The sequence below is a fragment of the Coregonus clupeaformis genome, chromosome 39 (assembly GCF_020615455.1).
Source record: "Coregonus clupeaformis isolate EN_2021a chromosome 39, ASM2061545v1, whole genome shotgun sequence".
Taxonomy (NCBI): Eukaryota; Metazoa; Chordata; class Actinopteri; order Salmoniformes; family Salmonidae; genus Coregonus; species Coregonus clupeaformis.
In genome coordinates this window covers 11,642,095-11,786,273 of record NC_059230.1, presented here as the reverse complement: position 1 = coordinate 11,786,273, position 144,179 = coordinate 11,642,095, and the positions used below count along the sequence as shown (strand labels likewise).

At 43.7% G+C, this 144,179-nt stretch overlaps 4 protein-coding genes and 1 long non-coding RNA gene across 14 annotated transcripts in view; 2 read left to right on the top strand and 3 right to left on the bottom strand.

The window, feature by feature from the left end:
* LOC121554640 overlaps positions 1 to 16,988 on the top strand; it is a 20,155-nt gene extending 3,167 nt beyond the window's left edge. Inside the window, exons 8-16 of the mRNA XM_041868299.1 lie at positions 88 to 305; positions 1,969 to 2,122; positions 2,401 to 2,585; positions 13,418 to 13,538; positions 13,727 to 13,938; positions 16,061 to 16,178; positions 16,275 to 16,444; positions 16,571 to 16,668; positions 16,738 to 16,988. Coding sequence (XP_041724233.1) covers positions 88 to 305; positions 1,969 to 2,122; positions 2,401 to 2,585; positions 13,418 to 13,538; positions 13,727 to 13,938; positions 16,061 to 16,178; positions 16,275 to 16,444; positions 16,571 to 16,668; positions 16,738 to 16,960 — 1,499 coding nt within the window. The 3' untranslated portion in view covers positions 16,961 to 16,988. The remainder of the gene's footprint in view (positions 1 to 87; positions 306 to 1,968; positions 2,123 to 2,400; positions 2,586 to 13,417; positions 13,539 to 13,726; positions 13,939 to 16,060; positions 16,179 to 16,274; positions 16,445 to 16,570; positions 16,669 to 16,737) is intronic.
* A 6,049-nt stretch (positions 16,989 to 23,037) lies between these two features.
* On the bottom strand, positions 23,038 to 26,905 carry LOC121554713. The gene is made up of 8 exons (XR_005997760.2): positions 26,558 to 26,905; positions 26,374 to 26,429; positions 26,221 to 26,298; positions 25,990 to 26,126; positions 25,418 to 25,628; positions 24,562 to 24,743; positions 23,948 to 24,034; positions 23,038 to 23,544 (listed from the first exon to the last, which is right to left on the bottom strand). It is a non-coding gene; the product is annotated as an uncharacterized LOC121554713 (long non-coding RNA).
* An 8,512-nt stretch (positions 26,906 to 35,417) lies between these two features.
* Positions 35,418 to 43,423, bottom strand: LOC121554262 (rho guanine nucleotide exchange factor 15-like). Its single transcript, XM_045211812.1, has 14 exons — positions 42,776 to 43,423; positions 42,614 to 42,668; positions 42,253 to 42,305; positions 41,583 to 41,878; positions 39,197 to 39,357; positions 38,806 to 38,958; positions 38,420 to 38,549; positions 38,165 to 38,239; positions 37,585 to 37,677; positions 37,190 to 37,344; positions 36,815 to 36,982; positions 36,592 to 36,677; positions 36,279 to 36,383; positions 35,418 to 35,947 (listed from the first exon to the last, which is right to left on the bottom strand). The coding sequence occupies exons 1-14, from the start codon at positions 43,371 to 43,373 to the stop codon at positions 35,778 to 35,780; spliced, it is 2,298 nt and encodes a 765-aa protein (XP_045067747.1). The 5' UTR covers positions 43,374 to 43,423; the 3' UTR covers positions 35,418 to 35,777.
* A 29,305-nt stretch (positions 43,424 to 72,728) lies between these two features.
* LOC121554141 (neuralized-like protein 4) lies at positions 72,729 to 105,884 on the bottom strand. 7 transcript variants are annotated; one of them, XM_041867599.2, is made up of 30 exons: positions 105,702 to 105,884; positions 94,675 to 94,878; positions 94,065 to 94,365; positions 93,855 to 93,920; positions 93,258 to 93,685; positions 92,595 to 92,706; positions 91,874 to 91,962; positions 91,718 to 91,790; positions 88,559 to 88,832; positions 86,933 to 87,132; positions 86,583 to 86,668; positions 86,179 to 86,341; positions 85,770 to 85,980; positions 85,563 to 85,654; positions 85,384 to 85,462; positions 84,950 to 85,125; positions 84,531 to 84,659; positions 84,268 to 84,413; positions 83,916 to 84,134; positions 83,559 to 83,657; positions 80,884 to 81,027; positions 79,217 to 79,387; positions 78,884 to 79,042; positions 78,037 to 78,216; positions 77,327 to 77,417; positions 77,117 to 77,224; positions 76,463 to 76,607; positions 76,027 to 76,139; positions 75,482 to 75,656; positions 72,729 to 75,274 (listed from the first exon to the last, which is right to left on the bottom strand). In XM_041867599.2, exons 1-30 carry the CDS (start codon positions 105,864 to 105,866, stop codon positions 75,070 to 75,072), a joined length of 4,803 nt encoding a protein of 1,600 aa, XP_041723533.2. In that variant the 5' UTR covers positions 105,867 to 105,884; the 3' UTR covers positions 72,729 to 75,069. The 7 variants fall into 7 exon arrangements, with proteins under 7 accessions (XP_041723533.2, XP_045067840.1, XP_041723534.2 ...); XM_045211905.1 differs by having other exon boundaries at positions 84,956 to 85,125; XM_041867600.2 differs by having other exon boundaries at positions 85,578 to 85,654.
* Positions 105,885 to 107,101: 1,217 nt separating this feature from the next.
* LOC121554315 (oocyte zinc finger protein XlCOF6-like) lies at positions 107,102 to 119,191 on the top strand. Of its 4 annotated transcripts, none has more exons than XM_041867823.2 (5): positions 107,102 to 107,371; positions 107,500 to 107,748; positions 107,933 to 111,274; positions 116,756 to 117,016; positions 117,205 to 119,191. In XM_041867823.2, the coding sequence occupies exons 3-5, from the start codon at positions 111,095 to 111,097 to the stop codon at positions 118,774 to 118,776; spliced, it is 2,013 nt and encodes a 670-aa protein (XP_041723757.1). In that variant the 5' UTR covers positions 107,102 to 107,371; positions 107,500 to 107,748; positions 107,933 to 111,094; the 3' UTR covers positions 118,777 to 119,191. The 4 variants fall into 3 exon arrangements, 3 of the variants coding, with proteins under 3 accessions (XP_045067837.1, XP_041723757.1, XP_045067838.1); XM_045211902.1 differs by having other exon boundaries at positions 107,570 to 107,748; XM_045211903.1 differs by lacking the exon at positions 116,756 to 117,016 and having other exon boundaries at positions 107,933 to 108,082; positions 117,382 to 119,191.
* Positions 119,192 to 144,179: the final 24,988 nt, after the last annotated feature.

The window sequence follows — 144,179 nt, the reverse complement described above, 5'->3', positions numbered from 1 at the left end:
CTTTAATCTGCAATCCTCTTTTGACGCTACAATCTCCTTATTCTTACTGCTCCCCCCATCCCTCCCTGCCTCCCTTAACTCCCAAAGATGAGGCGACAGTGGATGGTGCCCACCTGCTCTGGCCTGTCCCCCATGTCCTCTCCCCCCTGGTCCATGGGAGGTTCAGGGACAGAGGCATGAGAATAGGAGTGGAGACGCTTGCCCTGAGTGAGTCTGTGATCAAGGAGAGGGGGTATGAGATCAGCCTGAGGGATGGAGTGGTGGAGGTCAGCGTTCCATTCGGAGCCGAGGGAACACATGTTAAGGTACACACACATGCATACATACATACATACATACATACACACATACAGTGGGGGAAAAAAGTATTTAGTCAGCCACCAATTGTGCATGTTCTCCCACTTAAAAAGATGAGAGGCCTGTAATTTTCATCATAGGTACACGTCAACTATGACAGACAAATTGAGATTTTTTTTCTCCAGAAAATCACATTGTAGGATTTTTAATGTATTTATTTGCAAATTATGGTGGAAAATAAGTATTTGGTCACCTACAAACAAGCAAGATTTCTGGCTCTCACAGACCTGTAACTTCTTCTTTAAGAGGCTCCTCTGTCCTCCACTCGTTACCTGTATTAATGGCACCTGTTTGAACTTGTTATCAGTATAAAAGACACCTGTCCACAACCTCAAACAGTCACACTCCAAACTCCACTATGGCCAAGACCAAAGAGCTGTCAAAGGACACCAGAAACAAAATTGTAGACCTGCACCAGGCTGGGAAGACTGAATCTGCAATAGGTAAGCAGCTTGGTTTGAAGAAATCAACTGTGGGAGCAATTATTAGGAAATGGAAGACATACAAGACCACTGATAATCTCCCTCGATCTGGGGCTCCACGCAAGATCTCACCCCGTGGGGTCAAAATGATCACAAGAACGGTGAGCAAAAATCCCAGAACCACACGGGGGGACCTAGTGAATGACCTGCAGAGAGCTGGGTCCAAAGTAACAAAGCCTACCATCAGTAACACACTACGCCGCCAGGGACTCAGATCCTGCAGTGCCAGACGTGTCCCCCTGCTTAAGCCAGTACATGTCCAGGCCCGTCTGAAGTTTGCTAGAGTGCATTTGGATGATCCAGAAGAGGATTGGGAGAATGTCATATGGTCAGATGAAACCAAAATATAACTTTTTGGTAAAAACTCAACTCGTTGTGTTTGGAGGACAAAGAATGCGGAGTTGCATCCAAAGAACACCATACCTACTGTGAAGCATGGGGGTGGAAACATCATGCTTTGGGGCTGTTTTTCTGCAAAGGGACCAGGACGACTGATCCGTGTAAAGGAAAGAATGAATGGGGCCATGTATCGTGAGATTTTGAGTGAAAACCTCCTTCCATCAGCAAGGGCATTGAAGATTAAACGTGGCTGGGTCTTTCAGCATGACAATGATCCCAAACACACTGCCCGGGCAACGAAGGAGTGGCTTCGTAAGAAGCATTTCAAGGTCCTGGAGTGGCCTAGCCAGTCTCCAAATCTCAACCCCATAGAAAATCTTTGGAGGGAGTTGAAAGTCCGTGTTGCCCAGCGACAGCCTCAAAACATCACTGCTCTAGAGGAGATCTGAATGGAGGAATGGGCCAAAATACCAGCAACGGTGTGTGAAAACCTTGTGAAGACTTACAGAAAACGTTTGACCTGTGTCATTGCCAACAAAGGGTATATAACAAAGTATTGAGAAACTTTTGTTATTGACCAAATACTTATTTTCCACCATAATTTGCAAATAAATTCATTAAAAATCCTACAATGTGATTTTCTGGATTTTTTTTTCTCATTTTGTCTGTCATAGTTGATGTGTACCTATGATGAAAATTACAGGCCTCTCTCATCTTTTTAAGTGGGAGAACTTGCACAATTGGTGGCTGACTAAATACTTTTTTTCCCCACTGCTCTTTCTTGTCCCAGAGTGGTGTGTTGGAGGGCCAGTACAGCCAGTCTGTGTCTGTAGACCTATTCTACCTGCACCAGTGGGAGGATGACCGGTGGCACCTCACCCAGCATCGCTCTTTCAGGTTCCTCAAGACCTCCTATGTCCCCTGGACCCCCACACTCACAGACCGTCAGTATCCATCTACTATGAGTACTCAAATATGAATCTCTGCTTTGAATGAATTCGGCCAAATTTGCTATATTACCACAATGGTTGGCCACTGCTCGAAAACTGGCATAAGTTACAAAACATGCTGGAGGCTGCATATTTATGGGATAGATTGAAAGAAAAAGAAAGGTGAATTAGATTGTCACTAAAACCCACATCAGTTAACAGTAATTTCAATACCAATCTGTTTGCATGCTTTGATCATGACTCCACACCCACTAACTCTGTTCCCTCCCCAGACACCATATCGTCCCAGAAGGTGTTCTCTGTCTCCCTGGGTGTGTTCCCTCCTGACGTGTCCCTCCACAACGTCACCGGGGGGAGTGAGGGGGACACTTTGTCCTGGGTCCAGGTCCCCTACCCCAACGGGTCACACTCCTACCAGCTTCGTGCCCCCTTCTCACACCCCTCTGTTCTTCAGAAGGTAAGACAAATGAAGAGAGGCGGAGAGAAGAACCAATTGTAGAGATGTACAGTGAGTATACAAAACATTAAGAACATTTCCATGACACAGGCTGACCAGGTGAATCTAGATGAAAGCTATGATCCCTTATTGATGTCACTTGTTAAGCCCTCTACAGTCTAAGCCCTTTCCAAGCCGGGGGAGGTTCTACTAAGCTATATGGAATTGTTTTAAGAAGGTCATACCAAGGATCATTTAGCTATTTGATTTAGGATTTTAAGACCCCTTGAAGTATCCCCATTTCATTTTTTTATGAACATTTTAATTTGGCCTTACTATTAGCCCATACAAATGCATTGAAAAACAGATTCACTACATGGAACAACAGATGGTCCCAAAAATACATCTAAAGGAAGTTTGTTCTGAAGTGTCTGTCCTATATCTGAGAGATATAAGAAAGATCAGGATTTTTATTTTTTTGTACATATATTTAACCCCTTATTTTTGGCACTGAACAGTCTCCATATAAACTTCCATACATTTTTTTCAACTGGTACTGGGGGACGTTTAGACGAGTCTTGTGAGGCCTGTGGGCGTCCTAGAGCAAACCGACATGTCCATGTTCGTGAGAGTCTTGCCTTTCCACAGAGGGGTCATATTAGTGTGCCCAAACTGTTCGGACGCTACAGATAGCAGTTGGCAGATCGGCTGTACCGACTTCTGAACGTCTTGGGACTCGTCTGCCGATTTTGTGAGAAGACCGATTATCGGGATGTCTCATGGTCTGACAACCACCGCTATAGCTCTGTTACCTTTCACCGCAGATGCAGAAGTGTGACCTCAGTGGATTGAGACGCATCCAATGCAAAAAAATATATACGATTTTGCAGGTTTTCCTACTTACAAAGCATGTAGAGGACTGTAATTTTTATCATAGGTACACTTCAACTGTGAGACGGAATCTAAAACAAAAATCCAGAAAAATCACATTGTATGATTTTTAAGTAATTAATTTGCATTTTATTGCATGACATACGTATTTGATCACCTACCAACCAGTAAGAATTCCGGCTCTCACAGACCTGTTCGTTTTTCTTTAAGAAGCCCTCCTGTTCTCCACTCATTACCTGTATAAAAGACACCTGTCCACACACTCAATCAAACAGACTCCAACCACAATGGCCAAGACCAGAGTGCTGTGTAAGGACATCAGGGATAAAATTGTAGACCTGCACAAGGCTGGGATGGGCTACAGGACAATAGGCAAGCAGCTTGGTGAGAAGGCAACAACTGTTGGCGCAATTATTAGAAAATGGAAGAAGTTCAAGATGACGGTCAATCACCCTCGGTCTGGGGCTCCATGCAAGATCTCACCTCGTGGGGCATCAATGATCATGAGGAAGGTGAGGGATCAGCCCAGAACTACACGGCAGGACCTGGTCAATGACCTGAAGAGAGCTGGGACCACAGTCTCAAAGAAAACCATTAGTAACACACTACGCCGTCATGGATTAAAATCCTGCAGCGCACGCAAGGTCCCCCTGCTCATGCCAGCGCATGTCCAGGTCCGTCTGAAGTTTGCCAATGACCATCTGGATGATCCAGAGGAGGAATGGGAGAAGGTTATGTGGTGTGATGAGACAAAAATATAGCTTTTTGGTCTAAACTCCACTCGCTGTGTTTGGAGGAAGAAGAAGGATGAGTACAACCCCAAGAACACCATCCCAACTGTGAAGCATGGAGGTGGAAACATCATTCTTTGGGGATGCTTTTCTGCAAAGGGGACAGGACGACTGCACCGTATTGAGGGGAGGATGGATGGGGCCATGTATCGCGAGATCTTCTACCAACAACCTCCTTCCCTCAGTAAGAGCATTGAAGATGGGTCGTGGCTGGGTCTTCCAGCATGACAACGACCCAAAACACACAGCCAGGGCAACTAAGGAGTGGCTCTGTAAGAAGCATCTCTGTAAGAAGCATCTCAAGGTCCTTGAGTGGCCTAGCCAGTCTCCAGACCTGAACCCAATAGAAAATCTTTGGATGGAGCTGAAAGTCCGTATTGCCCAGCGACAGCCCCGAAACCTGAAGGATCTGGAGAAGGTCTGTATGGAGGAGTGGGCCAAAATCCCTGCTGCAGTGTGTGCAAACCTGGTCAAGACCTACAGGAAACGTATGATCTCTGTAATTGCAAACAAAGGTTTCTGTACCAAATATTAAGTTCTTATTTTTCTGATGTATCAAATACTTATGTCATGCAATAAAATGCAAATTAATTACTTAAAAATCATACAATGTGATTTTCTGGATTTTTGTTTTAGATTCCGTTTCTCACAGTTGAAGTATACCTATGATAAAAATTACAGACCTCTACATGCTTTGTAAGTAGGTAAACCTGCAAAATCGGCAGTGTATCAAATACTTGTTCTCCCCACTGTATATCTCTAGCTTAAACTGACTGATTTGTAAAATTATGCTAATTAGATTTACGCGGGGTCGTGAAAAGCGACTCTAGTGGGGTAAAATCCACTTCAATCAGTGTAACTGAAGGGGAGGAGACAGGTTAAAGAAGGATTTTTAAGCCTTGAGACAATTGAGACATGGATGTATGTGTGCAATTTAGAGGGTGAATGGGCAAGACAAAATATTTAAGTGCCTTTTGAACGGGCTATGGTAGTAGGTGCCCGGTTTGTGTCAAGAACTGCAATGCTGCTGGGTTTTTCACGCTCAACAGTTTCCTGTGTGTTTCAACAATGGTCCACCAACCGAAGAGGCACATGTGCATACCGATAGGACGCATGGGGTGTGAATAGCTCTGTTTTGTACCGTCAAAATTGTGGTTATATGTCGAAACTACACAACATGGTTTAAATTAAGCCTCTAAAATTGATAGATCAATATATACCCAAGCAACCAAGAGAGAGTGAGTGGTCAGTTATATACAACAGCAAACTAATCTTTGGGTAAAGGGACTGGAACCCAACAAGCCATTGCTTCCCTTACAGGAAAAGACAGAGCAACTTGGAAATTCAAATGAGGGCAATGAACAGCTGAAGGATATCCAGGAAAACATATCTAAAATGATCTCAATGCTCACCAAAACAAACAAACTGTTACAATCTGTTTGTTAAAAGTAGATTTGCTCGAATGGGAAGTCTATCATGTTAGATATGCCATATACACAGGGTGGACGAACTGGACAACAAAACGGGCCTTCTGAAAACAAAGATGCAAACTTTAGTAGACGAAGATGGCATGGATGAATCACCGGAGGATCTGGAGCGAAGCCATCGGATCGGCGTGAAACAGAAGAACGCTAAATGCCCTCGCATGGTCATCTTTACGCTGTGGAACTATCAGACCAAAGTTGACTTTCTGAAGGCACAGGGGGGAAAGGAGATTAAAATCCATGGCCAGTCCATTAGATTCATCCAGGATCTGTCTGCTTAGCTGAGGAAAAATGGTAAGCAATTCATTCCTATCAGATAGTCCCTGGAGAAAAAAGGAGTCAAGTTTCAACTCTGATTCCCGGCAGTGCTGGAGATGGAGGAGATGTTACCCCACTCTTCCACCAAGGCACCTGCAAGTTCCCGGACATTTATGGGACACCCTCCAATCCAACAGGTCCCAGACGTGCTCAATGGGATTGAGATCTGGGCTCTTCGCTGGCCGTGGCAGAACACTGACATTCCTGTCTTGCAGGAAATCACACACAGAACGAGCAGTATGGCTGGTGGCATTGTCATGCTGGAGGGTCATGTCAGGATGAACCTGCAGGAAGGGTAACACATGAGCGAGGAGGATGTCTTCCCTGTAATGCACAACGATGCGATTGCCTGCAATGACAACAAGCTCAGTCCGATGATGCTGTGACACACCGCCCCAGACCATGACGGACCCTCCACCTCCAAATCGATCCCGCTCCAGAGTACAGGCCTCGGTGTAACGCTCATTCCTTCGACGATAAACACGAATCCAACCATCACCCCTGGGTGAGACAAAACCGCAACTTGTCAGTGAAGAGCACTTTTTGCCAGTCCTGTCTGGTCCATCGATGGTGGGTTTGTGCCCATTGGCGACGTTGTTGCCGGTGATGTCTGATTAGGACCTGCCTTACAACATGCCTACAAGCCCTCAGTCCAGCCTCTCTCAGCCTATTGCGGACAGTCTGAGCACTGATGGAGGGATTGTACGTTGCTGGTGTAACTCGGGCAGTTGTTGTTGCCATCCAGGCTGTACCGATCCTGTGCAGGTGTTGTTACACGTGGTCTGCCACTTTGAGGACAATCAGCTGTCCGTCCTCTCCCTGTAGCGCTGTCTTAGGCGTCTCACAGTACGGACATTGCAATTTATTGCCCTGGCCACATCTGCAGTCCTCATGCGTCCTTGCAGCATGCCTAAGGCACGTTCACGCAGATGAGCAGGGACCCTGGGCATCTTTCTTTTTGTGTTTTTCAGAGTCAGTAGAAAGGCCTCTTAGTGTCCTAAGTTTTCATAACTGTGACCTTAATTGCCTACCGTCTGTAAGCTGTTAGTGTCTTAACGACCATTCCACAGGTGCATGTTCATTAATTGTTTATGGTTCATTGAACAAGCATGGGAAACAGTGTTTAAACCCTTTTACAATGAAGATCTGTGAAGTTATTTGGATTTTTACGTATGATCTTTTATAGATAGGGTCCTGAAAAAGGGACGTTTCTATTTTTGCTGAGTTTACAAACCGACCACATTACTTAAGTGGCAGTCTTTCTCCAATGTATGTATAATGACGTCAAAAATGTTATAAATTGATTTGCATTTTATTGAGGGAAATAAGTATTTGACCCCCTCTCAATCAGAAAGATTTCTGGCTCCCAGGTGTCTTTTATACAGGTATCGAGCTGAGATTAGGAGCACATTCTTAAAGGGAGTGCTCCTAATCTCAGTTTACCTGTATAAAAGACACCTGTCCACAGAAGCAATCAATCAGATTCCAAACTCACCACCATGGCCAAGACCAAAGAGCTCTCCAAGGATGTCAGGGACAAGACTGTAGACCTACACAAGGCTGGAATGGGCTACAAGACCATCGCCAAGCAGCTTGGTGAGAAGGTGACAACAGTTGGTGCGATTATTTGCAAATGGAAGAAACACTAAATAACTGTCAATCTCCCTCGGCCTGGGGCTCCATGCAAGATCTCACCTCGTGGAGTTGCAATGATCATGAGAACGGTGAGGAATCAGCCCAGAACTACACGGGAGGATCTTGTCAATGATCTCAAGGCATCTGGGACCATAGTCACCAAGAAAACAATTGGTAACACACTATGCTGTGAAGGACTGAAATCCTGCAGCGCCCGCAAGGTCCCCGTGCTCAAGAAAGCACATATACAGGGCCGTCTGAAGTTTGCCAATGAATATCTGAATGATTCAGAGGAGAACTGGGTGAAAGTGTTGTGGTCAGATGAGACCAAAATCGAGCTCTTTGGCATCAACTCAACTCGCCGTGTTTGGAGGAGGAGGAATGCTGCCTATGACCCCAAGAACACCATCCCCACCGTCAAACATAGAGGTGGAAACATTATGCTTTGGGGGTGTTTTTCTGCTAAGGGGACAGGACAACTTCACCGCATCAAAGGGACGATGGACGGGGCCATGTACCGTCAAATCTTGGGTGAGAACCTCCTTCCCTCAGCCAGGGCATTGAAAATGGGTCGTGGATGGGTATTCCAGCATGACAATGACCCAAAACACCCGGCCAAGGCAACAGGAGTGGCTCAAGAAGAAGCACATTAAGGTCCTGGAGTGGCCTAGGCAGTCTTCAGACCTTAATCCCATAGAAAATCTGTGGAGGGAGCTGAAGGTTCAAGTTCCCAAACGTCAGCCTCGAAACCTTAATGACTTGGAGAAGATCTGCAAAGAGGAGTGGGACAAAATCCCTCCTGAGATGTGTGCAAACCTGGTGGCCAACTACAAGAAACGTCTGACCTCTACGATTGCCAACAAGGGTTTTGCCACAGAGTACTAAGTAATGTTTTGCAGAGGGGTCAAATTCTTATTTCCCTCATTAAAATGCAAATCAATTTATAACATTTTTGACATGCATTTTTCTGGATTTTTTGTTTTGTTATTCTGTCTCTCACTGTTCAAATAAACCTACCATTAAAATTATAGACTGATCATTTCTTTGTCAGTGGGCAAACGTACAAAATCAGCAGGGGATGAAATACTTTTTTCCCCTCACTGTAAGCAGGAATACAAACTTTTACTTTTGAAGAGAGCCAGCAATTACAGGTTAAACTCAAAGCATATTACTTAATCACAAATTAACCTGGTAAATATCTCGCAGGTCTCACAAAACGAATACATGCTAGACCAGTTATACAATACAAATGCGATAATTTAGAAATAACGTGATTAATGACCATTCTAAAAGCTTCTATGAAAAATGTATATAAATCAGAATGATCAACAGTTGGATGGATCCTATAGCCTTCTTAGACTAAACAGCCCTGAAGCAAATACCATCAGACAAACAATAATCACTGTAAACAGATCTCACACAAAAATAAATAGTTAAAACATGAATGCGGAGAAAATCACCAGGAATGGATGGCTTTCCCATAGAATTCTATTTAACATTTTACACAAACGACAACACACGTCACTAAATTCAGTACTTCCTTGTTCCATGTATCAAACAGTTTATTTCAGTTACAGTATATTAAAACCAGAAATCTGGAGTCCCATACATTTACAGACTCATAAGTTTAATAAATTGTGACAATAAAATATAGTGGGGAAAAAAAGTATTTAGTCAGCCACCAATTGTGCAAGTTCTCCCACTTAAAAAGATAAGAGAGGCCTGTAATTTTCATCATAGGTACACGTCAACTATGACAGACAATGAGGGAAAAAAATCCAGAAAATCACATTGTAGGATTTTTAATGAATTTATTTGCAAATTATGGTGGAAAATAAGTATTTGGTCAATAACAAAAGTTTCTCAATACTTTGTTATATACCCTTTGTTGGCAATGACACAGGTCAAACGTTTTCTGTAAGTCTTCACAAGGTTTTCACACACTGTTGCTGGTATTTTGGCCCATTCCTCCATGCAGATCTCCTCTAGAGCAGTGATGTTTTGGGGCTGTCGCTGGGCAACACAGACTTTCAAATCCCTCCAAAGATTTTCTATGGGGTTGAGATCTGGAGACTGGCTAGGCCACTCCAGGACCTTGAAATGCTTCTTACGAAGCCACTCCTTCGTTGCCCGGGCGGTGTGTTTGGGATCATTGTCATGCTGAAAGACCCAGCCACGTTTAATCTTCAATGCCCTTGCTGATGGAAGGAGGTTTTCACTCAAAATCTCACGATACATGGCCCCATTCATTCTTTCCTTTACACGGATCAGTCGTCCTGGTCCCTTTGCAGAAAAACAGCCCCAAAGCATGATGTTTCCACCCCCATGCTTCACAGTAGGTATGGTGTTCATACCTACATATTCACTAGGTCCCCCCGTGTGGTTCTGGGATTTTTGCTCACCGTTCTTGTGATCATTTTGACCCCACGGGGTGAGATCTTGCGTGGAGCCCCAGAACGAGGGAGATTATCAGTGGTCTTGTATGTCTTCCATTTCCTAATAATTGCTCCCACACTTGATTTCTTCAAACCAAGCTGCTTACCTATTGCAGATTCAGTCTTCCCAGCCTGGTGCAGGTCTACACTTTTGTTTCTGGTGTCCTTTGACAGCTCTTTGGTCTTGGCCATAGTGGAGTTTGGAGTGTGACTGTTTGAGGTTGTGGACAGGTGTCTTTTATACTGATAACAAGTTCAAACAGGTGCCATTAATACAGGTAACGAGTGGAGGACAGAGGAGCCTCTTAAAGAAGAAGTTACAGGTCTGTGAGAGCCAGAAATCTTGCTTGTTTGTAGGTGACCAAATACTTATTTTCCACCATAATTTGCAAATAAATTCATTAAAGATCCTACAATGTGATTTTCTGGAAAGATTTTTTTCTCAATTTGTCTGTCATAGTTGACGTGTACCCATGATGAACATTACAGGCCACTCATCTTTTTAAGTGGGAGAACTTGCACAATTGGTGGCTGACTAAATACTTTTTCCCCCCACTGTAATAACTAAGCTTCTAAGCAATAGAATGGCAAATGTCTTATCAGACTTGATACATATCAATCAATAAGGGTTTATAAAAAATAGACACTTACAAACAAGGACATGTTTCAGTTTAATACAATACTCAAAACGATATGTAGATTCATCAATAATGGCTGTTGATGCTGAAAAGGCTTTCGACCGTCTTGAATGGCCTCTCCTATTCAAACTTTGGAAGCTTTCAAATTTCCAGCTGAAATAATAAATGTTATAAAAATATTATATAAATGTCCTGAAGCAAAAATATAGGCGTAGTACATTATCTGATGAAATTGCTTTAGAACGGGGCACAAGACAGGAATGTCCCCTCTCCCCCCTCCTGTTTGCACTGGCAATTCAACAGCTTGCAGAAATAATTAGAAAGGACCCACACGTAACAGGTATCGATATTGGTAAACATGAATACAAACTCAACTTTTTTGCAGATGAAATCCTGATATACCTGACCAATATTGAAAACTCAATGCCCACTTTGCTAAAAATAATTTCAGAATACTCAAATCTCAGGATATAAAATTAACGCGGGGAAAAAGAATAACGCACGATCTACAGCAATTCTTTAAGTGGACCACAAAATATTAAATAACCCACTTCTGATGCTTAATAAGTGACAACAAACATATAAAGATAACTTTATCCCATTACTGAACAATATGAAAGCAGATAATTAAATGGAACAATCTACCCATAAATCTTACAGATGGAATAAACCTCTTTTAGAATGGCTTGGCTCCCAAGGTTTTTGTATTTATTTTCGGTAATACCAATTACCCCACCAAAGACATAAAAAAAAAAAGTATACTCGGTCATAACAGACTTTATATGGCCAAATAAAATTCATAGCATAAAAAGGAACGTTTTACATCTTCCTAAGTTTGAGGGGGGTTTTAACCTTCCAGACTTGGAATTGTATCAACTCGCTGCCCAAGACTTTTACTTGCTACATATACAGTGGGGAGAACAAGTATTTGATACACTGCCGATTTTGCAGGTTTTCCTACTTACAAAGCATGTAGAGGTCTGTAATTTTTATCATAGGTGTACTTCAACTGTGAGAGACGGAATCTAAAACAAAAATCCAGAAAATCACATTGTATGATTTTTAAGTAATTAATTTGCATTTTATTGCATGACATAAGTATTTGATCACCTACCAACCAGTAAGAATTCTGGCTCTCACAGACCTGTTCGTTTTTCTTTAAGAAGCCCTCCTGTTCTCCACTCATTACCTGTATAAAAGACACCTGTCCACACACTCAATCAAACAGACTCCAACCTCTCCACAATGGCCAAGACCAGAGAGCTGTGTAAGGACATCAGGGATAAAATTGTAGACCTGCACAAGGCTGGGATGGGCTACAGGACAATAGGCAAGCAGCTTGGTGAGAAGGCAACAACTGTTGGCTCAATTATTAGAAAATGGAAGAAGTTCAAAATGACAGTCAATCACCCTCGGTCTGGGGCTCCATGCAAGATCTCACCTCGTGGGACATCAATGATCATGAGGAAGGTGAGGGATCAGCCCAGAACTACACGGCAGGACCTGGTCAATGACCTGAAGAGAGCTGGGACCACAGTCTCAAAGAAAACCATTAGTAACACACTACGCCGTCATGGATTGAAATCCTGCAGCGCACGCAAGGTCCCCCTGCTCAAGCCAGCGCATGTCCAGGCCCGTCTGAAGTTTGCCAATGACCATCTGGATGATCCAGAGGAGGAATGGGAGAAGGTCATGTGGTCTGATGAGACAAAATTAGAGCTTTTTGGTCTAAACTCCACTCGCCGTGTTTGGAGGAGGGAGAAGGATGAGTACAACCCCAAGAACACCATCCCAACCGTGAAGCATGGAGGTGGAAACATCATTCTTTGGGGATGCTTTTCTGCAAAGGGGACAGGACGACTGCACCGTATTGAGGGGAGGATGGATGGCCAACAACCTCCTTCCCTCAGTAAGAGCATTGAAGATGGGTCGTGGCTGGGTCTTCCAGCATGACAACGACCCAAAACACACAGCCAGGGCAACTAAGGAGTGGCTCCGTAAGAAGCATCTCAAGGTCCTGGAGTGGCCTAGCCAGTCTCCAGACCTGAACCCAATAGAAAATCTTTGGAGAGAGCTGAAAGTCCGTATTGCCCAGTGACAGCCCCGAAACCTGAAGGATCTGGAGAAGGTCTGTATTGAGGAGTGGGCCAAAATCCCTGCTGCAGTGTGTGCAAACCTGGTCAAGACCTACAGGAAACGTATGATCTCTGTAATTGCAAACAAAGGTTTCTGTACCAAATATTAAGTTCTGCTTTTCTGATGTATCAATTTGAAATCTTTTGGACATCAGAGCAATCTTGTGGGAATCCTATTTGAGGATATTCAATATGATAAGTAAACTATACAAAACCTAGCCAACTGACAATCTCTTCTGAAAAAATATAAACTATTGGAACCAAGACTTAATAACTGATATTGGCCCAAGATGGAGGGAACGTTGGAACATAACTAACGAGATTACAGTTAACGAAAATGTATGATTAATCTAGTATAAGTTAATGTATTGGGGGGAACTGAATATTAGGAAGGTGTACCAATTGTTTGGTATAGTCAGTGTACTTCAGTTATGTACTGTGTGTGTGTATCTCACTAGCAGTTTTTTTTTTTTTACCTTCATAATGTAATGATGCAATGTAACCTGCTCTCCCCCTTGTATGTCAGTATATTGATGGGGGCTATAGGAGGTACACCCTCCCTCTCACCTTTTCCCTGACCATCTCACCCCATGGAGAGGTCTTCTACCATAATGCCACCATTGTGAGTGATGTTCAAGAGCAGACAGGTGATTATTTATATATATAATAAGATCTCCTGACAAAATCAGTTGAACTAAAACTAAACTCATGGTTGCCTGCCTCCCTGTCCTGTTTAAATCCCTCATTCCTACACTCTCTCAACTCTTTTGCCAATCTTCTCCTTCTCTCCCCTCTACATTTTCCCCCACCCTCTCCTCCCCATGCATCCTCCAAGCCCCAGAACCTCTCAGGCTGGAGGGTAAGTGCACAGAGAGGGGCCTCCTGGTGCTGCTGCACTATGGGGCCCAGGAGCGGAGCTGGGAGCTCTTCCTCGGGGCCCGCCGGCTGGACTGGGAGCTAGTGGAAATGGGGGGCTTCACCGTGGAAACAGAGGAGGACTACTTTAGCGTGGAGATCCCACTCTATAGTCCGGGCATGGCCTATGAGGTGAGGAGGGAAATCTAACTACATTAACTGGAGATTTGGTTGTCCACTCAACTGGCTCTTTTCTCATGGCTGTGTTTCTTCCACCTTAGTCAAATTAAAATGGTTCTTCAATTGTTGTGCTCTATCCTTCTCTTTATCTAGCTCTGAAATCTTTAACCAATAACCGGTCTATACAGTGCATTTGGAAAGTATTCAGAACCCTTTGTCCACATTTTGTTACGTTACAGCCTTAGTCAAAAATTGATCCTCAATCTACACACAACCCCATAATGACAGTGAAAATTGGTTTTTAGAAATTCTAGCAAATGTATTAAAAATTAAAAAGACACTTTATTTACATAAGTATTCAGACCATTTGGTATGAGACTCGAAATTGAACTCTGGTGCATCTTGTTTCCATTGATCATCCTTGATGTTTCTACAAATTGATTGGAGTCCACCTGTGGTAAATTCAATTGATTTGACATGATTTGGAAAGTCACACACCTGTCTATATAAGGTCTCACAGTTGACAGTGCATGTCAGAGCAAAAATCAAGCCATGAGGTCGAAGGAATTGTCCGTAGAGCTCAGAGACAGGATTGTGTCGAGGCACAGATCTGGGGAAGGGTACCAAAACATTTATGCAGCATTGAAGGTCACCAAGAACACAGTGGCCTCCATCATTCTTAAATGGAAGAAGTTTGGAACCGCCAAGACTCTTCCTAGAGCTGGCCGCCCGGCCAAACTGAGCAATCAGGGGAGAAGGGCCTTGGTCAGGGAGGTGACCAAGAACCCAATGGTCACTCTGACAGAGCTCCAGAGTTCCTCTGTGGAGATGGGAGAATCTTCCAGAAGCACAACCATCTCTGCAGCACTCCACCAATCAGGCCTTTGTGTTAGTGGCCAGACGGAAGCCATTCCTCAGTAAAAGGCACATGACAGCCCGCTTGGAGTTTGCCAAAAGGCACCTAAAGGACTCTCAGACCATGAGAAACAAGATTCTCTGGTTTGATGAAACCAAGATTGAAGTCTTTGGCCTGAATGCCAAGCGTCACTTCTGGAAGAAACCTGGCACCATCCCTACGGTGAAGCGTGGTGGCAGCATCATGCTGTGGGGATGTTTTTCAGTGGCAGGGACTGGGAAACTAGTCAGGATCGAGGGAAAGATGAATGGAGCAAAGTACATAGAGATCCTTGATGAAAACCTGCACCAGAGCGCTCAGAACCTCCGACTGGGGTGAAGGTTCACCTTCCAACAGGACAATGACCCTAAGCACACAGCCAAGACAACGCAGGAGTGGCTTCGGGACTAGTGTCTGAATGCCCTTGAGTGGCCCAGCCAGAGCCCAGACTTGAACTCGCTCGAACATCTCTGGAAAGGCCTGACAATAGCTGTGCAGCGATGCTCCCCATCCAACCTGAAGGAGCTTGAGAGGATCTGCAGAGAGAAATGGGAGAAACTCCCCAAATACAGGTGTGCCAAACTTGTAACAACATACCCAAGAAGACTTGAACAAAGTACTGAGTAAAGGGTCTGAATACTTATGTAAATATATTTCAGTTTTTTTTATACATTTTCTCATGTCTAAAAACCTGTTTTTGCTTCGTCATTGTGTAGATTGATGAAGAGAAAATAAATAATTTAATCAATTTTAGAATAACGCTGTAACGTAACAATGTGGAAAAAGTCGGTCTGAATACTTTCCGAATGCTCTGTATATCTAGGGCGGCAGGTAGCCTAGCGGTTAGTGTTGGGCCAGTAACCGAAAGGTTGCTGGTTTGAATACCCGAGCTGAACAAGGTGAAACATCTGTCTGTGCCCTTGAACAAGGCACTTATCCCTAATTTGCTCCAGGGATGCCGTACCACTATCTTTTGACACAAGTCCTAATCTCAATATCATTAAAGCCCCAGTACAACAGATGACCCGCTTTTCATCAATTTAGGATTCATTTGTGAATTAAGGATTAGTTCACTGGGAATATAGGCCTTTAGAGTAATTTGAGAGCCAGGTATAGTGATTTAAAAAAAAAAAATATATATATATATATATATATATATCTATGTACAGATGTGAGTCGACGTATTGGATGCTTTCATTATCAAAACCTCCCCTTCCTCTCTGGCTCCTCCCGCTTTAGGAACTGAGTTTGCAGGGTATTGTTGGCCGGCTGGAGGTCAGTGTGGTGGATACAGACACACTCGGGGTGGAGGACAGCCTCATCCAGCGCTGCAGCTTCCCTGTCAGAGAGCTACTGGGTAACACACACTTGTGGTGTACTATTGAAAGGCTTGACCGACGTGTCCTCATTCAAACAATGTTCAAACTGATCCTAGATATCTCTTGACTTCCAGTGTGCTTACCAGAGGGGAGGATGGTAATAGTGACTGATATGTCAGGTACAATCCCACCCACCCAACCAAAACGCACCACCCTATTGGACCCCAACTGTGTCCCCCAAGAGACGGACAGCGTCAGGGCCCTATTCAATTTCTCCCTGGATTCCTGTGGTACCATTGCAACCGTGAGTGTTAGCACGTTGATTCATCATATAATAATATATAATATGCCATTTAGCAGACGCTTTTATCCAAAGCGACTTACATCATGTTACGTGTTAACTCAATCATACATGTTCTACCTCACCTAGGTTGAGGGGAATTTCCTAGTATATGAGAACCAGGTGCTGTACCCCCAAGAACTTCTCCCCACAGATGACCCCCTCACCCACAGAGACTCCCCTTATAGGTAAACACACACACCGCTTTTCACACTATTCAAATGTTAATTTCTATTACAAAAATTGTTTTATTTCAGGCTGACCGTCCAGTGCCGCTACCCTGCCATCGACACCGGCATTGTCTCTATTGAACACCCTGTCAATCCAACCTTTGCCCTCTCACCTCTGCTACCTGTCAAACGCACTCGAAGGGAGGCCCCCCACAGAGGTCAAGGCAGTGGGCAGTATGTGGCAGTGGTGAGTGTGGCGATTGTTGTGATGGGAGCTTTGATTGCTGCTACAGTGAAGATGCTCTGTTGAATGCCCAATAAAAATTGAAAACATGTTTGCAAATCTGTGAAGTTGGTTCATATCCCTACTAAATGTATTTCATGAAAGAAGACCTTTGCCTAGTGAAAATATAACACTTGAATTGGTCAATAAATCGATTCACCAAATAGTGAAGGATTTCTGTAACATTACATTAATAAATATCAATCGCAGACTATGTAGATAGGGAAATATCCTAAGGGGGGAAGGAGAGGAATCTGCTTCAGATTATGGAGATGCACCCCCAAGGTTCCGGTAAACTGCCCAACCCTTTGACCCAATTAGCTATTTTTTTAATTTAACCTTTATTTAACCCCTCCCCCCAAATAACTGTTCTCTATGACTTATCAATAGGAGTAGCCGATTACAATGGGCTACATGGACACTATTTGCCTCATGCAGCACATCAGGCTGTTGATTGTGGCCGGTGGAATGTTGTCCCACTCTACAATGGCTGTGCGAAGTTGCTGGGTATTGGTGAGAACTGGAACACGCTGTCGATCCGGAGCATCCCAAACATGTTCAATGGGTGACATGTCTGGTGAGTATGCAGGCCATGTAAGAACTGGGACATCTTCAGCTTCCAGGAATTGTGTAGAGAACCTTGCGACGTGGACGTGCATTATCATGCTGAAACATGAGGTGATGGCAGCGGATGAATGGCACGACAATGGTCCTTAGGATCTCGTCACGGTATCTCTGTGCATTCAAATTGCCATCGATTTTCAAATGCAATTGTGTTCGTTGTCCATAGCTTATACCTGCTCATACCATAACCCCACCGCCACCATGGGGCACTCTGTTGACATAAGCAAAACGCTCGCCCACACGACACCATACACATGGTCTGCGGTTGTGAGGCAGGTTGGCCGTACTGCCAAATTCTCTAAAATGACGTTGGAGGCGGCTTGTGGTAGAGAAATTAACATTCAATTATCTGGCAACTGCTCTGATGGACCGTCCTGCAGTCAGCATACCAATTGCATGCTCCCTCAACTTGAGACATCTGTGGCATTGTGTTGTCTGACAAAACTGCACATTTTAGTGGCCTTTTGTCCCCAGCACAAGGTGCACCTGTGTAATGATCATGCTGTTTAATCAGCTTCAAAATACGCCACACCTGTCAGGTGGATGGATCATCTTGGCAAAGGAGAAATGTTCACTTACAGGGATGTAAACAAATTTGTGCACAAAAGTTTAGAAATAAGCTTTTTGTGCATATGGGACATTTCTGGGATCTTTTATTTCAGCTCATGAAACATGGGACCAACACTTTACATGTTGTGTTTATATTTTTGTTCTGTGTGTGTTATAGTGCATTTGGAAAGTATTCAGACCCGTTGACTTTGTCCACATTTTGTTACGTCACAGCCTTACTTTTATCCTCATCAATACCCCATAATGACAAAGCAAAAACAGATTTTTAGAAATGTTTGCACATTTATAAACTGAAATATCTCATTTACGTAAGTATTCAGACCCTTTACTCAGTACTTTGATGAAGCACCTTTTGTCAGCGATTACAGCCTCGAGTCTTCTTGGGTATGACGCTACAAGCTTGGCACACCTGTATTTGGGGAGTTTCTCCCATTCTTCTCTGCAGATCCTCTCAAGCTCTGTCAGGTTGGATGTTGAGCATTGCTGCACATCTATTTTCAGATCTCTCCAGAGATGTTAGATCGGGTTCAAGTCGGGGCTCTGGCTGGGCCACTCAAGGACATTCAGAGACTTGTCTCAAAGCCACTCCTGCGTTGTCCTGGCTGTGTGCTTAGGGTCGTTGTCCTGTTGGAAGGTGAACCTTCGCCCCAGTCTGAAGTCCTGAGCGCTCTGGAGCAGGTTTTCATCAAGGATCTCTGTACTTCGCTCCGTTCATCTTTCCCTCGATCCTGACTAGTCTCAGTCCCTGCAGCTGATAAACATCCCCACAGCATGATGCTGTCACCACCAGGCTTCACCGTAGGGATGGTATTGACCAGGTGATGAGCGATGCCTGGTTTCCTCCAGATGTGACGCTTGGCATTTAGGCCAAAGACTTCAATCTTGGTTTCATCAGACCAGAGAATCTTGTTTCTAATGGTCTGAGAGTCCTTTAGGTGCCTTTTGGCAAACTCCAAGTGGTCTCTCGTGCCTTTTACTGAGGAGTGGCTTCTGTCTGGCCACTATACCATAAAGGCCTGATTGGTGGAGTGCTGCAGAGATGGTTGTCCTTCTGGAAGGTTCTCCCATCTCCACAGAGGAACTCTGGAGCTCTGTCAGAGTGACCATCAGGTTCTTGATCACCTCCCTAACCAAGGTCCTTCTCCCCCGATTGCTCAGTTTGGCCGGGCGGCCAGCTCGAGGAAGAGTTTTGGTGGTTCCAAACTTCTTCCATTTAAGAATGGAGGCCACTGTTCTTGGGGACCTTCAATGCTGCAGTCATTTTTTTTGTACCCTTTCCCAGATCTGTGTCTCAACACAATCCTGTCCCAGAGCTCTATGGACCATTCCTTCGACCTCATGGCTTGGTTTTTGCTCTGACATGCACTGTCAACTGTGGGACATTTTATGTAGACAGGTGTGTGTGCCTTCCCAATCAACTGAATTTACCACAGGTGGACTCCAATCAAGTTGTAGCAACATCTCAAGGATGATCAATGGAAACAGGAGCTCAATTTCGAGTCTCATAGTAAAGGGTCTGAAAACTTATGTAAATAAGGCATTTCTATATATTTTTTTAATACATTTGCAAAGAATTCTAAAAACCTGTTTTCGCTTTGTCATTATGGGGTATTGTGTGTAGATTGAGAGAACATTTATTTAATACATTTTAGAATAAGGCTGTAACAAAACGTGGAATAAGTGAAGGGGTCTGAATACTTTCCGAATCAAAGTGTGTGTGTGTATGTATATACACAGTTGAAGTCTGAAGTTTACATACACCTTAGCCAAATACATTTAAACTCAGTTTTGCACAATTCCTGACATTTAATCCTAGTAAAAAGTCCCTGTCTTAGGTCAGTTAGGATCACCACTTTATTTTAAGAATGTGAAATGTCAGAATAATAGTAGAGAGCATGATTTATTTCAGCTTTTAGTTCTTTCATCACATTCCCAGTGGGTCAGAAGTTTACATACACTCAATTAGTATTTGGTAGCATTGCCTTTAAATTGTTTAACTTGGGTCAAACGTTTCAGGTAGCCTTCCACAAGCTTCCCACAATAAGTTGGGTGAATATTGGCCCATTCCTCCTGACAGAGCTGGTGTAACTGAGTCAGGTTTGTAGGCCTCCTTGCTCGCACACGCTTTTTCAGTTCTGCCCACAAATGTTCTATAGGATTGAGGTCAGGGTTTTGTGATGGCCACTCCAATACCTTGACTTGGTTGTCCGTAAGCCATTTTGCCACAACTTTGGAAGTATGCTTGGGGTCATTGTCCATTTGGAAGACCCATTTGCGACCAAGCTTTAACTTCCTGACTGATGTCTTGAGATGTTGCTTCAATATATCCACATAATTTTCCTTCCTCATGATGCCATCTATTTTGTTACGTGCAACAGTCCCTCCTGTAGCAAAGCACCCCCACAGCATGATGCTGCCACCTCCGTGCTTCACGGCTTGCAAGTACCCCCTTTTTCCTCCAAACATAACGATACAAACATAACGATGGTCATTATGGCCAAACAGTTCTATTTTTGTTTCATCAGACCAGAGGACATTTCTCCAAAAAGAACAATCTTTGTCCCCATGTGCAGTTGCAAACCGTAGTCTGGCTTTTTTATGGCGGTTTTGGAGCAGTGGCTTCTTCCTTGCTGAGCAGCCTTTCAGGTTATGTCGATATAGTACTTGTTTTACTGTGGATATAGATACTTTTGTACCTGTTTCCTCCAGCGTCTTCACAAAGTCCTTTGCTGTTGTTCTGGGATTGATTTGCACTTTCCGCACCAAAGTACGTTCATCTCTAGGAGACAGAACGCGTCTCCTTCCTGAGCGGTATGAAGGCTGCGTGGTCCCATGGTGTTTATACTTGCGTACTATTGTTTGTACAGATGAACGTGGTACCTTCAGGCATTTGGAAATTGCTCCCAATTATGATTTATTTTTCTGAGGTCTTAGCTGATTTCTTTTGATTTTCCCCTGATGTCAAGCAAAGAGGCACTGAGTTTGAAGGTAGGCCTTGAAATACATCCACCGGTACACCTCCAATTGACTCAAATGATGTCAATTAGCCTTTTAAAAGCTTCTAAAGCCATAATCATTTTCTGGAATTTTCCAAGCTGTTTAAAGGCACAGTCAACTTAGTGTATGTAAACTTCTGACCCACTGGAACTGTGATACAGTGAAATAGTCTATCAAAACAATTGTTGGAACAATTACTTGTCATGCACAAATTAATGTCCTAACCAACTTGCCAAAACTAGTTTGTGAAAAAAAAAGTGGAGTTGTTGAAAAATGAGTTTTAATGACTCCAACCTAAGTGTATATACAGTGAGGGGGAAAAGTATTTAATCCCCTGCTGATTTTGTACGTTTGCCCACTGTCAAAGAAATGATCAGTCTATAATTTTAATGGTAGGTTTATTTGAACAGTGAGACAGAATAACAAAAAAATCCAGAAAAACACATGTCAAAAATGTTATAAATTGATTTTCATTTTAATGAGGGAAATAAGTATTTGACCTCCTCAATCAGAAAGATTTCTGGCTCCCAGGTGTCTTTTATACAGGTAACGAGATGAGATTAGGAGCACACTCTTAAAGGGAGTGCTCCTAATCTCAGTTTGTTACCTGTATAAAAGACACCTGTCCACAGAAGCAATCAATCAATCAGATTCCAAACTCACCACCATGGCCAAGACCAAAGACAAGATTGTAGACCTACACAAGGCTGGAATGGGCTACAAGACCATCGCCAAGCAGCTTGGTGAGAAGGTGACAACAGTTGGTGCGATTATTCGCAAATGGAAGAAACACAATAACTGTTAATCTCCCTCGGCCTGGGGCTCCATGCAAGATCTCACCTCGTGGAGTTGCAATGAACATGAGAACGGTGAGGAATCAGCCCAGAACTACACGGGAGGATCTTGTCAATGATCTCAAGGCAGCTGGGACCATAGTCACCAAGAAAACAATTGGTAACACACTACGCCGTGAAGGACTGAAATCCAGCAGCGCCCGCAAGGTCCCCCTGCTCAAGAAAGCACATACATGCCCGTCTGAAGTTTGCCAATGAACATCTGAATGATTCAGAGGAGAACTGGGTGAAAGTGTTGTGTTCAGATGAGACCAAAATTGAGCTCTTTGGCATCAACTCAACTCGCCGTGTTTGGAGGAGGAGGAATGCTGCCTATGACCCCAAGAACACCATCCCCACCGTCAAACATGGAGGTGGAAACATTATGCTTTGGGGATGTTTTTCTGCTAAGGGGACAGGACAACTTCACCGCATCAAAGGGACGATGGACGGGGCCATGTACCGTCAAATCTTGGGTGAGAACCTCCTTTCCTCAGCCAGGGCATTGAAAATGGGTCGTGGATGGGTATTCCAGCATGACAATGACCCAAAACACACGGCCAAGGCAACAAAGGAGTGGCTCAAGAAGAAGCACATTAAGGTCCTGGAGTGGCCTAGGCAGTCTCCAGACCTTAATCCCATAGAAATTCTGTGGAGGCAGCTGAAGGTTCAAGTTGCCAAACATCAGCCTCAAAACCTTAATGACTTGGAGAAGATCTGCAAAGAGGAGTGGGATAAAATCCCTCCTGAGTTGTGTGCAAACCTGGTGGCCAACTACAAGAAACGTCTGACCTCTGATTGTCAACAAGGGTTTTGCCACCAAGTACTAAGTCATGTTTTGCGGAGGGGTCAAATACTTATTTCCCTCATTAAAATGCAAATCAATTTATAACATTTTTTACATGTGTTTTTCTGGATTTTGTTGTTGTTATTGTGGCTCTCACTGTTCAAATAAACCTACCATTAAAATTATAGACTGATCATTTCTATCAGTGGGCAAACGTACAAAATCAGCAGGGGATCAAATACTTTTTTCCCCTCACTGTATATATATTTTTTCAAGACTCAACAGGCATATCATTTAAGTCCCAAAGAAATGTGTAGCAACTGCAGATTGCACCTTTACACAGGCTTTAAGTTGTTATACGCATTAGTTAATGTCTTTGATATTTCGGAATATACAAGCTTTACTTCAAAACAAATGGCACAGGTACTCGACTGCATAACAAAACACATTTGCTATAGAGAACAATGACAGGTTCTTTATGATCCAATTTTACAATTCTATTTCAATGTCTTCACAATGAGCATGCAAATGGTTTTGCTAGAATGTTGGGTAACACTACTTGAAGTGTCCATCTCTCTCTCCCCCCCAAGATCAACTAGTGAAAAAAATATGGCTTGAGCTGCCTGTGTAAACGCATTTTAAATAGAGTAAAAACATTAGAGTATTAATTAAATGTTTAAGTTTGGCTGGGTGTGTGCCCCGTATGAATTTCAGGCTTGCAGGTTGTTACAGGATATTTTGTAGTGGTAGTTGGCGTCATCACAACTGGAGTCTTCCTTGTGGGTACTGGCAAAGCTAAACTGTGAAAGAAAATAAAAAAAGAATTCAGTCAGGTCATTTGGAACGTAGACATTTACAGAAGACTCACTTTTCATTGGAGCCTGCCTTTACCAGGGGTGTCAGACTGGATCTCCCTCAGTAAAGATCTAGTGATATTGGACTTTCAAACTCCAAAAACTGAAAAGCACATTCAAATTGACTAGAATAAAAACGAAAGTGCTCAATGACCAGTTTAGTCACATTACAATTCCAGTCTGATTCAGGCAGTAAATGAAATATTCCATCAGCATACAATGGGGTGATTGGCACACTGCCTAGTAGCACAGCCCCTTTAGGACCAGATATCCAATGTAACTATTGACAAAGCCGATAGTTTGCAGCTTTGACTCGTCAAAGGGGTGTTACAAAAATGTAGAACCATACCTATAAGTTGTCTGGATGACGACAGGCCCGTCTTTGGGTGAGTATTGCTTGTAGAACATGATCCCATTCATCATACTGGTTGTCCTTCTGAAAGAGGTTAGCCAATAAATTTAATCCAACATGTGGACAAGACTGCACAGGTTCTGCTCCAGGGATGGCCAGAGTCCTGTTTGTCAACAGTCTTCACCACTTCAGTGGAACACACTGGCGAGAAGTGACAGACAGTCCCAGATACAATATCATCCAATGTGCCCCAACAATGGCCATTTTCAAGGTAGTCCATTGCCATAATGCTGCACCAATAATCAGATCGCAATGCCTGGAGAAGGCAGATGCTCAGCGCAACGGCAATGAAGACGACCTGAAACGCGACTGACACCAATACTTAGTGCCTTGCCTAGTCTCGCAGATCAGCTCAGTAGTTGATGAGGTAGCGTTTGGTAGAGGCATGCTGAACTTTCAGCGTCTTGGCGTCCCTCGGTAGGATCTCAAATGTACCAAACTGGCTCAACGTTATATCCCGTGATAAATAAAGTAGAACGTTCATGATGCACCAACACTAGCATAAAACCACAGCTACAATAGTTTATGGAATAGTGATGTGACCACCTCACCTCAGATGTATCCAATCGTGGAGAGAAACATCCAGGGTCACACTGGTTTTCGCAGAGCATAATGTACCTACGCTGCATTGCGGTCAGGGCCGACGCCAACCTCCCACATGTATTTGAATGGCTGGATGCCCCGCTGGAAGCTCTGATGCCCTCTGTGCAGATGCCTTTGAAGGCTGGAGGGACTGTGGGAGAGAAGTAATGGTCAGAAATGCCATGTCAATGCATGAAAACACTTTGTAGCTGCCTAATACTAACTGATGGTCAAGGACTCACTTTTTTTTTTTTATGAGGCAGGGGAAAACAGGGCAACATGGCTAGTGGTTGGGTCGCTGGGCTGTATCAGAGTTGCCATAAGGCAGTGTCAGAACCAGAAGGCTAGGAAGACCATCGTGAAACAAACAGTTGCTGCCAAGGTCTTTCTTAATAAAGCTTCAAGTCAACTTGCATTGAACTGAGCCACGACCAAGGCCAGGTAGTAGTGGCGCAAGGTAGCCTAGCAGTTAGAGCATTGGGCCAGTAACCGAAAGGTCACTGGTTCGAATACCCGAGCCGACAAGGCAAGAAAAATAATCTGTGCCGTACAACTATGGCTGACCCCATAAAACCACATATTTCACTGCGCCTAGCTGGTGTGTGACAACTTTTTTTGTAGAGCTCCTGAGGCAGGAATACCGAAGTGTAGTATCCAACGACTGGATACCCACTCTTCAATTAAGTACTGAGGAAGTGACATTAGTGGCCAACAAATCTCAAATAAAATGCATACAACGCATCTGGTCGCCATCTCGTGACATGGCACTCCCCAGTGTCACTAAACAATTATATTTCATGTCAATGGTGTTATTCAGTTATGTACCATTCATGGAACAATGGGGGTCTTCGAAAGGAACCTGGATGACAGCCACATCGGTTCAGTTGGCATGGCAACCCCTAGTGACTGGGTAGACATTTTGAATAGCCTCTGGTATGGTGAAGTAGTGTCCCTTGGGCTTCACAGCCACCAGGCCAACATCGTAGGGGAAGTTCCCCAGGTACATGGTAAACACACGCTTCGCAATGACCGTTTTCTATGGTAGGAGAAGGATGACAGTTACATAGCAACCATTACAAAGGAGGCAGATTTTATTTTCCTGACACAGGGACAAGATACTTGGTGACATATTGCAGGGTAACTGATTAATACATTGTAGGTTGGGATTTTAGGTTGTCACAGAGTAAAGAGTTCTCCACGTCACCCAGCGTGCATCAGCCTACATTAACACTGGACTGTGCAGGACCCTACATTTTAATAATATTGTACGCTGGGCAGAGTGGAGAACTCTTTACTCTGTGACAACCTAAAATCCCAACGTGCTACTGCTCGAGGCACCAGGAGGATCAGTTGTCAGGCAAAGGAGCCATTTCGGATTGGCTGCTGGAGCTCCTTACGGTTAATGGTGAAGAGGGGGTGGCACAGAATGGGCGTGAAGGGGGAGTCTGGTTTCTACACCGCCATTGTCCATAAATGTGTTCATAGTGGAGACTGACCTCAAAGTCATTGTGCATGTTCTGTTCCAAGGTCAAGTCTGATTTGAAACATCATTTCAGGTCAAAGGTTTACACTTCCAATGTCTTGAAACAAAACCATGTCAATAAACAAGTTAATGCTCATTAACTTACCAATAAGTGAGACTTAGGTTCAATACCAGTAAATGCCAAGAGTGCAGACACCACAAGGTATCTATCCCAACATGCAACCTGAAAGACATTAGGTTACCATTGGCATAAAGTGTATTCTAACAAGTTAAAAAAGTAAGAAGAATTATTACTTACCCATTGAAGGCACAACACCATGTACACCCACAAACACTGCAAGTAGTAAGGAAACTCTAGAGGGGTGAGAATTAATCAACTGGTAACCAATTAATTGCCCTGCAGTATAATTGAACATATTGAAGCTCTATTATAGAAGTTAGTAGTTTTATAAAACAAATACATTTATTTAAATGGCACTTACCTGTGAAATCCAGTTGCCATTTTTCAGGAAGCTGCAGATCTTTCAACACGGATTGCAATTCCAGCAGCATGAAAAGAACTACAGCAACGTCTTTAAATTGTTCTGCCCATTATGGAAAGTCAAACAGGAAAATGGCAAAGGTGCATAAAGATGGAGGAATTCAGATCTGAAATCGTTGTTTTTACCACTATCCACAAACTACAGCACGCAACATGGTTCAATGTGCCAGTAAATCAGCACAATCTACTTTTTAAGTTGCCACCGAATTGGGATCATGTATACTGTGCTAATGCAAAACAAAATCAGTAATGGCAAGGTACAGTGCAGTAGGTATGTGTGACACATACATGGGGGGCCATCACCTTTCTGCACCTTGTGGTTACTTTGACTGGTTTTATTTTTTTCCTATCCTAATGACACAATTGACAACAGACTTGCGACAGTTGCCAATCTGCAATTTCACTGATGTACTAAGCGTCTAGATAGTCTTATCATTGAAAATAGGTGTAATGCATTTAGCATTAACGTATACAGATCTACAGTCGTAGTCAAAAGTTTTGAGAATGACACAAGTATTGGTCTCCACAACGTTTGCTGCCTCAGTGTTGATGATGGCAATTTGCATATACTCCAGAATGTCATGAAGAGTGATCAGATGAATTGCAATTAATTGCAAAGTCCCTCTTTGCCATGAAAATGAACTTAATCCCCAAAAAACATTTCCACTGCATTTCAGCCCTGCCACAAAAGGACCAGCTGCCATCATGTCAGTGATTGTCTCGTTAACACAGGTGAGAGTGTTGACGAGGACAAGGCTGGAGATCACTCTGTCATGCTGATTGAGTCAGAATAACAGACTGGATGCTTTAAAAGGAGGGTGGTGCTTGAAATCATTGTTCTTCCTGTGTCGTCATCATTGCTTTGCACAAAAAGGGCTTCACAGGCAAGAATATTGCTGCTAGTAAGATTGCACCTAAATCAACCATTTATCGGATCATCAAGAACTTCAAGGAGAGAGGTTCAATTGTTGTGAAGAAGGTGTCAGGGCACCCAAGAAAGTCCAGCAAGCGCCAGGACCATCTCCTAAAGTTGATTCAGCTGCGGGATCGGGGCACCACCAGTGTAGAGCTTGCTCAGGATTGGCAGTAGGCAGGTGTGAGTGCATCTGCACGCACAGTGAGGCGAAGACTTTTAGAGGATGGCCTGGTGTCAAGAAGGGCAGCAAAGAAGCCACTTCTCTCCAGGAAAAACATCAGGGACAGACTGATATTCTGCAAAAGGTACAGGGATTGGACTGCTGAGGACTGGGGTAAAGTCATTTTCTCTGATGAATCCCCTTTCCGATTGTTTGGGCCATCCGGAAAACACCTTGTCCGGAGAAGACAAGGTGAGCGCTACCATCAGTCCTGTGTCATGCCAACAATAAAGCATCCTGAGACCATTCATGTGTGGGGTTGCTTCTCAGCCAAGGGAGTGGGCTCACTCACCATTTTGCCTAAGAACACAGCCATGAATAAAGAATGGTACCAACACATCCTCTGAGAGCAACTTCTCCCAACCATCCAAGAACAGTTTGGTGACGACCAATGCCTTTTCCAGCATGATGGAGCACCTTTCCATAAGGCAAAATTGATAACTAAGTGGCTCAGGGACAAAACATCAAAATGTTGGGTCCATGGCTAGGAAACTCCCCAGATCTTAATCCCATTGAGAACTTGTGGTCGATCCTCAAGAGGCGGGTGGACAAACAAAAACCAACAACTTCTGACAATCTCCAAGCATTGATTATACAAGAATGGGCTGCCATCAGTCAGGATGTGGCCCAGAAGTTAATTGACAGCATGCCAGGGCGGATTGCAGAGGTCTTGAAAAAGAAGGGTCAACACTGCAAATATTGACTCTTTGCATAAACTGAACGTCATTGTCAATGAAAGCCTTTGACACTTATGGAATACTTGTAATTATACTGCAGTGTACCATAGTAACTACTGACATAAAGATCTAAGAACACTGAAGCAGCAAACTTTGTGGAGACCAATACTTTTGTCATTCTCAAACCTTTTGACCACGACTGTACAGTATTCTTTAATCAGAGACGATTCATAAGACCCTGAAATAGCCACCAGATGGAGCCATTGCCATTTACCAAACGACAATGATCATCAATTGGCTGTGACACCTGTGGGTTAATCAACAACAAAACTTGTGCCAACATGTTTCAGTACCTTAAACCTATTGCTAATTCATTAGAAATAGTTGAAGCTTCTGAAACTTACATCCGTGATTGTCATGACAGTTTTGGTAGCCTATTTTCATTGCGCACTGTTTGATGTTGATCCTTGCATATTTTATTTGTTGTAGTGAAAGATAAAAGTATTTTCAGCGACATGAGCAACAACATGGAAGTTCTTCTAAGGTCAATGAGTTTTCAATCATTATAGCCTACTGATACAGAAGTAACAATTCAGTAGACTGTGAACAACACACTACAATTGAATTGCCAAGTAGTCGCCTAAAATGAGCAACAAAAGAGTAGATGGAGAAGACACAACATTACCATGATCTTGACTGGTTTGTTTGCTGCATGAAAATTATGCTGGAAATTAGATATTCAGCCAATACCTTTTATGTCATATTCCAATATCTGTGTTGTCTTTCCTCCAACAACAGAGCTCAAGGCAGGTGGTCCTTCCTCCATTCTCCAATCGGACCCTCCACCATCCCTCCTTCCTGCCCCTGTACATGGCAGCCATGGGGTTGGCCCAGTACCCCTGGAGACTACATCAACAGCCAGGTGAGGACAGGCGCACCACCACCTCTCTCAGGTGGGTTAGGGCAATCCGGGATCCTTAGGACGTCTCTACCCTAAACCGTACCCCGTACCTAACTCTAACCTGAATCTTAACCATTTAAAATGTCAACTTCAATGGGGTGACGTCAAAGTTGGGGCATCCCAAGGATCCCATTTAGACTTTACCATCTCAGGTGCCTACTTAGTTCTTGGACCCTCTGCTAACCTTTGACCTTTAAGGGTTAGCCACATACCAGTCTGCGTCAAATTTGACAGTGATTTTACAGGATTCAAATTACACATTGACTTTTGGGGGTGCCTTGGAAATAGTATGTTTGTCTTTTAAACTCTCATCATCCCTTTTAATGTTAATTTCAACACTATTGGCCCCTGATTTGACCCTAACCCTTATTGTAAACCTAACCCTAACCTTAGCAAGCAGTTGCTTATCAATAGATAGTCATACTATCTGTAGAGCATGTACAGATGGACTTTACAGACTATCCAAATCAAGTGTGAGCTTTGTTTATTGAACCATTTTCTTCCCCATCAGTTCCAGTCATGACTCCCTCTGAGTTCTTCTTCACTGACCCCACCATGCGCCAGGGATGACTGAGTTGCAGGTGAGAGCTTTATTTAATCATCATCCATCTCATCAATTATGCAGACATTTGCCCTTTTGCACATTGAAATTCCTGAATTGTAGATAACTGTAGTGTATTAGATGTCAACGGCCCATCCTCACCAGACCAAGGCCCAGAGAGAGGGTACAGGGACGATGAAGTTCCCAGGAACCAGACACTGGCCAGGCCCTCTAACAGAAGCCCTGAAAATCTACCTCTCCAGTACTTCTCACCAGAAGAGTGTGAATGTGATTCACTGCCATTAGAAGACGATGAAACCTGCCTCCCCTGAAGCTTTGCCTACAATAACCAGTATTTTGGGATGTGACCCTGAGAAATGGGACTGTCACAGAGTCTGAGGGGACAGCTGTGGATGCCTTGTTAAGACTGAGTGACCTCACAACCCATGGTGTCCTCATTTCAGTTAGACCTCCTCAAATATGCACAACTTATTTGATGGTTCATCTCAGGTTCAATTAGAGAAAACAAAACTGTAATTGAAGACCTTTAACCACTACAGCTTCCTATGTGCCATTTTTAAATGTGTTACTTGCCAAATAGTTAAATATGATAATATATTCATATTCTAGACTCAAGTTAATCTTATCTGATGTGTTAAAAACACTCCAATTTAAAAAAAAAAAACACTTGTTTTATTAAGACCAATACTGTCTTGAACCAGAGAAAACCCACTCGCTCAAACACACAGTACATTTACGTACAGCATAGATCACAGTGCATGAATCTACAATAGTATCCCAGCATTCACAATGATAGTCAGCCACAGGGGGCACTTCAACCATAGAGGACAGACAAAGACAGATAGCCAAACTATTGCGCAATACCAGCAGCTGCACACCAAGGGCCTGATTCAAACTTAAGAAATGTACGCCTTTCCTACACACTTCTCAGTAGTTGGCAGAGTGCGAATTACAGAGTGCGACATTTATGACAGTGTTATTTGTCATTATTAAGCATTCAACAATTGAATTGGAACATTGAACTTAAACCCTGTATGAATCAAGGATCTTGGAGATCTCTGAAAATGCACTGTAAGTGTAACTATGCTTACGTAACATTTTATTATGTTTCGCCATGACAACAGTTCTCATCGGCACACAAATCCAAAATAATGTAGGCCTATGCCATTGCAAAATTGAATCCTTCTAACCGTCATTAACCTCTTCCATCCAAAAGAGTCACCTTATAGGCCTACTGTCATTATCGTACACTGCACATTGGTGTCTAGCTGTAGGCTAGTGATATTGTTGACCATCAGCTGATCCAGGAAAGAAAACAAATATTGACAGAAAATAATCAAGTTTAATAAATGGTCTGCTACTTCTGGCCACGGATTGCACAGAGAACACCAGTATCCGCACGCAGAGCGCTCTAAACAGCTGACGGACAAAATCTAACAATGATAAATCAACGGCTAAATATAATGCGTTGGAATAAAGGCAATTTTTTTTATCAAGGACACATGGCAAACAAATTGTGAAAAATGAGGAAGTACAAAGGAAAATCTGTACATAAAGGAGCTCAGTAGAGGCTGAAATTGCACTACTGAGTGGACAGCTCCACCATATATAAATTAATGGTTTAAAACATGAGAGGTGTGGATGTTTGTTTCATTTGGAAGCTTTTATTTGTATTTACCACTGTAAAACACATTAACCATTACATTTTAAACAAATAGGAGAATGGTTAAATTAGCATTATTCAGTTCCCCAAGTTTAGCTACCCTAAATGCAACAGAAGTCAATGTCTCATTCAGGGGAGCTAAGCCCCCCCTCTCCCGGCTCCCCCGTAATTTGCACCCTGGTAGTTCGTAGTCAGATTTAACTAATGCAGGAGCATAATGCGCTCTACAGGTGTGTGTACCTTGCACACACTGAATACATTTAATTCAACTGCTGAAAACCCTCCCACTTGCTGGCCAACAGATTTTCCATTGGAGTTTTCATTCAATAAGGTTTTCAGTACATTTATCTTAAGCCATCCCTTTAAATACGGTGTATCTTTAATTAGAATTTTGTTGACAGATTTACTAGAATACATCGAGAGAATGGGTTCAGAATATAGGGATCAATGAAAGAAAGCCATCAAAATATATGCATATTCATCTCCGATTCAACACCAACTAGTAGATTTAAAAAATACTCTGGTCTTGTAGATTATTTAGGCATATTTTAGGGCTAGGAAAGTATGTATGAATCATAAACTGGTTTGGAGAGCTTTTATGCACTAAATATATTGATGAATCAAAAATAGTGTCTTCATTCATCCTGAAAGTTGCCATATTCAAGTTCAATCCATACAATATTGGAAGGTGGGAAAAAGTGTACAATAGGGGTTGAACAATAGTCCTATAAATCTACTCTAATCCTCACTAATCATGGAACCGGGTTGAAACTGCTACGTGTGGTCTGAGTTCCATAATGATTGAAAATGTCCCAAATCATTGCACAATATTTGCCCAATAGACCCCTTTCTGTGTTTACAAACATTACTGCAAGAGGGCGATGCACGCATGTTGGTGGCAGAACAAGGGGGAGGTCTTATAGACCGCCAGCAAAAAAAAAGCCTCTATTTACATGTTGATTGTGTGCATTTCACACTACTTTTGGATTATAATTGGATTTAAGGCTCACATGAATGTCCTGCTTAATATAATGTTTGTGTCATCATCGCAAAGCAACTGCATTATACTTAAACACGTCAACTTCAACCAGTAAAATGGCTATTTCGCTAGCTTTTGCTACAGCCAATATCAATGAGTCTTAGCATTCTAGCTAACAACTGCTGCATTCAACATTGTTATTTTGCAAAGCACACAACCGAATATAATCTTAGCTACTGTTCAAGCATGAATCAAAACATCATTGCAAGCATATGATAACTTATATTTTGTTTAAAAGTAATACAAACTTAAATCTAGACTATGTTGAATGGGCGCGATCTAACTGTAAGTCGCTCTGGATAAGAGCGTCTGCTAACTGACTAAAATGTCCAAAAAATGGTGATGGTTTCTTACTGCCGCCCAGAGTCGAGTGTAACCGGATCTATATGATCCGCAAAAAAAAAGGCTTTATATCATCCACTAAGGTTAGCGACCCTCAGGAACAACTACATAGACATAACTGAAGAAAGAATGGTGAATGGAACGAATCAATATGTAGGCTACAAATTGAAGGAAACTAACACTAAATATTTAACATGATACAAATTGTAAAATAAAACTAAGAAAAGCCCTGGCATATAATTAAAACATTCTAAAGCGCATAAATCAACTTGACAGGTTTGCCGCATTATGAAGGCATACAATTAAAATAATGGCACAGCTATTTATAGCCTACTTCACTGGGAGAAAGGGGCCGCAATACATCATGTTGATTTGATTTTCAGTTTGCTTCCATATGACTGGTATAACATTTTTCTCCATGGATCATAAGGAAAAATAATCTAAAACAATTTCTATGTGTATTTACAATCCCCTTCTCATAACGGATTACTAAAATATCTAGCTCTTATCAATAGCTCTCATCAATGTATGAATTACATTGCATGGAGAATGCTGTTATTTCTATCGGGAAAAAATAAAGTAGATGCTTTTCCCACTTGGAACCGACCTTATTCACCGATTCCTCGCGCATAAAGGTTTTGGAATTAAGTCAGTCAGAATACTGCGTATCTGTAAACAAACCATCGCCACACCTTCATTTCGTTGATGTCCACCCAAAACAAATAGCAGGTGATATTATGCTATTCTCATGCTTAAATTCACGGTCAGAATACGCATAGAGAGAAGTGCATGAAAGGGGAATTGCGGTCCATTTACGCCTGCTTAATTCGGCAAAAATACAATTCCAGCAAATCTGTCAGGGGTAAAGGTGGAGCAATTACCACAGAGTTTACACCTATCCAGTCCTTTCATATGTATTCAAGTGCCTAGGCTAGGGCGTGCTTGGGGCTGATTTGGAATTGGGCATCAGAACTAGTAGTCTATCAGGCCTGCTAAATAATGTAATACACCTATGATATAGGGCGGCAGGTAGCTTAGTGGTTAAGAGCGTTGTGCCAGTAAGGCCAAGCGTGTGCAAAGCTGTCATCAAGGCAAAGGGTGGCTATTTGAAGAATCTCAAATATAAAATATATTTTGATTTATTTAACTTTTTTTGGTTACTACATGATTCCATATGTGTTATTTCATAGTTTTGATGTCTTCACTATTATTCTACAATGTATAAAATGTAAAAATAAAGAAAAACCCTTGAATGAGTAGGTGTCCAAACTTTTGACTGGTAGTGTACATGATTTAGCTATTACTTTTTTGTGTCCAAAAGTGACAGTCAAATGTATTCAACCCTGTAGTGATTACGAAACAGCAGCTGTAGGACTTGTGCTTATAGTACAATCCATTGGAAGGGACTTCAGAGTTTGGTCCATCTAACTGATAGTGTTCAGGAAATTTTTTATGATTTTGTTCATTCATCACCTTCCTTAACATGAACCACACAAATACCATGTCTGTAAAAAAAATATAGGTGTACTTATGTCAGAGGAAAAATACTGTACCGGTTCTCCTTGTCTGACCCTACCTCAGCTATTCCAGGTATGTTGGTGTTCACTGAGGAATGTGACTGACTGTGTGTTTGTTAGCATTATGGGCTGTCAATGCATTCCTGTGATGACTACTGTAGACTAATCATTGTCTGTTGGCAGTGTGTTACATAATGAAGACAATTTCAGCCACCAACTTGTTTTTTATTGTCACATACTAGTACGGCGCCCCTGGAGCAAATTAGGGTTAAGTGGCACGCTCAAGAGCACATCGAAAGACTTTCACCTTGTCGGCTCAGGTATTCGATCCAGTGACTTTTTGGTTACTGGCCCAATGCTCTAACCACTAAACTACCTGCTGACATGGTAGCCCTGGCTGATATATTGGCGCAGGGGCACTTTTCAACTGGGGCTTTCCTTTGGCAGTGTGGGGTTAGGTGCAGGTTCATACACACACACTATCAAACATGCACACTCACACAAACAAATACACTGAACATGAGGCAAACTTTACAGGGATGAGTACATTTTAGTTTGCCTGTAATAAATTAGGTTCAGAAGAAGTTCCTCATCCTTCTCCTTCCGTAAGACTACATTTCATTTCCTGGTTCTTAGTCTCCCGAGTGGCGCAGTGGTCTAAGGCACTGCATCGCAGTGCTAGCTGTGTCACTAGAGATCCTGGTTCGAATCCAGGCTCTGTCGTAGCCGGCCGTGACTGGGAGACCCATGGGGCGGCGCACAATTCGTCCAGGGTAGGGGAGGGAATGGCTGGCAGGGATGTTGGTAGAGCATGGCGTTTGCAATGCCAGGGTTGTGGGTTCGATTCCCGCGGGGGGCCAGTATGAACAAAAACAATAATAATATGTATGCACTCACTAACTGTAAGTCGCTCTGGATAACAGCGTCTGCTAAATGACTAAAATGTAAAAAAAAAAAATGTAAAAGTTCCCGAAAAAAACATTATCCCATAACTTCACCAAATGAGCAATTTGTACAAAAACAAAACATGCCAATCGAACGATATGATAAGAAAGAACTCCTCCGAGAGCTCCTCATTTCTCCAGCTAAGAGTTCTTCAGGGGAGCATGCATGGCAAGCACTGGTTCACTCTCTCCTATCCAGTTTAATATTCCAACAATGTTCTAGTGACGTTATGTAAACATTCTGCGGATGTTCTGTCAACATTAAGGTGCTCCTAAGTCATGGTCTTTAATATTTAGGAACGTTCCCCTGATGTTCCACATTACGGGGTAGTCTTGGCCTTGTTGTTGGTGACGATGCTGGCGGCCTGAATGACCCGATAGCGTTCTCGAAGGTTCCGCCGCCGCACATACTCGTTGGTGATCTCTATAGCGTTCTCCATGGGGAACCAACCCTTCTGTCCGTTGGAGAGACGTATCCCCTCGTACCAACCTAAAGGGAGGGAATGTAGGTGGAGAAGGGAGGAGAGGAAGGGGCGAATGCAGGGGGGAGATAGGATGTTTATATATAAATCATGCAAAATAACCGACATCACAAATCAATAAACTGCTAATAGGTAGAGGACCAGGTTAAGGGTTGAATTAGAATTGTCGGGATAAAGACATACAAAGAGGGGGTTTGGGGGAAAGAGGAGTGTTTCATTTATTACTGTGTTATCATTTTATCAAGTAAAAAAATGATAATTTCTGGATTGTAAAATAAAGTGCTACCCAGTTTCCTAACTAACCACAGGTCAGGACATTAGTTTCCTGCCAGGACTTACCCTCGTTGGTCTTCCGCACCACGTTGATGATCTCACTGGGTTCCAGGGTGAGCTCATCAGCCTGCTGAGCAACATACTGCTCCACACACTGCACCTGAGGACAGTCTGAGGACAGAGACACAACAGTAAATATCAAGAAACCACACAATTATAAACCACAAGTGCAAATAGCCCAAAGTGTGTCCATGTAAGGCAAACTGAGGCTAGATGTGTGTGTGGATGGTTGAATTTGGCAACTAGCTCAGTCACTAATTGCTGCCTTACTGCGGCTAGTTATAGGGTGTGTGTCACCGAGCTATACCCAGTCACTCACCCCAGTCGTCATAGATAATCTCCTCCTTGTCCCCATCAGGTTTACTGGGGTTAGGGAACGCTGCTATCCACCTGTGCAGGTCAGACCTGAGAAGAAAGGATGAGGGGGGAAAAGAAAGACAAGAAGAGAGGAGAGAATGGACATGTGAAACAGACCATAGAGTGTGAATAGACGGGCACACTCACTCTCTCTCTCTCTCACACACACACTGTGTACTACTCACTGTGAAGGGGCCTTCATCAGTCTCTCCATCATGCGTCCCTGGTGGTTCTCCAGTAGAGTCAGACAGAAGCAGTGTTCATAGCTAGGGCTCGAGGCCTGGTCGTCTCCTATTGGCTGAACCTGGACCAGGGAGCGGTGGGCGTGGTCCAACACCACAAACCGCTCCGAACTAACAGGGATAAGAGGATGAACCAATCACATTGAAGGGCTAAGACAGTCTAAGATGAGTTCTAGAATGTATGAATGTAGAGCCACCTTCTATTCTAGCATGACATTTGGTTATAAATGATTTGTGAAGCATTTTTGAGGAATAAAGGCTGTGTAAAGGTTTATAAAGGCTTCATAAAGCCTTATGAACACCATATGGGGGACTCACCCCTTCTTGGTGGCGATGATGACCAGGTCGTTGAAGAGGAAGAGGTAGACGGGGGTGAACTTGGGACGCAGGTTGAAGAGGGTGCTCCCTTTGGCCATCTCCTGTAACTCCCCACGCTTCTCCAAGAAACGGTTTTGGGAGATGATGGGGATAGCCTGATAGAGAGAGAGAGGGAGGGAGGGAGGGGGAGAGAGAGAGAGAGAGAGAGGGAGGGGGAGAGAGAGAGAGAGGGGTGGGGAGTATAGATGGAGAGAGAGAGAGAGGTGGAGAAATTGAAAGAGAGGGGGGTAGAAAAAGAGAGAAAAATTTATAAGAATCAAGCAGAAAGGGATAGGTTTCTAGTGTATTTGGGTGGTGTATTAACTGACTGACTGACTGACTGATTCATTGGTTACCTTGAGCTTGTCAAACTCCAGCGTCTTGGAGAGGTGGATCAGCTCTTCCACCTGCTTCATCTTTCCCACCTCGGTGCTGCACTCCTCTATGATCTGAGAGGGATAGGAAGAGGAAGACAGAAAGAAAAAAATAAAGAAAGACATCGTGCTAGAAAAAGAACAAGAGACTGAATGAAAACAGTAGATCAGAGACCTCTTGGCAGCTCCTTCACTTTTCCTTTCACATAGACATGAGAAACAATCCACATAGCCCTTCTCTCATTTCATGTTCCTCTCTTTCACAAGTGTATCAAGTTCTTCTCTTTTTCAAGAGGTTCCCCCTCTACTTGAATAACACTAGCTGGTACTGCAGTGACAGACAGTCTTTATCTCTCTCTCCTGTACTTGGTCATATTGTCTGCAGTGACACAGTGAGTCTCTCTCTCTCACAATATGATATCCTCTATCCCACACAAAAGACCAGGGGATTGACATCATTGTTCCATATTCCAGACCGGTGTGGAACACTGCTTTAGAATGGAACAGTCGGAACGTCTGTGAGCGGGCAGACGGACGGATGGAAAGAGGAAAGGTGTGTTACCTTAGAAACAGAGTCCAAGGCCTTGGAGGCAGTCTGCTCTTCTTCCGTCCCCTCATTTGTTCTCTTCAGGATATTCTGATAAACAACAACAACAACAACAAGCCATATTATACAAGACAAACAAATGACGATCTGGATTCAAGCCAAAAAATCTAATAAAGTAATAAGGTTTAATGCTTTTCACTGTGATCACACTCCCTTGTAGTCCACATCACAGCGGCCCACAACAACTACAGTTACCATGATTCCCCTCACCTCGATGAGTATCTTGATGCGTGTGATTCGCTGGAAGGGCAGCAGCAGGAAGGACGTGAATGGCAGCCGCTGACACTGAGGAGACTCCTGCAGACGGGTGATGACCGCAGCAAACTCCACATTGGTTTTCCTGTGGTGACAAACACATAATTCAGGACCTTATCCTCCTCTGGTTGAGTAAATTGTCAGACCAAGAGGCCTCTGAGTAAGGTTGGAAAATTCAGGTAACGTTCCCAAAATTCCAAAGTTTTCCCAAAATTCCAGTTGGAAGATTCCTGGAATCAGGATCCTCTAACAGCGTTTTCAGGAAAATCAGGGAATTTTGGGTGAAATTAACAACATTTTGCAACCCTACCTGTGAGACCCAGTAATGAAGCCAGTCTTACATGAGGGAGGTGTAAGTCTTATCCTGGTAGATTTGGTTGCGGATGTAGTCGATGTAGACCGGGAAGTTGTGCTGCGCGTGGAAGTGGATGATGTCACAGATGTCGGAGAACACCAGACTCTCTTCCATACGGTTCTCCAGGTCCTTCAGAAAACTAATGGGGGGAGGGTTAGAAAGGTCAAAGGTTATGGTTGATTTCCTTGAGGGGTTTATTAACGCAACGAAACAGTGAGGGAGGAACATTTTTATTTATGTTCAAGTTGGGCTGGAGCAAAACCCTCCACATGCTGCTGAGTCATATCTGAGTCATCACTCCTTCCTTACTCTGACTCCCTACTGTTTTAGCCAAGTACCCCTCTCTAGCCCTTCCCCCATTCCTCCCTCTCTCTCACCTCTCGCTGACCCCCAGGACTCGCAGGACGTTGGAGAAGAGGGTCTTCCTGTCCCGGATGATCAGCACCTCCTCCAGCTCCCGGGATTCCAGGAAGTGTTCCTTGAGAACGCGTAAGGAACGCAGGTACGACGCTTCCGATGTCAACACCTCAAACATACTCTGAGGGGAGAGAGACAATGGGACGATGAACTTCTCATTCATACAGTACAATCAACCCATCACTGAAATATCTCAAGACATACCCATATTGGAATGATTAAATGGCCACATTTTTGTACTGAATTTACAATTGATGGTAACTTTTTTATTTATTTTTATTTTTTTATTTCACCTTTATTTAACCAGGTAAGCCAGTTGAGAACAAGTTCTCATTTACAACTGCGACCTGGCCAAGATAAAGCAAAGCAGTGCGATAAAAACAACAACACAGAGTTACATATGGGGTAAAAAACTTAAAGTCAAAAATACAACAGACAATATATATACAGTGTGTGCAAATGTAGCAAGTTATGGAGGTAAGGCAATAAATAGGCTATAGTGCAAAATAATTACAATAGTATTAACACTGGAATGCTAGATGTGCAAGAGATTATGTGCAAATAGAGATACTGGGGTGCAAAAGAGCAAAATAAATAACAATATAGGGATGAGGTAGTTGGGTGGGCTAATTTCAGATGGGCTGTGTACAGGTGCAGTGATCGGTAAGGTGCTCTGACAACTGATGCTTAAAGTTAGTGAGGGAGATAAGAGTCTCCAGCTTCAGAGATTTTTGCAATTCGTTCCAGTCATTGGCAGCAGAGAACTGGAAGGAATGGCGGCCAAAGGAGGTGTTGGCTTTGGGAATGACCAGTGAGATATACCTGCTGGAGCGCAGACTACGGGTGGGTGCTGCTATGGTGACCAATGAGCTAAGATAAGGCGGGGATTTGCCTAGCAGTGATTTATAGATGGCCTGGAGCCAGTGGGTTTGACGACGAACATGTAGTGAGGACCAGCCAACAAGAGCGTACAGGTCACAGTGGTGGGTAGCGTATGGGGCTTTGGAGACAAAACGGATGGCACTGTGATAGACTACATCCAATTTGCTGAGTAGAGTGTTGGAGGCTATTTTGTAAATGACATCGCCGAAGTCAAGGATCGGTAGGATAGTCAGTTTTATGAGGGCATGTTTGGCAGCATGAGTGAAGGAGGCTTTGTTGCGAAATAGGAAGCCGATTCTAGATTTAACTTTGGATTGGAGATTCTTTATGTGAGTCTGGAAGGAGAGTTTACAGTCTAACCAGACACCTAGGTATTTGTAGTTGTCCACATACTCTAGGTCAGACCCGTCAAGAGTGGTGATTCTAGTCGGGTGGGCGGGTGCCAGCAGCGTTCGATTGAAAAGCATGCATTTAGTTTTACTAGTGTTTAAGAGCAGTTGGAGGCTACTGAAGGAGTGTTGTATGGCATTGAAGCTCGTTTGGAGGTTTGTTAACACAGTGTCCAATGAAGGGCCAGATGTATACAAAATGGTGTCGTCTGCGTAGAGGTGGATCTGAGAGTCACCAGCAGCAAGAGCGACATCATTGATATACACGGAGAAAAGTGTCGGCCCAAGAATTGAACCCTGTGGCACCCCCATAGAGACTGCCATAGGTCCAGACAACAGGCCCTCCGATTTGACACACTGAACTCTATCTGAGAAGTAGTTGGTGAACCAGGTAACTGTAACTGCTGGCATTCAGTCCATTGAGGTGAAATTCAGTCAACTAAAATATCAAATATTCACTTTACTTGATGACTAAAAAACCCAAGTATGGATAACTGGCTGCATACGCGGGATTTGTGTCTGAAAATGGGCGAGGCAAAAAAAGTGGATGGATCATCAGCAATAGGTGTAACATCAACACTTGCTGATTGGTTAGATGGTTTTTGATTGAGCTTTGTTGTTTTTCATTTCTTAATGCGTTTTCATTGGTCAGTTCCTGTGTGGTGATACTGATGCTTTGTTGGGATTGATGGTTCGTTTTTACGTAGCAGGTTAGGAGAACTAACGTAGCAGGTTAGGAGAATTAAAGTAGCAGGTTAACGTAACAGGTTAGGAGAATGAGGTTATGGTTAGGAAAAGGGTTAGGGTTAGGCTTAGCTAAAATGCTCTCACAGTTGTAGCCATGCAAAGCTGCCTTGAGTGGCAACAAATCCGCCAAATTAGTTGTTTGCTTTCCATACACCCACTTATGTTGATACGCCTGTTTATGTTGACACACCCATGTTCCGGCAGCCATGCAGTTACCTGGGAAAAACTGAGCAGTAAATTGAGCTTGCTTCTCTATCCTCATTCTTCCCTTCCCTCCCTCCCCTCCTATTCCTCCCCCACCCACCCACCCACCCACCCTCTTTCTCACCTCCTGGTACTTGCACTGTGCAGGGTTGAGGGTCTCCAGCACCCCACTGTCCCGTACTTCTTGCAGGTCCTGCCACAGGGTGCTCTGGCCCGGGGTGGGCAACGGAATAGTAGCACTGGCTGCCCCGTTGCCCATGCCCACCGCCCCCACGCCGCCCGACCCCATACCCACTCCACCCCGGCGCGCGGTCCAGTCCATGTGGAGGTCGGCACTGGTCTTGCTTGTGTTGCGACACACCGTCTGGCGCCGGATCTCCTTGTGGATGACGGTGGCACGGTACGTCTGGTACAGAGGTACTGAGGGGTCAAAGGGCAAAGGTGAAACCATTTTTAAAATATGAGGTTTTAATATGTGGGATAATACTCTATGGGTGACCCTCAAACAATGATGATGGACCAAGAATGTTCTGTTCCTTTGGTCTAATGTTTCACCTATAGTTCCACCTGTAACCTGATTCATCCGTGTCTGATATTTTGGGTGCGTTTTGGTTGTCAGGTAACATTTTTTACATTTTTAGTCATTTAGCAGACGCTCTTATCCAGAGCGACTTACAGTTAGTGAGCGCATACTTTTAAAAATATTTTTATTTTCATACTGGCCCCCCGTGGGAATCGAACCCACAACCCTGGCGTTGCAAGTGCCATGCTCTACCAACTGAGCTACACCTTACCGTCCTGCTGTCTGGACTCCCAGCCAATAGAGGATCCTCTCCTGAGAGGGGCACTAGCAAGAAGAAGAGCAGTGTGTTATATAACTGACTGAGCTGGACAATGAATGAGTGAGAAATAGGTCTGGTTCTAACACTTCAAATATCCTTCCTTCCTTTAATCACTGATAAGTGATTGGTTAAGTGATACCCTATCACCGTCACTAATCCAACCCTCTCTGATCTGTGGTCACTTACAGGAAGGACGATTTTCAACAGGGCCAAAACAAGACATGGGCGATGAGAGTAGAAGAGGAAATATGGAGGTCATCAGAAGAGAGATAAGAGGAAGAAATAGAAGAACATCAGGGATGAGTGAGCTTACCGCTCGTTTTCTGTGTCCTCCTCCTCTCCTTCAATGCTTCCATCCTCCTCTTGTTCTAGAGAGACACAAAAGCATGAACAATAAACCTTTTTCTATTGTATGACCTCTCACTGTAAAAAATGCTAGAAAACAGGTTTATTGTGTGTTTACTTGTATACCGACCTTTTATAGCTTGCTTGACAGAATGGACAGAGATGCCTGTCTTGGGGGGCTGAGGTGGGGGGACTCTGTAGCCTGCCCGGTGGAGTACTATGGGGCTGGTGGAAGGATTGGCGGGTGAGGGGCGCAGGGAGCGCCACTCCTCCGCGGTGGGCTGGGGTAAGGCGATACCCCCCCTGTGAACGGGCATAAGGTTGTGGCCGGGTGTTTTGGACTTGTCCTGGGCGAGGGCTAGCTGAGGTGGGATGGCCAAGGGGGCGTCCTCATTAGTCTGGGTTTGGGATGGGTCCGAATCGGACTGGATCGAAGTGTTGTCCTCCGAGTTGCTGGAGGACAGTTTTGACCAATGGACCGGTTTCTGAACCTTGATAAGGGGAATGTCCAGTTCTTGACAGATCTTTCTAGGTGTTGGCTCCGCCATTAGTAGAGTAGCTTCATATATAGACTCCTCCTCCTCCTCTATGGAAGCTTTAAAATGGCTTGGTGGAGATTGGGTTTGTTTAGGGGGGATGGGTGGTGACTGGGGGCATTTTAGGGCCAAGGAGGTCAGAATGACCTGGGATCCCGGGTCTGACCTTCTCTGGTTGCCTTTGGATATCATCACATCCTGAACCTGGTTTAACTTAGCCTTCTTTAATATCTGCTCCGCCCCTTGCTCACTCGACAAACCGCTCCCCTCCTCCTCATCCCCCGCCTTGCTCTCCCCCTCCCCTCCTCTCTCCTCCTCCTCCGTTTCTGCCTCTAGCTCAATCTCCTCCTCCTCTTCTTCCTCTTCCTCATCGATGGGCACCCATACCAGCTTCATGCCGGGCATGTGAACGTGGCACACACAGCTGCAGTCCCAGTCGCAGCATGGATTAAGGGGCGTGTCTGAACCGTTCTCCGCCTCTGCTTTCACTTCTCCAATCAGCTGAAGCTCCACCTCCTTTCCGTCAGGTGCTGTGGGAGAGGGAGGGACATGGAGTTAGATGGTTTGGAGGGTCAACACATCAATAACATAGCTCTAACATAACATCACTTCTTACATCCACTGCCCCATGTTTGCTTAGACATTTGAAGTAATGGGAAATTAGCAACGCATCAGAAATACAATTATTACTTTATTGTTAAAAGGAACCCCAAAACTAGGGATCACTTTCTCTGTTTCAGGCCTGGATTGAACCTTGAACCTTGGCAGACTTAAACCCTCTATGGCATTCACTGATCACTGTGAATGTGTTGCTTCCTGGCTAGACTGTTCCTACATCTGTATTCTATGATAGCAGGGCATATCACTTTCACTGTGTCTGTGTGTATGTGTGTGTGTGTGAGCGTGTGTTCCTCTTTCTGTGTCCTGATTAACCTCAGTTCTCTATGGAAAGCTAAACATTAAAGGAAAACTCCACCCAGAAACTATATTTTGGTATTTGTTTCATTAGTCCATTGTTGACATAGTCCCAACATGATTTGCTTGTCAGTTTTCAAGATATGTAACTTTCAAAATACAGAAATCATCCATGTATGATGCATTTTGCATCATATGAAGCAAAATGCAGCATCATATGATGCAAAATGCATCATACGGGGATCATTTCTGTATTTTGAAAGTGATGACTGTATGTCGCTTTGGATAAAAGCGTCTGCTAAATGGCATATTATTATTATTGTTATTATTGTTATAGTATTATTATTTTACATGGGAATGTGAGTGTGTGTGTGTTTTGGTTTACTATCCTTGTGGGGATATTTCACCAGTCCCCACAAGGTAAACTACTGTTTTAGGGGTTCAGTTTTGGGTTAGGGTTACAATTAGGGTTAGGGTTAAGTTTAGGGGTTTGGGGTTAAGGTTAGAAAAATGTGAAAAATATAATTCTGAATGGGAATCAATTATTTGGTCCCCACAAGGATAGTGACACAAACGTGTGTGTGTGTGTGTGTTTGTTCACTGTTTGCCTTTTTAGCCAAATTAACATCTGCAACGTTCCTATTTTCATAATTTATTTTTCTGCTTTGTCAGATAAACTTAGGGAATTATCAAGTTGTTTAGCTTCATGAGCATTTAATATGAACAGGAAACAGCCAAAAATGAAAATATGTATTTTGTTGATCTATTTTGATATTTGTTTGTTCTTTTCTGCAGTCAGAGATGCTACCAACTCCTTGTTTTCTTTCCCACTGCAACAGTAGAAACAGTGAGACACTCTTCAAGCCTTTTAAGCAGTGCAGTCTTAAACAGGGAGCCTCTGGCCCTCTCCCTCTATACCTATTTTTCTGTCGCTTTCTGCCTCTCTTCGACATCTCTACATACCGTCTCTCTGCCTCTCTGTACCGTTTCGCGCTCTCTCTCTCTCTCTCTCTCTCTCTCTCTCTCTCTCTCTCTCTCTCTCTCTCTCTCTCTCTCTCTCTCTCTCTCTCTCTCTCTCTCTCTCTCTCTCTCTCTCTCTCTCTCTCTCTCTCTCTCTCACACACACACACACACACACACACACACACACACACACACACACACACACACACACACACACACACACACACACACACACACACACTTCTCGTCCCAGAGTGGTGTGTTGGAGTACAGACAGTATGTGTCAGTAGACCAGTTTTACCTATACAGAGCTGTGTTTACCTACAGTATACAGATGCACTGACAGAACCTGTTTCTGTCTGTTAGGGGAGTTAGATCACGTGTTCTAGCCACACCTGTTTGTTTCTAGGTGAGGTGAAAACAGTTGTCTCCCTCACAGCCTCAGGAACTAGGGAAAACACACGAGCAGAGATTCTGCTCACAATGGAACATACCGCACATACTGCACTCGCATGTGACATGCATATAGGTGACGTTTGCTGCATGTGGTAAACATCAAACTGACAAAGACATTTTGTAGCGGTACATGAAACCTGTCAATGTTTGTTCCATTCAAATTCCAAACAGATTGTTTTCTTAACCTGCCACCCTAGGGCTCGCTTGTGGGGTTTGGCTGGGAATGTTGTTAATGCTCTCTGTTGATATGTTATGAAAGTGATTATGTCATGTGTTACTGTGTTACTTGACAACACTGATTAATGAACACCCATATCATTTTGTTGCTATGTCTGTAATGCTTGCCTTGTAGATATGTAGGCTACATTGCTAATGCTAACAAATTATCAGTCCCTATCATAACATTTTTGTGAGAGGCCTCATAAAAATTAATATTGATTAATTAATTGATTGATATACTGACTGACCCTACCTGATCGACTGACTGGGATGCCATTCCCCTCCTCTCCTCCAGGGGTCTCCATCTTAGCCTGTGGCAGGATCCGGCTCCTATTCATGGGCAGTGGAGGAGCCTGGTCTGGACCCCCAGACTGCTGCACGGAGGGCCGGGTCGGTTTGGGTTTGACTGTGGGGGCCCTTCTGGGCCTTCGGGTCCGGAGAGGAGGATCGGTGGTTAGTGTAGCATCTCCACTGGTGGTTGGTGGAGTCTCTGGGTGGCTGAACTTACTCACAATGCTCTTGACTTTCGCCCCCGAATTGCGGGCTTTGCTGCCCCTCTCTCCGAGCTGGGAGGGGGTGGAGGGGGCTCCATTGGAGGTAGGGGGTTTCCTCGAGATGGGGGGCCGGGGTTTGGACGTGAGGTGTTCCGGGAAGGACATATTGAGGAGTTTGGACTTTCGGGGGTATTCCAATCTGAGCCCTGACCTAGCAGAGGTCAAGTCAAGGGCTCAGTTTTGGCATGTCATTTTCACCTGGAGAGGACAGAGAGAGAGAAAGACTGAATACAGCCAGTCTGAATGATGGCAGTCTGACAGAGTTTCTCATTACTAGTGTCATTATACTGTTTTATTTTGTTCTCAGGTATGATATCAAATCAAATCAAAGTTTATTGGTCACGTACACAGTTTAGCAGATGTTATAGCGGGTGCAGCGAAATTATTGTGTTACTAGCTCCTAACAGTGCAGTAAAAATGTCAAACAAGTACACAAATAATAATCAAAAACCAGAAACCAGAAATATGATATGTGGTAATACAACCATTGTAAGCATTCAATATGACAGCAATATAACTTTTCATACACACAGAGCATCATTCTGTAATCAAATCCTAATGATCTAATAAAGATTTCTCTGTAGCTGTACAAGAGATACTCGAGTGAAAGAAAGAAAGGAATGGAAACTTGGACTGGTAAGAGGCACACCTTCCGAGACGCCTTCACAACAGGTTCTATTCCCGAAAATGCTACACCCATAGGATTGAGCAATAACTATCTTTCTGAGAAACCAGCTGACACTACCACAGATGAGGAATGATGATAAAGCTATAGGACAGCTTGGCATTATAAAGTGCAAAATGAGGCAACATTGTGGGTATTCATATATCTTGCTTCCCTTGGCGGCAGGTAGCCTAGCAGTTAAGAGTGCTGAGCCAGTAACTGAAAGGTTGCTGGTTCAAATCCCTGAGCTGGCAAGGTGGAAAAATCTGCTGTTCTGCCCTTGACCAAGGCAGTTACCCCCAACAACAACTGCCTTGGTCAACTGCTGCAATTCTCTGATTCAGAGGGGTTGGGTTAAATGCAGAAGACACATTTTGGTTGAATGCATTCAGTTGTGCAACTGACTAGGTATCCCCTTTCCTGGCCTGTAGTCCTACTTGTTGTTCCCCATTTCCAGGACTGGCCCAGACATGCAGTTATAATCCTACAGGTGTGTGTGTATGTGTGTGTGTGTGTGTGTGTGTGTGTGTGTGTGTGTGTGTGTGTGTGTGTGTGTGTGTGTGTGTGTGTGTGTGTGTGCGTGCGTGCGTGCGTGCGTGCGTGCGTGCGTGCGTGCGTGCGTGCGTGCGTGCGTGCGTGCGTGCGTGCGTGCGTGCGTGCGTGCGTGCATGTGTAAAATCAACCCAGCAAATTCAGTGAGCGACCTACCCCCCTAAGGTATGGAGTCATTTCACATATTTAATGGTTGCTAACCCCACCTCCTACACATACAGTACACTACTACTCTGTCTACAGCCTAAACTGCAAATATGAGTTACAGTATTTCAACACAGTTTTATCTTGCAAGTATGCCACCTTGAACTATAATAATTTTACGGTTTTCAACTCTCTGAAAACTGAGGTTACATAAGTAGGTTTAACGATAGGCAACTCAACAATAAAATCTCCTTAATGACAGAGTCCATTCACCCATTGAAAGCTTGTTAAAATCATGCTCCGGAACATTGGAGAATAATAAGTATTTTTTAAACCTCCCGCTTTGGGCTGGATGTGTCAATGTGTACTTCATACATGTATAATCTATGAGCAGAATTACTGTTTTACCTCAATTAGCCACAAAATCCCTAGTTTGAAAGCAACTGTTTTTCTGGAAGCTGTGCCACGACATTTCCCCTACATGTTCCCCCACGTGGGCCAGCCCCCTAGCAATTTGAGTTCAACCTATGAGCTTTAGCCCCTCACCATACAGTGAGGGAAAAAAGTATTTGATCCACTGTATGAGTGACAGCTAGCAAGATGCACATGATGCATCCACAACAGAGTGAGAGAGAGAGAGTAATGACGTGGTGCACATATGTGACGCAGCACGCCATTTTCGGGGACCACTTTTGGCTTGTGAGCACTACATTAAGAACTACTGGCTAAAAAGTATACAAAAGTACTGGATAATCTCTTTAATGAACAACAGCAAAGTAACAGAGAGAGAGAGAGAGTGAGAGCAGGTGAGAAAGGTAAAGAGAGGCAGAGACAGGGAGAGCAAGTGAAAGAGAGATAGAGAGAGGAGGCGATAGGGAAAGAGGGAGAGGAGAAATGGGAAAAGATTGGAAACAGGGACATTTCTGTACTGTTTTGGAATGGATCAGTGTGGTCATGTGCTTTGGCCAATAAAAAGATAACACACTGTAAACACATTACAGTTCCATGCATCAATGCACTCTGAACCTAGCTCGACCACATGTGGTCAGTTACAGTAAGAACCCCTTTATTGCAGTGAGACATGATCAAATGTAAGTAACCCTGTAAGAATTTAAGTCATAAGCACAATGTGAATACTCGCTATGGGTGTGTGCACCACAAACAGTCTGCACGGATGATCAGGCATCACATTTGATACACTGTAAGGGTGGGGTACACTACATTCAATATCCCTGATTCGTTACATTCATTACATTCATGCAAAACAACTGACAGGATTTATACCACCTTTTTAGTTCCCTACTTTCTATAAAAAGGGAAAATGATGATGTCATGAACAAATTTTTTATTTCATTGAGAGGTCATTCAAAATTAGACACCAAAGCTGCAAAGCTGCGGTTTTATCCAGCATATACTTCCCATTAGTTAGCCACAGATGTTGCAATATTAAACCAAAAGAGAGGTTAGGTTAGTCACCATAGCAATGACTTATCAGCCTATGTAGCAAAGCTTCTCTATAAGGAGATTATTGCATTGCTCTCTGGAACTGCATACATTTTATCATTTGAGAATTGAGATCATAAATCTGTAAAGATTCCAATGGCTCACCTGTATGCATGGTTGGCAGTCAATTCCAGTCAGTTTGAGGTATAAATCCAATTGTCCATCATTTTGTATAATGAGGCTGTAATGATATAGCTGCACTATCTGCACAAATATGCAAATACCTGAATATGCTGCTCAGATTACCATCATCTATAAAAACATCAAATCCATTCAGGCAATATCTATATTGGCAGCTACAACATCCTGAATCCTTCGGCTTTATTGCAGATGGAGGGTGTTCTGTCTTTTACAATTTCAACAACGCAGTAGCCTCGGTGTTTGTCTCTGACTTTCAGTTGAAGCTGTTTGTCAAAACAGCACCGACTAGTCAGACAGGTTTGTGACGTGATGTGGTTGTTTTACTTGTATGCACAATCACTCAGCCTTGTACAAAAGAATGGGGTAAATCCATTTGAATTCAATCACTTTTTGACAGGATCCCTTTTGATTTAAACAAAACTTTACGTACAGTTGAAGTCATTTTTCCTCTCCACAAATTTCTTGTTAACAAACTATAGTTTTGGCAAGTCGGTTAGGACATCTACGTTGTGCATGACACAAGTAATTTTTCCAACAATTGTTTACCTACAGATTATTTCACTTATAATTCACTGTATCACAATTGCAGTGGGTCAGAAGTTTACATACACTAAGCTGACTGTGCCTTTAAACAGCTTGGAAAATTCCAGAAAATGATGTAATGGCTTTATAAGCTTCTGATAGGCTAATTGACATCATTTGAGTCAATTAGAGGTGTACCTGTGGATGTATTTCAAGGCCTACCTTCAAACGCAGTGCCTCTTTGCTTGACATCATGGGAAAATCAAAAGAAATCAGCCAAGACATCAGAATTTTTTTTGTAGACCTCCACAAGTCTGGTTCATCCTTGGGAGCAATTTCCAAACGCCTGAAGGTACCACGTTCATCTGTACAAACAATAGTACACAAGTATAAACACCATGGGACCACGCAGCTGTCATACCGCTCAGGAAGGAGACGCGTTCTGTCTCCTAGAGATGAACATACTTTGGTGCGAAAAGTGCAAATCAATCCCAGAACAACAGCAAAGGACCTTGTGAAGATGCTGGAGGAAACAGGTACAAAAGTATCTATATCCACAGTAAAACGAGTCCTGTATCGACATAACCTGAAAGGCCACTCAGCAAGGAAGAATCCACTCCTCCAAAACCGCCATAAAAAAGCCAGACTACGGTTTGCAACTGTACATGGGGACAAAGATCTTACTTTTTGTTGAAATGTCCTCTGGTCTGATGAAACAAAAATATAACTGTTTGGCCATAATGACCATCGTTATGTTTGGAGGAAAAAGGGGGTACCTTGCAAGCCGAAGATCACAACCCCAAACGTGAAGCACGGGGGTGGCAGCATCATGCTGTGGGGGTGCTTTGCTGCAGGAGGGACTGGTGCACTTCACAAAATAGATGGCATCATGAGGAAGGAAAATGATGTGGATATATTGAAGCAACATCTTAAAACATCAGTCAGGAAGTTAAAGCTTGGTCGCAAATGGGTCTTCCAAATGGACAATGACCCCAAGCATACTTCCAAAGTTGTGGCAAAATGGCTTAAGGACAACCAAGTCAAGGTATTGGAGTGGCCATCACAAAGCCCTGACCTAAATCCTATAGAACATTTGTGGGCAGAACTGAAAAAGCCTGTGCGAGCAAGGAGGCCTACAAACCTGATTCAGTTACACCAGCTCTGTCAGGAGGAATGGGCCAAAATTCACCCAACTTATTGTGGGAAGATTGTGGAAGGCTACCCGAAACGTTCAACCCAAGTTAAACAATTTAAAGGCAATGCTACCAAATACTAATTGAGTGTATGTAAACTTCTGACCCATTGGGAATGTGATGAATGAAATAAAAGCTGAAATAAATCATGCTCTCTACTATTATTCTGACATTTCACATTCTTAAAATAAAGTGGTGATCCTAACTGACCTAAGACAGGGAATCTTTACTAGGATTAAATGTAAGGAATTGTGAAAAACTGAGTTTAAATGTATTTGGCTAAGGTGTATGTAAACTTCCCACTTCAACTGTACCTGTTTGGAAGAAGTGGTCAGAAAGCGACTTTTTGGACCCGAATGCCAAAACACCGACATCGGTTGACACACAACATGCACTTGAATACAGGGTGGGTGTCATTTCAATCATAGAAATATAATTCATAGAATGGACCTATGCCTTCAGACCACTGCAATTGAAATGTTAACTTCAAATTACTACCACAATGATGGCCGCCGGTCCCCCCACTGTCGAATGTCAACTTAAAACGGTATTGTCTATTCTATTATCTATATTTCTATGATTTCAATAGGTTTCCTATGGAGGTTTGACATCTCAACCGTTTACCTTTTCTAGTGATGAAGACATGGATGTCTCATGGTATGGTGGAGTTTGCAAAATGGGTCAACTTTGAGCACCTTTATCTCTTGACGGTTTTGGCATTCAGGTCCAAAAAGTCACTTTCTGAGCACTTCTACAATGGCCAAATAAGTAAGGAAGGTTTCGTTCAAATCAAAAGGCATGCTGTCAAAAAGTGATTGAATTCAGATGGATTTACCCAATGTATAGGCGGCATGGTGTCTCTTGAGAGAGGAAGAAGATGATTTTAGAGGGAAATGCTTACAGCATGATGATAGCAGAAATGTCCGACATAGCTACAGCATGACCTAGCATATTTGTAGTCTTTCAGTTTGACACATTCTATAAACTTCCTACAAGGTGCTGCTGCTTCCGTTCCCGTCCGGCTGCCATCAGTCCATCATCTAACACTCATCCCTTCATAAATCTTCCTGCCTTCTTTCTCCTATACAGGTTTTGTGGGTACAGTCAGCACTGTAGTTGTTGACTGAGTATCCCCTGACTATCTCTAGGGCCGGGACGATACCAGTATCGCAATACTTGTTGGTGTCGTGGCAGGGAAACAAAACAGGAACCGGAGTTCACTTATTTGTTGGAAACAAACATCAGTATGTTGTCATCCAGAGTCACATTTATTTATTGTCCAAGCTATAGCACACAATCATTTTATATACAGCAGGTTTTTAAAGGACCAAAGAGTTTGGTCTGCTTGGTGTTTTCATTTTTGCCGTGGGAAAAATATTGTGATACTGGTATGGTCACAGCCCTAACCATCTCATTATATGCTTTGGTTAAACTTCACTTTTGCTTATTTCTGCATGAACGATTGCCTGAGGCACACTGTCACACTTGAGACTCTAAAACTCCTTCAGCACATAACACCAACTTAGACTTGTTGACAACTTTCAACTTGATGTGCTAGACAGTGTGTGTGAATTCTGGTTCCAGCTTTAGCCTCAGGTTCTGATTAACAATGGAAGTAAGGGTGGCTGGTTGTTGGTAGTGAACATACACAAAGAACTGATATAATAATAATATAATATGCCATTTAGCAGACCCTTTTATCCAAAGCGACTTACAGTCATTGTGCATACATTTTAGTGTATGGGTGGTCCCGGGGATCGAACCCACTACCCTGGCGTTACAAGCGCCGTGCTCTACCAGCTGAGCTACAGAGGACAATACAGTATTCATTATGGCTCCATAAGTGTACACCCCTCTGCCTATCTGTGACCAACCATCAGTATGGATAACCATTGTCCACCCTTGCTTTCTGACCTGTTTTAGTCAATAGCAGAATTATTCTGTGCTTCAGGCAGACAGGCTATAGGCTATCAGGTCTAGGTCAGTAGGCCAGTCGTTCACTCTCTCAAAACATACAGCCATTGTATCTCCCTATAAATCCTAGAGTGCCCCAGTGTGCACCGACCCACTCAGTTTTTTTTGGATAGTTTTGCATTGTATTATACATCCAGTATGACAGTCCAGTTGATGATCCCAAGTGCTCAGTGGCGATTTTAGCATGTAAATCTTGGTGGGGCAAACAAACAAACAAATGTGGGATGCATGCCAGCAAAGCCACTACACTACACAACACAACACTAAACAATCCATTAATTGCACTATAATGGTGACAAACGGTGCCCACAAACTGTCAGGGCCTACATAAAGCTCTCCCAACAGCAGAGTCCCAACAGCAGTCCCAACACCTTACCACTGCTACACCTGACTATCAGCAGAGCCTTGTCTGGCAACAAAACAGTTCATTCAGCCTAATTTACTGCCTTTGAAAAAAATATAGCTGATATGGCTGACTTGCTTAAACAAATGTGGTTTCTACTGACAATTGAGATGTACAAACTATGGCACAAGGGGACGACAAGCGGATAAGAGGCAATCCATAATTTCAATAAAGACATTAATGAGCGAGCTAGGACGGACGTAGTCAATAAAACGATTTGTTAGCTCTTACAATATTCGATGAGTACATTTATCTAAAACAGGTTATAGGCTACATGTGCACCACCAAGTCAGAACAGAAGGCGACATTAAGAGGGGAAAATATACCAAATTATTAGGGTGAGGCACATGGGCTACTAACAGCTTGCTAAACAACATACACTTAGTATTACTTTCTTTCTTACTTTCTTAGCTACAGTATACATATCTCCCTGGCATATTACATCATTTATGCAGCAGCATACAATACATTTTTGGACACCTTGTTGTGCTGTGCTCACTTGAACAGGAAGGTGGAGTGGCAGTCCTTCGTGGGCATATTTTGACATCAAAGTCTGTCATTCTCTGGATTTATGGTGCTTTCAAGACAACTGGGAACTTGGAAAAAAAACAAAGTCGAATCATGATGACATCAGTGATCTTCTGGTCGTAGCTCTAGAAAGAGGCCCGAGTTCCGGATGTACAATTCCGAGTTGGATGACCGCTCAAAACATATTTTCCCAGTCGGAGCTAGTTTTTTCCTGAGTTCCTAGTTGTCTTGAACTCACTGAAGTCAAGTTTTCGCAGTTCCGAGTTAACAGTTGTTTTGAGCGCGGCACAAATCATGCTTCATTGACAGCATGGCCAATGTCGAATGTTTATCATTTTAAACTTGGAAAAGAGACCCTTAATCCCAGATTTGGTACCACACAGCCACTCCACTGAATAGCAGGCTAGTGATTGCTTTGCAATGCTTGCAGTTAGCCACTGATTCCTTCCAAACCACTCATTGTTGAATTTGCGATTTCCAACTTGTTGTGTAATGTTCATGTCCAATGGCCGATGAGCACCGATACGTTTTATCTATAATTTCTCTTCATTATTTATCTTCATATGACAAGGATTAAAAAGGATTTGCCAGTAGATTGTCGACTTGATTCATGATGATGACTGCTAGCTAAGATTTTGAAAGTATGATGTTGACATGATCAGTCCAATCAAAGCTACTGTAGATATAACGTGATTTGACGTCATTATATCTGTGGCCAATGACCTTAAGCCTTCTTGGATGGGCACTTCTAATGTAACTCTATGGCAGCACCCAAGAGGCTTGAATTTTCTAGCTCTACCCTTAGACTTGGCGGTGACATAGTGTCCCCATGAGTGACAGAACACTGAGCCAATCACGGTGCAACTAGAGAACATTACCAAAACCAACGTTCCATATTTTCCGCTGGCTGCCCCACCACCACAGAAAGCACTGAGCTACAGTGCCTTGCAAAAGTATTCACCCCCCTTGGCATTTTTCCTATTTTGTTGCATTACAACCTGTAATTTAAATTGATTTTTATTTGGATTTCATGTAATGGTCATCCACAAAATAGTCCAAATTGGTGAAGTGTTTCAACAAATTCTAAAAAATAAATAACGGAAAAGTGGTGCGTGCATATGTATTCACCCCCTTCGCTATGAAGCCCCTAAATAAGATCTGGTGCAACCAATTACCTTAATTAGTTAAATAAAGTCTACCTGTGTGCAATCTAAGTGTCACATGATCTCAGTATACATGCACCTGTTCTGAAAGGCCCCAGAGTCTGCAACACCACTAAGCAAGGGGCACCACCAAGCAAGCGGCACCATGAAGACCAAGGAACTCTCCAAACAGGTCAGGGACAAAGTTGTGGAGAAGTACAGATCAGGGTTGGGTTATTTTAAAAAAATCAGAACCTTTGAACATCCCACGGAGCGCCATTAAATCCATTATTAAAAAATGGAAAGAATATGGCACCACAACAAACCTGCCAAGAGAGGGCCGCCCACCAAAACTCACGGACCAGGCAAGGAGGGCATTAATCAGAGTGGCAACAAAGAGACCAAAGATAACCCTGAAGGAGCTGCAAAGCTCCACAACGGAGATTGGAGTATCTGTCCATATGACACTTTAAGCCGTACACTCCACAGAGCTGGGCTTTACGGAAGAGTGGCCAGAAAAAAGCCATTGCTTATAGATAAAAATAAGCAAACACGTTTGGAGTTCGCCAAAAGGCATGTGGGAGACTCCCCAAACATATGGAAGAAGGTACTCTGGTCAGATGAGACTAAAATTGAGATTTTTGGCCATCAAGGAAAACGCTATGTCTGGCGCAAACCCAACACCTCTCATCACCCCGAGAACACCATCCCCATAGTGAAGCATGGTGGTGGCAGCATCATTCTGTGAGGATGTTTTTCATCGGCAAGGACTGGGAAACTGGTCAGAATTGAAGGAATGATGGATGGCGCTAAATACAGGGAATTACTTGAGGGAAACCTGGTTGTCTTCCAGAGATTTGAGACAGGGACGGAGGTTCACCTTCCAGCAGGACAATGACCCTAAGCATACTGCTAAAGCAACACTTGAGTGGTTTAAGGGGAAACATTGAAATGTCTTGCAATGGCCTAGTCAAAGCCCAGACCTCAATCCAATTGAGAATCTGTGGTATGACTTAAAGATTACTGTACACCAGTGGAACCCATCCAACTTGAAGGAGCTGGAGCAGTTTTGCCTTGAAGAATGGGCAAAAATCCCAGTGGCTAGATGTGCCAAGTTTACAGAGACATACTCCAAGAGACTTGCAGCTGTAATTGCTGCAAAAGGTGGCTCTACAAAGTATTGACTTTGAATAGTTACAGTGGGGAAAAAAAGTATTTAGTCAGCCACCAATTGTGCAAGTTCTCCCACTTAAAAAGATGAGAGAGGCCTGTAATTTTCATCATAGGTACACGTCAACTATGACAGACAAATTGAGAAAAAGAAATCCAGAAAATCACATTGTAGGATTTTTAATGAATTTATTTGCAAATTATGGTGGAAAATAAGTATTTGGTCACCTACAAACAAGCAAGATTTCTGGCTCTCACAGACCTGTAACTTCTTCTTTAAGAGGCTCCTCTGTCCTCCTCTCGTTACCTGTATTAATGGCACCTGTTTGAACTTGTTATCAGTATAAAAGACACCTGTCCACAACCTCAAACAGTCACACTCCAAACTCCACTATGGCCAAGACCAAAGACCAAAGAGCTGTCAAAGGACACCAGAAACAAAATTGTAGACCTGCACCAGGCTGGGAAGACTGAATCTGCAATAGGTAAGCAGCTTGGTTTGAAGAAATCAACTGTGGGAGCAATTATTAGGAAATGGAAGACATACAAGACCACTGATAATCTCCCTCGATCTGGGACTCCACGCAAGATCTCACCCCGTGGGGTCAAAATGATCACAAGAACGGTGAGCAAAAATCCCAGAACCACATGGGGGGACCTAGTGAATGACCTGCAGAGAGCTGGGACCAAAGTAACAAAGCCTACCATCAGTAACACACTACGCCGCCAGGGACTCAAATCCTGCAGTGCCAGACGTGTCCCCCTGCTTAAGCCAGTACATGTCCAGGCCCGTCTGAAGTTTGCTAGAGTGCATTTGGATGATCCAGAAGAGAATGTCATATGGTCAGATGAAACCAAAATATAACCTTTTGGTAAAAACTCAACTCGTCGTGTTTGGAGGACAAAGAATGCTGAGTTGCATCCAAAGAACACCATACGTACTGTGAAGCATGGGGGTGGAAACATCATGCTTTGGGGCTGTTTTTCTGCAAAGGGACCAGGACGACTGATCCGTGTAAAGGAAAGAATGAATGGGGCCATGTATCGTGAGATTTTGAGTGAAAACCTCCTTCCATCAGCAAGGGCATTGAAGATGAAACGTGGCTGGGTCTTTCAGCATGACAATGATCCCAAACACACTGCCCGGGCAACGAAGGAGTGGCTTCGTAAGAAGCATTTCAAGGTCCTGGAGTGGCCTAGCCAGTCTCCAGATCTCAACCCCATAGAAAATCTTTGGAGGGAGTTGAAAGTCTGTGTTGCCCAGCGACAGCCCCAAAACATCACTGCTCTAAAGGAGATCTGCATGGAGGAATGGGCCAAAATACCAGCAACAGTGTGTAAAAACCTTGTGAAGACTTACAGAAAACGTTTGACCTGTGTCATTGCCAACTAAGGGTATATAACAAAGTATTGAGAAACTTTTGTTATTGACCAAATACTTATTTTCGACCATAATTTGCAAATAAATTCATTAACAATCCTACAATGTGATTTTCTGGTATTTTCTTTCTCATTTTGTCTGTCATAGTTGACTTGTACCTATGATGAAAATTGCAGGCCTCTCTCATCTTTTTAAGTGGGAGAACTTGCACAATTGGTGGCTGACTAAATACTTTTTTTCCTCACTGTATGCACGCTCAGGTTTTCTGTTTTTTTGTCTTATTTCTTGTTTGTTTCACAATAATAAATATTTTGCATTTTCATAGTGGTAGGCATGTTGTTTAAATCAAATGATCCAAACCCCCCAAAAATCCATTTTAATTCCAGGTTGTAAGGCAACAAAATAGGAAAAATGCCAAGGGGGGTGAAAACTTTTGCAAGCCACTGTAGGCTGAAACACCTGCTTTTTGGAGCTGCTTATTCAAGAAAGCAAAAAAGAGACCATGTTTGTATGCGGCTTTATTAACGCAATTATTATTATTTTTTATTTTTTTACATTGTTTGCGAACTGATATGTGACATGTATTAATGCCAAAATAACATGCAAAACAGGCAGACCCAAAACATTTGGGGCTCAAAACAGGTGGGGATCTGCCATACCTGCCCTGAATGACGGGTAGCCACTGAAAGTGCTTTAGTGTACTTTTATCCATTACCACATGCATGCTGTGTGTGTGTTTACGTATGCATATGGGCATCTGCTCTTAAGTATGACAAGATGGGAGCTTCAGGAAGTGAAATCTAGAGCACCGGCCACAGCATATACGGAAGAACTGACAATAGCCATTATAAAAGAATCCATCTCTCTGTGTCTGGAAAAGGTGTGTTTTGACAGGAAGGAAACACACCCAAAACATTTTAGTCATTTAGCAGACGCTCTTATCCAGAGCGACTTACAGTTAGTGAGTGCATACATTTTCATACTGCCCCCCCCGTGGGAAACAAACCCACACTGCCTCATAGTTGAATTTGTACCCCCCAAAAAATATTGTTTCAAACCTTTTAGTTTATTCAAGTTTATGAAAATTGTTAATTAATGAAACATTGAAATTTAGTTTATATATACAGTACCAGTCAAAAGTTTGGACACACCTACTCATTCAAGGGTTTTTCTTTATTTTTACTATTTTCTACATTGTAGAATAATAGTGCAGACATCAAAACTATGCAATAACACATATGGAATCATGTAGTAAACAAAAAAGTGTTAAACAAATCAAAATATATTTTATATTTGAGATTCTTCAAAGCAGCCACCCTTTGCCTTGATGACAGCTTTGCACGCTCTTGGCATTCTCTCAACCAGCTTCATGAGGTAGTCACCTGGAATGCATTTCAATTAACAGGTGTGCCTTCTTAAAAGTTCATTTGTGGAATTTCTTTCCTTCTAAATATAATATAATATAATATGCCATTTAGCAGAAGCTTTTATACAAAGCGACTTACAGTCATGCGTGCATAATTTTTTTGTGTATGAGTGGTCCCGGGGATCGAACCCACTACCTTGGCGTCTACATTTACATTTACATTTACGTCATTTAGCAGACGCTCTTATCCAGAGCGACTTACAAATTGGTACATTCACCTTATAGCCAGTGGGATAACCACTTTCCAATGTTAAAAAATGTTTTTACACTGTTTGTATTCAGCCATAATCCCAGTCACCTTGCCATGGTTGAATGCGGTGGTTCGCGCATTCAGATTTGCACGAATGCTGCCGTCTATCCACGGTTTCTGGTTAGGGTAGGTTTTAATAGTCACAGTGGGCACAACATCACCTATACACTTCCTGATAAACTCAGTCACTGTTTCAGTGTATATATATATATATATATATATATATATATATATATATATATATATATATATATATATCACAAAATTATTTTTCAGAAGCTACCGGAACATATCCCCAGTCCGCGTGATCAAAACAATCTTGAAGCGTGGATTACGATTGGTCAGACCAGCGTTGAATAGTCCATAGCACGGATACTTCCTGTTTGAGTTTCTGCCTATAGGAAGGGAGAAGCAAAATGGAGTCTTGGTCAGATTTCCCGAAAGGAGGGCCTTATAACCATCCCGGAAGGTCGAATAGCAATGGTCAAGGATTTTAGCAGCGCGAGTACAACAGTCGATATGTTGATAGATCTTCGGCAGCCTAGTCCTCAAATTTGCTTTGTTAAAATCTCCGGCTACAATAAATGCAGCCTCAGGATATGTGGTTTCCAGTTTGCATAAGGTCCAGTGAAGTTATTTGAGGGACGTCGTGGTATCGGCATGAGGGGGGGATATACACGTCCGTGACTATAACCGAAGAAAATTATCTTGGGAGATAATACGGTCGGCATTTGATTGTGAGATATTCTAGCTCGGGTGAACAGAAGGACTCGAGTTCCTCTATGTTACTACAATTACACCACGAGTCGTTAATCATGAAACACACACCTCCGCCCTTCTGCTTCCCGGAGAGATATTTATTCCTGTCTGCGCGATGAACTGAGAACCCATCTGGCTGGATCATCTGGCTGGACCCATCTGAATATCCCAAGAGAGCCATGTTTCCGTGAAAAATTGTATGTTACAGGCCTTGATGTCTCTCTGGAAAGAAATCCTTGCCCGTAGGTCGTCAACTTTGTTAATTAAAGATTGAACATTAGCGAGTAGAATACTTGGAAGCGGTGGGTGGTGTGCGCGCCTCCTAAGTCGGACCAGCAGGTCGCTCCGAGTGCCTCTCCTCCGCCGGCGATGTTTTGGGTCAGCCGCTGGAATCAGTTCAGTTGCCCTGGGGAGAGCAAACAAAGGATCTGCTTCGGGAAAGTCGTATTCCTGGTCGTAATGCTGGTAAGTTACCGCCGCTCTGATATCCAATAGTTTTTCCCGGCTGTATGTAATGATGCAAAACACTTTCTGAGCTAATAATGTAAAAAATTATACATAAAAAAACAAAATACTGCAAAGTTTCCTAAGAGCTAGTCGCGAGGCCGCCATCTTCGGCGCCAGGATCCTCGTGTTAACGAGAGAATCACTGACATGATGGCAGCTGGTGCTTTTTGTGGCAGGGCTGAAATGCAGTGGAAATGTTTTTGGGGGATTAAGTTCATTTTCATGGCAAAGAGGGACTTTGCAATTCATCTGATCACTCTTCATGACATTCTGGAGTATACGCAAATTGCCATCATCAAAACTGAGGCAGCAGACTTTGTGAAAATTAGTATGTGTTTCATTTCAAGAAGCTGACTAAACAGCATGACCATTACATTACACAGGTGTACCTTGTGCTGGGGACAATAAAAGTCCACTCTAAAATGTGCCACAGATGTCTCAAGTCTTGAGGGAGCGTGCAATTGGAATGATGATTGCAGGAATGCCCACCAGAGCTGTTGCCAGAGAATTGAATGTTAATTTCTCTACCATAAGCCGGCTCTGTTGTTTTAGAGAATTTGGAAGCATGTCCAACTGGCCTCACAACCGCAGACCACGTGTATGGCATCGTGGGCGAGCGGTTTGCTGATGTCAACATTGTGAACAGAGTGCCCCATGGTGGCGGTGGGGTTATGGTATGGGCAGGCATAAGCTACGGACAACAAACACAATTGCATTTTATCGATGGCAATTTGAATGCAGAGATACCATGACGAGATCCTGAGGCCCATTTGTTGTGCCATTCATCCTCCATCATCACCTCATGTTTCAGCATGATAATGCACGGCCCCATGTCGTAAGGATCGTACACAATTCCCGCAAGCTGAAAATGTCCCAGTTCTTCCATGGTTTGCATACTCACCAGACATGTCACCCATTGAGTATGTTTGGGATGTTCTGGATCAACGTGTACGACAGCTTGTTCCCGTTCTGCCAATATCCAGCAACTTCGCACAGCCACTGAAGAGGAGTGGGACAACATTCCACAGGCCACAACAGCCTGATCAACTCTATGCAAGGAGATGTGTCGCGCTGCATAAGGCAAATGGTTGTCACACCAGATACTGACTGGTTTGCTGATCCACGGCCCTACCTTTTTTTTTTTTTAAGGTATCTGTGACCAACAGATGCATATCTGTATTCCCAGTCATGTGAAATCCATAGATTAGGACCTGAAGAATTTATTTCAATTTACTGATTTCCTTATATGAACTGTAACTCAGTAAAATCTTTGAAATTGTTGCATGTTGCATTTATATTTTTGTTCAGTTTATATATACAAAAGAATACATAACAGCAGATGAGCATTGCACATGCAGTTGTGCGTCCTCATGTACAAAGCTGATCGGCTCCTGTATGTATTCTTTTGTATATATTTTCAGTTAATAGTTCACAAAAAAGTTTATTACAATGTAGTGGCCGCCTACTCGTCTTCTTTCCTGGATTACCTGCCATTTAGGGGCCTACCTTCCCACTGCCCTCATCTCACCTAACACAATTAATTACTTTTAATTGTTTTGGAAGGAAAACAATTTCACTCATATTATAAGTAATTATCGGTCATATTTCATAGAAATCTGGAAACACTGGACAGTTACTTTAAGTCTTCATCTTGGAACAACCCAAAAATATGATTCACATAATGAGTCCCTCACCCTCATGACCTGCACATACAGATGGATTAAAAGTTTGACATCTTCATCTGACAAAGAGCTGTTTCTACTTCTCTGTTTGCCCTGGCTGGACCCTTAACTGTGGGGATCTTGAGACAACATTGTCACTCTTTTCAGGAAAGCTTTGCCCCACAGCTCTGAGTTGACAACTGCATCAGACAGGAGAGAACATATTTTCACTGTGCCCCCTGGACAAAACCCAAGGCTGGCTGGAGCCTGGTGCTAGTCAAAACTAGCCCCAGCAAGAGCCCCAGCCTCAGAGAGGGACAGATGCCTGGTTTAAGGCGAGGGGAAAAGGGAGACTGGGACATTACATGTGGTATAATTTTTGTATTGTTCGGGTACTTCTGTCAAATGTGTCTCACGTGATTGAGAGGATCAAGTCGGTCTATCAGCGCAGCCTCTTAAGTGCCTGCTCAACTTACTCATTCATTGCTAGAGCTGTCTGGGCTGCAATGTTGGCTCCCCACTCATGCTGCACTGAAGTTAACACACTTGAATAATGCAACACGGCATGTAGAAATGTTGAAACTGTTCATTACTCTTCGCAAAACAATGTCCATACAGGCTAGAACACTTTTACAATGCAAGACAATACCGGCAGCTTTTTGCTTTATTGTAAGCCAACTTTCCTTGCTAGCTTAGAGCCGAATTCACTACCCTAGTACTTTGTGATAAAATTCATTTCTTTGTCTCCCTCGCCTCCCGTCTGGTTTCCACTATTCCATAGCCACAAAGTCAGATTCTACCAGCCTACCAGCTGAGCTACAGAGGACCTGTCACGCCCTGGCTCTGGGGACACTGTTATGTTGAGCCAGGGTGTGTAGATCTATGTGTTATATTTCTATGTTGGGGGTTCTAGTTCGTCTGTTTCTATGTTTGCCTGAGTGACTCCCAATCAGAGGCAACGAGTGTCAGCTGTCGTTGGTTGTCTCTGATTGGGAGCCATATTTAAACTGTATGATTTTCATTCGTGGTTGTGGGATTTTGTTTCTAGTCTGTTTATGGTAGACCGTGAACTGTCACGTATCGTTTGTTGTTTTGATCGTGTCTCTTAATAAAGAGTATGTTTGCCTGCAACGCTGCGCCTTGGTCCTCGTCTGTTCTAGACGATCGTGACAGAAAATCCCACCACAACTGGACCAAGCAGCGAGTCGAGGAGCCATCGCCAGGGAAATCCCTAGCAGATCTCCGTGGCAGCCTCGACTGGGTCAAGCCGAGTGAAGAGCAGAGAGAGTGGACTTGGGAACAATGGAGGAAGAGCTTCGACTGGGTCAAGCCAATTGAGGAGCTGAATAGCGGGAGTTGGAGGCAGAAGAGCGAGAGTTGGGCGAGAACTATAGAGGCCTGGCCCACGGGGAAGAGAGACCCCCAGAAAATGTTTAGGGGGGGGCTCACGACGTCGGGGCAGCAGGAGGCCGCGATAGAGCGGTCCAGCGGGTTGGCAGAGGAGGCCGCCAGGTTACGGGGGCCACTGGTCGAAGAGGGGATGGAAGGTGTAGAGGCACGGCGAGAGGTACTGGGGTGTGTTACCAGTCCGGTCCGGCCCATTCCAGATCCCGGTGTAGGGCCAGTGGTGTGTGTCCCCAGTACGGTCCGGTCTGTTCCTGCTCCCGCACCAAGTCAGTGGTGCGCTTCCGTCAGCCCGGCTCGGCCCGTTCCTGCTCCCCGCACCAAGTCAGTGGTGCGCCCGTCAACCGGCTCGGCCCGTTCCTGCTCCCCGCACCATGTCAGTGGTGCGCTCCGTCAGCCCGGCTCGGCCCGTTCCTGCTCCCCGCACCAAGTCAGTGGTGCGCTCCGTCAACCCGGCTCGGCCCGTTCCTGCTCCCCGCGCCAAGTCAGTGGTGCGCTTCGTCAGCCCGGCTCGGCCCGTTCCTGCTCCCTGCGCCAAGTCAGTGGTGCGCTTCGTCAGCCCGGCTCGGCCCGTTCCTGCTCCCCGCACCAAGTCAGTGGTGCGCTTCGTCAGCCCGGCTCGGCCTGTTCTCCACACCAAGCCAGTGGTGGGCGTCGTCAGTCCGGCACGGCCCGTGCCTGTTCCACTGGTGCCTGGATCAGCACTGGTCAGATGTTTTACGCCGGAGCTAGAGCAATCCGCTCCATCAGTGTGCAGTCCAGCTCCGGCCAGCGGGGCCAGACCAGACCAGGGGTACTTTGGGGGGTTGGAGAGGGAGCGGGGATCAGGCCCGGAGCCGGATCCGCCGCCTAGGCGGAGTGCCCACCCGGTCCCTCCCCTGTGGTATTTGGTTGACGCGGTCGGAGTCCGCGCCTTTAGGGGGGGTACTGTCACGCCCTGGCTCTGGGGACACTGTTATGTTGAGCCAGGGTGTGTATATCTATGTGTTATATTTCTATGTTGGGGGTTCTAGTTCGTCTGTTTCTATGTTTGCCTGAGTGACTCCCAATCAGAGGCTCGTCGTCCCCACAGTGACCGTACGTACATACCCCAACCAGAAGCCATGGATTACAGGAAACATCCGCACTGAGCTAAAGGGTAGAGCTGCCGCTTTCAAGGAACGGGACTCTAACCCGGACACTTATAAGAAATCCCGCTATGACCTCCGACGAACCATCAAACAGGCAAAGAGTCAATACAGGTCTAAGATTGAATCATACTACACTGGCTCTGACGCTCGTCGGATGTGGCAGGGCTTGAAAACTATTACAGACTACAAAGGGAAGCACAGCCGCGAGCTGCCCAGTGACACAATCAAATCAAATCAAATCAAATTTTATTGGTCACATGCGCCGAATACAACAGGTGCAGACATTACAGTGAAATGCTTACTTACAGCCCTTAACCAACAGTGCATTTATTTTAAACAAAAAAGTAAGAATAAAACAACAACAAAAAAGTGTTGAGAAAAAAAGAGCAGAAGTAAAAATAAAGTGACAGTAGGGAGGCTATATATACAATAGAATAAAGTGACAGTAGGGAGGCTATATATACAGGGGGGTACCGTTGCATAGTCAATGTGCGGGGGGCACCGGCTAGTTGAGGTAGTTGAGGTAATATGTACATGTGGGTAGAGTTAAAGTGACTATGCATAAATACTTAACAGAGTAGCAGCAGCGTAAAAAGTATGGGGTGGGGGGCAGTGCAAATAGTCCGGGTAGCCATGATTAGCTGTTCAGGAGTCTTATGGCTTGGGGGTAGAAGCTGTTGAGAAGTCTTTTGGACCTAGACTTGGCACTCGGGTACCGCTTGCCGTGCGGTAGCAGAGAGAACAGTCTATGACTAGGGTGACTGGAGTCTTTGACAATTTTGAGGGCCTTCCTCTGACACCGCCTGGTATAGAGGTCCTGGATGGCAGGGAGCTTTGCCCCTGTGATGTACTGGGCCGTACGCACTACCCTCTGTAGTGCCTTGCGGTCAGAGGCCAAGCAGTTGCCATACCAGGCGGTGATGCAACCAGTCAGGATGCTCTCGATGGTGCAGCTGTAGAATTTTTTGAGGATCTGAGGACCCATGCCAAATCTTTTTAGTCTCCTGAGGGGGAATAGGCTTTGTCGTGCCCTCTTCACGACTGTCTTGGTGTGTTTGGACCATGATAGTTCGTTGGTGATGTGGACACCAAGGAACTTGAAGCTCTCAACCTGTTCCACTACAGCCCCGTCGATGAGAATGGGGGCGTGCTCAGTCCTCTTTTTTTCCTGTAGTCCACAATCATCTCCTTTGTCTTGGTCACGTTGAGGGAGAGGTTGTTGTCCTGGCACCACACGGCCAGATCTCTGACCTCCTCCCTATAGGCTGTCTCATCGTTGTCGGTGATCAGGCCTACCACTGTTGTGTCGTCGGCAAACTTAATGATGGTGTTGGAGTCGTGCCTGGCCATGCAGTCATGGGTGAACAGAGAGTACAGGAGGGGACTGAGCACGCACCCCTGAGGGGCCCCCCGTGTTGAGGATCAGTGTGGCAGATGTGTTGTTACCTACCCTTACCACCTGGGGGCGGCCCGTCAGGAAGTCCAGGATCCAGTTGCAGAGGGAGGTGTTTAGTCCCAGGATCCTTAGCTTAGTGATGAGCTTTGAGGGCACTATGGTGTTGAATGCTGAGCTGTAGTCAATGAATAGCATTCTCACGTAGGTGTTCCTCTTGTCCAGGTGGGAAAGGGCAGTGTGGAGTGCGATAGAGATTGCATCATCTGTGGATCTGTTGGGGCGGTATGCAAATTGGAGTGGGTCTAGGGTTTCTGGGATTATGCTGTTGATGTGAGCCATGACCAGCCAAGACCAGTCTGTCCACATCACCAACGAACTATCATGGTCCAAACACACCAAGACAGTCGTGAAGAGGGCACGACAAAGCCTATTCCCCCTCAGGAGACTAAAAAGATTTGGCATGGGTCCTCAGATCCTCAAAAAATTATACAGCTGCACCATCGAGAGCATCCTGACTGGTTGCATCACCGCCTGGTATGGCAACTGCTTGGCCTCTGACCGCAAGGCACTACAGAGGGTAGTGCGTACGGCCCAGTACATCACTGGGGCAAAGCTCCCTGCCATAGACGAGCTAAACCACTTCTATGCTCGCTTCGAGGCAAGCAACACTGAAGCATGCATGAGAGCACCAGCTGCTCCGGACGACTATGTGATCACGCTCTCCGTAGCCGATGTGAGTAAGACTTTTAAGCAGGTCAACATTCACAAGGCCGCAGGGCCAGACGGATTACCAGGACGTGTACTCCGAGCATGTGCTGACCAACTGGCAAGTGTCTTCACTGACATTTTCAACATGTCCCTGACTGAGTCTGTAATACCAACATGTTTCAAGCAGACCACCATAGTCCCCGTGCCCAAGAACTCTAAGATAACCTGCCTAAATGACTACCGACCCCGTAGCACTGACGTCTGTAGCCATGAAGTGCTTTGAAAGACTGGTCATGGCTCACATCAACAGCATAATCCCAGAAACCCTAGACCCACTCCAATTTGCATACCGCCCCAACAGATCCACAGATGATGCAATCTCTATCGCACTCCACACTGCCCTTTCCCACCTGGACAAGAGGAACACCTACGTGAGAATGCTATTCATTGACTACAGCTCAGCATTCAACACCATAGTGCCCTCTAAGCTCATCACTAAGCTAAGGATCCTGGGACTAAACACCTCCCTCTGCAACTGGATCCTGGACTTCCTGACGGGCCGCCCCCCAGGTGGTAAGGGTAGGTAACAACACATCTGCCACACTGATCCTCAACACGGGGGGCCCCTCAGGGGTGCGTGCTCAGTCCCCTCCTGTACTCTCTGTTCACCCATGACTGCATGGCCAGGCACGACTCCAACACCATCATTAAGTTTGCCGACGACACAACAGTGGTAGGCCTGATCACCGACAACGATGAGACAGCCTATAGGGAGGAGGTCAGAGATCTGGCCGTGTGGTGCCAGGGACAACAACCTCTCCCTCAACGTGACCAAGACAAAGGAGATGATTGTGGACTACAGGAAAAAAAAGAGGACTGAGCACGCCCCCATTCTCATCGACGGGGCTGTAGTGGAACAGGTTGAGAGCTTCAAGTTCCTTGGTGTCCACATCACCAACGAACTATCATGGTCCAAACACACCAAGACAGTCGTGAAGAGGGCACGACAAAGCCTATTCCCCCTCAGGAGACTAAAAAGATTTGGCATGGGTCCTCAGATCCTCAAAAAATTATACAGCTGCACCATCGAGAGCATCCTGACTGGTTGCATCACCGCCTGGTATGGCAACTGCTTGGCCTCTGACCGCAAGGCACTACAGAGGGTAGTGCGTACGGCCCAGTACATCACTGGGGCAAAGCTCCCTGCCATCCAGGACCTCTATACCAGGCGGTGTCAGAGGAAGGCCCTCAAAATTGTCAAAGACTCCAGCCACCCTAGTCATAGACTGTTCTCTCTGCTACCGCACGGCAAGCGGTACCGGAGTGCCAAGTCTAGGTCCAAAAGACTTCTCAACAGCTTCTACCCCCAAGCCATAAGACTCCTGAACAGCTAATCATGGCTACCCGGAATATTTGCACTGCCCCCCCACCCCATCCTTTTTACGCTGCTGCTACTCTGTTAAGTATTTATGCATAGTCACTTTAACTCTACCCACATGTACATATTACCTCAACTTCCTCAACTAGCCGGTGCCCCCGCACATTGACTATGCAACGGTACCCCCCTGTATATATAGCCTCCCTACTGTCACTTTATTTTACTGTATATATAGCCTCCCTACTGTCACTTTATTTTACTTCTGCTCTTTTTTTTCTCAACACTTTTTTTGTTGTTGTTTTATTCTTACTTTTTTTGTTTAAAATAAATGCACTGTTGGTTAAGGGCTGTAAGTAAGCATTTCACTGTAATGTCTGCACCTGTTGTATTCGGCGCATGTGACCAATAAAATTTGATTTGATTTGATTTGATTTGATTTTGTTGTCTCTGATTGGGAGCCATATTTAAACTGTATGATTTTCATTCGTGGTTGTGGGATTTTGTTTCTAGTCTGTTTATGGTAGACCGTGAACTGTCACGTATCGTTTGTTGTTTTGATCGTGTCTCTTAATAAAGAGTATGTTTGCCTGCAACGCTGCGCCTTGGTCCTCGTCTGTTCTAGACGATCGTGACAGGACCATTGCTTCTAAATGCAATTGAGCCAATCAGTTGTATTGTGACAAGGTAGGGGGGGTATACAGAAGATAGCCCTATTTGGTAAAATACCAAGTCCATATTATGGCAAGAACAGCTCAAATAAGCAAAGAGAAACGACAGTCCATCATTACTTTAAGACATGAAGGTCAGTCAATACGAAAAATTTCAAGAACTTTGAACGTTTCTTCAAGTGCAGTCTCAAAAACTATCAAGGGCTATGATGAAACTGGCTCTCATGAGGTCCACAACAGGAATGGATGACCCAGAGTTACCTCTGATGCAGAGGATAAGTTCATTAGAGTTACCAGCCTCAGAAATTACAGCCCAAATAAATGCTTCACAGAGTTCAAGTCACAGACAACTCTCAACATCAACTGTTCAGAGGAGACTGTGAATCAGTTCTTCATGGTCGAATTGCTGCAAAGAAACCACTACTAAAGGACACCAATAAGAAGAAGACTTGCTTGGGCCAAGAAACACGAGCAATGGACATTAGACCGGTGGAAATGTGTCCTTTGGAGATTTTTGGTTCCAACCGCCGTGTCTTTGTGAGACACGGTGTGGGTGAACGGATGATCTCTGCATGTGTACTTCCCACCATAAAGCATGGAGGAGGAGGTGTTATGGTGTGGGGGTGCTTTGCTGGTGACACTCTTTGTGATTTATTTAGAATTCAAGGCACACTTAACCAGCATGGCTACCACAGCATTCTGCAGCGATACGTGAGTAAGTATATAATTTATATATATTATTTGTTATTTGGTAAAATTGTCATGAACTGAGCAGCAGCAGTTGACAACCACCACTAGATGGCGCATTAGACTGCCCATTCCTCACTAGCTAGATGTGCAATTAAAGCGTCAGATGCGCAATTAAAGGGGAATCACACAAAATATTTTTTTCCTCATTATGTGATTTAAGCATTGACATGTACTCAGAACATCCAATTTCGTTGTTTCTCTATGAACAATTGTAATTTTGAGAGTGAAAAACGAAACAAAATCTAAAACGAGGAATAATAAAACGGAAAAAACATCATTTGGGAAGAAAATCACAGATTTTATAGGGCCCCCTTAGAGTTGTTTATTAACCATTATTTTACCAGATATATTGGCAGAAAACATAGTGCACTACTTTCTCTTGTACACTAAGGACCCAGGGAAGAGTTGCATGGGAGAGGAGAAGAATATGCCTATTTGAAAGCTAGAAAAAAAATAGAAGCTTGTGACATATTTCTTTTTTTAAAGTAGCTCTGATGCTAGAAAAGTTTGGAGACCTCTGGTTTACACTGTTATTTTGGCTGTCATATCAAGCTCATAATAACCTATTCGTTAACATTCCAGTCTTAGTTATTCTATGCATTTTTCATTGAATATTCTATCATATTTATAATTGTCTCACTTTAAACATTGAAACCATGTTTTCCAAATATTACAGTGCTATACTTTTATGCAGTTTGTGTTTAAAATAAGACTGATTATTGGGAATGAGAAGTAGAGCCGGCATGGCAATCTGAAAAGTTGGAAGATTTTCAGAAGGTGAAGGCAAAGCATCTATTCATAAGGTGCTGTGGGATTTGTGCATCTTCCTAATCATGAATAATTTGATCAAATCTATTGAGTGATTTTATTATATATATACTACCGGTCAAAAGTTTTAAAACACCTACTCATTCAAGGGTTTTTCTTTATTTTTACTATTTGCTACATTCTTGAATAATAGTAAAGACATCAAAACAATGAATAACACATATGGAATCATGTAGTAACCAAAAAAGTGTTAAACAAATCTAAATATATTTCATAGCCATCCTTTGCCATGATGACAGCTTTGCACATCATGGCAAAGGGGGGGGTTTACGTTTAAAGCACAGAGCTGTGTGTGTGTGCGCGCAGGTGGGCAACCCTGTCTGCATGTGTGTGTGTGTACTGTGAATGTACTGGGAGTGGAGGGGGAGGTTTTTCGGGGGGAATTGTGGGGTGGTCTTTTGGGGAGCTTGGGCCGGTGGCCGAGAGGTCGCTGGTTCGGGTCCCCGATTCGACTGGGTGGGGGATATGTCCTTGTGCCATTGGGCGGGGCGCTTGACCCTGGTTGCTCCTTTGGGTCGCTCTGGATGGGAGTCTGCTAGATGACTGAATGTAATGTAAATGTTGAGCGGCTTCACTGCAGGTAGATTGTGTTGTAGAATTCAATACAAAAATACAAATCTGTATGGATTTTGGATTGTGTTTTGTGTGACTGTCTTTTTCTGCTTTGAGTTTGCTCTAATATTTATATCTGCCTCTCTGCAGCATTGAAGGTCACCAAGAACACAGTGGCCTCCATCATTATTAGAAGTAAAACGTTTGCTTCCTAGAGCTGGCCGCCCAGCCAAACTGAGCAATCGGGGGAGAAGGGCCTTGGTCAGGGAGGTGACCAAGAACCCAATGGTCACTCTGACAGAGCTCCAGAGTTCCTCTGTGGAGATGGGAGAACCTTCCAGAAGGATAACCATCTCTGCAGCACTCCACCAATCAGGCCTTTATGGTAGTGGCCAGACGGAAGCCACTCCTCAGTAAAAAGGCACGACAGCCCGCTTGGAGTTTGCCAAAAGGCACCTAAAGGACTCTCAGACCATGACAAACAAGATTCTCTGGTCTGATGAAACCAAGATTGAACTCTTTGGCCTGAATGCCAAGCGTCACGTCTGGAGGAATTCTGGCACCATCCCTACGGTGAAGCATGGTGGTGGCAACATCATGCTGTGGGGATGTTTGTCAGTGGCAGGGACTGGGAGAATAGTCAGGATCGAGGGAAAGATGAACAGAGCAAAGTACAGAGAGATCCTTGACGAAAACCTGCTCCAGAGCGCTCAGGACCTCAGACTGGGGCGAAGGTTCACCTTCCAACAGGACAACGACCCTAAGCACACAGCCAAGACAACGTAGGAGTGGCTTCGGGACAAGTCTCTGAATGTCCTTGAGTGGCCCAGTCAGAGCCCGGACTTGAACCCGATCGAACATCTCTGGAGAGACCTGAAAATAGCTGTGCAGCGATGCTCCCCATCCAACCTGACAGAGCTTGAGAGGATTTGCAGAGAAGAATGGGAGAAACTCCCCAAATACCGGTGTGCTAAGCTTGTAGCATCATACCCAAGAAGACTCAAGGCTGTAATCGCTGCCAAAAGGTGCTTCAACAAAGTATTGAGTAAAGGGTCTGAATACTTATGTAAATGTTTCAGTTTTTTTATTTTGTATAAATTTGCCAAAATGTCTAAAAACCTGTTTTTGCTTTGTCATTATGGGTGTTGTGTGTAGATTGATGAGGGAAAAAAACAACTTAATCAATTTTAGAATAAGGCTGTAACGTAACAAAATGTGGAAAAAGTCAAGGGGTATGAATACTTTCCGAATGCCCTGTATATTGACTGATGTGGGTGGGTGTGTCTTTCATGCGGTGTTCACATGCTAGTCGGAACTAGTAAACTCAGAAATGTCCAACTTGCTAACTGGTTGTAGGTATAAACGTGCCATGTGTTCAACCAGTTAGCATGTCGGAAATTTCAGTTTCCTTTAGTTCCGACCTAGGTTCCGACTAGCACTTGAACGAGTCATCATAACACATTGGCAAGGCAACAGAGCCTGAGTGAGCCGTCAGTTTTTTGGGAAAGCTGATAGAACACTATTGCCGTTAAGAAATCAGTCCTATAAATAATTGTGAAAAAAGGTGTGATTGAGGAAATATGCAACACTGCAATAACATGTCAGTGACTGGAGAAAAGATTATACTCCAAATAAATTATGTAAAAAAGGAACCAAGACCAAGGAAAGCCTAAAAAGGAGAAACACATGAAGCCAGTCCAGAGTCATAATGTGCATACTGTCTATTGGTTTATTCATTTTTTATTTTTTACAAATCAGGAAGATGATTTAATGTTATGTAACAACCTGTACAACGCAACATACAGAAAAAAATACAAATAATACAAATTAATTATGGTAAAAAGCAGCACTGGGCCTTTAAACAACCCCATATATTTTTCACATTTTGATTGGACGTTGCAAGCAAGTACATTTTTTCAAACCCCACCTTTTTTGCAATAAATTAGTTTATACACAGTTTTGTGTGAGGAAAGTCGACTGAATCTTGACTCAAAACCACTGTTTTCCTCTCCTTTTTTGTCAAAACAATGACTTGGCAAGATGGCTGGGTTATTTATGCATGTAGTGATGTATGTAAGTATCTCAGATAATTTTGTTGCCAAACAAAACAGAATGGTTAAAAGATATGCTTGGAGAGCTGTCCAAATACAATCAAATATTAGCTGAATATTTGGATCAGGAATGAATGAACCCCTGTGTTAATCTATGTAATGTATTATGTAAACTGAAGGGTGTTAGTTTTAACGTAAAGCAGACAGGTAGAACGTAAACGGACTACGAAAAACAAAACGACAAAAACCCTTATGAATCACATTCGCAACGTAAACTCCAGCATCAGGGCCTGCATTTCGTAAAAAGACTCCATTTCCCAAGAGTCTGCATGAACACGCCAAGGTGAAGCCACACCCCTATGATGTGATTGGCTCTGAACATTCCTCCCTGGTAAACGATGACAGAATGGATGGATCAGAGGAAGACAAACGTAACCAGTGTAAACAACGATGTGTGAAAACGGGTATGTTCAGCAGGGCACAACGTTGTGGAAAGTTCAGATAGAAATACCTTATGAAGAACAAACATGCCTCTCTGGTATAGAACGCTGTCAGCTCTATTCATGACATTTCTATCTGCAGCGTTACGCAACGTTTTCCTCCTGAACTAGCTATAGAAAATGAGAAGAGATATCTTTAGGTCCGGGCCCATTTCGATTACTAGTTTAAATAGAATCGGGCCTGGGCCTTTATGCATCAGGGTCATGTTTAGTATGGCACACCGTAAAGAATGACATTTAGCAAAGGAAAACAACTGTTTTCTCATTGGACAAGCTCAGGTAGAACCTCCCCGTTTTCAAAACATTTTCTCCCTGCTGAACACACTCCTGTTATTCCCTCTACACTGCATGTGTAGAATCCCTCTAACCTCCAGTGAAGTGAATATGACAGGTGTAAAGCAGTGATAGGGGAGAATTCAGGAGACAAAGCTTAATGGCCAGACTGACTGGTTGAAAAACATTGAACATTTCTCTCCCACTAGTTCTGACGGTGGTGTTAGTCTCCATCACTATAGTCCTTCATGGCTTCCTCTCCTCGTCTCCTTTCCTTTATCTGCACTGATATGAATGAACCGGAACTGGACAGGTGAAAGTAAATTCCCATTAGGCAACAGCCACCTGATCGTTTTCACCTATCCTTTGTTTTCAGATCAGTGCAGTTAGCGTTACACCTGTAAACATTTTGCGGCAGTTTTTGAGTTCCTCCCTCTACAGATGCTCTCAGGTCCTCCTGTTCAGGGTTATTTTCCAGTATTTTTTCCTCCTTTCGGGTCATTGTTTGATCTATCGCTCTTTTCCTCCATTTCCTTCTGACCCGTGGTTAAGTCTTTCGTTTAAAAAACCCAATAGTCAGTGACCGTCTTGCGCAGCAGGCGGTGACGGGTGGAGGTCGCCGTTGCGAAGTGGCTCAACAAACGGTCCAAGTCTTGGAACGCAACATGACCGGTTTGGGTTGTGCACTCTGTGCCTTTTCACAGGAGAACCAAACGGATCAGTCTGGGGCATAGGGGTTGATAAAAACAAGAGCTAGAGGGAGAGAACAAGAGAGAGAGGGGGGAGGACAATACAACTGCGCTAAAAGAAAAATAGCTGTGACCAAAAACAAGTGTTGTATTATGAAGGATAAAAAATTAATGTTAAAATAAAAAATTAATCGCCCACGAAGTGTCCAAAACATAAAGTGCAGGCAGTGTCCGTCTGGTTGTTTTTCTCTGAATCCACCTTAGCTCCTTCCCGTTAAAAGTGTCAGAGAACAAACAAAAACAAATAAACAAAACATTGTCCAAAATAAACAAAACAAAAATAATACTGAATTGTCAGTCAACAATCCCCCCAGCAACAGGAACAGGAGGGAAATTCCACAAATTCCAAAGAGTCTCAAAGTCTGGAATATGTTTGATGGAGAAGTAGTAGTTTTGGAGGCACCGCTGGGATAGAGTAGCTCCCTTTCCCCCTCTCTCTCTCTCCATCCATCAATCTCTCCATCACTCCCGCTATCACTCCACCCGTATGAGCAGGCCGTAGAGGACGGTGCCCCCCTGCTCCTTAGTGATCCACTCGATCTCTGTGTTGCTGAAGCGGGGATCCAGGGGTTCGCTGGCTCCCAGGGTCTGGGCCCCCACCTTATAGGAGCCCGGCCGCACACACACCTGGAAACCCACCTGGGCCTGGTGACAGCGGTGAGAACGGGGGTCCCGGAATCTGGAGGGAGAGAGTGAAAGGGCAGAGTGAGGACAGCAGGAGTCATGGGAAGAAAAATGAAAGCAAGATAGTGAAAGAACAAGACAGTAATAATCATTTAAATTTGAATAAGAGCAAAAGGCAGATAGAGAGCAGAGCATGAGAGAGATGCAACAATAGATGGGACAAATAACAGGGCAGAAAATAGTGGTATTGACTGACACGTACTGCACTTTGGGGGCGAACATCTCCAGGCCGGAGTAGCGCATGGTGGGGGACAGCTGTACCCGGGGCGCCTCCCTGTCCCTGTCAGGGAGACTGTTGCTGCTGTTCTCCTCTGGCTCACTGTAGCCGTTAGGACCCTCCGTCTTCAACGGAGACACAGAGAAAATGGACGACGTCCCTGAAACACCAAGACAACACGGTTTAGTTCATTTACAACACCATCACCATTCTTTAATCATTAGGGGAAATGTTTGTGGTGATGGAAATGGTTCTGGAAATCGACCATGAGTTCCAAAAGGCTAGATTATTTTAATTTATTTTTAATTTTACCTTTATTTTACTAGGCAAGTCAGTTAAGAACATTCTTATTTACAATGACGGCCTACACCGGCCAAACCCGGACGACGCTGGGCCAATTGAAATCCGGTTATTGCTTTCGGAGAGAAACACCTTGAGGTGATATGCTCATCAAAATAAGCAACCTGTGGTCAATTCACAACAGTTAGTTAGTCCATAAAGTGGATAAGGAAACAAATGCCATGTCGTACCAGAGAGCAGCTGAGCATGGTCCAGGGTGCGTCTCAGAGCCCCTACGCTGGTGCCGTGGTAGGCTATGTGCCACTTCTTAAACGAATTGGACACCTCACAGTGGGGCTTGATCCTGTAGGGAGGGAGAACATACACACCAAGTTGTTAGATAACCCCTCTACCAGAGTCCTATGACATTGATACTCAAAGCCAGTTCTCAAAGCTTTACTGTTTTTACTTTCCTTCTCCCATCAAGGTGAAAATAAGTAATTAATTAAGTAATTAGTTAATTGAACTAGATAAAACTAATTCAGGCTGATTAATTGGACTTGAAGAGCACCGTCACTGATGTTAAGAGTGATTGGTTGAACATAGTTTTGCAGCCAACTGAGCTACAGTGTGATTGGTTGAAGACAGTTTTTGAAGCCCACTGATTGGCTGTCTGTAACCTCTGACCTCAGAGCGAAGCGGCACCAGCCAAAGGGCAGGGCGTAATCCCGGGGGGGCTCCCCTCTCTTGTAGTAGGACTCGTCCCCCCGCAGCTTGTGGCACGACTCACAGTAACACAGGTTATACTTAGCATCCTCGTTGAAGTAACCATCTGAGAGAGATGATAGGGGGAGGGGGCAGAGAGAGGGAGAGAAAAATGAAATATGGAGAAGTTATGATTAAGTCACAGAGAGACGAGTAGACACGGAGAGACAGAGACAGAGAAAAAGAGAGACAGAGAGACGACAGGGAAAGAGAGAGAGAGAGAGAGACAGAGAGAGAGAGACAGAGACAGAGAGAGAGACAGAGAGAGAGAGACAGAGAAAGAGACAGAGAGAGAGACAGAGAGAGAGAGAGAGAGAGAGAGAGAGAGAGAGAGAGAGAGAGAGAGAGACGGAGAGAGAGAGAGAGAGACGGAGAAAGAGAGAGAGAGAGAGAAACGGAGAAAGAGAGAGAGAGAGAGAGAGAGAGACAGAGAGAGAGACAGAGAAAGAGACAGAAAGAGAGACAGAGAGAGAGAGAGAGAGAGAGAGAGAGAGAGAGAGAGAGAGAGACGACAGAGAAAGAGACAGAGAGAGAGAGAGGGCAGTACACAGAGACAGTAGTGTGTATGTTCCTCACCTGGCAGTGCGAGCAGGTCCTTGAAGCGCGAGCACAGGGCCTGGTACTCACAGGTCTTGTTGGGGTTGACCTCTGGATGGGGTGTCCAGCACACACTCTCTTTGATCCCTGGAGGTCAGATGTCAAAGGTTAGCACTGGTTCAGCCCAGAGCCACAGATGTAAAAGGCCTGTATTAAGTTGACATATTCGTCATGCTCTCCTCCTCTCACCATCAACCATGTCAGCCTTCTCCATGTCGCCCTGGCAACGCGCCTCGCCGCTCTCCCCTCCCACGGTTGACACGTTGGTCACTATGGTAACCTGCCATGACAATGACATCAGAGGGTGTCACTGAAATCTCTCGGCCCCTGGTGTGACACAGATTATGCAGTCCCAGGCCAGGCTGGGCAACTGAGATCATTAAACCGGCCTGGTGGGAGGGCTGGGATTACGGAGCGTCTAAATGAGATTGGGATTATGACTGTTACACTGTGTAACTTTGGCCAGGTGGAGGTATTTCAAGATTAAAGGTCATAGAGCGAAAGACTAGTAGATTAGCGTTTCTAGCTATTGATCTAAAAGTGGCCCCGAGTAGGACTGAGTCCCAAATGGCACCCTATTCCCTATATAGTGTGCTACCAGAGCCCAATAGTGCACCACTTTTGACCGGGCTCTGGTCAAAAGTAGCACACTATATAGGGAATAGGGTGCCATTTGGGACTCAGTCCTACTCGGGGCCACTTTTAGATCAATAGCTAGAAACGCTAATCCCAGCCCTCCCACCTGATATAGGCTCAGAGGGCTGCCTGGATGCTGGTCTGGTTTTCCACCATGACCGTTCATCATTAAATCATGTCCAGGTAGAAATGTCTGAACTTCTTCAACCTCTAAAATAATTCGGACCGTTTTGAATGGGAGTGGGGGCGGGTGACAGACGTACCTGTTCACACTGTCCGTATAGGTCTATGAGGGGGTAGCATGGTGTAGGGATGTCCAGGGCTGCTACTCCCTGGTCCATACCGTTCACATAAAGGTGCAGACAGCTGTTCACATCCACTAGCAGACCCAGGACTGTACCCTCTGGACATGTGTCCAGGTTTGGACCATAGTTCTCACAGATCTGATGGGGAGGAAAACGGGGAGAGAATGGAGGTGAAGTGATGGAGGGAAAGAGAGAAGAGAGGGAGAGGGTACATTTCAATTAAGATGCGTGTTGTGTTTGTCTTGCTATCTGTACCTTGTTTGTGTGTGTGTGTGTGTGTGTGTGTGTGTGTGTGTGTGTGTGTACCTTGTGTGTGTGTTTGTGTGCGCGCAGTGTTTCCCCTAGGAATTAATTCAGTAGCTGTGGCAGAGATAGCGGGGGGGACCTTTTCAGTTATTCAACAAAACTTAAGTTGACTTTTTTTTTAAGTCAAATGCATTAAAATGAAATGTTCTCTTCCTTTGAAACTCATCTGAAAATCGAGGACAGTTTAATTTTATCTCTTGATCTCAATAAAATCACCAGCCACTTCTATATTAACCGCAAAAATTATTTCACTTGTGTAATGTTACTGTATCTTAATAGGGATGGTTCCACTTCCAGGATTACAAGCTAGTTAGTTTGGAGGTTTCTCAGACGATCTGATGACAATCTGAGGAAGATATGTAACTTGTTGTACCTTGTCACTCTGATCTTAAAAGCTCATCTTGGCAGAATTGTTATTTGCAGTGGCGGCAATGATTTAGCAGCGGTGGTGCGCTGCTGCTAAAAGAATATAGGGGAAACACTGGTGTGTGTCCAGTACCTTCAGTGAGTTGTGGAAGACAGAGTCTCTCTGCAGCAGCCACACAGAGCGTTTCAGACAGCACGCAGTGGAGGGAAAGTTGAGGCGGTCTGGGGAGTGGCCTATCACCCCTAGCGACAGGGACGACGTCCACGACGCGTTCAGGCGGTCAATCTGAAACTATGGCAACATTGATAGTCGAAATGTCATTCACCAACTATGGGAACAGAATGCACTATAAAAGATGTGTCCCTATACAACAATTAAACACCCCCTTGGCTACCCCAATCAAATCCTGACACACACACCCCTAACCCCATCACTCACACACACACACACACACACACACAGTACCTGGAACAGTTGTTGTCGGGGCAGGGGTTGTGCTGTGACCAGGAGGCCCTGGTTGTAGCTGGAGACGCGGGCCGCCGTGAGGTTCTGATTGGACAGCTGGATGTTCTTCCCATGGTTCTCCAGGAAGGCCATGACTGTGTTGGGCACCAGGGCCGGCTCACCAGTCTCAACCTGATGGATGGAGAGAGTAGATAGATAGAGATAGAGAGAGGAGAGGGAGAGATAGAGGAGAGAGAGTAGATAGATGGAGAGATAGAGGAGAGAGGGAGAGAGAGAGAGAGAGGGGAGAGGGAGAGATAGAGAGGGGAGAGGGAGAGAGAGAGATAGAGGAGAGAGAGTAGATAGATAGAGGAGAGAGAGTAGATAGATAGAGAGAGATTGAGAGATAGAGAGGAGAGGGAGAGATAGAGAGGGGAGAGGGAGAGAGAGATAGAGGAGAGAGAGTAGATAGATAGAGGAGAGAGAGTAGATAGATAGAGGAGAGGGAGATATATAGAGAGGAGAGGGAGAGAGAGGAGAGAGGGAGAGAGAGAGGGGGGAGAGGGAGAGAGAGAGATCGAGAGAGAGGGAGAGATAGAGAGGAGAGGGAGAGATAGAGGGGAGAGGGAGAGAGAGAGAGAGAGGAGAGGGAGAGATAGAGAGGGGAGAGGGAGAGAGAGATAGGAGAGGGAGAGATAGAGAGGGGAGAGGGAGAGAGAGAGAGAGGAGAGGGAGAGATAGAGATGGGAGAGGGAGAGATAGAGATAGAAAGAGGGTTGAGGGAGAGAGGAGAGAAGATCGAGAGGAGAGGGAGATAGAGGGAGAGAGGAGAGAAGATAGAGAGGAGAGGGAGATGAAACAAACTGTATTTACTTCTGTTGCCTTAGATCAATTCACACATACAGTGTACAAAACATTAGGAACACCTGCTCTTTCCATGACACAGACTGACCAGGTGAATCCAGGTGAAAGCTATGATCCGTTATTGATGTCACTTGTTAAATCCACTTAAAATCAGCGTAGATGAAGGGGAGGAGACAGGTAAAAAAATATATTTTTAAGCCTTGAAACAATTGAGACATGGATTGTGTATGTGTGCCATTCTGAGGGTGAATGGGCAAGACAAAAGATGCAAGTGCCTTTGAACGGGGTATGGTAGTAGGTGCCAGGCGCACTGGTTTGTGTTAAGAACTGTAACGATGCTTGGTTTTTCACGCTCAACAGTTTCCCGTGTGTATCAAGAATGGTCCACCACCCAAAGGGCATCCAGCCAATTTGACACAACTGTGAGAAGCATTGGAGTCAACATGGGCCAGCATCCCTGTGGAACGCTTTCGACACCTTATAGAGTCCATGCCCTGACAAATTGAGGCTGTTCTGAGGGAAAAATGGGCAGGGGGTGCAACTCAATATTAGGAAGGTGTTCCTAATGTTTTGTACACTCAGTGTATTTAACCACCTATGGAGTAATTGCCGGTTTCCTTCTGTACTTTGAGATGCTTGCATGACAAAAGCAGAGAAATAAAAATTCCACACATTTTCTTACTTTACAAGACACAAAGTCTAACATTATAGTTGTGAAGCTATAATCACTGAAGATCCAGACGAAAGCATATCATCCATCGGTCCCTCACCTTTCTCCTATCTCCTTCTCCCTCTATCCCTCTATCCCCACACCCGTGTCTCACCGGTGTGCGGTCCTCCTCTCCTTCGCTGCAGCTGTCTGAGGAGAGGGAGGGGGCCTTGATGCGCCCTGCGTCCTCCAGCACTGATGAACTGACGATGGACACCGCTGTCACACGACCATACAGGTCCAACACTGCATACACGTTCTATAGGTAGGGGAGAGAGGTGGGGGTTAGTGGGGTGGGGTGTTGTGTGTTAGTAAAACAAGGAACATTCGAACAGTTCACCGGTCCCTACTAGGAAATAGGCTATTTTAGGCTTAGGTTTACAATTGCATGCTGACCAGACCGGACGCATGCGCGAGCGTTGCAAAATAAATGTACACAGATGTTATTCAATCATTGCACCCACACTGCTCGCGCGCGTCTGTGTAGCCAGGCGCTAAAATAGAGCTTGGTTCTATTTGTGACGCTCGACGCACTGCAAGTCCTGCCTCTCCCATCTCCTCATTGGTTTTTAGGACCATATACCCACGTGGGTCATTGAAAGATTAACTGAGGTCCACACTCCAGTCCAGTTGGTGGTGGTAATGCATCTTAAAGTTGGTAGCCAAACGACATATAAAGTCCAAAGAAGAAGAAGAAGCCTGAAGGAAGCCTGAACTTGGTTTACTGTTTTATCTGTGGATTAATTGTTGGAGTAGAGGACCTTGTGCATTTCAGGTAAAATAACAACCCAATGTTTATTACCCAGGACAAATTAGCTAGCAACAGCAAGCTAGCTAGCTAAATTGCCATAAATGTTTAATACTTTTCGACCTGTCCCCAAGTTAATATACAGTGCCCTCCACAATTATTGGCACCCCTGTTTAAGATGTGGTCAAGGACTTCCAAAAATTCTCCTTTTTTTTTTAAACAACATAGAACCCAAATGCAAAAAAAGAGAAAAATCCAACCTTTTATTTAAGTACATTACTTTGGTGTAAAAAAAAAAAAAAATCACACATTTAGAAAAAATAAAACTTGAAATCATGTGTCCCACAATTATTGGCACCCCTGATGTTAATACTTTGTACAACCCCCTTTTGCCAACAAGACAGCACTTAATCTCCTCCTATAACATTTCACAAGATTGGAGAACACAGAGAGAGGGATCTTTGACCATTCTTCTTTGCACAATCTTTCTAGATCATCCAGTGTCCTGGGTCCTCTCTTATGCACTCTCCTCTTTAGCTCGCCCCACAGGTTTTCGATTGGGTTGAGGTCTGGGGACTGAGATGGCCATGGGAGGACCTTGAGTTTGTGACTGCTGAACCATTTTTGTGTAGATTTTGCCACATGTTTTGGATCATTATCCTGCTGAAAGACCCAATGACGACCCATCTTCAGCTTTCTGGCAGAGGCCATCAGGTTTTTATTTAAAATGTCCTGGTAGTTCAAAGCGTTCATAATGCCATGCACCCTAACAAGGTTCCCAGGGCCTTTGGAAGAGAAACAGGCCCACAGCATCACAGATCCTCCACCATACTTCACGGTGGGCATGAGGTGCTTTTCGGCATACTCATCTTTTGTTTTACGCCAGACCCACTTAGAGTGTTTGTTGCCAAAAAGCTCAATCTTAGTCTCATCTGACCAAAGCACACGATCCCAGTTGAAGTCCCAGTGCCGCTTAGCAAACTCCAGACGTTTGTGAGTGTTAGTGAGAAAAGGCTTTTTCCTTGCATGCCTCCCAAACAGCTTGTTGGCATGTAGAGAGCGTCTGATGGTTGTTTTGGAGACTTTGTGACCCCAAGATGCCACTCTTTGATGCAATTCTGTGACAGTGAGCTTAGGACTTTTTTTTACTTCTCTTACCATCCTCCTCACTGTGCGTTGTGGCAAGATAAACTTGGGACCTCTTCCAGCCTTGTTTGTCACTGTTCCAGTTGTTTTAAACTTCTTAATGATTCCTCTGACTGTAGATACGGGCAAGTTAAGGCGAGTGGCTATTTTCTTGTAGCCATTGCCTGACTTATGAAGGTCGACACAAATCTGCCTTACTTGAATGGTGTGTTCTCTTGTCTTTGCCATGTTGACAAATGGGTAAGAGAATTAGGCCTCTGTGTCACGTCATATTTATACCCCAGGGAAACAGGAAGTCATGAATTACTAATTAAAAGTTCCTAGATACCCTGACCAACTTTAGCAACTACAGAAAAATATATTTAAAAAAATATATATTAAAAATTTCAGCGGAATTGTTAGGGGTGCCAATAATTGTGGGACACATGATTTCAAGTTTTTTTTTTTCTAAATGTGTGATTTTTTTTTTTACCACCAAAGTAATGTACTTAAATAAAAGGTTGGATTTTTCTCTTTTTTTGCATTTGGGTTCTATGTTGTTTTTAAAAAAATTAGAATTTTTGGAAGTCCTCGACCACATCTTAAACAGGGGTGCCAATAATAGTGGAGGGCACTGTAGTTGAATCAGAGTTAGTTTTGATATTTCAACCTGCATGTCCTGATCGTGTCTGGTGTGGGAGGAAAAAATCAACACCTGTGCGGTCTGGTCAGCATGTTAGGGTTAGAATTAGGGTAAGGAGTTAGGGTTAGGGGTTAAGGTAAATAGGATTTTGAATGGGAATCAATTGTTTGGTCCCCACAAGTCTAGGAAAACAATCATGTGTGAATTGAACAAGTATGACGTGTGTGTATGAGAGAACAGTTTGTACGTTCATGAAGTGTGTGTGTGTGTGTACCTTGGCCACAGCGGTGGCAGCTGGTCCCATGTCCTCTCCGTCGATAAGGACGTGCATGGTGTCATCGCTGCATCTCTTCACCCCAACGCGGTTCCCCACCTAGACACACACAGAATCCAACTCAGGCACCAAATGTAGTACCTACTTAGCTATTAATCTATTCATCACAATCCTTCTATCCATTCCATATGCACTAATGTTTATAGTGTCCATCTTTGTCTTTTCTTTCTTCCTCCAATCCCAACCTGTTGTTCCCTCCCTCCCCCCCATGTTTCTCTCTGTTTCTGCAACAACTGACAAAATAAGTACAAATTATTGATTCAACAGAGCTCTGGAATCCAACGTCCTGTCTCTCACCGTCAGTCTGTCCAGGGAGGCGCCGTAGTTCTGTCTCTGCAGGAGCCCGTTGCGTCTGACCTCTGACCCCGCTAGCAGCCAGGTGACCTTGGCCCGGAGCTGTGTGAGGGAGGGGGACAGGCCTGAAATGGGGCAGGAGGGCAGCTCTGGAGGGGCTAGGGTGGTCAGACCCATGTGGAGGGAACCAGACCACTGGTCATCCACCTCGTCTATCTTCACCTGGGGTTTGGGTGGAGGGACAATAATACAACATCAATAATTAATGTTATGAAGTGGGTGTGTGTATGAGACAGCAGATGAATCAAGTGTTATGGAAATACAGCAGTCTAATAGATAACAGAACACTACGCACCTCAAACAGTTCTTCTGTTTTGAGTTCCTTGGCGCTGAAGACGATGCCGTGTGCATATCCTCCCAGCCTGACGGCCTGGCAGCCCTCTCCCAGCAGAACCACGTTTTTACCATGCTTACTGTGGAGCCGGTGGGCCACGCCTGCCACTACACACACAGGGAAGAAGGAGAGATGTGAGCCAGACTGTCGTTCAACAACTTATTTAGATCCATAGCCTGAGAGAAAATAACACACACACACACACATCCATCCATGGTCAGTACCTGGGGAGTGTATGGGGAAGCTTTTTTCTGTGATGTTGCTGGTACACAGACTGTTATCCTGAGGGCCAGAGGAACTGGTGATGGACACCTGAACACACTGACCATACAGGTCTATCACCGCGTACACCTCTAATGGAGGGAAGGAGGGAGGGAGACAAGAGAGAGAGGAAAGAGGGGTTTACCAAGTTCACCATATATTTGGAAAGTGGAGACGCTTGACAAAGAGATCAATGAGACTAGCCTTGATTTAGCACAAGAGAGCTGCTAAGTGGATTTATTCAGAGACACTTAGCATCAAAGTGCATAGTACACACCATCAGTTCCATTTCAATCCAATCAATTCATGAGCCTTTTGTCCCCAACCCCTAGCCCATGTATGGGGTCGTAAAATGGGGTTTATGATAACTGGTTCCATTCACCTTTACCTGGCGGCAGCCCGGTGCAGGCCACGCCCTGGTCTATCCCGTTGATGTAGTAGTGAAGGTCGCCGGTGGCCGAGCGCATCATGCCGATCCTACTGCCCGTGGTCAGAGTGTCCAGGTCACAGCCGTAGTTGTTACGCATGGTGTTGCCGTCCTGCATGATGGCCGTGCCACTGGTGGGGGGGGGGTGAGAGAGGGAGTTCAAATTAAACTTGGTTTATTTCATGCACAAGACAGAGGAAGGTATTCCCTTAGATGCTACTTAGTGAGATCCACTGTAGTAGATAGATACAACAGTAGGAGTCGATAACAGTAGATTTAATCTAATCTATGTTTCAAAACAAGAGGGTTGAAAATCATTCATTTAGAATGTTCAAGCACTGAGACAGACACAAAACACTCACATCTCCCCACCCAACACACACACACACCTAAGCATCCAGGTATCGTAGTCTATATCCGTCATGGTGTTAGGAAACTCCAGCTCTTCTGGCCTGATGGCGGTCACACCTGGATAGAACACACACGGACAAACATATATCACCCCACTGCTGTGTGTGTGGATAGGGCTGTGTGAGAAGGTCGAGAGGGTTAAATAGAAACGCCTTACCTGCCATTATCTTACCTGCTTCTATTGACCCCGACCAACGGTCCACCATCTTCTGAATGACTATCTCAAAGAGCTCTCCATCTCGAAGGCACCTGAAAACGGACAACACACAGTCAGGACACACAAACACATGTGTGTGTGTGTGTGTGGACCTTCTGACCTGTTGGAGATGACGCAGGTGTGTGTGTGTGTGTGTGTGTCACTGACCTGTTGGAGATGACGATGGCGTCGTTGAACTCGGATCGACAGTTCTGTCTGAGGGCGGTGCGCCCCCCGTTGGTGATTACCGCGTTAGTGCCGTGCAGCTGGTGGAAGCGCAGGTCGTTGGCACTGTTGCCCCCGGCGACCGAGCATGGGCTGCTGGGCGACATGACGACGGGGCCCTCCGAGCTGTCCTCAGGGAGAGGGGGGAGATCTGCTAGAGAGCGTAGAAATGGTTGTGGATGGTTGTTGAGGCAAAGCTAGTTGGATGAGGATATTCACATACTATCTACAGATACACTTCCATGTCTTCAGTATACACGTGGTTCCAAAACCTTTTTGATCTGTGACGCACTAGAAGCCTTTGGAATTGTCTTGGGAACCTTTATCTTTGTCAACCCTCCTCCATGCTCACCCATGTCGTCCATGATGGTGGCCTGCGCGGCCTGGCCGTAGAGGTCCACCACGGCGTAGACGCTGAGTGGGATGTTCCACGCCGCCGGGCCCTGCGCCACCCCGTTCACAAAGAAGTGGAGGCTCCCATCCTCCTTACGCACCACACCCACTGTGTCCCCCGCCTGGAGAGAGAAGACAGGGGTCAGAGAGAAAGAGATCAGTGTTAAATTGACAACCTCAAAGCACACAACAACAGGTGATATGGGTGAGAAGTACGATAGAATGTAAGTGTTGATAGTGAGTGAGAAGAAGAAAAAGAGTGAGAGCAGGAACAGGACAGAGAGAGAGAGAGGATGAGAAATAGAGAGAGGGGGATAGAGTTTATTAATCTAAGGATGACTGTAAAGTATGTCTCCCACTCACTTTGAGTCGGTCCAGGTTGTGTCCGTACTCGTCCAGTATGGTGGTTCCGTTGTGCATCACCCCGTTCCCGGTCATCATCCAAGTCCCTGGGACACAAAACCATAACATCAGTCAACCTACAACAAAATAATCAAATCAGTCAACCTACAACAAATCCAGAACATCAGTCAAACTACAACAAAATCATCAAATCAGTCAATCAACAGCCCTTTCCAAACATTGTTTGAGTATGGAAAAGTAGATGAATCAAGCCCCTAGCCTAAAAAGAAGGCTAGTTGGGCCTGCTAGTGTATTGCTTTCAGATCTACAAGTAACCCTGCTAGGGGGTAGGGGTAAGAGGTTGGTATTACCTGATTGGTTGGTATTACCTGAGCGCAGGTTGGTCATGGTGGAGGGCAGCTGCAGGTAGGCGGGGTTGTGCGTGGTCACGCCAATCTCGATGGAGCCCGCCCACTTGTCCACCATCTTGTCGATGCGCACCTGGAACACCTCGTTGGAGCGCAGCGGGCGGCCACTCAGGACCACGCCGTGATTGAAGTCGTCCGAAGCACTGCCCGAGGAAAAATACACACAATCAACAAATCAATTAAATCAAATGTATATATTTATGTAATATACAGTGGCTTGCGAAAGTATTCACCCCACTTGCCATTTTTCCAATTTTTTTGCCTTACAACCTGGAATTTAAATGTTTCCCCTTAAACCACTCAAGTCTTGCTTTAGCAGTATGCTTAGGGTCATTGTCCTGCTGGAAGGTGAACCTCTGTCCCAGTCGCAAATCTCTGGAAGACTGAAACAGGTTTCCCTCAAGAATTTCCCTGTATTTAGCGCAATCCATCATTCCTTCAATTCTGACCAGTTTCCCACTCCCTGCCGATGAAAAACATCCCCACAGCATGATACTGCCACCACCATGCTTCACTGTGGGGATGGTGTTCTCGGGGTGATGAGAGGTGTTGGGTTTGCGCCAGACATAGCATTTTCCTTGATGGCCAAAAAGCTCAATTTTAGTCTCATCTGACCAGAGTACCTTCTTCCATATGTTTGGGGAGTCACCCACATGCGTTTTGGCTAACACCAAACGTGCTTGCTTATTTTTTTCTTTAAGCAATGCCTTTTTTCTGGCCACTCTTCCGTAAAGCCCAGCTCTGTGGAGTGTACGGCTTAAAGTGGTCCTATGGACAGATACTCCAATCTCCGCTGTGGAGCTTTGCAGCTCCTTCAGGGTTCTCTTTGGTCTCTTTGTTGCCTCTCTGATTAATGCCCTCCTTGCCTGGTCCGTGAGTTTTGGTGGGCGGCCCTCTCTTGGCAGGTTTGTGATGGTGCCATATTATTTCAATTTTTTAATAATGGATTTAAATGGTGCTCTGTGGGATGTTCAAAGTTTCGGATATTTTTGTATAACCCAACCCTGATCTGTACTTCTCCACAACTTTGTCCCTGACCTGTTTGGAGAGCTCCTTGATCTTCATGGTGCCGCTTGCTTGGTGGTGCCCCTTGCTTAGTGGTGTTGCAGACTCTGGGGCCTTTCAGAACAGGTGTATATATACACACTGAGCTCATGTGACAGATCATGTGACACTTAGATTGCACACAGGTGGACTTTATTTAACTAATTATGTGACTTCTGAAGGTAATTGGTTGCACCAGATCTTATGTAGGGGCTTCATAGCAAAGGGGGTGAATACATATGCACGCACCACTTTTCCATTATATATTCTTTTGAATTCTTTGAGACAAGTTATTTTTTTCATTTCACTTCACCAATTTGGACTATTTTGTGTATGTCCATTACATGAAATCAGGTTTTAATGCAACAAAATAGGAAAAACGCCAAGGGGGATGAATACTTTTGCAAGGCACTGTACCACACCCCCTCGGGCCTTACTGCTTAAATATACTATGACCAATTAAATCTTAAACAGTTGGTAAAGATATGATATTGTTCGAAACAAGGCCATGGTTACAATACGTACTGAGGGCGAAGCGCCGTCCTGCCCTCGCTGATGATGGCTGCCTTTTGGCCACAGTTGGAGTGGAAGAGGAGGCGGTCAGGGGCGTCGGGGTCCGGCGTGAGGGAGAGGGCGGGCCGGGGGCGGCCAACATCTGGCGACAGCGCCCGCATGATGGCGTTGTTGCGGCGGAGACGGTCGCTGTGGTTGTGATTGTGGACGATGGTCACCTTGACCGCCATGCCGTAGAGGTCGACCACGCCGTAGACCACAGTGGGTGTCTGGGCCGCTGCCACGCCTAGGGGGCAGGGTCAGAGGTCAAATTGAGGTTATGAACGACTTGGATGAAATGTGGTAATGATTTGCAATTGTACGTGTTTCTCGAACTGACAATGATATTTATACATTGTATGGGGCAAAACTCCTCTGCATGACAATTATGTAAACAATCCATCAAATGACAACAAGTATGTAAAACATAGCAAGCATTTCAACGATGTGCCTCTTAATAAATAATATACTTCATGCATTTTTAGTATTACCATATAAATTGCAGCATTATGGTTTGCCTGTCCTTCACACTGCAATGTTAATAGCTACTCTATCAACATATGAGCTCAAAGCTCCTATCCCTCTAACACAGGGGTGTCAAACTCATTTTAGCTCAGGGGCCACATGGAGGAAAATCTATTCCCAAGTGGGCCGGACCGGAAAAATCATGGTATATATAACTTAAAAACAACAACTTCAGATTGTTTTCTTTGTTTTAATACAATCAACATACAACATAAAGCTGGAGCCTGAGGACAGTGTGTCCAAAATAGTACAAGCACAACATCACTATTAATCATAAAACACGTCAAGTTTATTTGAAAATTCTAAAGAAAAAGAACACACAAACACACAATGCCTCAGTGATTAACAGAACTGTTTCACAGATCACAGAACTATATCAGGGTGTCATTTCTCAGGCAGAAATGTAGATAAAAATAATGAAATCCTGTTCCCCAAACAAGTGCAAGAACCACAGAGTCAAGAATAGGTTAAATATACAACTAAAATAAAATCAATTAAAAACAATAGCACATCAACATAAAAACATATAAACATAAAGCTGGAGCCTGTGGACAGTGTCCAAAAGCACAACATCACTATTAATCATAAAACACCTCAAGTTATTTGAAAGTTCTGAGGACAAAGAACACACAAACACACAATGCCTCAGTGATTCACAGAAGTATATCACAGAACTATATCAGGGTGTCATTTCTCAGGCAGAAATGTAGATAAAAATAATGAAATCCTGTTCCCCAAACAAGTGCAAGAACCACAGAGTCAAGAATAGGTTAAATATACAATAAAATAAAAACAATTAAAAACAATAGCACATCAACATAAAAACATATAAACATAAATCTGAAAGCGTTGCTCAAACTCCCGTAACAGTCCCGTTATTTTATCTTTGAACCGCTTCATGTCTGCCACATGTTGGGTTGCGCACACATTTTTCAGACAGGGGAAGTGAGCTGCATCACCACCGGCAAGTTGCGTCTCCCACAATGACAGCTTCAACTTGAAAGAACGTATGCTGTCATAATACTGCGTGACAACGTTGTTGCGCCCTTGCAGCTGTTTGTTCAAGTTATTCAGGTGCTCTGTAACATCCACCATAAATGCAAGGTCCTGCATCCATTCTGCGGAATGAAATTCTAACACTGGTTTGCCCTTTCTTCCATGAACTGTTCAATTTCTTCTCGTAAATCAAAGAAACGCCTCAGCACAGCACCTCGGCTTAACCATCTTACCTCAGTGTGGTATGGCAGGCCATAGATGTGGTCTTTCTCTCTGAGAAGGCTGTCAAACTGACGGTGATTCAGGCTTCTGGATCGGATGAAATTAACAGTTTGGATGACCACCTTCATGACGTTATCCATCTTTAATGACTTGCAACACAAAGCCTCCTGGTGCAAAATACAGTGAAAAGTCAAAAAATCACGTCCTCCATTTGCAGATTGCACTTTCTCTCTGAGCTTTGTCACAACGCCTGCTTTTTTCCCGATCATTGAGGGCGCACCATCTGTAGCCAGGCTGACAGCGCGGGACCAGTCCACTCCGACCCTGTCCAGCGCGGCGACGAGTGCGGTAAAAATATCAGCTGCTGTCGTTGTATCTGTCATCGGCACCAACTCCACGAACTCCTCGGTGACGGTCAATGTCTCCGCGGATGAAAATGGCCAGTTGTGCAACATCTGTAATGTCCGTGCTTTCATCAATTGCAACCGAAAACGCAATAAATGACATTACTTTTTGCTTCAACTGGCTGTCCAAATCCACTGAAAGATCGGAAATCCTGTCTGCAACTGTGTTTCTTGTCAGGCTGATATTTGCAAAAGCCTGCCGCTTTTCAGGGCACACAATCTCCGCTGCCTTCATCATGTATGTTTTTACAAATTCACCCTCACTAAATGGTTTTGAAGCCACTGCGATTTCATTAGCAATGAGGTAGCTAGCTTTCACTGCAGCGTCACTGATGTCTCGGCTGTGAGTAAACACAGACTGCTGTTTCTTCAGACCCGCCAACAGTTCATTCACCTTCTCTCATCTCCGCTATCCTTGAAAGTTGTCATATTTGTCGGCATGAAGACTCACATAGTGGCGACGAAGGTTATATTCTTTCAGCACTGCAACATGCTCTGAACACACCAAACATACAGCTTTCCCATTCAATTCCGTGAATAAATAGGATGACCATTTTTCTTGGAACACTCTGCGTCCACTTTTCTCTTTTTTGACAGAGACATATTGGGGCAATGAGGGTGCCAAAGCACATCATGTTAAAAGTAGAAGCCGTAATAAATATCGCGGGCAAAACAAAGTAGGTCATTGGCTGCACGTGCTTGACCTACTTGCTCTGCCCCGGTATAAACAGTTTGCTTGCTTAACACAATTGCTATTGGACGCAATTGGAACAGCAGTTTATTTTAAATTGCAGCGCATTTTTATACTTTACAATTTTTTAATTTAAAAAAAAAAAAAATTAATCATCTCGCGGGCCGGATTAAACCCGTTTGCGGGCCTGATCCGGCCCGCGGGCCGGACGTTTGACACCCCTGCTCTAACACCATGCTACAGCCATTCAATCCCCCGTTACATTGACGGATGCTCCTGCCGTGTCACTCTCACCTTGGTCGATGCCATTGATGTAGAAGTGAAGAGCTCCGCTGGCCTTGTGCATCAAGCCTATGTGATCCCCCTCCTGGAATGGAAGTCACAGAGAGTGTCATGGTTAAGATGTTAGGGATGTGTGTGTCTATATGTGTCTGTGCGTGAGACACTGACCTGCAGTTCATCCAGGCTGAATTCACAGTACTCCCGACGGGTTCCCTTGCCGTTAGTCAGGATCCCACAGCCACTCATCATGATTGTACCTGGAAGGCAAGAAAGAAACACACAGCAAGATGTAGCCTTATACTTTTTTTTTTCTTTTTTTTTTCTTCTTTTTATTCTGGGGGTAGATCAGCTTAATATTGCAGATAGATTGTAACTTCTATCAATGTAGCCTTATACTTTGCAAAGAACAAGAATGAACAGCCCCTCCTGGATTTCGCTGGGATTTTTTGGTGATATTTGCGGGCAAAAGATAATGACATTTTGCATGGCAATATGCAATGACTGTCAAGTTTCTCGCGAAAACACGCTGACGAAGGAAAAGGTTTGTTGACGTGTAGCTTGATTTAACCATATTATGTGGTAAATGTGTGGTGATTGGTTGAAAATGCAAGCCCTCTTTTTGTACTGCAGTGACGGGTCAGTTTTATGCGATAATATTGTGATGATTTTACTGTTTTATTGTAAAAATAGTGCGGTGATTGGTCAAACTTGCAAGCCCTCGCATAATATGCGGGGAATTGTTGCTTTTGCAACAACAACAAAATTGATCGCAGAATCCTGGAGGGATTGAACATGTGTGCAGTTTGTTGTGGAATGAATAGATCAAGTTGTATATTGGGTTTGAGCAACACCTCGCTAGCGTGTGTATGTATGTGTGTATGTTACGTACCTGAGCGCAGATTTGTCATTGTGGCTGGGTAGTCCAAGTTGTTGGGGTTGTGTGTCGTCACGCCAATCTCGATCGACCCCGACCACTTGTCCACCAGCTTATCTATGCGGATCTGTGGCACAACAGAAACCAGGGGCGCATTCAGAAACCAGGGGCGCAAAAAGTATTGCAACGGAAAACGGAAACAAGCGTTTCTTATTGGAGAAGTTCAGGCAGTCCCTTCCCTGCTTTGGTCTCTAAGGAATTCTCTCACTCTCTTTTAGATTATAGGAACATTTAATATTTTTACATTTTACATTATTCATCTCAAGCTACAGTCCATCAGACCCCAATGGAAATGCACTAATCTATTCATTCACACCCTGTGGCTGTAACATATGAATATTCGGTAACACTTCACTTGACACCCAGCGTCATAACATGTTATGACGGGCGGGATGCTAACCAAATTAACGTAACCAGTTATGACAGCTGGTGTCAGCAATGACAGCTGTTATGTTATTACTATGACAGTGCTATGTAGGCTATTCCTTATGAGCATTCAAATTAAGAATGACCAGACAAATGTTATTATTGTTGTAAAACACCTTGATCTAAGGCCCTCGTTTCAACTCCTTCCAAGCATTCACATATCTCAGTATCGGAGCAAGTGATTGGCCGCACCTCAAACATCTCGTTGTGTCGAAGTGGCCGGTTGGTCATGACCACGCCGTTGTTGAACTCGTCCAGCGGTCGCCGCCTCTCAGCCGTCTTGTTGTTGTTGCTCAGCTTGATCAGTGTGCCGCACTTCTCGTGGAACAGCAGCGCATCATTGGTTAGCATCCCGCCCGTCAGTGCCCCGGGTCTCGCCCCTCCGCCGCCTGCAGGGCTGTTATTGACGCTTCCAGTATTGCCGGTCCCGCCCCCGCTGTCACTACTGTTAACGGATCCCCCTCCGCTGATGCTCCCCCTGTCCCCTCTACTTCCTGTTCCTGAGTCTGTCCCTGTTCCACCCCCCCCCAGGTCTCCCCCTCCTCCCCCGTTGTCCTCTGAGCGGTAAAGGGATACGATGGCATTGTTTAACACGTCAAAGAGCTGGTGCTCTGTCAGCACTACAGGGGCAGGCGAGAGAAAAATAGTGTGTGTGAGAGAGTGGAGAGGAAGAGAGATTGTGTGAGAGAAAGAAAGAGGGAAAGAGAGACAAAGATGGCGAGTCAGTTGCACAATTGACCAAATGTAACAGAGATTGGGGTAGAGGTTTTAGGGTTTTGATTTTCTTACCAGTCTCAGGCTCTAGGTTGTTGGGGAGCTTGTCAGGTCGGTTATGAGTAGGAGGGAGCTCAGGCACTGAGACAAAGCAGGAAGGAGAAGACAAACCAAAAAAGAGAGAAGAGTCTTTCCCTCATTACTACACCCTTTCACACGATGACACAACAAACCCTCCATTTCAATAGATAAACATTGTCAACAAAAACATCAACAACCTCCTACCTTCCTCTATCGTCCCGTTTGTCGCCGCTGCCAGGATCACCACTGACGTCAGACCCCCGACGTCCCCCTCCCTGACCCCGCACACCACCACCTCCTCTTCCACCTCCTCTTCCACCTCCTCCACCGTCTCCCTCTCAGTGTCTCTCTCCGCCAAGGACGGCGGCTCGCAGCTCACCACAGTCACTTGCGTACACTTGCCGTAGAGGTCCACCACCGCCCAGAGGCCCGTCGGGAGACCACTGGCAGCTGCGCCACAGTCCTGCCCGTTCACCCACAGGTGGAGCTCGCCGTGGGCGCTCCGCTGTACAGTAGAACAGAAACAAGAAAAGTGATAACTCATTGTCCATTTTTTGAGAAACAGACATTTGACTTCTGGCTAGCCTATCTAAACCTCCCCAAATACACAGAGAATTGAGAGGCACAGGGTCAGCCATGAAGCAGCGCCGCTGGATGGAGAGCAATTGTAGAGATTGAGTGCCTTGCTCAAGGGCACAACGGCAAGGATCAGAGACCAGTACACCTTCTGTTACCAATTCAGTACCTTGCCTGGGGCTTGAACCGGCGACCTTCCGGCCACTAGTCCGCCTTGCTAAGCCAATAGGCTACCTACCTGTATGCCCACACGGTCGCCCTCAGACAGCTGGTCCAGGTCGCGGCCGTACTCCTCGAGGACGGAGCGGCCGTCACGTAGCACCGAGCAGCCAGACACGATCCAGGAGCCTCCCTTCAGACCCGTAGCACTGCTGGGGAAGTCGAGACCAGCCGGGTCCAGAGACGTCACCCCGATCTCTATGGAGCCGCTCCAAGAGTTCACCTGTAGCAGGAAGAGAAGGGTGTGTTTATCTACATTTATTTATTCATCTATTAATTTATTGGTCAATTTTGACATTTAGTCAGTTATGTTCAATAGTTTGTATAGATTAGTAAGCCTACACGTAATTCCAAATGAGTTTATTTACTTTTTCCTCTGTTAGATGGGTCGGTTGTTTAGCAACAAAAGCGTTGGGTGCACAACTATGAGGCAAGACAGACAGGGTGGGCTTAGACTGTTGACAATATGTAAACTACACTGCTCAAAAAAATAAAGGGAACACTTAAACAACACATCCTAGATCTGAATGAATGAAATAATCTTATTAAATACTTTTTTCTTTACATAGTTGAATGTGCTGACAACAAAATCACACAAAAATGATCAATGGAAATCAAATTTATCAACCCATGGAGGTCTGGATTTGGAGTCACCCTCAAAATTAAAGTGGAAAACCACACTACAGGCTGATCCAACTTTGATGTAATGTCCTTAAAACAAGTCAAAATGAGGCTCAGTAGTGTGTGTGGCCTCCTCGTGCCCGTATGACCTCCCTACAACGCCTGGGCATGCTCCTGATGAGGTGGTGGATGGTCTCCTGAGGGATCTCCTCCCAGACCTGGACTAAAGCATCCGCCAACTCCTGGACAGTCTGTGGTGCAACGTGGCGTTGGTGGATGGAGCGAGACATGATGTCCCAGATGTGCTCAATTGGATTCAGGTCTGGGGAACGGGCGGGCCAGTCCATAGCATCAATGCCTTCCTCTTGCAGGAACTGCTGACACACTCCAGCCACATGAGGTCTAGCATTGTCTTGCATTAGGAGGAACCCAGGGCCAACCGCACCAGCATATGGTCTCACAAGGGGTCTGAGGATCTCATCTCGGTACCTAATGGCAGTCAGGCTACCTCTGGCGAGCACATGTAGGGCTGTGCGGCCCCCCAAAGAAATGCCACCCCACACCATGACAGACCCACCGCCAAACCGGTCATGCTGGAGGATGTTGCAGGCAGCAGAACGTTCTCCACGGCGTCTCCAGACTCTGTCACGTCTGTCACATGTGCTCAGTGTGAACCTGCTTTCATCTGTGAAGAGCACAGGGCGCCAGTGGCGAATTTGCCAATCTTGGTGTTCTCTGGTAAATGCCAAACGTCCTGCACGGTATTGGGCTGTAAGCACAACCCCCACCTGTGGACGTCGGGCCCTCATACCACCCTCATGGAGTCTGTTTCTGACCGTTTGAGCAGACACATGCACATTTGTGGCCTGCTGGAGGTCATTTTGCAGGGCTCTGGCAGTGCTCCTCCTGCTCCTCCTTGCACAAAGGCGGAGGTAGCGGTCCTGCTGCTGGGTTGTTGCCCTCCTACGGCCTCCTCCACGTCTCCTGATGTACTGGCCTGTCTCCTGGTAGCGCCTCCATGCTCTGGACACTACGCTGACAGACACAGCAAACCTTCTTGCCACAGCTCGCATTGATGTGCCATCCTGGATGAGCTGCACTACCTGAGCCACTTGTGTGGGTTGTACACTCCGTCTCATGCTATCACTAGAGTGAAAGCAACACCAGCATTCAAAAGTGACCAGAACATCAGCCAGGAAGCATAGGAACTGAGAAGTGGTCTGTGGTCACCACCTGCAGAACCACTTCTTTATTGGGGGTGTCTTACTAATTGCCTATCATTTCCACCTGTTGTCTATTCCATTTGCACAACAGCATGTGAAATGTATTGTCAATCAGTGTTGCTTCCTAAGTGGACAGTTTGATTTCACAGAAGTGTGATTGACTTGGAGTTACATTGTGTTGTTTAAGTGTTCCCTTAATTTTTTTGAGCAGTGTATATAGGTCTCCAAATGTTTCTTGAAAACATAAATACCTTTGCACAATGAGCACTTTAGCATAGACATGACATCAGTCAAAACAAGACATGGTATCAATAACAAAGATACAACGAGCTGAAACGAGCCACCTACGATTCCCCACATGGCAGCTTCTTGTCATTGTTGCTAGCTATCTGACCGTTCAGTCTTCCGGCCACATCCATGCGCACGCTTCATTTTTGTCATGTTGTCAGACAACCAGTCTATTAGGTCTATCTTTATTGAGTCCTTTTTAACATTTATTTACACTATCTATTAACAGTCAACTCCTAATAATGGCACATTCTGTGAACAACAAACAGAGAATCAAACTGAGTCGATCAAATCAAATCAAGTCAGTAAAGGCATCCCAGTAAAATCTTAGGCCTACAGGAGAAGTCAGGTCAGCTGGGTTAAACCAGGAGTCAATAATATACTGTAAACTAAGCCAGAGGATTCATATCTAGAGGGGTTTTACAGGGCTGTGTCATGTCTGTTAGCTAGGTTTTCAGATTTATGATCATGTACTTGCTGGGATGGATGCCGGAATGCCAGATCTTGTGATTTTTTGTATGACAGTATTACATGATGTGTAGGCCAAAGTCAACACCGGCACCACAAAACCATTCTGTCATTGCGTGCCCTTGGAAAGTGTGAATGATCACGAGGTGTGTATCAATTTCATTAATTGAATGCACACAGAGTGGAACTGCACACTCAAATCTGTCATTTGAAACATTAAACATACAATTCAATGTGTCAAAAAGAGCGTTTTTAAAACCACTATAGCTTCTTCTCACCATGCCAATATTTTGCTCTTACCTCCCCACCCAAACGCTCTCACCATCTCTTTCCTGTCTGTCTTGTCTTCCTCCAGTTGGTTAGATGCTAGGGCTAGGCTATGTAAGAGAGTTACAACAGTCCAGGGATCTGAGTTACAGATCTAGACTAAGCCTAAGACTGGCAATGCCTTACCGTGTGGAAGGCATAGAATTAGGAATTAGAATACTAGAATGGACATGAATCTTCTTATGATGGTATACACCCGAGTCCATATTCACGTAATAAGGAATTCCCATCGACCACAAATTTGGGAAAACATTATTTCCTATTGACCCCAATTGTAAAAGAGCCAACTTCGTCGTTGATTTTTTGTTATACAGAAATAACAGAACATGCCTGAAAAACTGCTGTGCTGTTATTATTTCCCCACAGTTGGGCAGGGCTGCGACATTCTATCTAATACTGACTGGGACTATAAAGGTCAGCCATTTTGGTCAGGGAGTTTGCCAACCATTGTTTGCCAGTGCTGTGATAAGATCAAATGTAAAATAATGAATTTGAAGAATTTACACTACATGACCAAACGTATGTGGACACCTGCTCGTCGAACATCTAATTCCAAACTCATGGGCTTTAATATAGAGTTGGTCCCCCCATTTGCCTCTACAACAGCCTCCACTCTTCCGGGAAAGCTTTCTACTAGATGTTGTAACATTGCTGCGGGAACTTGCTTCCATTCAGCCACAAGAGCATTAGTGAGGTCGGGCACTAATGTTGGGCGATTATGCCTGGCTCGCAGTCGGCGTTCCAATTAATCCCAAAGGTGTTCGATGGTGTTGAGGTCAGGGCTCTGTACAGGCCAGTCAAGTTCTTCCACACAGATGTTGACAAATCATTTCTGTATGGACTTCGCTTTGTGCACGGGGGCATTGTCATGCTGAAACAAGAATGGGCCTTCCCCAAACTGTTGCCACAAAGTTGGAAGCACAGAATCGTATATAATGTCATCATACGCTTTAGCATTAAGATTTCCCTTCACTGGAACTAAGGGGCCTAGCCCGAACCATGACCATTATTCCTCCTCCACCAAACCTTACAGTTGGCACTATGCATTCGGGCAGGTAGCGTTCTCCTGGCATCCGCCAAACCCAGAGTCTTCCGTCGGACTGCCAGATGGTGAAGCGTGATTCATCGCTCCAGAGAACGCGTTTCCACTGCTCCAGAGTCCAATGGTGGCGAGCTTTACACCACTTCAGCCGACGCTTCGCATTGCGCATGGTGATCTTAGGCTTGTGTGCGGCTGCTCGGCCATGGAAACCCATTTCATGAAGCTCACGACGATTAGTTATTGTGCGGATGTTGCTTCCAGAGGCAGCTTGGAACCCAATAGTGAGTGTTGCAACCGAGGACAGACGATTTCTACGCGCTTCAGCGGTCCTGTTCTGTGAGCTTGTGTGGCCAACCACTTCGCGGCTGAGCCGTTGTCGCTCCTAGACGTTTCCACTTCACAATAACAGCACTTACAGTTGACCGGGGCAGTTCTCGCAGGGCAGAAATTTGACGAACTGACTTGTTGGAAAGGTGGCATCCTATGTTGAAAGTCACTGAGCTCTTCAGTAAGGCCATTCTACTGTCAATGTTTGTCTATGGCGATTGAATGGCTGTGTGCTCTATTTTATACACACTGTCAGCAACGGGTGTGGCTGAAATAGCTGAATCCACTAATCTGAAGGGGTGTCCACATACTTTTGTATATATAGTGTACCTGCACTGTATGTTTGTTAGCTAACCAGCCAGTTTTAGAGGAATGATTCCATAAATGTGTCTAACTGCCAATATGGCAACATTCCATTCAAACAATGCAGTCAATCCCCAGCCATATACTGGCTGACAACAGTTGATGATAGAACTTAGACAAGTTGTAAATGCAACAAGTACTGATATTGTATCATACAATAGCACTCACAGCTTTCCAAGAAAACTAAAACTGAGACATTTATGGTCTGTTTACATATATTTTAGAGGCTATTTATACAGAGAATTGGTATAAAACCCATATAAACTGTATTTATAATTATAAACTATTTTTATGTTGACAATAATTATATTACACAATTTCTGATATATCACATGCCTTACTTTTATTTTCCCGCTTTATTATTTATTACGGCCATTGAGATGTTAGCTATTAAAATCAGATCCAACAATAATATCAAGGGATTAGAAATCCAGGGCTTAAAAAGAAAGGTGTCATTATACGCTGATTTTGGTTTTCGTCAGGCATTACTGGAACCATGTCGTCCAAAAAGTTATACTTTTGAATTATCTGTCCATAGAACGTTCTTCCAAGAGTTTTGATGATCATCCAGGTGCTTTTTGGCAAACTTGAGTCAACTTTTTGGACGAGATGGGTCCAATTATGCCTGGCGAAAACCAAACACTGCATTCCACAGTAAGAACATCATACCAAAGGTCAAGCATTGTGGTGGTGGTGTGATGGTTTGGGGATGCTTTGCTGCCTCAGGACCTGGACGACTTGCCTTAATAGAAGGAACCATGAATTCTGCTCTGTATCAGAGAATTCTACAGGAGAATGTCAGACCATCCGTCTGTGAGCTGAAACTGAAGCGCAGCTGGGTCATGCAGCAAGACAATGATCCAAAACACACAATCAAGTCTACATGAAAATTGCTAAAAAGCAACAAATTGGAAGTTTTGGAATGGCCTAGTCAAAGTCCAGACCTAATCCCAATTGAGATGTTGTGGCAGGACTTGAAATGAGCAGTTCATGCTTGAAAACCCACACGTCACTGAGTTAAAGCAGTTCTGCATGGAAGAGTGGGCCAACATTTCTCCACAGCGACGTGAGAGACTGATCAACAACTACAGGAAGCATTTGGTTGGAGTCATTGCAGCTAAAGGTGGCACAACCAGTTATTGAGTGTAAGGGGGCAATTACTTTTTCACACAGGGGAATTGGGTGTTGCGTAACTTTGTTTATGAAATAAATATGTAATTGTTGTGTTATTTGTTCACTTATGTTCCCTTTATCTAATATTAGGTTTTGGTTGAAGATCTGATCTACTGACAACATTTCTCCCAAATACAAATATTGTCATTTAGAGCATTTATTTGCAGAAAATGTTCAAAACTGGTCAAAATAACAAAAAAGTGTTGTCCGACATCAAATAATGCAAAGAAAATAAGTTCATTTTTAAACAACACAATACTAAATGTTTTAACTTAGGAAGAGTTCAGAAATCAATATTTGGTGGAATAACCCTGATTTTCAATCACAGCTTTCATGCGTCTTGGCATGATCTCCACCAGTCTTTCACATTGATGTTGGGTGACTTTATGCCACTCCTGGCGCAAAAATTCAAGCAGCTCGGCTTTGTTTGATTGCTTGTGACCATCCATCTTCCTCTTGATCACATTCCAGAAGTTTTCAATGGGGTTCAGGTCTGGAGATTGGGCTGGCCATGACAGGGTCTTTATCTGGTGGTCCTCCATCCACACCTTGATTGACCTGGCTGTGTGACATGGTGCATTGTCCTGCTGGAAAAACCAATCCTCAGAGTTGGGGAACAATGTCAGAGCAAAAGGAAGCAAGTTTTCTTCCAGGACAACCTTGTACGTGGCTTGATTCATGCGTCCTTCACAAAGACAAATCTGCCCGATTCCAGCCTTGCTGAAGCACCCCCAGATCATCACCGATCCTCCACCAAATTCCACAGTGGGTGCGAGACACTGTGGCTTGTAGGCCTCTCCAGGTCTCCGTCTAACCATTAGACGACCAGGTGTTGGGCAAAGCTGAAAATTGGACTCAACAGAGAAGATGACCTTACTCCAGTCCTCTACGGTCCAATCCTTATGGTCTTTTGCAAACCTCAGCCTGGCTCTTCTTTGCTTCTCATTGATGAAGGGCTTTTTTCTAGCTTTGCACGACTTCAGCCCTTCCCCTAGGAGCCTGTTTCGAACCGTCCTCGCCGTGCATGTCACCCCAGCTGCCGTTTGCCATTCTTTTTGTAGGTCACTTGATGTCCTCCTACGGTTGTTGAGTGACATTCGAATTAGTTGGCGGTCAGTAGAGAGTCGTTTTCGCCCTCTGCCGGTCTGTAGCTTTGTTGTCCCCAATGTCTGCTGCTTGACCTTGTTCTTATGAACCGCCGTCTTTGAAATGTTAAGGATGGAAGCAATCTGACGCTCACTGTATCCCTCTGCCATTAAAGCCAGAATTGAACCCTTCTTTTCCTCACTCACAACTTTCCTTTTCAACTCTTTTGGCATGGTCAATAGTTAATTTTTCATTAATATTACTTTTGAGGTACTATTAGCACTGTTTTTGCCATCCAGCTGGTCCTATTGCAAGAGGATAGTGATGACCACAGCAGTGGTTTTTATACTTTTCCTCGTTAAATAAGATTTGGTTCAGGTGATCACCTAATCAGTACCTAATTCAGTAGAATGAGGTGTGCCTGTGTTGGAATTCAACAGACACTGAAATGGAATGGCTGTCACACATGTAGAGATGCTGATTTAAGAAAAATGTGCAGTGGTCTCTTAATTTTTCCACAGCTATATATATATATATATATATATATATATATATATATATTTGCGAGAGAAAAAAACATGGGGGATTGGAAGTGATGCAGACAATTACATTGCTGGAAGTTACAATCTATCTGCAATATTAAAGCTGATCTACCCCCTAAAAAAAATATATATCTGGATTATGCCTCTCCTGCCATTCATTCCAATTAGACTGGTTTAGATTTCTCCCTAAAGAAAATGGCTGCCATTTTCACCCCATTCTGGAAGTTTGAGGGTTTATGACATAGTCCATGGTTCCCCAACTGGTGGCAGGCATGGTGACTTGATTTGGCTCCCAAAGTTCTCTGTTGGACATAAAAGACTAAAAACACCAGCACTGTTCCAAAGTATTTCCACGCATAATAGTGAGATATATGTGATCGTATGTAAATGTAAGCGAGGTTTCAAATTATTATGTTTTAGTCAAATATTGTATCTGTTTGAGCTTCTTGCATTCAATTTTCAGTATTCAAATTATTTGTAATTATGTTCCGGCAACCTGACCATCCACTCCAGAATAAAATCTAACCGCGGCTGAATCGAGTTGATGATCCCTGACATAGCCCCTCTAGTAATTTAATAGGATCACTATGGTGGAAAGAGAAGATAACTCTCTCTCCATCTCCATCATCCACTCACATAGCCACCCAAGTCCATCTCGAAACAACACAGTATGTGAGATGTGTAAATTCAAATGTTGCAATCTAGGCCCTCTCTCAGTCTCTCTCATACACATACAAACAAACACAAGCACACTCATATCCATTTCGCTCTCTTTCTAGTCATATGTACGCGATAGGCATGGCATACATCGTCCAAGGAAATGCTGCAAGTAAGCATTTCTTGGACGATGTATACCATGCATATCCCGTACATACGACTAATTAAACTTGAAACACATCTGCAAACGAAAGTGTACACAAACACAGAAAAACAAACACAGATCTGTGAACAATCCGCTGCAGCTCCTTATCTCTCTGACACACACACTGCAAAGACAGCAACCGGGGGGGTTAGCCAGGCAGGTAGGCACATACTACTGCTTACCAAACTACTGTCCCGCATATACGCTACTGTCAACATTACCAACACCATAATATTCCACCCAGAACAAACTGATGGGTCGTTCCACCTCCAAAAACAAAAGAAAGAGAATTTCAACACTCACCATCTCAGATTGTTCTGAAATCATTTGTTGTTAGAAACAGGTAAGATTCACATTATTTTGTTGAAATTTAAATTAAAAAGAATCCCCCCATTGTTAAAGGGATAGTTCACCCAAATTACATTGTGGTTTTCTTACCCTGTCAGCAGTCAATGGACCAGGTATGACAGCAATCCATGCTTTGGTTTTGTTTACCTGATCACTGTTTCAAACGCTAACTTTTTAGCATTTGTGTCAGAAATCCAGTGCAAGTCAATGGTACCTATATAGGCATTTTCACGCTTCATGTCCAAATCATCCTAAAGTATCTAAAAATGGATTGTGTAACTCAATGATGTTACTTATAGATTATTTGGATATGAAGCGTGAAAATGCATTGCATATATCAATCTACGAGCTTGGTTTTGGTGCATTTGGACGGGACACAAGAGCAAGCTCAATCAATGTGAATTCACTACAAGCATTACTGTAGCAACAATGCCACGTTTGTTGCACTAACACAGATATTGATATCCCTCATGCAATTCCGGATAGGGGTCCATTATAACTTCGATACATGTGATGATACTGGCCATGAAACTATCATCAGTGAGAAGACATATCGGGTCACTCAGTGTTGGGAGGAAGTAAGGCCTATCTGTTAATGTTATCTGTCTAGCTAGCTATGCTCTTCATGTTAAGGCTTGCTTTATGAGTGTTATCCATGTAGCTAGATAGTGATTTCTAGTTATTGACCAAATACTTATTTTCCACCATAATTTGCAAATTAATTAATTAAAAATCCTACAATGTGATTTTCTGGATTTTTTTTTCTCATTTTGTCTGTCATAGTTGACGTACCTATGATGAAAATTACAGGCCTCTCTCATCTTTTTAAGTGGGAGAACTTGCACAATTGGTGGCTGACTAAATACTTTTTTTCCCCACTGTATATAGGGGCGGCAGGTCGCTTAGTGGTTAAGAGCGTTGTGCCAGTAACCGAAAGGTCGCTGGTTCTAATCCCCGAGCCGACTAGATGAAAAATCTGTCGATGTGCCCTTGAGCAAGGCACTTAACCCTAATTGCTCTGGATAAGAGCGTCTGCTAAATGACCAATTATTATTATTACTGTATATGTGTTCACTGAGCTGTGTGCCACCCAGGCTAAATTGGCATAGGAGGAAACAGTACTAATGCCCTCTGCCAACAACCCACAGAGGTGTGAGGGGCACTGACTACTCCTGATATGTTGTTGACACACCACCAGGCCAGCAGACCGGTAATCATGGCAACAGACCGGCTATCTGCCATTATAATTGGATAACAGGCAAACTAGGTGCTGCGGTTGGCATAGAGATAAGGAGTCTAAATGCTGCATAGGCAGGTAGACCTATAACAACAGTAACTAACTGTTAGCCTAAGACTACATTCTGATAAATTAGGGCTCAAAACAATGTGCATCACTAAGAAACTACAGCTATGTTTTTCAGGAATGAGCCTGTGCATAATAGGGAGAAGTTTTCCCCTAGCCACGGACACAGACGGGTCAGTTGTTTTTGTCAACATTTGTCAATTATCTGACCATAGAGCTGTGGTTAGGGGTGAATGCAACTTCTACCTCGAGGTGACCATGCAACAACTAGGATAAGACTGAGATCTGCTTTGCCCTTTCCTCCCAGTCTTTTTCTTATCAAGACCACCGATAATATATTAAATGGGGTTCTATGTATCTATGGTCAAGACCACAGTAGTGCCATAGGGCCTACCTGACAGATAGGTTAACTTGAATCAACCAGTATGCTTCTCTCGTCTAGTTGTCATTAGGTAGACGTCCTCTGACTACTAGCTGGACATGTCACTAACTGAACTGCTGCTGTCAACCAAGTGACTGTTGCTAGCTAGCTAGAGTGCTGCTGTCAAAAATGTTGGTCTTGGTAATAATAGGCACTTGACTAAACTAGTCACTAACTAGCTAGCTAACGTTAACTTAGTGTTTTGACAGCGATGCACCTGCTGGTTCGATCAACACACCAAAAAAGCTCGCTAATACGATAACGTCAGCTATAACTTAGATAACTACTGTAGAGCTAGACTTAGTCGGTAGCAAAGACATAGCTAGTTAGCCATCTAAACTAGCTAACTAGCTAGCCACCTTCAAAAACATATTGACGGGACCACACAAACAGCACCCCATGCTAGCTCGCTAATTCTGTTAAACAATTTCAGTTGTCAATGGGCCGTTACAAAAATATGTTAGTACATTTTGGACAGGATATAGCTAAAATTATAGCTGTAAATCCTGTACTGCTTGATTGTCATACAGCGCACGCCCAAGCAGCAAGGAATAGAAGGTACGAGCACCACTGCGGACAACAGAGACCCCGTCCCACTGACACTAACGTTAGCTGCACTCTCCCCCCATCCGAAAGTGACAGTTCTATTTACCTTCTTGTCAATACGGACCGTGAATACATCGCGGTCTTTCAGCGGCTCTCTGCTTAGAACCAAACCGTGGTTAAATTCCTGGACTGGTTGGTTCCGCTGAGCGGTTCGGTTCGAATTCGACAGTCCGATTAGCTTTCCGCTACACGGGTGCAGCTCAGCCGCCATCTTCACAGGGGCGGCTTGCTTCGCGACACACGGGTTTGCGACAATATAAAGCTCTTTTATTTTTTTGCATGTAAATCCAAATACACGCCCACTTATTTTTCGAAGAACGGCATAAGGTCAAGCAAGCAACATTTCTATATGGAAGTGTGTAGCCCGCTTTCTCTCGACAAAAAATCTTGACAATCAACAGAACATTTATCACTGATTTCCGAGAATGGGCCTTGTTTTATATGCATACTTCTGCCATAAACTTAATATAAACGCTTTGAAACCAGGAATTTCAAGCACATAGAACTGACCGTTTCTGGTTCATTCAGCATCCAGACAGGCAGCACTATATAAGGCATGCATTTTGCTACAATGATACTGTTAATTAATAATACCTATATTAAAATAAAGATAAATCATTGATCGCAGTGTGTGAGTCAGCTGGATATTGCAAATCCAAGTCATTATGATGGCTTTACATGAGTATGCCTTGGTCACTGAATGGGGCATTATCAATTGCTGTGTATTGAAATATCACATTATTTTATGGAAATAATTTCGCCTAAACTTGTGCTATGAAGGAAACATTTGTACAGTGAAAGACTGCATTATAGAGTACCACAGTATGAGTCATAATACCCATAAAACATACACGAAACACAACCCTTATTTTAAGTGTTTCTAAAATTCTCTATGGGAAAAATGAAATCTGTAAAAACGATTGGAACCATTTCCCTGTTGGACCGCTAGGTTTTATAGGTTTTATGACAGCTCCACTGCTCTATTTCCTTCACTGTTTCATTGGAAAAGTTGCAGATATCTTGCTACAAGATGGTAGCCTCGCTGTTAAGCGCGCTGGGCCGGAAACCGAAAGGTTGCTGGTTCAAATCCCCGAGTTGACTAGGTGGAAAATCTGTATATGTTCCCTTGAGGAAGGCACTTAACCCAAATTGCTCCTGTAAATCGCTCTGGATAGCTCAGTTGGTAGAGCATGGCGCTTGCAACGCCAGGGTTGTGGGTTCGTTTCCCACGGGGGGGCAGTATGCAAAATGGATGCACTCACTAACTGTATGTCGCTCTGGATAAGAGCGTCTGCTAAATGACTTAAATGGATAAGGGCGTCGCCTAAATTACTAAAACATTAAGATGTACATAAATTTTGACATCCAGTACAGCAGGTGGCAGTAATGCACCTTTCTATGTCATGTCAAGCTGGCAGAAGAATATATCCACTGTACTGTCTTTGATATATCCGTGTGTTGTTGTACTTTTGAACTTCATCAGTTTTGTGTTCAACATTTAACATTAGCGGTTGATAGTTAACTACCAAATACAAGATGTGGCAGCCCGATCCATTCCATAATGAGTTGGTCTCTATTATGGATGAATTAATGATGTCATTGGAGGAGGAAATTGACAAATGTATGGCGGTCTCGGTCTCCTCAACACAATACAGCACAGACATTGATGCAGGAGAGACAGGGGAAATTGAAAGAGAATCCAAGTTGGAGGTAAAAGTAAGTGGCCGACTTTACTTCTAAAAATACAAAATGTTATCTTACGTGCTACTCATTTGTTTTATATAAACAGCTTGGATACAGCTTGTTGTTGAATGAAACATAAGTAGTCTGTTCTCTGATTGTAGGTCCAGTTGACATGTGTGATGAAACAGACTATCACCAAAATTAACCAGTTGATCTCCAAATGCACTGCAGCCCTGCGTTCAGCGTTATGCCAGAGTCAAAGTGAGATGAAATCTCTGAAAATGAAGTTATTGGAGATGGCTGATGGTAAGAAAATACCTGAAAAGACAGTGGGAAGAGCCCCACATACTGTGGAAGAGGAGGAATGGACAGAAGCACCATTATCACCAGAGTTTGCAGAGGATTTTGAGGTATGTTATATTTTACATGTTTGCAAGAATTGTGCAGTTTGACCATGGGCCTGAAGTTATCTGTGGGAATGAGCCTTTTACTATTATTATCCTTGAATCCCAGGACTGACTGGTAATGCCATTGTACCCTTGGGCACTGCTCTGCGACTGAGTTAGAATTCCAAAAATTGCAATCCTTTTTCAGGTTGACATTCTAACTCCCAGTGTTGAGGCTGACAACACTACAAAATGCAAGAAGGAGACCACAATCAGAGCTAGAACCATAGAGATGGAACAATGTTTTATATCTCTGGCTAAAATACCTTCCTCCTCACTCACTGAGTCTATCAAACAGTTGGCTAGTACAGACAAAAAGGCAGCATGCAGGCCTACAGACAAAAAGGCAGCAAGCAGGCCTACAGACAAAAAGGCAGCAAGCAGGCCTACAGACAAAAAGGCAGCAAGCAGGCCTACAGACAAACAGTCAGCAAGCAGGCCTACAGACAAAAAGGCAGCAAGCAGGCCTACAGACAAACAGTCAGCAAGCAGGCCTACAGACAAACAGTCAGCAAGCAGGCCTACAGACAAACAGTCAGCAAGCAGGCCTACAGACAAACAGGCAGCTAGTACAGACAAACAGTACAGACAAACTAGTACAGATAAACAGTCAGCAAGCAGGCCTACAGACAATCAGGCCCCAAGTACAGACCCCCAAACTCCCAGTGGGGACTCTGTGATGTCCACCAGACCCAGGAGGAAGAAGAAGAGAACAGAAGCACAACCCACGGCGGCAGAATCAGACGGAAGTGAGGAAAATGCCAATGATGACCAATGGGAGGAGGAGAATGCTAAAGCTGGACAAACCTCGAATGACGAATCTGTTCACAACATAAAGCAAAGGCCTGACATAAAAAAAAACAAGACTACCACCACCAGGAAAGAGCACCACTGTCTGGACTGCGGTAAGGTTTTTAAGAATTCAAGTAATTTAAAACTGCATCAACAGACTCACACAGGAGAGAGACCTTATTGTTGTGAACTATGTGGGAAATGTTTCCCGACTGCTTGGAAGCTCAGACTACACCAAGCAGTGGTCCACAGAAGGGAGAAGCCGCTTGAGTGTCCAACATGTGGGAAGTGCTTTGCAACAAAGAGTTATTTGGACACTCACGCAAGCGTTCATTCAACAGAGAAACCGTTCCGATGCCTCGTGTGTCAGAAGTGTTTTAAAAGTAAAAAGGGCTTCAAGGAACACACAATGATGCACAGTTCAAATTCAAATTCATATGCTTGTGACAAATGTCCAAAAGCCTTCGTAAAGTTGAAATACCTCAAGAATCACCAGCTAACTCACAGTGGAGGAGGAGCTCACCGTTGTGAATTGTGTGGGAAAGGTTTCAAGTCTCCTTCTCAGCTCAAACAGCACCAATCATCAGTCCATAGGAGAGAGAAGCCATTCCAATGTCCGACATGTGGGAAATGCTTCACAACAAAGACAAATGTGAAAAATCACGCAAGTGTTCATTCAGGAGAGAGAGCATTCCAGTGCCCTCAGTGTCAGATGTGTTTCAAAACCAAGTATACTCTTAACGCCCATAAGAAGACGCACACGGACTCCAAGCCGTATGCTTGCGACAAATGCCCAATGACCTTTATTCGGTCGCATTACCTCAGGAGGCATGAAGTCTCGCACCTGACCAGCAAGCCGTTTGCGTGCAGCCACTGTGGGAAAGGCTTCAAAGGTGAACGTGGGCTCAAGAGACACGAACGCACCCACACCGAAGACCCGCCTTATACCTGTGACGAATGTGGCAAGGGTTTCTATCAACACGAATCGTTTCAAGTCCATGCAGCCTTGCACACCGGAGAGAAGCCGTTCACCTGTGATTACTGCAGTAAAACCTTTGCTCTGGCGTCCTACCTTAAAACCCACATAGCGAATCATCACTCTGTCACCAAACCCCACGTCTGTGGGAAATGTGGCAAGAAATATAAGGATTTCACCCATTTCAGAATCCATATGTTTCAGAGTTGTCCAGAGGAGGCTGCGGTGTTGGTTTGACTTAAATGTTTTTCATTGTTATTTTGGAATTGTGAAGTTGTAATATGTTATTTTTTCACTACAGAAATGCATGTTTACTTGCTATGATAGAGCACAGTACCACACATTCATTTTGAAAATATATTTTATGTATACAGACTTTGGAGTGGATCTATAACCCCCTCTTAAATTACACCCCTGATTGGATGCAGGTTACAACCTGTAACTTTCATTCTGACAATGCTTTGTTATTCATTGTTATTTTGGAATTGTGAATAAAGTTGTAATAAGTTATTGTTTCATTACAAACGTATGTTTAGTTGTTAATCAATATACAATAATAATAGAGCCTATCACCCAGTCACTATTCAATGACGACTCAAGCCCTCAATTCGTTTATTTCACAATAATACCTTGAGCAGACAGACACCCTCCCTGAATTAACACATCTCCATGTTTAGAAGTCATCAAGATCATGAAGGGATGTGAAACATTTTGACAGTTGCCTATAGCATTATAATGAATTGAGCTGACTTGATTCCTTATTCTGACAACCAATCATATCTGTTCTACACGATACGTTTCTGAATCTAACATTATCTAACAACATCTCTCTGAACAGGCCCCAGCTGTGGCCGCTGGAGCTTGTGGTTAGGACCAGGAGTTTTCACATGCCCATGTGACCTCACCAGGATAAACTGTCTGCAGGCCCTTTAGAAAAGTCAATGCACTATCCTCTTAGAAAGGGAAACGCATAGAACCAGTGTCTGGTTCGTTCAGCATCCGCACAGGAGGCACTATATAAGGCATTCATTATGCTTCAGTGATACTGTTCATTAATAATACGTAGACATTCAAATAGAGATCAATCAATAATTGCAGTACGTGAGTCAGCTAAATACTGCAAATTCAAGTCATTATGATGACTCGACAGGAGTAGATACTTGCTCACTGAATGGGACATTATCAGTTGCTGTGCATTGAGATATCACAGTATTTTAAGGAAATTATTTTCCCCGAAAGTGTGCTATAAAGAAAACATTTTTACAGCGAAAGATTCCATTATTTCCTTCATTGTTTCGATGGCAACGTTGCAGAGATCGTGCTACAAGATCGACCACTAGACGGCGCACGAGGCTCTTGGAGGAGGGTCTACGTGTTAACATCCAGTTCAGCAGGTGGCAGTAACGCGCCTTTCTTTATAACGTACAGCAATGTTAAGCAGCTAGTGGAAGAATAGATCGGTTGATGTGTTGTCATATGGTCTGTGGTTGTACTTAACATTTAACATTAGCCGTTGATAGCTAATTAACTACCAAATACAAGATGTGGCAGCCCGATCCTTTCCATAATGAGTTGGTCTTTGTTATGGATGATTTAATGACGTCGTTGGAGGATGAAATTGACAAATGTATGGCGGTCTTAGTCTTTTCCACAAAAGACAGGACAGACATTGATGCAGTGGAGACGGGAGAAATTGAAAGAGAATCCAAGTTGGAGGTTAAAGTAAGTGGCTAACTTTACTTCTACAAATTCAAACTGTTAACGTATGTGTTAATTAGTTTGCTATTGATAGTGCAGGTTGGCATTTATTGAGATGATTCGTGTACTGGAGGCAGCTCTGCGGAGTGGTCGCTAGCTGGCACAGCCAAAGTCATAAAATCTAATTTTAAACCTAACATTAACTACACTGCTAACCCTAATGCCTAACCCTAACCTTAAATTAAGACCAAAAAGCAATTTTCTTGTGTTTTCATAAATTTTTACGATATAGCCCATTTTTACTTTGCAGCTGGCGAAACTGCCTCCAGGGTAGGGTTGCCAGGTTGAGCTAATATTTGAAGAGTAAAGATCACTGAAACCTGACCCAATGCCGGAAAACTTCCCCATTTTTTTTTCTTGCAGCAAGCAGAGTTGCCACATTTAACCAATAAACACTTTTTCCAGAGCAGCTTCTAGTTTTGTGCCAACATCCATCAAATTCCTTAACTTAAGTTTTTATTAGTATTATACTGTAGTCTACATGGTTTTGTGTTATGTGTCTTGTACAGTGCATTCTGAAAGTATTCAGACCCCTTGACTTTTTCCACATTTTGTGACGTTACAGCCTTATTCTAAAATGGATTAAATAAAACATTTTCCTCAGCAATCTACACACTATACCCCATAATTTCAAAGCGAAAACAGTTTTTTTGAAATTTTTGCAAATCTAAAAAAATACATTTAAATAAGTACCTTATTTACATAAGTATTCAGACCCTTTGCAATGAGACTCGAAATTGAGCTCAGGTGCATCCTCTTTCCATTGATCATCCTTGATGTTTCTACAACTTGATTGGAGTCCACCTGTTGTAAATCCAATTGATTGGACATGATTTGGAAAGTCACACACCTGTCTATATAAGGTCCCACAGTTGACAGTGCATGTCAGAGCAAAAACCAAGCCATAAGGTCGGAGGAATTGTCCGTAGCGCTCAGAGACAGGATTGTGTCGAGGTACAGATCTGGGGAAGGCTACCAAAAAATTTCCCCAAGAACACAGTGGCCTCCATCATTCTTAAATGGAAGACGTTTGGAACAACCAAGACTCTTCCTAGAGCTGGCCGCCCGGCCAAATGGAGCAATCGGGGTAGAAGGGCCTTGGTCAGGGAGGTGACCAAGAACCCGATGGTCACTCTGACAGAGCTCCAGAGTTCCTCTGTGGAGATGAGAGAACCATCTCTGCAGCACTCCACCAATCAGGCCTTTGTGGTAGAGTGGCCAGACGGAAGCCACTCCTCAGTAAAAGGCACATGACTGCCGCTTGGAGTTTGCCTAAAGGCACCTAAAGACTCTCAGACCATGAGAAACAAGATTCTCTGGTCTGATTAAACCAATATTGAAATCTTTGGCCTGAATACCAAGCATCAAGTCTGGAGGAAACCTGGCACCATCCCTATGGTGAAGCATGGTGGTGGCAACATCATGCTGTGGGGATGTTTTTCAGCGGCAGGGACTGGGAGACTAGTCAGGATCAAGGCAAAGATGAACGGAGCAAAGTACAGAGAGATCCTTGACGAAAACCTGCTCCAGAGCGCTCAGGGCAAAGGTTCACCTTCCAACAGGACAACGACCCTAAGCACACAGCCAAGACAACGCAGGAGTGGCTTCTGGACAAGTCTCTGAATGTCCTTGAGTGGCCCAGCCAGAGTCTGGACTTGAACTTGATCAAACTTCTCTGGAGAGACCTGAAAATAGCTGTGAAGCAACGCTGCCCACCCAACCTGACAGAGCTTGATAGGATCTGCAGAGAAGAATGGGAGAAAATACCGGTGTGCCAAGCTTGTAGCGTCATACCCAAGAAGACTCAATGCTGTAATCACTGCCAAAGGTGCTTCAACAAAGTACTGAATAAAGGGTCTGAATACTTATGTAAATGTAATATATATTTTAATAAATTAGCAAACATTTCTAAAAACCTGTTTTTGCTTTGTCATTATGGGGTATAGTGTGTAGATTGATGAGGAGAAAAAAACAATTGAGTCAATTTTAGAATAAGGCTGTAAAGTAACAAAATGTGGAAAAGTCAAGGGGTCTGAATACTTTCTGAAGTATACCATTCGTCACCACACATAAAGTTCCTTCCCAGGAAATAACATTAATGAGCGAATTAAGATGGATTATACAACGGGTGGGTCTAATCCTGAATGCTGATTGGTTTAAACCGTATTCCAGCCTGTGTCTATTCCACAAGTTACCACTGGCTAAATCTATTACTTTAAAATAAATGCCTATTTACTGTGTTCCATCTTACTGCGCAATCCACTGTCTCATCAACCCAGCTAAGCAATTTATAAACTTGATCTCCACTATAAAAAGCATCTAGATATTATCTCATATTTCTTTTAGACTAACATTTAGTTTTCAACAGTGGAGATTTGTATAAACCTTGCAGTCTCTCTCTGACATTTGCAACATTGTTTCAATATTCAACAAATATATTGGCACGGGTGTTGATATTGGCAAACCGAGCCAATATATCCTTCAAACACCGGCTTCGAGGGCATTATCACTTTTATACAAAGGGTTACCAACATATGTAAATCATTATTTGAATACTTTCATTAAAAACATTATTTTCATGAATTTAATAATATTATTTCATCCTTCCACAAGATATAGTCCCGACACAAATCTAGGGTTGCTACCCAAGCCAGCTGGTCGTTCGTTCTATCGGTTCGGTTGCCAGAGACGTGACCTAGTCGTTCAGTATTTTTGTTCTGTATCTATGGACGCGACCCAGTCATTCGTTCTAAATGTTCCATTGCCATACTGGCTGGCAACGTTCTTACCCTTTGCTTGCTAGCAAGCCAACTACAGCTAACTTACAGTCACGTCAAACAGTGCAGCCAGAATAACAACAGTAGCTGCATTTGTTTTAAGCTGTTTTCTAGTGACATTTATTTGGATACATCCATAACAATGAGCTAATGAAGCACGATTTTACCTGGCATAGAAAATGTGCTCTCTCGTCAGGACACTGTTGTTCAGAGGAGCTAGCCAACAACACAGCTAACACAATCACTTCAAACTGAAGCTGGAAAGACCGCAAACTAGCTGTACTTCATTTGACCTTTTTTCAATTTAGATTTCTTTGTAAATATCCATAAAAATGATGCCAGCTGATTCATGATTTCTACTGGCTGAGAAACGTGTGCCTGTGTGTCTCGTCCCGACTCCCGAAACGTTCAGTACTACAGTATACAGATCTCCGCTGTTGAAAACTAAATGTTAGTCTAAAAGAAATGTGAGATAATGTCTAGATGCTTTTCAAGTTTATAAATTACCTGGCTGGGATGTTGAGACAGTGGATTGTGCAGTCAGATTGAACAGAGTTAATAGGCATTTTAACATCATAGATATAGCCGGTGGTAACTTGTGGAATAGACGCCAGCTGGAATGCAGTTTTAACCAATCAGCATTCAGGATTAGAACCACCCGTTGTATAAAAAGGTGATAATGGACTCGAAGACGGTGTTAGGAGGATATATTGGCACGGTTTGCCAGCCCGAGACGAAACAACACCCGTAACATGACCTAATAAAGGAATCTGAATATATCGCAAGAAAAAACATAATTTAACCTTATCAAACTCGCCAGATCATTTTCCAACAATGGATGTCGATTTAACTTGTTTGACTGCTATGATTAAGCAATAAGGCCCGAGGGGGTGTGGTATATGGCCAATATACCACCACTAAGGGCAGTTCTTATGCACGACGCAACGCGGTGCCATATTGCTATTATAAACTGGTTAAACTTGCTATTATAAACCAACATAATTAGACCAGTAAAAATAAATGTTTTGTCATAGCCGTGGATTACGGTCTGATCTGTCAGCCAATCAGCATTCAGGGCTCGAACCACCCAGTTTATAATTGTAAATAAATTGCCTTTGCACATAACTATAGATAAATCCGTCAGGAGAGTTTGAGTGATGAAAGTTGGACAGAGCAAGAAACACTTGGACAAACTTCAAAAAAAGAAAGTTTGGCTATTTTCTGGCAATTGTGCCGTTATTATGTGCCAGATGTCAAAACTACAAACCGCTATAAATTGCCTATTTGCGAGATTGACTTGTCATTTCTAAAATCTGGGTTTGTGATTGTAATTCAACTTTGCCATGGTTTGCTTAGCTAGATGCAGGTAGCAAAGACAGGAGCCCCTGATAAGCCTATGTCTCATTTCAGATGGCCTACAGTAACGCTAGTAAGGCAAGATGGCGCCTAAACTGAAGGATTTAGCAGCTTGCTTAGTTCAAATTGACAGAATAATTTATTCAGCATGAATAGTGAGGCGATTCGAGGTAAGAAGTACTTGTGTTGCCCAATAGCCTGCTGGAATAGGCTGGGATCGTAATTTCAATCACTGAATCAAATATGATTAATAATATGGATATGAACTGTATATGCTTATCTGACTGACTGATACCGTTAATTGCGTTCTAACAACAGTTTATCGTCAATTGTGATAGAGGTGTGACAATGATCACAATTGATAACTTCCAATTTAATTAACTTAAAATGGCCATTAATAATTGCATAATAACACATGGCTACAACAACAATAAATAAAGCTATAGGCTATTTATTAAATCAGTTTGCCAGCTCCAGGTGCGCTACACAAGTGGCACAAATTGATTTAAAAAGACTCCAGTGATCATCATTTCAACATATTTATATTTATTGTATCAAATGGTAGGCTACATTTGATTATTAGGCTACTTGATGGCCAACAGATGCAAATGTATCATTCTCCACATTTAATGTCAGTTTCATTGTGGACTTTTCCCCGTAACAGAAGCACGCGAGGGAGTTCCATAACTTCCATTTCAAATTTCCACTCACGCAGCGCTCGAGACCCAAGAACTGAGCATGGGTAAAACCCTTCGCTTGATACGGTTTTCCATAAGCAAAGTCCAGTTTAAACCACCTCCGAGCGACTGTTGTCACGATGTACTCGCGTGCTGCTCAGTCTCCTCTCTCACGTGACTCAGCTGCCTGCTACTGCAGCAATCTCCCCCCCCCCCCATTTTGGTTTTGCCCTTGAATTATAATAACCAACTCATTATCGGGGGGGGCCTAGGACCGAGTTTGGGAAACCCTGTCTCAACACACACACCCCTCCGGCCCTCCCCACCACTCACTCATTCAGCAACAGCCTGCCTTACTGCCTGATAGTCAGCTGCAGCAGGTCACAGTGAAATGAAATATATATTTTTTAAGAGAAATGCCATGGCAGCCGTGGTGCAATTTATAAGTAGCCCAAAAACACGCAACCAATACATTTTCACCCGCAACATCGTTTTCAAAGTACACCAATTTGGTGAGAGAACCGATGACATGGAAACCCTGCTCCAGGGCAAGACTCATGATGACAAATGTCAACCGCTTGAAAAAAGGTTGGTGTGGAATGGAAAATAAGTATATATCTGTTTTCTGATTTTAGGTCCAGTTGACATGTGTGATGAAACAGTTTGTGAAACAGACTATCATCAAAATCAACCAGTTGATCTCCAAAGGCACAGCAGCACTGCGTTCAGAGATATGCCAGAGTCAAAGTGAGATTAAATCTCTGAAAATGAAGCTATTGGAGATGACTGATGGTAAGGAGATACCTGAAAAGACAGTGGGAAGAGCCCCACATACTGTGGAAGAGGAGGAATGGACGGAAGCACCATTATCACCAGAGTTTGCAGAGGATTTTGAGGTATGTTATATTTTACATGTTTGCCAGAATTGTGCAGTTTGACCATGGGGCTGAAGTTATCTGTGGGAATGAGCCTTTTACTATTATTATCCTTGAATCCCAGGACTGACTGGTACTGCCATTGTACACTTGGGCACTGCTCTGCGACTGAGTTACAATTAAAAAAATGTAAATCTTTTTTTTTTCAGGTTGACCTGCCAACTCCCAGTGTTGAGGCTGCCAACACTACAAATGTCAAGAAGGAGACCACGATCAGAGCTAAAACCATAGAGATGGAACAATCATTTATATCTCTGGCTAAAATACCTTCCTCCTCACTCACTGAGTCTATCAAACAGGCGGCAAGCAGGCCTACAGACAAAAAGGCAGCAAGCAGGCCTACAGACAAAAAGGCCCCAAGTATAGACCCCCAAACTCCCAGTGGGGACTCTGTGATGTCCACCAGACCCAGGAGGAAGAAGAAGAGAACAGAAGCACAACCCACGGCGGCAGAATCAGACGGAAGTGAGGAAAATGCCAATGATGACCAATGGGAGGAGGAGAATGCTAAAGCTGGACAAACCTCGAATGACGTATCTGTTCACAACATAAAGCAAAGGCCCAACATAAAAAAAAACAAGACTACCACCACCAGGAAAGAGCACCACTGTCTGGACTGCGGTAAGGTTTTTAAGAATTCAAGTAATTTAAAACTGCATCAACAGACTCACACAGGAGAGAGACCTTATTGTTGTGAACTATGTGGGAAATGTTTCCCGACTGCTTGGAAGCTCAGACTACACCAAGCAGTGGTCCACAGAAGAGAGAAGCCGCTTGAGTGTCCAACATGTGGGAAGTGCTTTGCAACAAAGCATTATTTGGACACTCACGCAAGCGTTCATTCAACAGAGAAACCGTTCCGATGCCTCGTGTGTCAGAAGTGTTTTAAAAGTAAAAGTGGCCTCAAGGAACACACAATGTTGCACAATTCAGATTCAGATACATATGCTTGTGACAAATGTCCAAAAACCTTCCCAAAGTTGAAATACCTCAAGAATCACCAGCTAACTCACAGTGGAGGAGGAGCTCACCGTTGTGAATTGTGTGGGAAAGGTTTCAAGACTCCTTCCGAGCTCAAACGGCACCAAGCATCAGTCCATAGGGGAGAGAAGCCATTTCAATGTCCGACATGTGGGAAGTGCTTCGCAGAAAATAAAAATTTGAAAATTCACGCAAGTGTTCATTCAGAAGAGAGAGCATTTCAGTGCCCTCAGTGTCAGATGTGTTTCAAAACCAAGTATACTCTTAACGACCATAAGAAGACGCACACGGACTCCAAGCCGTATGCTTGCGACAAATGCCCAATGACCTTTATTCGGTCTTATTACCTCAAGATTCATCAAGCTTCGCACCTGACCAGCAAGCCGTTTGCGTGCAGCCACTGTGGGAAAGGCTTCAAAAGTGAACGTGGGCTCAAGAGACACGAACGCACCCACACCGAAAAACCGACTTATACCTGTGACGAATGTGGCAAGGGCTTCTATCAACACGAATCATTTAAAGTCCATGCAGCCTTGCACACCGGAGAGAAGCCGTTCACCTGCGATCACTGCGATAAAACCTTTGCTCTGGCGTCCTACCTTAAAACCCACATATTGAAACTTCACTCTGTCACCGAACCCCACGTCTGTGGGAAATGTGGCAAGAAATATAAGGATTTCACCCATTTCAGAATCCATATGTTTCAGGGTTGTCAAGAGGAGGCTGCGGCGTTGGTTTGACTATTAAAAAAAAAAAATTGCATATCATTGGAAATGACAATTTCTCATCTTTCTAATGTTGGAGGGGATCTAAATATATTGGAAATATATGGTACATGGAAATCAAGAGATGGTGGTCTACGACAATAGGTGGGGTGGAATTAAAAGCTCATAATCTGTAATAGTTAGAACTGAAAACGCCATATCATGCATACCGGAAATGTCTGCGTGCCATTTAAGGTGTAATGTGTATATCAAACTGTATTTCTGACATGTAATACCGTGTATAAAAGTACCATGGATGAATAATGTGCATGTAAACAAAAATGGAATGCAGGTTACATGCACAACCTGTAACTTTCATTCTGATAATGGTTTGTTATTCATTGTTATTTTGGAATTGTGAATAAAGTTGTAAAATGTTGTTGTTTCACTACAAACATGTATGTTTACTTGTTAATCCATAAACAACCATTAGACTTGGCTATGATTGAGCGTAGTACCACACATTAATTTTGAAATAAATTTGTATACAGATGTCAGTAATGTAGAATAGATGAACATCTGATAAAATCATACGTTGACTGTGTAAAATATAAGGCTCTAATGATAGTCACTCCAAAACAAGAATAATAGAGCCTATCACCCAGTCACTATTCAATGACGACTCAAGCCCTCAAGAAGTTTATTTCACAATAATACATTGAGCAGACAGATGCCTCCCTGAATTAGCACATCCATGTTTAGAAGTCATCAAGATCAAGCAGGGCTGTATTCAATGATGTGAAACATTCAAGAAGGCTGTAATTGCGGGCGTGAAAAACTGATATGGAATGCCCACATGCAGGAACGCCCTGAATTGTGGGCCTCAATCACACACTATTGCATTCTGACAGGTGCTGATAGAACTAGAATAAGGAATCATGTCAGCTCTATTCATTTTATCTGACAACGAATCACATCTATTCTACACGAGGCTGCTGAGGGGAGGAAGGCTCATAATGATGGCTGGAATGGAGTGAATGGAATGGTGTTTAACACATGGACACCATGTGTTTGACGTGTTTGTTATCATTCCATTTATTCCGTTCAAGCCATAACGATGAGCCTGTCCTCCCCAATTAAGGTGGCACCGGCCACCTGTGGTTCTACACTATACATTTCTGAATCTGAACATTCTGTAACAACATCCTTGGGCGGATTCGATTATGCTAAGCCGCAGGGCACCGGGCAAAGGCCGTCACGTCATTGGCTGAAACGGGGAGGGAGGAGCACCCTTCTCAAATTGAATATTAATCTGTCGCTCTGTCATGTTGTCAATAAGGCAGCATGGTGCGTCGTCCAGAAACATCTATTTTTCCCTAAGTAAATGTTTGAATTTTCTATTTTTCATAGGGAAGGCAGATAAAGCGTTTTTATCAAAAGCAGTACCTTTTGCATGGGAAAACACAGAATCCTACTAATTACTACACATGCTTAAATTGGGTCACTTTTGTTTTGAGCCGACTTCGCCGTGGGCTTTGAACAGGGCACCTGGCTCATACCCCGGAGGCAGCCCAGTTCCAAATCGAATGCAATCAACTTTCAGCCGATGTAAAACACTCCTACATGGGCGCCCGGGTGAGATGAAATGAACCCCCTTCTGAACAGGCCCCAGTTGTGGCTACTGTAGCTTGTGATTATGGCCAGGAGTTTTCACATGACCATGTGACTTCATCATGCAAAACTTGGTCTCCAGAACCTCCAGCTACAGAGCTACAGGTAACTGCCAAAAGAATGGAAACACTTGAGTAAATGAGGGCTGCAAAAGCCTTGTTCACACTGCAGGCCTTAATCCTTAAAGAGAAACTGCCCCTAAAAAGCAACTAATCCCTTTGAAAACAATAGTGTGCAACTGCAGCCCTTAATTCGGGGCGTTCCTGCATGCCCCCCTTCTCGAGCATCCCATTGGTTCCTTCATTTTGTAATTTTTTTCCAGATTTTTCAGGGGAGCTGCAGCACCCTCAGAACCCCTACTTCCCGCGGCTATGGAAAATATGTTGGTGATGGCTATTTAACAGTCTGATGGCCTTGAGATAGAAGCTGTTTTTCATTCCCCTCGGTCCCAGCTTTGATGCACCTGTACTGACCTCGCCTTCTGGATGATAGTGGGGTGAACAGGCAGTGGCTTGGGTGGTTGATGTCCTTGATTATCGTTTTGGCCTTCCTGTGACATCGGTTGCTGTAGGTGTCTCGGAGGGCGGGTAGTTTGCCCCTGGTAATGCGTTCGGCAGACCGCACCACCCTCTGGAGAGCCCTGCGGTTGCGGGCGGTGCAGTTGCCGTACCAGGCGGTGATACAGCCCGACAGGATGCTCTCAATTGTGCATTGTGAGGGTTTTAGGTGCCAAGCCAAATTTCTTCAGCCTCCTGAGGTTGAAGAGGCTCTTTTGCGCCTTCTTCACCACACTGTCTGCGTGGGTGGAGCATTTCAGTTTGTCAGTGATGTGTACGCCAAGGAACTTGAAGCTTTCCACCTTCTCCACTGCAGTACCGTCAATGTGGATAGGGGGGTGCACCCTCTGCTGTTTCCTGAAGTCCACGATCATCTCCTTTCTTTTGTTGACATTGAATGAGAGGTTATTTTCCTGGCACCACACTCCCAGAGCCCTCACCTCCTCCCTGTAGGCGGTCTCGTCATTTTTGGTAATCAAGCCTACTACTGTTGTGTCATCTGCAAACTTCATAATTGAGTTGGAGGCGTGCTTGGCCACGCAGTCATGGGTGAACACGGAGTACAGGGCTAAGCACACACCCTTGTTGGGCCCCAGTGTTGAGGATCAGCGAAGTGGAGATGTTGTTTCCTACCTTCACCAGCTGGGGGTGGCCCATCAGGAAGTCCAGGACCCAGTTGCACAGGGCGGGGTTAAGACCCAGGGCCTCGAGCTTAATGATGAGCTTGGAGGGTACTATGGTGTTGAGTGCTGAGCTATAGTCAATGAACAGCATTCTTACATAGGTATTCCTCTTGTCCAGATGGGATAGGGCAGTGTGCAGTGTGATGGCGATTGCATCGTCTGTGGATCTATTGGGGCGGTAAGCAAATAGAAGTGGGTCTAGGTTGACATGTAAGGCAGAGGTGATATGATCCTCTGTAGCTCAATTGGTAGAGCATGGCGCTTGTAACGCCAGGGTAGTGGGTTCGATCCCCGGGACCACCCATACGTACAAATGTATGCACACGTGACTAAGTCACTTTGGATAAAAGCGCCTGCTAAATGGCATATTATTATTATTATTATTATTATTATTATTATTATGATCCTTGACTAGTCTCTCAAAGCATCTATGGATTTCACATGACTGGGATATGTATCTGTTGGTCACAGATGCCTTTAAAAAAGGTAGGGGTGTGGATCAGAAAAGCAGTCAGTATCTGGTGTGATCACCATTTGCCTTCTGCAGCATGACACATCTCCTTCACATAGAGTTGATCAGGCTGTTGATTGTGGCCTGTGGAATGTTGTCCCACTCCTCTTCAATGGCTGTGCGAAGTTGCTGGATATTGGTGGGAACTGGAACACGCTGTTGTACATGGGTGACATATCTGGTGAGTATGCAGGCCATAGAAGAACTGGGACATTTCAGCTTCCAGGAATTGTGTCCAGATCCTTGCGACGTGGATTATCATGCTGAAACATGAGGTGATGGCGGTGGATGAATGGCACAACAATGGGCCTCAGGATCTTGTCACTGTATCTCTGTGCATTGAAATTGCCGTCAATAAAATGCAATTGTGTTTGTTGTCCATAGCTTAAGCCTGCCCATACCATAACCCCACCACCACCATGGGGCACTGTTCACAACGTTGACATCAGAAAACCGCTCGCCCACACAACGCCATACACGTGGTCTGCAGTTTTGAGGTCTGTTGGACATACTGCCAAATTCTTTTAGAATTAACAGTAAATTATCTGGCAACAGCTCTGGTGAACATTCCTGCAGTTAGCATGCCAATTGCATGCGCCCTCAAAACTTGAGACATCTGTGGCATTGTGTCGTGTGACAAAACTGCACATTTTAGAGTGGCCTTTTATTGTTCCCAGCACAAGGTGCACCTGTGTAATGATCATGCCATTTAATCAGCTTCTTGGTATGCCACACCTGTCAGGTGGATGGATGATCTTGGCAAAAGAGAAATACTCACTGACAGGGATGTAAAGAAATTTGCAAAAAAATTAAGAGAAATAAGCTTTTTGTTCATATGGAACATTTCTGGAATCTTGAAACATGGGACCAACCGTTTACATGTTGTGTTTATATTTTTGTTCAGTGTAGTAGGTTAATTACCCAGGCAAGCAGATACAAATAGTAGTCATTTTGGTTGTGAAGTGCATTATCAAAAAGCTTTGTCCTTTTTAACAAAATGCAATTTACCACTAGGCTGTCTATTGTATCACCCTGTCACAGGCCCTCCCAGTCAACACTACCTCATAAGATGAGGAAGTACATTGTTTATGAGGATTGCCTGCTGCAGTTGTTCAAGAGATATCCAGTTTGTAGCCGAACATGCAACATAGAGAAGACCAGCAAGGGGACCCTCAGCATCACGCAGACATGCGCTGTATTGTGAGTATTCCTATAAATGGAACAGGGAGGATATTTGAATCAGGTTGGTAACATTTGACCTGGTCAAAGGTCAAAACAGTTTCGAGTTTTGTCCCAATTCACCTTCATAACCTAGCCTGGTGGAACCAGCCTGATTGCTGCGTTTACCATTCTATTTCACTTCACATACAGTGGGGAGAACAAGTATTTTATACACTGCCGATTTTGCAGGTTTTCCTACTCACAAAGCATGTAGAGTTCTGTATTTTTACCATAGGTACACTTCAACTGTGAGAGACGGAATCTAAAACAAAAATCCAGAAAATCACATTGTATGATTTTTAAGGAATTCATTTGCATTTTATTGCATGACATAAGTATTTGATCACTTACCAACCAGTAAGAATTCCGCCTCTCACAGACCTGTTAGTTTTTCTTTAAGAAGCCCTCCTGTTCTCAACTCATTACCTGTATTAACTGCACCTGTTTGAACTCGTTACCTGTATAAAAGACACCTGTCCACACTCTCAATCAAACAGACTCCAACCTCTCCACAATGGTCAAGACCAGAGAGCTGTGTAAGGACATCAGGGATAAAATTGTAGACCTGCACAAGGCTGGGGTGGGCTACAGGACAATAGGCAAGCAGCTTGGTGAGAAGGCAACAACTGTTGGCGCAATTATTAGAAAATGGAAGAAGTTCAAGATGACGGTCAATCACCCTCGGTCTGGGGCTCCATGCAAGATCTCACCTTGTGGGGCATCAATGATCATGAGGAAGGTGAGGGATCAGCCCAGAACTACACGGCAGGACCTGGTCAATGACCTGAAGAGAGCTGGGACCACAAAGAAAACCATTAGTAACACACTACGCCGTCATGGATTAAAATCCTGCAGCGCACGCAAGGTCCCCCTGCTCAAGCCAGCGCATGTCCAGGCCCGTCTGAAGTTTGCCAATGACCATCTGGATGATCCAGAGGAGGAATGGGAGAAGGTCATGTGGTCTGATGAGACAAAAATATAGCTTTTTGGTCTAAACTCCACTCGCTGTGTTTGGAGGAAGAAGAAGGATGAGTACAATCCCAAGAACACCATCCCAACCGTGAAGCATGGAGGTGGAAACATCATTCTTTGGGGATGCTTTTCTGCAAAGGGGACAGGACGACTGCACCGTATTGAGGGGAGGATGGATGGGGCCATGTATCGCGAGATCTTGGCCAACAACCTCCTTCCCTCAGTAAGAGCATTGAAGATGGGTCGTGGCTGGGTCTTCCAGCATGACAACGACCCGAAACACACAGCCAGGGCAACTAAGGAGTGGCTCTGTAAGAAGCATCTCAAGGTCCTGGAGTGGCCCAGCCAGTCTCCAGACCTGAACCCAATAGAAAATCTTTGGAGGGAGCTGAAAGTCCGTATTGCCCAGCGACAGCCCCGAAACCTGAAGGATCTGGAGAAGGTCTGTATGGAGGAGTGGGCCAAAATCCCTGCTGCAGTGTGTGCAAACCTGGTCAAGACCTACTAGAAATTGCAAACAAAGGTTTCTGTACCAAATATTAAGTTCTGCTTTTCTGATGTATCAAATAATTATGTCATGCAATAAAATGCAAATTAATTACTTAAAAATCATACAATGTGATTTTCTGGATTTTTGTTTTAGATTCCGTCTCACAGTTGAAGTGTACCTATGATAAAAATTACAGAGCTCTACAAGCTTTGTAAGTAGGAAAACCTGCAAAATCAGCAGTGTATCAAATACTTGTTCTCCCCACTGTATCATGATATTTGACATGGAATAGAAAGGTGAATGCAGCGATCAGTTTGGTTCCACCATGCTAATCATAACCACCATTGATAATGTAATCAGTGCTCTGTGTGTGTGTATGTGTGTGTGACCGACCAGTATTTCTGATGAGGGGCCCATCAATGGGGCCCTGGCAAAGACCAGCCTCACCTCTTGCCTGCTCACCATCAGTCATCGATGGGGAGACCAGAATTAGGTAGGTTTAGTCTGACTTGTTCAAACTTATACATAGTATATGTTTGTTTGTCAGATATCACCTATCCTAACTGCCATTGGTAATAGAACAGTGACTATGTGTGTATGTGTTCACAGATGCATCTATTGAGCCAGCACTTGGAGACTTGCAAGATGATGTGATGGAGTCCTGACCGACAGATAGGCTTGATACTGATGTCTATGAATGGAGAGAGACCTGGCACTCGGCATAACATTTTTACTAGACACAACTTTCACTTGTATTGTCTTTTCTTATTATTGAATTGAATGGTATCAGTCAATATGGGGAGTGTAAAACCATGTGTATTCTGCACCAGGATCAAGGAACTCCTGTTGTATACGGGATGTATACCACACACTGACATGTTTTCCAAGGTAGCGCCATTACCACCAGACAAAATGTCGATAGACACAGTATCTGTATCGGCTGGGAATGACAATGAAAGGTGCATATTGACCTCAACTAACCTGTACCCCCGCACATTGACTCGGTACCGGTAGCCCCTGTATATAGCCCCATTATTGTTATTTTATTGTGTTACTCTATTTTCTTAAAACTGCATTGTTGGTTAAGGGCTTGTAAGTAAGCATTTCACGGTAAGGTCTACACCTGTTGTATTCGGTGCATGTGACAAATAAAACTTGATTTGAACTGATTATTGTTATATTAGCAGAACACTGCTTCTATGGTATTATGTAAAGGGTGGTTTATTCTACATGGACCTGTTCTCACATTTGAAAGTTATCAAAACACTTAGTTTCGAATATCTACATACATTCAACAATTGCATTCTCATATTACTCTGTAGGCTTCTGACCTATTCAAAGCTTCCTCCGACATCTCACCATACATCTATCTGCCTGTAGTTATTGAACTCAACCTGCAGGAGGTTTGTTGTGATTGAGTGGGGGAAAACAGCTGCGGGCAAGGTTCTAAAAGATGGGTGTGTCTTGGTGGTGGCAAGGACACATGCAAGAAACCACTCCCCCAACCCAACACAGATTTGGCTTCTGTCATGGCCGCCATCATTTCTTGAGGAGCAAGTCACAAAAGAAAATGCAAGTATGGGTAGCTGCAGCCCAATTGAGTACCACAGTATGAGTCATAATACCCATACCCATAAAACCTAGTGGTCAAACATTGAAATGGTTCCAATCGTTTTACCACCATTCATTTTTCCATGGTGGATTTTAGAACGACTTCATATAAGCTCTGTGTTTCGTGTAGGCATACCCTGGCTTGATGTTGTGATAACTACGTAAATCTCTCTCGGACAAGGTAACTTTGATCAATCCCCCCCCCCCTAATTAGCCGCTAATGTGGATATCATACAGAACTACACATCCTGTCACAAGCTTTGACGTCATCACTCAAGGTGTTGCAGGGTGGGGTAAAAAATAAAATGTCTCCAAGAAAACTCTCAGCAAGTAAAGTAAAATAGAATAACTAGTAGATATTATAGCCTTTTTGTAGTTTCACATTTAAATAATTGATATAGTGTATTTCTTGTGTGTATTGTTGTTTAGCATCTTTCAAATTACCTAACTTAGCATTTTTTAATTAATATAATTTTTGGAATTACCCTAACCTTCGTAGTTAACTAGCTAACCTTAGATCTCTCCGTCGATCAGAAGCAAGGATAGTTCTGCGCTATGAACCGGATTGTAACCATTACACCGATAAGCACACGTGCATTTTATTGTTGTCCGACCTCCGTAAACAAGAGGTGTTGCTGGAGCCGTGTGATAAGGCAAGCCCTGTTTGCTTGTTTGCTAGCTGCTAACAAGCTAATTTGGTTAGGTCAAAGATCTGTGGTTAGCCAGGTGCTTATGAAAATTATCTAGATAACGACTGACTGTAGTTACGTGTACAACGCATGTTACCTTCCTTACAAATAAAAAGTAAACCAGCATAGGCTAGCTACGACCCCCACAAGTGTCACGGGACTCAACTGAAGGTACCCTGGTACCGGTAAAAATTTTTTATGAAAGTAGTTTTGAGGCAACAAAAAAAAAGGGGTTAAATGTGCATTCGGAAAGTATTCAGACCCCTTGAATTTTTTCCCATTTTGTTATGTTACAGCCTTCTTCTAAAATATTCCCTCATCAATCTACACACAATACCCCATAATGACAACGCAAAAACAGGTTTTTAGAAATGTTTGCATTGCAAGTATTCAGACCCTTTGCTATGAGACACAACATTGAGCTCAGGTGCATCCTGTTTCCATTGATCATCCTTGAAATGTTTCTACAACATAATTGGAGTCCACATATGGTAAAATCAATTGATCTGACATGATTTGGAAAGGAACACACCTGTTTATTTAAAGTCCCACAGTTGACAGTGCATGTCAGAGCAAAAACCAAGCCATGAGGTCGAAGGAGTTGTCCGTAGAGCTCCAAGATAGGATTGTGTCGAGGCACAGATCTGGGTAAGGTTACCAAAAAATTTCTGCAGCATTGAAGGTCCCCAAGATCACAGTGGCCTCCATCATTCTTAAATGGAAGAAGTTTGGAACCACCAAGACTTCCTAGAGCTTGCCGCCCAGCAAAACTGAGTAATCGGGGGAGAAGCGCCTTGGTCAGGGAGATGAATAAGAACCCGATGGTCACTCTGAAAGAGCTCCAGAGTTCCTCTGTGGAGATGAGAGTACCATCCAGAAGGACAACCATCTCTGCAGAACTCCACCAATCAGGCTTTTATGGTAGAGTGGCAAGACGGAAGCCACTCCTCAGTAAAAGGCACATGACTGCCCACTTGGAGTTTGCCTAAAGGCACCTAAAGGACTCAGACCCTGAGAAACAAGATTCTCTGGTCTGATGAAACAAAGATTGAACTCTTTGGCCTGAATGACAAGCGTCACGTCTGGAGGAAACCTGGCACCATCCCTACGGTGAAGCATGGTGGAGGCAGCATCATGCTGTGGGAATGGTTTTCAGCGGCAGGGACTGGGAGACTAGTCAGGATCAAGGGAAAGATGAACGGAGCAAAGTACAGAGAGATGCTTGATGAAAACCTGCACCTGAGCACACAGGACCTCAGACTGGGACAAAGGTTCACCTTCCAACAGGACAACGGCCCTAAGCACACAGCCAAGACAACGCAGGAGTGGCTTTGGAACAAGTCTCTGAATGTCCTTGAGTGGCCCAGCCAGAGCCCGGACTTGAACCCGATCGAACATCTCTGGTGAGACCTGAAAATAGATGTGCAGCGACGCTCCCCATCCAACCTGACAGAGCTTGAGAGGCTCTGCAGAGAAGAATGGGAGAAACTCCCCAAATACAGGTGTGCCAAACTTCTAGCTACATACCCAAGAAGACTCAAGGCTGTAATCGCTGCAAAGGTGCTTCAACAAAGTACTGAGTAAAGGGTCTTAACACTTACAGTACCAGTCAAAAGTTTGGACACACCTACTCATTCAAGGGTTTTTCTTTATTTTTACTATTTTCTACATTGTAGAATAATAGTAAAGACATCAAAACTATGAAATAACACACATGGAATCATGTAGTAACCAAAAAAGTGTTAAACAAATCAAAATATATTTTATATTTGAGATTCTTCAAAGCAGCCACCCTTTGCCTTGATGACAGCTTTGCACACTCTTGGCATTCTCTCAACCAGCTTCACCTGGAATGCTTTACCAACAGTCTTGAAGGAGTTCCCACATATGCTGAGCACTTGTTGGCTGCTTTTCCTTCTCTCTGCGGTCCAACTCATCCCAAACCATCTCAATTGCGTTGAGGTCGGGTGATTGTGGAGGCCAGGTCATCTGATGCAGCACTCCATCACTCTCCTTCGTGGTCAAATATCCATTACTCTCTCTGGAGGTGTGTTGGGTCATTGTCCTGTTGAAAAACAAATGATAGTCCCACTAAGCGCAAACCAGATGGAATGGCGTATCGCTTCAGAATGCTCTGGTAGCCATACTGGTTAAGTGTCCCTTGAATTCTAAATAAATAACTTACAGTGTCCCCAGCAAAGCACCATCACACCTCCTCCTCCATGCTTCACGGTGGGAACCACACATGCAGAGATCATCCGTTCACCTACTCTGCGTCTCACAAAGACACGGCGGTTGGAACCAAAAATCTCAGCCGAAAAGACAGATTTCCACCGGTCTGATGTCCATTGCTCGTGTTTCTTGGCCAAAGGAAATCTCTTCTTCTTATTGGTGTCCTTTAGTAGTGGTTTCTTTGTAGCAATTCGACCATGAAGGCCTGTTTCACGCAGTCTCCTCTGAACAGTTGATGTTGAGGTGTGTCCGTTACTTGAACTCTGTGAAGCGTTTATTTGGGCTGCAGTTTATGAGGCTGGTAACTCTAATGAACTTATCCTCTGCAGCAGAGGTAACTCTGGGTATTCCTTTCCTGTGGCGGTCTTCATGAGCCAATTTCATCATAGCACTTGATGGTTTTTGCGACTGCACTTTAAGAACATTTAAAAGTTATTGAAATGTTCCTTATTGACTGACATTCATGTCTTAAAGTAATGATGGACTGTCATTTCTCTCTGCTTATTTGAGCTGTTCTTGCCATAATATGGACTTGGTCTTTTACCAAATAGGGCTATCTTCTTTATACCACCCCTACCTTGTCACAACACAACTGATTGGCTCAACCGCATTAAGAAGGAAAGAAATTCCACAAATTAACTTTAACAAGGCACACCTGTTAATTGAAATGCATTCCAGGTGACTACCTCATGAAGCTGGTTGAGAGAATGCCAAGAGTTTGCAAAGTTGTCATCAAGGCAAAGGGTGGCTACTTTGAAGAATCTCAAATATAAAATATATTTTGATTTGTTTAACACTTTTTGGGTTACTACATGAGTCCATATGTGTTTTTTCATAGTTCTGATGTCTTCACTATTATTCTACAATGTAGAACATTGTAAAAAAATAAATAAAGAAAAACCCTGGAATGAGCAGGTGTTTCCAAACTTTTGACTGGTACTGTATGTAAATGTGATATTTCCGTTTTAGTTTTTTTCTAAATGTGCAAACATTTCTAACAACCTGTTTTTGCTTTGTCATTATTGGGTTTTGTGTGTAGATTGATGAGTGGAAAAAACAACAATTTAATCCATTTTAGAATAAGGCTGTAACGTAAGAAAATGTGGAAAAGTCAAGGAGTCTGAATACTTTCCGAATGCACTGTATATACACCCCACAACGGCTTAGACTTTTAGAGGTTTTAATGCTCAAATCAAATGACTGTCCAAACAGCAAGTTACAAGTGACCAAATCGGATTTGTGTGTGTTCAGACAGGAGTCATTTGCTGACATGGCTACGCTAGTTGTCATATTAATGATGGGTGCATGCGCAGTGGTGTAGGCTGATTGGTGGTGGTGCTTGTGCTTCCTATCACTATATAATTTCTTCCATCCTAGCCAAATTTCCTCTGCTTGCATGCGCCTCCCCTATATCAAGGTGTTTTGGTACTTCCCTTATGCACTGCGCTTTTCCATGTTCTAACTTTTACTATACCACAGGTCAGTATAGTCTACCAGTCTAACGGTCTATCCTGCCCTCTATCCACCATTCATAGTGACAATAGTGCTAGGTGGATCATACCACACAAAAAAACATTCAAAGCTGCATCAATTTTTTATATGAATTGACAAGAACAAATATGAATACCTGATAGGCAGCTGAGAGGCCAGGTGCATCATTGTGCATAAAAAAACAGTGAAGACATGAGACACAGTTCAAAAAGCTCCCCTATTGATCTTGTTTAGGGACAATACAATTATCCTACCTAGACTAGCCTACAACACCACAATGCAATTAATATTTACATTATTGTTTTCAAGTGAGTACAACATTGTAGCCTACTCTAGGCTGCAGTGAAAATGTCATTTGAATAACGGCATAAAAGCCCTGGGATTTGAATGTTTAATTCGATTTGGATCAGTTGTGGGTCTACTCTTGAAAGTTTAGGTCTAGAAAGGCACAGCAGCAGGCCAGTCTGGCTGTATTTTTACTTCTGATACTGAATGCGCTGTCTGTTGCAGATCATCATTCTCCCATGTCGTCCTATAATAATGTGGCCACATATGCTCCTGGCAGGCCCAGTTATTCAGGAGAGCTTAATATGCACCTGGCAGGCCCAGTTATTCAGGAGAGCTTAATATGCTCCTGGCAGGCCCAGTTATTCAGGAGAGCTTAATATGCTCCTGGCAGGCCCAGTTATTCAGGAAAGTTTAACACTGCTCTGCCTCCTCTCCAATCCGAGCGGCTATTCCTCCCGCACCTAGAACCTAAAGCTTCAATATAGCCTAAATATTTATCATTTAACTTTTTTAATGTATTACTTATGTGGCGTAAACACAACTAGTCACAATGTTTTATTCTTATTAGGCTACTTCAAAAGTCTACTGTAGGCATGCGCACGTTCATCCAAAATATAATTCCAGCATCCTCAAAAGGGCTTGACATCAACCAGGTTTCCAACCTTTTTATGCGAGTAAAGTAGCCTACATGTCTGATAAAAAATGTCACCACATCATGGGAAAGCATGAAGTTTATTAGGCTACAGATTAAATAAGTTATGATGAACTTCACAGGGTGGTGAAAGTGCACAATGATGAGGTTGATGCTACTTTAAATAAATATTGAGGGTCTTATTCTGGTGACATGATGATCAATGCAATCTCACACTTTTGTCCATAACAATCTCATCAGGTATTGACATTGGCATTTTTCCTATTTTGTTGCCTTACAACCTGGAATTAAAATTGATTTTTTGGGGGTTTGTATCATTTGATTTACCCAACATGCCTACCACTTTGAAGATGCAAAATAGGATTTATTGTGAAACAAACAAGAAATAATACAAAAAAACTGAAAACTTGAGTGTACATAACTATTCTACAAAGTCAATACTTTGTAGAGCCACCTTTTGCAGCAATTATAGCTGCAAGTCTCTTGGGGTATGTCTCTATAAGCTTGGCACATCTAGCCACTGGGATTTATGCCCATTCTTCAAGGCAAATCTGCTCCAGCTCCTTCAAGTTGGATGGGTTCCGCTGGTGTACAGCAATCTTTAAGTCATACCACAGATTCTCAATTGGATTAAATGTTCCCCTTAAACCACTCGAGTGTTGCTTTAGCAGTATGCTTAGGGTCATTGTCCTGCTGGAAGGTGAACCTCCGTCCCAGTCTCAAATCTCTGGAAGACTGAAACAGGTTTCCCTCAAGAATTTCCCTGTATTTAGCACAATCCATCATTCCTTCAATTCTGACCAGTTTCCCAGTCCCTGCCGATAAAAAACATCCCCACAGTGCTGCCACCACCATGCTTCACTGTGGGGATGGTGTTCTCGGGGTGATGAGAGGTGTTGGGTTTGCGCCAGACAGCGTTTTTCTTCATGGCCAAAAAGCTACATTTTAGTCTTCCATATGTTTGGGGAGTCTCCCACATGCCTTTTGGCGAACACCAAACGTGTTTGCTTATTTTTTTCTTTAAGCAATGGCTTTATTTCTGGCCACTCTTCCGTAAAGCCCAGCTCTGTGGAGTGTACGACTTAAAGTGGTCCTATGGTCAGATACTCCAATCTCTGCTGTGGAGCTTTGCAGCTCCTTCAGGGTTATCTTTGGTCTCTTTGTTGCCTCTCTGATTAATGCCCTCCTTGCCTGGTCCATGAGTTTTGGTGGGTGGCCCTCTCTTGGCAGGTTTGTTGTGGTGCCATATTCTTTCAATTTTTTTATAATGGATTTAATGGTGCTCCGTGGGATGTTCAAAGTTTCAGATATTTTTTTATAACCCAACCCTGATCTGTACTTCTCCACAACTTTGTCCCTGACCTGTTTGGAGAGCTCCTTGGTCTTCATGGTGCCACTTGCTTGGTGGTGCCCCTTGCTTAGTGGTGTTGCAGACTCTGGGGCCTTTCAGAACAGGTGTATATATACTGAGATCATGTGACAGATCATGTGACACTTAGATTGCACACAGGTGGACTTTATTTAACTAATTATGTGACATCTGAAGGTAGTTGGTTGCACCAGATCTTATTTAGGGGCTTCATAGCAAAGGCGGTAAATACATACAGTTGAAGTCAGAAGTTTACATACACTTAGGTTGGAGTCACCACAAATTTCTTGTTAACAAACTATAGTTTTGGCAAGTCGGTTAGGACATCTACTTTGTGCATGACACAAGTAATTTTTCCAACAATTGTTTACAGACAGATTATTCCACTTATAATTCACTGTATCACAATTCCAGTGGGTCAGAAGTTTACATACACTAAGTTGACTGTGCCTTTAAACAGTTTGGAAAATGCCAGAAAATTATGTCATGGCTTTAGAAGCTTCTGATAGGCTAATTGACATCATTTGAGTCAATTGGAGGTGTATCTGTGGATGTATGTCACAATCGTTGATGAACGAGAAGGACCAAGGCGCAGCGTGATATGCATTCATGTTTATTTATATATTGAATAAACACCACGACAAAATAACAAATTAACGATACGTGACGTCCTACGGTACACACAACAAACCTCACACGGAACAAGATCCCACAACCCACTAGTGCCAATAGGCTGCCTAAGTATGGTCCCCAATCAGAGACAACGAGCGACAGCTGCCTCTGATTGAGAACCACACCGGCCAACATAGATCTAGACATACTAGATTCTACAACAATGAACAAACACAACAAGGAAAATCACACCCTGACTCAACAAATAAGAGTCCTCAGAGTCAGGGCGTGACAATGTATTTCAAGGCCTACCTTCAAACTCAGTGCCTCTTTGCTTGACATCATGGGAAAATCAAAAGAAATCAGCCAAGACCTCAGAAAAAATATTGTAGACCTCCACAAGTCTGGTTCATCATTGGGAGCAATTTCCAAACGCCTGAAGGTACCACGTTCATCTGTACAAACAATCGTACGCAAGTATAAACACCATGGGAGCACGCAGCCGTCATACCGCTCACGAAGGAGACGTGTTCTGTCTCCTAGAGATGAACATACTTTGGTGCGAAAAGTTCAAATCAATCCCAGAACAACAGCAAAGGACCTTGTGAAGATGCTGGAGGAAACAGGTACAAAAATATATATATCCAAAGTAAAATGAGTCCTATATCAACCTGAAAGGCTGCTCAGCAAGGAAGAAGTCACTGCTCCAAAACCTCCATAAAAAAGCCAGACTACGGTTTGCAACTGCACATGGGGACAAATATCGTACTTTTTGGAGAAATGTCCTCTGGTCTGATGAAACAAAAATAGAACTGTTTGGCCATAATGACCATTGTTATGTTTGGAGGAAAAAGGGGGTACTTTGCAAGCCGAAGAACACCATCCCAACCATGAAGCACGGGGGTGGCAGCATCATGCTGTGGGGGTGCTTTGCTGCAGGAGGGACTGGTGCACTTCACAAAATAGATGGCATCAGGAGGAAGGAAAATTATGTTGATATATTGAAGCAACATCTCAAGACATCAGTCAGGAAGTTAAAGCTTGGTCGCCAATGGGTCTTCCAAATGGACAATGACCCCAAGCATACTTCCAAAATTGTGGCAAAATGGCTTAAGGACAACAAAGTCAAGGTATTGGAGTGGCCATCACAAAACCCTGACCTCAAACCTATAGAAAATGTGTGGGCAGAACTGAAAAAGCGTGTGCGAGCAAGGAGGCCTACAAACCTGACTCAGTTACACCAGCTCTGTCAGGAGGCATGGGCCAAAATGCACCCAACTTATTGTGGGAAGCTTGTGGAAGTCTACCCGAAACGTTTGACCCAAATTAAACAATTTAAAGGCAATGCTGCCAAATACTAATTGAGTGTATATAAACTTCTGACCCACTGGGAATGTGATGAAAGAACTAAAAGCTTAAATAAATCATTCTCTCTACTATTATTCTGACATTTCACATTCTTAAAATCAAGTGGTGATCTTAACTTACCTAAAACAGGGAATATTTACTAGGATTAAATGTCATTTGGCTAAGGTGTATGTAAACTTCCGACTTCAACTGTATGCACGCACCACTTTTCCGCTATTTATTTTTTGAAACAAATTATTTTTTTCATTTCATTTCACCAATTTTGACAATTTGTGTATGTCCATTACATGAAATCCAAATAAAAATCAATTTAAATTACAGGTTGTAATGCAACAAAATAGGAAGAACGCCAAGGGGGATGAATACTTTTGCAAGGCACTGTACCTGCTTTGTATCTGCAAGCTGTTGGTTAAAGCGCACGTCCCAGTACCAGAGTGAGCACAATCGCTATACCTTGTCGTGGCGTGACCTTCATTCATCTGAAGACTGTTATTACTCTAATTAACTATGTTAAATTGTTACCCAATTAAATTAATCATATAACAATTAACTCATTAGGATTTGGGGCACCACGGAAGCGGTTGTTTAAAGAGTTACCGTCTCCCGAATTAAACTCTAGAAGGTATATATCTATTACATCGATAAACAGTCAACTTATTAATCATTACCTCATATCATATCAATCATTCTGAACGTCGTATCCTCCTTGCATCTGCATAAACACCAGCCTTACTTATGATTCAGTACTACACAAATTGGTTTAATTATTTATTTACTAGCTAACTAAATGGTAACACAGGATAACATACACACTTAATACATTAACAACATGTCCCTAGCGGACTGACGACAACATTACTGCATATTACAAAAGATGGAGAGGTAGAGAGAGAGACAAAGGCACAACACTTTAATACATTTGGAAACTACCCTCACAGTAATCATATACTTTGCACATGAACCGCCGTCCGTTTGGAGTAAGAAATCATGAATGTATTTACGTGAGATGCCTTGGTTCTTCGTTTATTTCTGTCGGAACCAAGCCTTCTTGGAAAGGGGGTTGGCTGGGCCTTTCCGCAGCCCGCTTGTAAGGCTCTGATTGTCCACAAGAGGTCACAATGTCCTTTTTCTTAGTTGTCCGTGGCTCCAATGACTTGTCATGTAGTCTTGAACAGAACTACAGAATATATTCTTCTTCACGTCGCTCTTGAAGTTGCGTATTTGAAGATAGGCTAGCCAGCCCTGTCGATGGTTCCCCAGTGGGGTGACAAGAGTAGCTTAGTAGGATGGTTTGGATAGAGTAGTAGTATGGTCCCAATTAAATTAGCTTTTCTAGATACTTTGCTCAGAACAGCTAATCAGCTGTACCAGTGATTGTCTGAGAGGGGAGTTTTGTTCTCCCCCTCGTGGTGGTATTCAGGATTCAAACCACTTTACACACACAGCTGCAGCCTGGCAATGTTCTGGTCTCATATGTTCCAACCATTTTTAACGTGTAGCGGCTGCTTCATGTCTTTCTGGTCTAAAGATTAATTTCTCTACCAAGCCTTTATGAACTCTGGCTGAAAGGGCCGGTTCCGTCATGCTGACACGCTCTGACCTCACTCGGGGCATGGCTACTTACTGTGCAAAGTATTATGAAAAACAATTATCTCATTAGAGCTTCTCAAATCACATTCCTATCTTAACAAGAATACTTTCATCATTTTTCATATGTCAATCACTCTGCATCGGATGACAACTTCATACATATAGTGTGTATACTTTCCAAGTTACAGTATTTCCTCAACCCATATGACATCATTATTCTTTAGATCGCCTCTGACCATTCCCCACGTTCTATGTTAGAAATATTGTTGCAGTATTCGCTTTAGAACGTGTTAGTTTCGGCGGGAAAACGTCTGTGAACAAAGGCATATTCCTGTGTGAATTTGGAGAGGGAGATAGCTGAAAGTTCTAATCCTTGATTTACAACAGGGTGTGAGCTGTCAACCCCCCCAGCAGCTCCCTCCTCCCCCCTTCTGTGGGTGAGAGAGGGTCTGGTTGAAGTCATCCACTGCAAACCTGATCTGACTCGTTTTGGATCCTCCCAGGACAGTCATGACAACCTACACAATTTATTTTGTGACAAAACCATCAGCATGCCTAGAGTTGAAAATGTGATGGAGACCCATTTAACTTGTATTTCTTATTCGGTACATGGAAATTTTACCTCAAAAGGTATTTTTATGTGCACTGGGTATATACGCATAGCCTTTTATCTGCAACAAGTCAATTTGATGGAAACAACTCTGATGAGAAAATGCTCCAGGGTTTCCCTTAGCTGGTAATTGCCGGCATTTGGCCAATAAAACAATTAAAAGCTGATAAATAAAATTGTAGCAGGTCAAATTGTTGAGGAGAGGCTGTCTATCATAGCTTACACCCCGAATTCAGGCTTCAGCACCATTCTCTCATGCCTTGCGCACAACTGCGCCTGCTGCTGAGGAGAGAGACAGCAATGGAGGAGCCTTAGCCTGGCTACTGTTGATTGCGAGGATGGAGGCCTTTTTCATTGAAGTAAAACATAAGTTAGAGGAAAAAGAGGATGCCTATAGTGAAAAGCCTACAAGGGGAATTTAATACGTTTTAATATTGTAGTGGACTAAGATGAGGAGATTGCAGGCTACTGTGCAACTCCCTATTCAGGTAGGATGCAATTTTGGAACGTACATGTATTTATAATAATTTGTTTTATCATTATTATTATTGAATATCATTGTTATTACTGTAAGCCTATTTATTAAACGAAACCAGTTGTTGAATTCTGTTGAGACATTTTCATTGGCTAAATTAAAATTGATCTGTCTTTTTAATTGTGTGCTCTGTATTTAGTTTAAGATAGGTTATAAGTAGGTACATTGTCAAATAAATAACATTAACCAATTTCTGTCATTTTTTGGATATGGTAGGCACTTGCCTTTGTTGGTCATTGCTGCAATATAGCCCTTTCAAAACTTTTATGAAGGTTTAAACCAGTTCGCAAGTGTTTTGTTTCATTCTGTTGAGCCATTTTCTTTGGCCAAATTAAGTTCCAACTGTAATGCTTGCTGCAATATAATAGCCTGCTCATATTTTCCCTATAGACAATGGCTTGACTTGCTTTTGATATTACCCAAATAAAGTATATAAACTTTTGTGAAGGTTTGGTGTGGCTATTGTTAAGCTTTAGCTACTGCACCGGCGCTCCAACTGACTCCGACAGTTGAACTTGAGGTGAGGAATAATGTTTCAGGCCTACCAGAGTTACTCATATAATCAAACAATATAATGCTTATCTTTATACGAAAGAATTAGCCTCCTTCTGTACATCTATATCTGTATAGCTGACACAGTAGCCATCTGACATAAAGAAATGCATGTCGGTGTCATAGCATGCCACCAGCATATCTCTATTGCTATCTCTATCTCTCTGGGGCTAGGCCTAAGCTTCTCTTCCTTTATATAGGCTATACAGTTGAAGTCGGAAGTTTACATACACCTTAGCTAAATACATTTAAACTCAGTTTTTCACAATTCCTGACATTTAATCCTAGTAAAAATTCCCTGTCTTAGGTCAGTTAGGATCACCACTTTATCTTAAGAATGTGAAATGTCAGAATAATAGTAGAGAGAATTATTTATTTCAGCTTTTATTTCTTTCATCACATTCACAGTAGGTCAGAAGTGTGCATACACTCAATTAGTATTTGGTAGCATTGCCTTTAAATTGTTTAACTTGGGTCAAACGTTTTGGTTACCCTTCCACAAGCTTCCCACAATAAGTTGGGTGCATTTTGGCCCATTCCTCCTGACAGAGCTGGTGTAACTGAGTTAGGTTTGTAGGCTTCCTTGCTCGCACACGCTTTTTCAGTTCTGCCAACACATTTTCTATAGGATTGAGGTCAGGGCTTTGTGATGGTCACTCCAATACCTTGACTTTGTCGTCCTTAAGCCATTTTGTCACAACTTTGGAAGTTTGCTTGCGGACATTGTCCATTTGGAAGACCCATTGGCGACCAAGCTTTAACTTCCTGACTGATGTCTTGAGATGTTGCTTCAATATATCCACATAATTTTCCTTCATCATGATGCAATCTATTTTGTGAAGTGCACCAGATCCTCCTGCAGAAATTATGATCTTTGTCCCCATGTGCAGTTGCAAACCGTAGTCTGGCTTTTTTATGGCGGTTTTGGAGCAGTGGCTTCTTCCTTGCTGAGCGCCTTTCAGGTTATGTTGATATAGGACTCGTTTTAAAGTGGATATAGATACTTTTGTACCTGTTTCCTCCAGCATCTTCACAAGGTCCTTTGCTGTTGTTCTGGGACTGATTTGCACTTTTCGCACCAAAATACGTTCATCTCTAGGAGACAGAACGCGTCTCCTTCCTGAGCGGTATGACAGCTGCGTGCTCCCATGGTGTTTATACTTGCGTACTATTGTTTGTACAGATGAACATGGTACCTTCAGGCGTTTGGAAATTGCTCCCAAGGATGACCCAGACTTGTGGAGGTCCACAACTGTTTTTCTGATGTCTTGGCTGATTTCTTTTGATTTTCCCATGATGTCAAGCAAAGAGGCACTGAGTTTGAAGGTAGGCCTTGAAATACATCCACAGGTACACCTCCAATTGACTCAAATTATGTCAATTAGCCTATCAGAAGCTTCAGAAGCCATGACATCATTAGCCTATCAGAAGCCATGACATCATTTTGTGGAATTTTCCAAGCTGTTTAAAGGCACATTCAACTTAGTGTATGTAAACTTCTGACCCACTGCAATTGTGATACAGTGAATTATAGGTGAATTAATCTGTCTGTAAACAATTGCTGGAAAAATGACTTGTGTCATGCACAAAGTAGATGTCCTAACCGACTTGCCAAAACTATAGTTTGTTAACAAGAAATTTGTGGAGTGGTTGGAAAACTAGTTTTAATGACTTCAACCTAGGTGTATGTAAACTTCTGACTTCAACTGTATATATTTTTTATATATATTAATATCATACAGTGGACACCTAGGCCTATAGGCCTTTGCATTTGATGGATTTAGTGCTCAAGTCTCTGACAGCTGAACCATGGGGTGGACAATTATTGTTTCAGGAAAGTAGCCTAAAAAACAATACAAAAAATTGGCTATGAATTTTTGCATATGCTACACATCGAAACACAAGGAATAGTGTTTGTCGTTTGTTATAGGCTGTTTTTAAGGACACATACAGTGCATTCGGAAAGTATTCAGATCCCTTTACTTTTTCCACATTTTGTTACGTTACAGCCTTACTCTAAAATGAATTAAATTGTTTATTTTCCCCTCATCAATCTACACACAATAACCCATAATGACAAAACAAACTGGTTTTTAGAAATGTTTGCAAATGTATTAGAAAAAAATAGATATATAACATTTACATAAGTATTCAGACCCTTTACTCAGTACTTTGTTGAAGCACCTTTGGCAGCAATTACAGCCTCGAGTCTTCTTGGGTATGACGCTACAAGCTTGACACACCTGTATTTGGGGAGTTTCTCCCATTCTTCTCTGTAGATCCTCTCAAGCTCTGTCAGGTTGGATGGGGAGCGTCGCTGCACAACTATTTTCAGGTCTCTCCAGAGATGTTAGATCGGGTTCAAGTCCGGGTTCTGGCTGGGACACTCAAGGATATTCAGACACTTGTCCTGAAGCCACTCCTGCGTTGTCTTGGTTGTGTGCTTAGGGTTGTTGTCCTGTTGGAAGGTGGACCTTCACCCCTGTCCAGAGCGCTCTGGAGCAGGTTTTCATCAAGTATCTCTCTGTACTTTGCTCTGTTCATCTTTCCCTCAATCCTGACTAGTCTTCCAGTCCCTGCCGCTGAAATACATCCCCACAGCATGATGTTGCCACCACCATGCTTCACCGTAGGGATGGTGCCAGGTTTCCTCCGGACTTGACGCTTGGCATTCAGGCCAAAGAGTTCAATCTTGGTTTCATCAGATCAGAGAAACTTGGTCTCATGATCTGAGAGTCCTTTACGTACTTTTTGGCAAACTCCAAGCAGGCTGTTGTGATGAGTGTGATTAGAAGGAGTCAGGCGCAGGAGGGTAAATCACCGAATACAGAGTTTATTCCGTCATACACAGTTGTGCTGGATAGCGACTACAAAATACAGGCACAGGGGAACAATCTACCCCGGCAATACAAGGTACGGGTAGCTCCAACAAAATACAGGCACAGGGGAATAATCTACCCCGGCAATACAAGGTACGAGTAGCTCCACCGAGCTACACTCAACTCACATAAAACAATCACCCACAAGGACAAGGGGGCAGAGGGAACACTTATACACAGACTAATGAGGGGATATGAACCAGGTGTGTGTAATTGACAAGACAAGACAAATGGAATGATGATGTATGGAGCGGCAGTGGCTAGTAAGCCAGTGACGACGAACGCCGAAGCCTGCCCGAACAAGGAGGGGAGGCAGCCTCGGCGGAAGTCGTGACAGCTGTCATGTGCCTTTTACTGAGGAGTGGCTTCCATCTGGCCACTCTACCATACATGCCTGATTGGTGGTGTACTGCAGAGATGGTTGTCCTTCTGGAAGGTTCTCCCATCTCCACAGAGGAACTCTGGAGCTCTCTCAGAGTGACCATCCGTTTCTTGGTCACCTCCCTGACCAAGGCCCTTCTCCCCCGATTACTCAGTTTGGCCGGCGGCCAGCTCTAGGAAGAGTCTTGGTGGTTCCAAACTTCTTCCATTTAAGAATGATGGAGGCCACTGTGTTCTTGGGGACCTTCAATGTTGCAGAAATGTTTTGGTACCCTTCCCCAGATCTGTGCCACGACACAATCCTGTCTCGGAGCTCTACGGACAATTCCTTCGACCTCATGGCTGGGTTTTTGCTCTGACATGCACTGTCAACTATGGGACCTTATATAGACAGGTGTGTGCCTTTCCAAATCATGTCCAATCAATTGAATTTACCACAGGTGGATTCCAATCATGTTGTAGAACCATCTCAAGTATGAAAACAAGATGCACCTGAGCTCAATTTAGAGTTTCATAGCAAAGGGTCTGAATACTTATGTAAATAAGGTATTTCTGTTTTACATTTTTTATACATTTGCAAACATTTCTAAAACCTGCTTTTTCTTTGTCACTATGGGGTATTGTGTGTAGATTGATGAGGAAAAAAAAAGAATTTAATCAATTTTAGAATAAGTATGTAATGTAACAAAATGTGGAAAAAGTCAAGGGGTCTGAACCCTTTCCGAATGCACTGTAAATGTGGCTAATTTGGCCAATATGCCTTGTTTATTGATGGCTCTGGCTGTGCCAAGTAGGATCTGAATGCATATGGATGTCTGGTTAATTTCTCAAATGTCTTCCCGGTTACATTGTCCGGCTCCAAATTTTTTGATTTTAGAATATTCGCATGAAAATCTGTCACCAATTGGATGGAAACCTAGACACCCTAAAAACTCTGGCAAGTGCGCTAGTCCAGTGTCACTTTGATTATGCCTGCACATCATGGTTCACCAGCAGCCCAAAACATCTAAAGAATAAGCTACAGACTAGGGTTTCATATTTTCCCAGTATTTTACAAATTTTCCATCCCAAGAATAATCACTTTTCTCCCTGGTAACCGGCATTTCCTGCCCAAACTGGAAGTGTCATTCTAAAGAATATTAATATGTCTGGATTTGATTAGAGCTTTGATCGGCATGAAAATTCAAGTCTGATGCTACCTGAGCCTGATGAGCCATACATTAAAAACATTTTATGAGCCCAACATTAAATACATTTTTTGAGCCCAAAAAAGCCCAAATTATTGTGTTGTTATCCAATACATAGCCTATGATATAGGATACTGCACGTTATGCACGACAGAAAAACATAAAAGCCCATAGAAGTAGCTATGTTAAAAAATAAGATGACCCCCAAAAGCCAGATGGAGATGCATTCAGTCCTTAAATTACTTTGTGCAATCCTGGTCACTTTTTTAATTATTTGTGTATATATGTCTTTTTTTAACTGACAAATGAAATCAATCAATCCAAACTGTGCAGAGGCAATTTGATGAATGGAAAGAGACATCTGTTACAAAATACCAAAAATGTTTTTTTAATGTTCAAAGTCATAGTGTAGGAACACTTTTAAAGCCTCAAAGGATAAGATGATCCAACTTTTAAAACGAGTCGTTTTTGGCTAGCCACAGCAGTCAACTAGCTGGCTAGGTAACTGTTTAGCTTTCTAGCACATTCACTAATTTGTTTGTAAACAATTAACAAGATAATTAGCTACCACATGTTCTTGTCACACTGTCAACAGAGTAGCTAGAGAGCAACAAGATATGCCAAATAACAGTCTAAAAACCACTTGAGGGTTTGACCATTCAGACACAAGTCACATGGCCAGGAATCAGATTTGTATCTGTCCCGTGTAGCTCAGTTGCTAGAGCATGGCGCTTGCAACGCCAGGGTTGTGGGTTCGATTCCCACGGGGGGACAGTATGAAAAATATATGTATGCGCTCACTAAAAACTGTAAGTCGCTCTGGATAAGAGCGTCTGCTAAATGACTAAAATGTAAAATGTATCTGACTTCAAACCACCTATGAAGGTGGTTTTGAAATGTGGCTTGAAATATCCGATTCCATGTTCTTTTTGCTGTTCAGACTGCAGGAAAAAGATACGCAAATATATATTTTTTGGAGTCACTTCAAACTGCCAATGTGAACAAGGCTAAAGTATATTGAAAGCAGGAGCTTCCACACAGGTGTTGTTCCTATGATGCTTTGGATCATGTATAAGAACGCTGGGCAGGCCATTATTTTGGCATGGCATCCTTCCAATAAAGTTCCAGACACTTGTAGAATCTATGCCAAGGTGCATTGAAGCTGTTCTGGCTCATGGTGTCCCAAAGCCCTGTTAAGACACTTGATGTTGGTGTTTCCTTTATTTTGGCAGTTACCTGTAGGTCCATGCACTATGTTCATTTCTCGTACTATCCCCTAGTGCACACC

Excerpts from the sequence above, each read along its gene's own strand:
- LOC121554262 (XM_045211812.1), bottom strand. The coding sequence starts at position 43,373 with ATGATATCCAAAGGCAACCAGAGAAGGTCAGACCCGGGATCCCAGGTC. Across the intron at positions 38,959-39,196 it reads GTCCTGGGGGTCAGCGAGAG|TTTTCTGAAGGACCTGGAGA; the intron begins GTGAGAGAGAGG and ends TCCCCCCATTAG. Across the intron at positions 37,678-38,164 it reads CCTTGGACTCTGTTTCTAAG|ATCATAGAGGAGTGCAGCAC; the intron begins GTAACACACCTT and ends TATCCCTCTCAG.
- LOC121554141 (XM_041867599.2), bottom strand. The coding sequence starts at position 105,866 with ATGGCGGCTGAGCTGCACCCGTGTAGCGGAAAGCTAATCGGACTGTCG. Across the intron at positions 91,963-92,594 it reads AATGACAAATCTGCGCTCAG|GTACAATCATGATGAGTGGC; the intron begins GTACGTAACATA and ends CTTGCCTTCCAG. Across the intron at positions 85,126-85,383 it reads TACGATACCTGGATGCTTAG|TGGCACGGCCATCATGCAGG; the intron begins GTGTGTGTGTGT and ends CCCCCCCACCAG.
- LOC121554315 (XM_045211902.1), top strand. The coding sequence starts at position 111,095 with ATGTGGCAGCCCGATCCTTTCCATAATGAGTTGGTCTTTGTTATGGAT. Across the intron at positions 111,275-116,755 it reads AATCCAAGTTGGAGGTTAAA|GTCCAGTTGACATGTGTGAT; the intron begins GTAAGTGGCTAA and ends TTCTGATTTTAG. Across the intron at positions 117,017-117,204 it reads AGTTTGCAGAGGATTTTGAG|GTTGACCTGCCAACTCCCAG; the intron begins GTATGTTATATT and ends TTTTTTTTTCAG.